General features: G+C 42.0%; 2 protein-coding genes across 11 annotated transcripts; both read left to right on the top strand.

Annotated features, from left to right (window-relative positions):
• Nucleotides 1–6,077: 6,077 nt before the first annotated feature.
• Nucleotides 6,078–27,276, top strand: POPDC3 (popeye domain cAMP effector 3). 2 transcript variants are annotated; one of them, XM_073336901.2, is made up of 4 exons: nucleotides 6,078–6,182; nucleotides 22,140–22,869; nucleotides 24,333–24,441; nucleotides 25,133–27,276. In XM_073336901.2, exons 2-4 carry the CDS (start codon nucleotides 22,379–22,381, stop codon nucleotides 25,442–25,444), a joined length of 912 nt encoding a protein of 303 aa, XP_073193002.1. In that variant the 5' UTR covers nucleotides 6,078–6,182; nucleotides 22,140–22,378; the 3' UTR covers nucleotides 25,445–27,276. The 2 variants fall into 2 exon arrangements, with proteins under 2 accessions (XP_073193002.1, XP_073193003.1); XM_073336902.2 differs by lacking the exon at nucleotides 6,078–6,182 and having other exon boundaries at nucleotides 21,706–22,869.
• Nucleotides 27,277–41,000: 13,724 nt separating this feature from the next.
• Nucleotides 41,001–101,466, top strand: POPDC1 (popeye domain cAMP effector 1). 9 transcript variants are annotated; one of them, XM_073336895.1, is made up of 10 exons: nucleotides 44,400–44,825; nucleotides 50,053–50,113; nucleotides 52,017–52,250; nucleotides 65,458–65,582; nucleotides 77,649–77,836; nucleotides 79,439–79,547; nucleotides 83,388–83,555; nucleotides 92,493–92,634; nucleotides 96,313–96,414; nucleotides 99,468–99,508. In XM_073336895.1, the coding sequence occupies exons 3-9, from the start codon at nucleotides 52,028–52,030 to the stop codon at nucleotides 96,378–96,380; spliced, it is 1,023 nt and encodes a 340-aa protein (XP_073192996.1). In that variant the 5' UTR covers nucleotides 44,400–44,825; nucleotides 50,053–50,113; nucleotides 52,017–52,027; the 3' UTR covers nucleotides 96,381–96,414; nucleotides 99,468–99,508. The 9 variants fall into 9 exon arrangements, with proteins under 9 accessions (XP_073192993.1, XP_073193001.1, XP_073192996.1 ...); XM_073336894.2 differs by lacking the exon at nucleotides 96,313–96,414 and having other exon boundaries at nucleotides 99,468–101,466; XM_073336892.2 differs by lacking the exons at nucleotides 44,400–44,825; nucleotides 99,468–99,508 and adding an exon at nucleotides 41,001–41,123 and having other exon boundaries at nucleotides 92,493–96,401.
• The last annotated feature ends 612 nt before the right edge of the window (nucleotides 101,467–102,078 follow it).

The raw sequence follows: 102,078 nt of genomic DNA, 5'->3' as shown, positions 1-102,078 counted from the left end.
AAATGTGTAATTTATATTTTGCATAACTGTTGCATGGGACAACACCTGTTGTAATTTGTTTTTGTATTTATTATTTCATTTGATCTCAAAATGAATCATTTTAGGCAGATTAAAAAATACAAAACTTTTGAAATGAATCCAAGAGGACACTAATTACTCAGCTGGCTGATTCAAAGCATGATAGGCAATGTAAGTATATCCTCATTATGCGATTTTTATATCCATTCTATTATTTTCCCACTCATCTTGTATGTATACTCATATTTGTAATAAGCATCAGTCATGAGAAAAATTGTCCTACAGGAAGATGGGATCTAAGGCAAAGATTTTCAAATGTGATTTTTAGGTCCTCAGGTTTTTGAGCTTGGGACATCTCATAAGGGCCTGATTTTCACTGAATAAATGCCCAGCACATTCTGAAAACCAAGTGTCTCAGTTTGGGACTCAAAAATTAAGGCCCACAAAATGACAGGTCACTTTTGAAAATCTTGATCTAGATCTCTTCCCTTCTCTGCCTATTTTGTGATGCCCTAATAAACTATTTGAAAGCAATGATAGTTTTGTTAGTAAACCAGTACTGACTTTTGCCTTTTTCCACACTAATTCCACCAAATATTCACCTTTTTTTGCAGTTTATTGCACCAGTACATGCAGCCCAGTGTACTGCACTGAGACTAAATTTAGAAGGATATTTGTAATCTCAGTCCCAAATTTCAATGGGTAGAAAATACGTGATATAGATCTGAGTGGATTAAAATAGGCAGCATCATAGCACATTAACTGAGCCTGGATGATCCATGCTGTGGAAGAATTTAGTCATTGCTTGAGACCAAGAACAAATGGAAAAGTATCTCACAGATAAGTTACCAAAATGCATTAGAATTTTTCCTTTCTCCTGTAATGAAGAGCATTTTTAATTAATGAGTAAACCATTAATCATTAAGAATCACCAGTAAGAATTTATCAACCAATATATTAATTAATCTCATTTCCCAAGGTCAGTTCCCCACATCAGTTATACTGATTTATATGAATGATTGGATCTTTACAGATAGTTTAATTAGAAAAAAATAGAAACTTCAGAAGTTCTCTTCTCTTAATCTTTATCCCATCTGGTATTAGCCCAATGAAAAATAAACATAATGGATCAGATACATCCTTAAGGCAACTGGGAATGAATGTGAACCAGTGATCAGAAACCTTCAACTCTATCCTTATATTTGAACTTTGTATACGTGAGACAAAGATCACTACAGTACAAGGAACAATAAAAATAACCATGGAAAAATGTAAGCCTGCATAACCACTGGTTTAATAGTGTAGAAATCTCAAATAAATGGTGTTGCTAGAATTAAGAATTTTTCATGACCTAATATATAAATCAGGTTTGAGAAAAGAATAGTGAGTATTACTTCACACTCTCAGAATTGAGTACTTTTTAATTAAATGTTAGAATTTTGTGCTACTTCTAGGAAGGGAGTGGGGGAAGTATGTCAGACAACTAGAGTGAAATCCTATGTTAACTGAATTCAATGGGAACCTTGCCACTGACTTCAGTGGGGCCAGGATTTCACCCAAGTTGTTTTAGGCTTGGCTGGTCTATAGCTATAACTTAAGTTGACCTAGCTATGTTGATCAGGGATGGGAAAAATGGTGTGCCCTGGGCAACGCAATTAAGTGGACCTAACTCCCAGTGTAAATATGACTAGGTCAAGGATTCTTCTGTAGACCTAGCAACCACCTCTCAGAGAGGGGAATTATGTACATCAACAGAAAAACCCTTTTAATCACTGTAGGAAGAGTCTACACTATAGCGCTACAGCAGCACTCCTGCACAGCTGTAGCGCAGACATACCCTTCGGGTGAAGTGGGGAAAGGAGGGATTAGCTATACCATACAGTGACAAATATAGAGCTTGGTAACTACTTTCCAATCAAGATGCCAGATGCTTTACTTCAGTGTACATTGTGTTAAGGAAGCTTCAGCCCAGAGCCAGCAAAGCATTTAATCATGTGCTTAACTTTAAGCATGTGAGACATCCCATTTCATTCAATTTGTGTCTGCAAAACAATAAACACAATAGGCTCACTTTGGACCTATTCCAGCACAAAACATTTAGATATCTTCTTCATTCTAAGGATTTGAGAAGTCCCACTGAAGTCAACTCTTTCATCTTCCAGGTATGTAAGCAAGCTTGGCTGAATTTGATTTGTATCTTTTTATAATTTGAGGGATAATACTGATGTTTGTTTTAAGCATTTTTTAAATGTTTATCTATTTAAATTTTCTCAGTTGTGAGAAATTATGTGGGAGGAGTCAGACAACAATTATTTAATGACAACAGATGTAGAGATTCAAAAAGTTTACAACTGGTAAAACACAAACTGTCAACATCATATGTCACAATATACAAAGTAAATATCCTTAAATCGAGCTCTCTAATAAGTTCTCAAGCAGCATTTTCCCCACCTTGCCTATCTGTAAATTTCTATTATTGATGGAAATATTTTTGTCAGTTTGTGTGTGTATGGTAAAATTGATGTGTACTGATAATAAAAATCTAATCCTTCCAAGCATATCCTCCTCCTATTTATGTTGTGCTATTGGCGTCAGAGGGAGCGCAGGATTGAGTCCAGAAATGGAAACACTGCAAAAATATAGCTGAAACTTTTTAAAAATATTACCTAAAAGTTGTGTTCACAACACCTAAAAGGCACGTGTTTAGAAAGGTGCTGTAAAGGCCTCTATCATTAAAATTTTAGGTTAATAGACTTAATATTACCCTAGTAGATAGGCATGTTTTTTCCTGAAAAAGTTAAGGATTGTAGCCAGACTATGGCGTTTTGTGGATCTATGTAATGTAGGGCTGCTGTTGGAGCTAATCATTCTGATGGTCTATTTTTCAAGTATTAGGAGAACAAATGAATGAAGAAGCATGTGTCTTCTTCCCTTACAAATTTGGAGCTCATATTTAAAAACATGGAGAGAGAAGCCATAGAAAGTGGATCTGAAAGTTGTTGCAATAGGTCCCAATTCTGCAATTTAAAATGCATTGGTAGATTGCTGCACCCACTCCTTTTCTTTCACCAGGACTACATGTGGGCACAGCAGTTTAACTGTATATTTTAATTTGCAGAATTGGGCCTCAGTCCTCACAGCTGGCCACTATAATATGATATCACTGGAAATCACAACTGAGACTCCGCACACTTAATGTTTAAAATGGGCATAGCTCAAACTCTAGTTCAGGGGTAGTCAATAGGTGGACCGTGGGCCAAATATGGACCGCCAGACACTTTTGAATGGACAGTGAAATCTTTTTATTTACTTATTATCATTGTTGTTGTTTTCTCTAGAGTCTGGACCTTGACCAAGAAATTTGGACCTTGACAAAAAAAATAATTGGTTACCTCTGAGGGTTGGCTTCTGTAACAACTGGAACTGTGCATTTTATATTCTGCAATTTTTATGTATTATTAACTTGGAATTACAAGACTATCTATGTCAATCCCTAAATTATATTTCCCCAAAATGGCCACTTAAATTTACAATTAACATACTAAAAGAGATATGCATCAACACAGGGTTAATACTTTTAATTAGATCTTGTGACACATTTGTTTAGTCTAAAACAAGACAACTGAAGACAGGGTACAAACCAGAAGCATTACAATCATGTAATGCAGAAATATAATTTTCATAGTGCATTTCAAAGGAAATAGCAATATATGCTGGGTAACTAGAAAAAAAGAAGGAAATTAGATTTTTGTTTAGTTAGACTATGTTCTCTAGAACTATTCATTTCTAAGGTAATGGTTTAAAGGTAATTCTAGTTGGTTCTATTGTTATTTTTGTTTTTAAATACCTGGAGAGGCACTCTGTGACAGCAGTTGCATATAAGTATCTAGCAAAAAGAAAAGGAGTACTTGTGGCACCTTAGAGACTAACCAATTTATTTGAACATAAGCTTTTGTGTATGCTCACGAAAGCTTATGCTCAAATAAATTGGTTAGTCTCTAAGGTGCCACAAGTACTCCTTTTCTTTTTGCGAATACAGACTAACACGGCTGTTACTCTGAAACCTATAAGTATCTAGATTGTCCAGTGAGGACAGAGATGATGACACTTTACATCACTTTTAAGATGGAGAAGGAGTTTATAAAATGAGCTCTTTGGCTAAGCAGGCTTTGACCTGATCTGTCACAGCTGGCAGTGCTGCAGCTATATCAGGTCAGGGAAAAACATGACAGAGTTCTGAACTGCTAGGATCCTAGTAAAATCTGCAGTATTCTGGCTCTTCCACTTCAGGGCTAGTCTGTAAGTGCTTTTCACATTGGGCCTGAATAAGGAGTTTGCTAAGGTAAGATGTTCAGGATCTAGCCCCGAATCCATAACAGGTACATATTTTCTAAAGACAGGTTTCAGACTAGCAGCCCTGTTAGTCTGTATTTGCAAAAAGAAAAGGAGTACTCGTGGCACCTTAGAGACTAACCAATTTATTTGAGCATAAGCTTTCGTGAGCTACAGCTCACTTCATCGAATGCATCCAATGAAGTGAGCTGTAGCTCGCGAAAGCTTACGCTCAAATAAATTTGTTAGTCTCTAAGGTGCCACAAGTACTCCTTTTCTATTTTCTGAACACTGTTTTTTCTTTCTTCCCTCTGTTCTGTATTTTGGCAATAAAAGTGAACTGCTTTTTGTTTACTCTGAACTGTGGTTTTAACTGTTAATTAGGAGCAATTCCTTGGCGATGCTCTCAGAAGAAACTGAACTCTGCCCTTAAGGGAGGCTACTATCTTCCCTCCACAACTGTGCCCTAGAAAAAGTGGTGGACAACAATGAGCCCCACATGCTGTGATGAACATAATGTACTATTACAGTTCTTTTTCCCTATTAAGAAGTATCATAAAACGGGGAGGGGAAAATAGAGAAGTTAATAAATGGTAGGCAATGTGTATAGTCATAGTTTTAATTATATGATCTCCGCTACCTCTGTGATGCACTGTTGCTAATTTTCACCATTTTATCCTGAGTCTTGTGATATTTGCTGGTTTTCTTAAAGCCTCACCTGCAGGAATTATGTTCTTATCTGAGAACCTAAGCTTTCCTTTAAAAAGAAAAACACCCTCATGACTCCAGAGAAAAGCTTGAAAATGTGAACCCGAGGTGGTCTAACAACAGAAGGCAAATCAGAAGAACCCAAAATGTATTACTTGAAAATATCTCATTATTTTCTTGGGGCGCCCAGCTCCTGATTACAGGGCTATTGTTATATCCCAAATGTATACCTAGTAATTGTGGGGCAGATTCGGCTAATACCTTGCTCTGCAAATACCTCTCTTTTCTATTGCTTCTACTCACGGTGAGTAAGGGGACAAGCGCCGCTTCGTGTTAACAAAAAATCCGTCACGTTTATTTCTCTTTAAAGACTGTTGCTTATTCTCCCTTAAGACCGCAATAGCCGGAACGGCTCGCAATGGGTGCATGTAAGGTACAGCTCAGACACGCAGCCTAAGCTCACCTGGGATGCGCGCAGAAGCTGGACACGACGCTTTGCTCCCCACATCCCCTTCTCAGCAGGTTTGTATTTGCCGGGGGGAGGGCGAGCCGGGTGTTTGTTTTTTGGTCCACAGCAGAAGGCAAACGCAAAGCAGCCCAGGGGGTGAGGGGAGCACTGCTATGGGCCGCCTGTCTTCGGGCTCGCTCGCGTCTATTAGGACCTGCAAGCGCTTGCCAGGACGGACGGCGCATTTCCCCTCCCTCGAGAAGCCCGCGGCGCAGCTCCGCTCCAGCTCCCCGGGCGCAGGAGCTGGCCCGCCTCAACCTCAGCCCGCACCTGCCCAGCCCTGGAACGCTGCCGGCGCGAGGGCGGGGGAGCGGGGCCCCCTCATGGCCCGGGGCCGGCCGTGCAGAGCGCCACGTGGCCGGAGCCCGCCGGTGCCTCCGCCGCCGGGCAGCGGCTGGTGCTGCCCGTGGCAAGCGCCTGCGCGCTGCGGTCGCTCGCTGCCTGCCCCGGAGCTGGCGCCGCCCGCAGCCCCCTGGCGGCTCCCTGCCTATTTTAGTCCAAGCGGCCGCTCGCTGGCAGCGCCGGGGCCTGAGCAAGCAGCAGCGAAGTCCCCGGCGCCTCCGCCCTGGAGCCGGGAAACTTTTCCCGAGGCGCCCGGCAGGGGGCTAAGGGCCAGGTAAGGGGGGCGCGGGCAGGCTCCCGGCGCACGGACACGCACCCCCACCCCGCTGGGGCAGCTGCTCTTTGGGGCGGGGGGGGGGTCTCCGGACAGCGGCTGAAAGCGGAGCTGGAGCCGCCGCTTGCCCGGAGGGACCGGGCGAAACTTCCCCGGGGAGACGCGCCCGGGCCAGCCCCCGCCGGGTGCAGCTCCCGCCCGGACACGGGCGGCCCCGAGCGAAGTCCCCAGGCGGCCCCCGCCCTATAACCCCCATGGGCCCCGCTGCCCCCGGAGCCAGCCAGAGGGGGGTTGTGTCGGGGGCGGCTGCGGCTCCCGGGGTCACCGCCCGCCCCGCCTGCTCCCCCGCCCCGAGCCCCCCTGCCGGCTGCGGGGTCCCGCGGCGGGGAGAGCCGGGCTGAGCCGAGCGCTGCTCTCCCCGCCGGGTTCCGCTGCCCGGCCGGGCTGCGCTCCCAGCACCCACACCCCGCCCGTAGCGGCGTCCTGGCCCCGAAGCGCCTCTCTCCTCCCCGCAGACCGCTGCTCGTGACAGTCCCTGTGAACGGGAAGCGGTGGCGTTGTCTTTGTGGCTTGCTTTAGGCGTGGTACAAAGTAACTTCGCAACACTGGATGGGATACATGAATCCAGAAGGAGGACCGCATTCCAAATGGAAAATCAAGCTGTAGTATCACAAATATTTAATATCATCCGCGGGAAATGCTTAGTTAGGAACTAAGAACAACTGTAAACAGTCCATATTAATTGCCGAAATAACGGATTTCATTGAAACAGGTGCTTTCTACATTAGAACGCCATTCCTCTGTAAAAGGCTTCACTTTAAAAGTAGAACAGTAGTGAAATGCAGTAATTTTGTCTGAAATGTTTTGAGATCACTTAAAGGTTGAAGAGCTCCTGCTGCCTCATAAAATGTTCCATTTAGACAGAATATTGCTTGCATGACACTTGCTCTAAAGCTATCTTTCCTCTCTGATTAGTAAAGATATGCATGCAAAACAAAAATCTTTGTTTTGTAAGAATTCTGAGTTTATTTTCCCAACTGGAGTCCTAATCTCTCTACCTGATCCTGCAAATTTTCTATGTGTATAACTCCTTTTGCACATGGAGCACAGAGAGTAGTAGGTTTTTTTGTGTAGTAAGAGTCTTTCCACAAGAACCAACTAGGGGCCAAATCCTTCTCCCTTTACTCAGGGAAGTAGTCCTGTTGACTTCAGATTTGACTTTCTCTTGCCACCACTAAATAATTATATCTTAATTGAGTAAGAAACAGTAAGAGCAATTACATTAAGACCTGGTCTTTATATTTGCTTTTTTGCACATAAAGAAAAGGAGAGTAACACAAAGCATGAGACTTTTTTTTTCTAAATAGAATGTTTTACAAAATCTTCCACAACCCACCAGCTGTTCCTTAAAGCTTTGTGTACATTTAACCTGCCAATCACTTTATAGGCAAATATTTTATTTACTTGCTCTCTTATGAAATTGAATCATAGAACCACCTGGTAATGTCATAAAGATGTCATTGATGAAATCTGGCTTCCAGAAATTAGTTTTCTTGCCATTCTGTGGATTCATGGGAGTTTAGCTGCATACATCCAAGGGAAATGTATGCGGCAGTCAAAAAAGCGAACAGAATGTTGGGAATCCTTAAGAAAGGGATAGATAATAAGACAGAATATATCATATTGCATCTATATAAATCTATGGTACGCCCACATCTTGAATACTGCGTGAGGATGTGGTCGATCTCAAAAAAGATATATTGGAATTGGAAAAGGTTCAGAAAAGGGCAACAAAAATTATTAAGGGTATGGAATGGCTGCCATCTGTGGAGCAATTAATAAGACTGGGACTTTTAGCTTGGAAAAGAGACTACTAAGGGGCGATATGATAGAGGTCTATAAAATCATGACTGGTGTGGAGAAGAAGTAAATAACACTTTTTTAACACAAGAACTAGGGATCACCAAATGAAATTAATGGACAGCAGATTTAAAACAAACAAAAGGAAGTATTTTTTCCACACAACGCACAGTCAACGTGTGGAACTCCTTGCCACAGGATGTTGGGAAGGCCAAGACTATAACAGGGTTCACAAAAGAACTAGATAAGTTCATGGAGGATAGGTCCATCAATGGCTATTAGCCAGGATGGACCGGGATGGTGTCCCTAGCCTGTGTTTGCCAGAAGCTGGGAAAGGGTGACAGGGGATGGATCACTTGGTGATTCCCTGTTCTGTTCATTCCCTCTGGGGCACCTGGCATTGGCCACTGTTGGAAGACAGGAACTGGGCTAGGTGGACCTTTGATCTGACCCAGTATGGCCTTTCTTATGTTCTTATGAAAATGACTTTAGTGACCAAAAGAAAGTAAGAAAGGGCTTTCACCTGTGTAGAGTTGTTGCTATCTAGGCATGACACAATACTGTGTATGATGCCAGATCTTAAAGTAGTATAGAAAATCTTCAGGCAGGTATTTTATGTAGCATGCCAGTGACTCATTCAGTATCCCTTGAGTTGCATGTGCTGATAGTAAGGAAATTAGATGCTATTCAAGAGGGAAGCATAATACGACATTTTTAATTTTGAGGGAGAAGGCAAGTTTTTCCCTTCTCTTACAAGTTTTGTTGTAAGAAAATCTCTTAAAGATAAAATTTGATCAGCAGGAAATTTATTGGAGTAGGAGAAAAGGACTGTTAACTGAAACTAACTTTAGTCTATTTGTTTGTAAATTCTTGGGGCAGAGACTACTTTTTTGTAATATGTATGGTGCGTAGAACAGTGCGTGTCTAGAAGCTACCACAGTACAAATAATAAATAATAATAGCCTGATAGTTTGATTATATTGGGATAAAGAATTTATAAGTCTCTTCTGACAATGGTAGGCAGAAATGAATCTATTAATGTACTTGAAAGTGATACTAAATGATCTCTCTCTCTCTCTCTGGGTGTGCACGCTTCTGTATGGAGTTGCTTTTGTGATAGTCCATATGACACTTGTTCCAAAAAAACCCTACCCCCCTGTCTCAATTAAGCACAAATTAGAGGTATATTTTCAAACCTGAATGCCCAAGTCAAGTTAAACTATTTTAGTAACCACTAAAGCAGTGGTCTCCAACCTTTTTATGCCCAAGATCACTTTTTGAATCTAAGGGCAACCCAGGCTCTACTCCGCCCCTTCCCCAAAGCCTCACCCCACTCACTCCATCCCTCCCTCTCTCTGTCACTCGCTCTCCCTCACTCACTTTCACTGGGCTGGAAGAGGGGGTTGGGGTTCAGGAGGGGATGCAGGCTCTGGGCTGGGACTGAGGGGTTCGCAGTGTGGGAGGGGGCTTTGGGCTGAGCCTGGGGCAGAGCAGGAGGGGGTACAGAGTGCTGGTTCTGGGATGGGGGTCAGCGCTGGGGCAGGAGATTGGGGTCCAGAAGTTGGTACAGGGTGCTGACTCTGGGAGGGAGGTCAGAGCTGGGGGTTGCGGTGTAGGAGGGGTTTGGGGTGCAGGAGGAGGAGCTTCCGGGAGCGGCATGGGGCTGGGGTAGGCAGGGAGTCTGGCTTAACGGCAGCCACACTGCACCGCTGGAGATCACAATCGACTGGGAGATCCTCTAGGATTGACCAGTCAATCGTGATAGACCGGATGGTGACCACTGCACTAAAGTATCGCTGTTACCATACTGGAATGTGTTTTGGAACACGTGGGATAGGTAAAGTGATATCCCATGTTTTATCATGTTTATCTGTTTGAACTGGTAGCTAACTATTTTTCCTCTTTTGTAGTCTGGCTTTCATACTGGTGCATTGTGATGAACCAAACCTCAGTGTTTACTTCTTGGTTTGGAAATAACCAACCATGCTGCATGCACTTAATTTGTTGATGCATGAATTGTAGGATTGCCAGGGGGAGCTCATATGGTTATGCAACATACAAACTAATTAATTTTAAGCTGAACTGTGTTTGCAAGGTTCAAGTGCAGTTCATTAACACAGCTGTAAAACAGCTTTTAAAATATGCACTGTTACGGCTTAGCAGATTCCTTGAAAACAGTTTAAAAGCTGTAATGTGTAAACAGGAATGCCGTTTGATTTCACTTTACTGTTTTCTTTGCAAAATGCAATAAGTTTAAATCATTACATTGTTTGACCAACACAGTATGAATCATGTTTAACATATGTGAATTTTATTCAAGTTTTCTCAAGTGCAAGTAATTCACCATACTTGAAAATAAAAGATCTGGATTGTTTCATTCTGTGCCAGTAGGCTTCATGCACAATGTTCCCCCTTATCTGAAAGAACTAAAGAAAAGATGCTAACTAGCCTATTGTCTATAACTCAGATTTCTGCAAGAGTACTATGTGCTTTCTATGTGTTATTAGTCCCCATCCAAATTGGAAAAGAAACTGTAATGTTTTTTAAAAGAAAACATTATTTAGAATTAAAATGTAGATATCTCCAATATGGGCTATTGTCTGGTATGTTTTACAGTAATAAAGAAGCAATTATTGTAACTTACCTAAATTTTAAACAACAGTAAATTGTTAAAATTTTGAAGACAAAATATTTGTAACATCAAAAGCTTTCACTGTACATGATGCTTTTGATAAACCTTAAATAAATTATTCTATACTCATTTATTTTTTAATTCCGGGGCAGTTTAACAAGTTAGAAAAGGAATGAAACAATTAAAAATAGTATCCTTGACCTTGTTTCACATACAAATTCAACTAAGCTCAGTGAATTGAAAGTCCTGAGACAGAATACACATAAATACTCACGTTTGTTTAAGAACTTGTATGACTTTCTAAACTATTCTGTCAGTCCTTGTTGTAGTACACTTCTGACATCCTGTGCTATATTATTTTTTTTTCCTCAGAAAAGTTGACCTACATACACAGAAAAGGGCAACTTAAACTTGAAACAGGTTAAATTTTGTAAAAACAAGCTTTTATAAAGCTTACCACAAATGGAAGTGTTTCCACAATTATTGAAATTCCAGTGAAAACATTTGCTGTAAAGCAAATAAGCAGTGTTTAAAATGCAAACTTAAATGCACTAAAAATCTGAAAGTGAAACTGACCATAAACAAAAGTGAAGCTGAGTTCATTGATTTGTTCAAGCTGAGAGAAATGCAAAATATAAATGAAGGGTATAAGTGAGAGCTAAATGCAGCCAACCCATGCAGTTTTAACTAGTGCAGAAACCCACAGATCTTTCCTTCTGAATACTTAATATGCTCCAACTAAAGGGCAGTTTGCTTGAAGCCTGAATAAGCACAGTGTGTTATTGCTTTACCTCTTGACTGAATTGAAAGGACTGAAGTATTAGAAGAGCAAACAGATCACATCTTAAGTTTTTCAGAAATTAGTGTTCCCAGTATTCTGTGCAGGTGAATAATTAATATTCAAAGAATACCACAGCTAAAGTATTCAGTGACAAATATATGGTGATATAATACAGTTATGAAAACAGTAATTTACATAAGCAAAACATGTTCTGTATGGACTCTGCAATGTCCTCAAACACTTTTCTGCATATGGTTGTTTCAAATAAAATTTACATTTTTATCTGATTAATCTTTGATATGAACAGATATGAGGATAGCCTGTATCACAATTCTGGCTTAATATTTCCTTGTTTTGGGGGAGGATTAGTGGAATATTGCCATTCTATTTAATAATTTTTAATAAGGTTTTTTTCTTATTTTAATTATTTCTTAAAGCCCTCCTCAAAACACTTCCACAAAGCCAGTTCAGTACCTGCAGAAATACTACCGTTGGTTTTTAAAAAAAAATACTGTAGTGGTATGTGATCACAGCTCTTATGTCAGATATGTTGATCTCTCACTAACTGATTTGCTTCTATTGTGACAATGGAAGTTTTGCTATTTACTTCACAGGAAGCAACATGAACCCTTAAACTAAACTTTTCATACTTGGGAAATCAGATCTTGAATATTTTGATTATTATTAAACCAGAAGTTCATCTTCTAATGACAATTTTGACTACGAGAATGGAAACAACTCAGTGAAATTGTGGTGTTCCTATATATACACTAGTACTAGGCGCTTGTTAGAGTGGTACTAAATGGCAGAAGCTTTGCAATTCATAGCACTGTTGATTTCCCTGTACTGGGGATAAACTGAATAGTGTCTGTATAGTGGCCATTGTGTAGCCCTTGGAGCTATATGTCCTGCACCTAGAGGAACTAGGAAATATCAAGGAACACACACACTGTTTGCTCTGCTCTGCCAAGTACTTTGTTCCATTAGTCTCAATACCCTTGTGGCAAAAATTACCGACAACTCTTGGCCTCCCATAATTTACAGGAATGTTTCTCCCAAAATAATGGCAGAAGCAACTCTGATTTGGGGGCCTGATCCTGCAAGTTCTCTCTGTGCAGAATTCCCATTGAAATTCCCATGTGGTAGGTTTTGGAGGACTGGGTTCATTGTGAGCATATCCAGCTATAAATGCAGAGAATTTTTTCCATGGTCTTGGAGCCTTTAAATCTTCCTGAGCAAATGGGTTCCATTGCCATGGTGGTGTACATAAGAACGGCCATATTGGGTCAGACCAAAGGTCCACCTAGCCCAGTTCCTGTCTTCCAACAGTGGCCAATGCCAGGTGCCCCAGAGGGAATGAACAGAACAGGGAATAACCAAGTGATCCATCCCCTGTCACCCTTTCCCAGCTTCTGGCAAACACAGGCTAGGGACACCATCCCGGTCCATCCTGGCTAATAGCCATTGATGGACCTGTCCTCCATGAACTTATCTAGTTCTTTTGTGAACCCTGTTATAGCCTTGGCCTTCCCAACATCCTGTGGCAAGGAGTTCCACACGTTGACTGTGCGTTGTGTGGAAAAAATACTTCCTTTTGTTTGTTTTAAACCTGCTGCCTATTAATTTCATTGGTGATCCCTAGTTCTTGTGTTATGAGAAGGAGTAAATGGGAAATAAGCAAGTGTTTTTACCACACCAGTCATGATTTTATAAACCTCTATTATATTGCCCCTTAGTCATCTCTTTTCCAAGCTGAAAAGTCCCAGTCTTATTAATCGCTCCTCAGATGGCAGCCGTTCCATACCCCTAATAATTTTTGTTGCCCTTTTCTGAACCTTTTCCATTTCTAGTATATCTTTTTTGAGATGGGGCAACCACATCTGCATGCAGAATTCAAGATGTGGGCGTACCATGGATTTTTATAGAGGCAATATGATATTTTCTTTCTTATTATCTATCCTTTTCTTAATGATTCCCAACATTGTTTTCTTTTTTGACTGCTGCTGCATATTGAGTGGATGTTTTCAGAGAACTATCCACAGTGACTGCAAGATCTTTCTTGAGTGGTAACAGCTAATTTAGACCCCATCATTTTATATATATAGTTGGGATTATGTGTTCCAATATGCATTACTTTTCATTTCTCAACACTGAATTTCATCTGCCATTTTGTTGCCCCATCACCCAGTTTTGTGAGATCCTTTTGTAGCTCTTTTCAGTCTGCTTTGAACTTAACTATCTTGAGTAGTTTTGTATCATCTGCAAATTTTGCCACCTCACTCTTTACCCCTTTTTCCAGATCACTTATGAATATGTTGAATAGGACTGGGTCCAGTACAGACCCCTGGGGACACCACTATTTACCTCTCTCCATTCTGAAAACTGACTACTTATTCCTACTCTTTGTTTCCTATCTTTTAACCAGTTACCAATCCATGAGAGGACCTTCCCTCTTATGCCATGACTGCTTACTTTGCTTAAGAGCCTTTGGTGAGGGACTTTGTCAAAGGCTTTCTGAAAATCTAAAATCTGAAAATCTTTCTGAAAATCTATATCCACTGGATCTCCCTTGTCCCCATGCTTGTTGACCCCCTCAAAGAATTCTAGTAGACTGGTGAGGCATGATTTCCCTTTACAAAAACCGTGTTGACTCTTCCTCAACAAATTTATGTTCATCTATGTGTCTGACAATTTTGTTCTTCACTATCGTTTCAACCAGTTTGTCCAGTACTGAAGTCAGGCTTACTGGCCGGTAATTGCCGGCATCACCTCTGGAGCCCTTTTTAAAAATTGGCGTCACGTTAGCTATCCTCCAGTCATTCGGTACAGAAACTGATTTAAATGATCGATTACAAACTACAGTTCTGCAATTTCATATTTGAGTTCCTTCAGAACTCTTGGGTAAATGTCATTTGGTCCTGGTGACTTATTGCTGTTTAGTTTATCAATTTGTTCCAAAACCTCCTCTAATGACACCTCAATCTGGGACAGTTCCTCAGATTTGTCATCTAAAAAGAATGGCTCAGGTTTGGGAATTTCCCTGACATCGTCAGCTGTGAAGACCAGAGCAAAGAATTCATTTAGTTTCTCCGCAATTGCCTTATTGTCCTTGAGTGCTCCTTCGTCCAGTGGCCCCACTGGTTGTTTAGCAGGCTTCCTGCTTCTGATGTACTTAAAAAAATGTTTGCTATTACTTTTTGAGTCTTTGGCTACCTGTTCTTCAAATTCTTTTTTAGCCTTCCTAATTATATTTTTACACTTCATTTGCCAGAGTTTATGCTCCTTTCTACTTTCCTCACTAAGATTTAACTTCCACTTTTTAAAGGATGCCTTTTTGTCTCTCGCTCCTTCTTTTACTTTGTTGAGCCATGGTGGCACTTTTTTGGTTCTCTTACTATGTTTTTTAATTTAGGGGTGTACATTTAAATTGAGCCTTTATTATGGTGTCTTTAAAAAGTTTCCAGGAATTTCACTTTTGGCACTGTACCTTTTTAATTTCTGTTTTAACTAACTTCCTTATTTTTGTGTAGTCCCCCTTTTGAAATTAAATGCTATAGTGTGGGGCTGCTGTGGTGTTTTCCCTGCCACAGGGATTTTATATTATGGTTGCTATTATCAAGCGGTACAGCTATATTCACCTCAGATCCTGTGCTGCACTTAAGACTAAATCAAGAATTGCCTCTCGTGGGTTCCAGGACTAGCTGCTCCAAGAAGCAGTCATTTATTACTTCTGAGTTTGTGATGCCATTTGATAACTTGGTAAACTGTCTATACTGCAGGGCTGCCCAGAGGATTCAGGGGGCCTGGGGTCTTCGGCGGTGGGGGTCCTTCTGCTCCTGGGGGTCTTCGGGGCACTTCACTGAAGACATGGAGTGGAAGGACCCCCGCCGCCAAATTGCCACTGAAGACCCGGAGCGGAAGAAGTGGCGGCGGGTCCTTCACTCCGGGTGTGTCCGGCGGCACTGAAAGACCCCCCGCTGCCGAATTGCCGCCGAAAACTCTCATGGGGGCCCCTATGGGGCCCAGGGCAAATTGCCCCCCCCCCCCGACAGCCCTGCTATACCTTGGTATAAATAGGAAGTAAATTGAGTATGCAGAAGAGAGATGTTTTGAGGGACTTTATAAGGTTATGAAGTATTTTAAATGCTTGTCATTTTGTGAAACATTTTCATACACATTTTTAATCAAACTGAAATCTGGCATAGGAGGAAACTCTATTGACTTCAATAACCCTTCAAGACTAAGAAATTTAAGGTCAGGAACTGACCTTCTTTATCAAGTGGAAATAGTACAAGTGACACTGGATTTGTGGTGTTTTGGCTCTGTGCATTAATCTTGATATCCGCATGTATGTCTTGACAATGTACTGCTCTACTTTAAAAGATAGACCAAAATCACTAATGAACCTAAGCCAATCTGTGTTTACATGAGTTGAAATACAGGAGTTACAAAAGCTTTGAGTTAACTGGTAGTGGCTATCCAAAATCACCGGAATTCTAAGGCTGCACTGTGTCAATTTCGGTTACGTAACTTAATAAATGCTCAGTGTTGTGTGAACTAGATAGTAGTACTGATCTATTATCTTATTTACATCATACAGGCAGAGTCCCCCATAATATTTTGACCACAATCTCATTAAAAATGCAGCAGTTTACTTCATAGGAATTGGTATTGTATTAATTTGACAATTGGTAGACCTGGTATTGTTGACATTAAGCTAGAAATATCTATGCTATCAAAAGTAAAATAAACCACAACATAGAACCAGGTTGTCTTAAAAAAATCACTTGTTCTGCAGTGGACTAGCAGCAATCTCACTGCTCTGCCAAAGGATTTCAGAATAGAAGACTCAACAGCCATGTGCTTTTTGTCAATTTTGTTTCTTTGAGTTCAACAATCCTATATTTTGATCCTACTTGTCATGCCTAATGATCTCTCCATCTAAGTAACTTAAGAATTTTTATTTGTAGCAGAGATTACTCTTATCAACTCACTTGGTCAAAGTGCCAAATTCTGCATCTAGTTACATTTCTGTAGTAACTCCACTGACCCCAAGATTTACACTTGTGTGACTGAGAACAGAATTTGGAGAACAGCTCATCTTAAAGCTCCAGGATATCTCTTCTACAGGATTTAGGGTCCAATAGTGACAGATAGCTCCCGACTTTTAACAAAAAATATATATATGTAATGCACTGTGGGTGGAAACAAAGATCATGTTCCCCTCCCCCCCCCCCCCCCACACACACACTCTCTCTCTTGCAGATCTTAGTACTCAGAGACGGGCAGACCTCCAGAACTTCTCATCGGTACTGCCTCACTATATTCTTCTCAGCTCTTCTAGATTTCACCATTTTAGCAGACATGTCTTGGAATCCTACAGCTAATGTTCCTTTTCTTAGTAAATTAAAACAAATTAAAGCTCAGCAGCTAATAAATGTGCTATTGATCTATTCCATGCACCTCTCTGAATTGTCATTTCAATGGTGGTACTTCTGAACTGCTGGATCCTCTCAACACACCAGTAGCATTTCCTCTAAGTATTGACTTCAGTGGTTCCTGGAAAATCAGTTTCATTTGATGTCCCAAGAAATGTAGTATTTGCAATAGGTTTCTCTTTTTCCTAGTAAAACAGCAGTGGAACTGACATTGAAAGTTGGGTATTTTTCACTTTTAATTACACCACTGATGAATTTTGATTTTACACTTCCTACCAATGCTAGGCTCATTTTGGATAAGTATACTTTGTTTTAAAATCTGACACAGAAGCAAATATGTTTTTTAAATTCTGGTGATCTCACAGAGCTCAGATATTCAGTGGCTTTTCCTGGAAATAAATCAAAATGAGCAAAATGAATACTGGAAGTGTTAAACAGTATGATGTATATTCTAACATTTAGGCTAAATTACAGTAGTTCTCAAAGCCGGTCCGCCGCTTGTTCAGGGAAAGCCCCTGGCGGGTCGGGCCGGTTTGTTTACCTGCCGCGTCTGCAGGTTCGGCTGATCGCGGCTCCCACTGGCCGCGGTTCACTGTTCCAGGCCAATGGGGGCTGTGGGAAGCAGCAGCCAGCACATCCCTCAGCCCGCGCTGCTTCCTGCAGCCCCCATTGGCCTGGAATGGCGAACCGTGGCCAGTGGGAGCCGCAATTGGCCGAACCTGCAGGCATGGCAGGTAGACAAACTGGCCCGGCCCGCCAGGGGCTTTCCCTGAACAAGCGGCGGACCGGCTTTGAGAACCACTAGAACTCTAATGCTTTGTTACATACTGTTCTGTTAGTAGTTGCTTTTGAGAAATTCTTTCTATATTTTCATGCTTGTATTATAAGAGCAAGTTCCTTTGTACTTGGTGTACACAAAGACACTCTTAAACTGTGTGGCTTTACTTATACTAGACAGGTTTTTTGCATGTCATAGCTGAAAAGTGTCATTTTACATGTGATGAAAAAGGAACACCCTGCACTATGCTTATGTTCCATATTGACTCATTCGGGGCGAGATCCTTCACCCCTGAAGTCAGTAGATGCTTTGCCATTGACTTCAGGGAGTACAAAAGCATGTGATCTAATTTGTGCCAATAACATTTCAAATATTAAGAAGCACTCCTTACCATGTTGGGAAAAGTTATTTGTAAGTTTAAAAAAAAAAAGTAAACAAAAAAGCTAGATCATGCCCTTCCTAGGAAGGGAAAATTTCTAGTCTATTTTGGGTATCTCCACAGGGTCACCCACACAGTGAGGTGGAGGTGGTGGCTAGCCATAGGTCCTACATTATACAAGTAGGCTGGGGATCCATGAAAAACTCTGTAGACCACCCCCTCCCCAACCATGCTTGAAGACTTTGCTTGTGACTGGAAGGCTCCACCATTTCTTACACCAGCAGTTCTTATGCTGCCACTGTTTCCCTTGCTATGGGCATGATCCAGAGCGCACTGAAGTGAATGAGAGTCTTTCCATTTATTTCAGTGGGCTTTGGATCAGGCCCCCTGGCTTCATATTCAGACCTTCTCCGCAGGTTGTTAATTCAGGCATGAACCAACATTTACCGCTGTGACATTATGTCAGAGTTGAATTCCCTACATCAGAGGATCATGCCATCTAGCGCAGAGGTTCTCAAGCTGTGCTCCATGAACCACCAGTGGTCCGTGAGCTCCATTCAGGTGGTCCACGGATAGTTCCCTCTAAGGTGCACGCGCCTGGGCAGCCGCACACGAATGAATGAAAGGCCACCTGCCTAATTAGTGGAGCTGCGTAAGCATGGTTCCACTAATTAGGTGCCTGGACCCTGGAGAAGATGCACATGTAAGGTGAGGTGGTGGCCTTGGGGAATAGGAGGTAGGTGGGAGGGGGCAGTGGAGTGAGAAGAAGGTGTGGGGAAAATTTGGGACGTGCAGGGCTGCAACAGCCAGAGAAAGAGGCGACTTTCCCCAGCTCCAGGGCTGCAGCTGCCAGGGAGAGGACCCCCACTCCCCCCGCTCCTTCCCAGCCTCAGCTCTGTGGCTGCTGTGGCAGGGGAGAGGGGGAGAGACCCCCACTCCTTTCCGCCCATCTCAGTGGCTGCCACGGCGCGGGAGACACCTCCCCCTTCCCAACCTCAGCTCGGGGGCTGCTGTGGTGAGGGAGAGATCCTCCTCCTTCGCAGCTCAGGAGCTGCCGTGGCGGCGGGGAGAGGGCACATCCGTTGCATTAGAAAGGTAAGACTACTGATATTAAAATAGGAGTTGTGTGCTTTTATTTGTAGAACAAAAAAAAATGAAGTATATAGCTTTTATCCAGAGTGCTTTACAATAGTTAGCTAATGGTACAAACAGCATTTGGAAAGATCATTAAGTGGTCCACCGAGACCCTCAGCAATTTGCAAGTGGTCCGCGCAAAGAAAAGTTTGAGAACCACTGATCTAACGTGTTCTTTGGATCTACCCACTTGGCTGCCAAGAGACATTCCCTCCTCCCCAGGTTCCATTTCCAGCAGATCTGCCTCAACACATCTTGTTTACAGGGAGGCCTTCCCAACTAGTAGATCGTTTATTTTTGTATTTGTAGCCCTCATTTAAAAAGTTACTACTTGATATGTTTCAGCGTAACAGCCGTGTTAGTCTGTATTCGCAAAAAGAAAAGGAGTACTTGTGGCACCTTAGAGACTACTTAGAGACCCCCAGATCTCACTGTTAAATGTAAAACTCATTTGTTTTTCTTAGCTTTCTCTCAATAAGTTCTCCTCTCTCATACTCTGCAAACAAAATTCCCCCAAAATACAAATTAATCAAGCTATTGCTCCGACGAACTGTTTTGTTTTGTTCTTATTTCTGTTTGTAAATGCTTGGGAGGATCACCAGTACTACAGTGATGGGAGGCCATAGATACATAGAACACGCGTGGAAATCTGAACTGAAATTCAACCCCAACTGATAAATCCTATTAAAATATTAACAAGAATATGTTGGTACTTACTCCTACTTTGGTGTTAATGAAACTTGTATTGCACTGCTATCATCCTTGCAATATTGAATTTTGCTCCTTAAATTTTCTTTTTGATTTTTGTTTATACATGGTCCGTAGTTCAAAATATTAATAAACAGTGTTCTTGTATGTTAGCATATAATTAGTAAGGCTCTTGACATAGCTATAAAATAACCCCCACAACACACAATCTCTCCTTAATTTGAATAAGGAATCAGTCATGCCAAACTTGTCATTCCTTCAGTGCCGTAAAAGGACTGTTGCTGAATATCTGACAATTAGGGCTGTCGATTAATCGCAGCTAACTCGTACGATTAACTCAAAAATTAATCGCGATTAATCTCTGTTTTAATTGCACGGTTAATAAATTTCAATTTGTATTCTATTCTTTAAATATTTTGGATGTTTTTCTACATTTTCATATATATTGTGTTATAAATATTTGCACTGTAAAAATTATAAAGAAATAGTATTTTTCAATTCACCTTATACAAGTACTGTAGTGCAATCTCTTTATCATGAAAGTTGAACTTAGAAATGTAGATTTATTTTTTTTACATAACTGCACTCAAAAACAAAACAATGTGGGCTCTGAAATTTTAGAAGTCCACTCAGTCCTACTTTTTGTTCAGCCAATTGCTAAGACAAACAAGTTTGTTTGTTTGCATTTACAGGAGATAATGCTGCCCTCTTCTTATTTACAATATCACCAGAAAATGAGAACAGGCATTTGCATGGTACTTTTGTAGCTGGCATTGCAAGGTACTTTTATGACAGATATGCTAAATATTCATATGTCCCTTCATGCTTCAGCCACCATTCCAAAGGACATGCTTCCATGCTGATGACACTCGTTAAAAAAAGATGTGTTAATTAAATTTGTGACTGAACTCCTTGGGGGAGTACTGTCTGTCCCCTGTTCTGTTTTACCCGCATTCTGCCATATAATTCATGTTATAACAGTCTCGGATGATGACCCAGCACATGTTGTTCATTTTAAGAACATTTTCACTGCAGATTTGGCAAAATGCAAAGAAGGTGCCAATGTGAGATTTTTAAAGATAGCTACAGCACTTGACCCAAGATTTAAGAATATGAAGTGCTGTCCACAATCTGAGAGGGACAAGCTGAGAGCATTCTTTCAGAAGTCTTAAAAGAGGAGCACTTGGATGCGGAAACTACAGAACCCAAACCACCAAAAAAGAAAATCAACCTTCTGCTGGTGGCATCTGACTCAGATAATGAAAATGAACATGCGTCAGTCCTCGCTGCTTTGGATTGTTATTGAGCACAACCAGTCATCCGCATGGACACATGTCCCCTGGAATGGTGGTTGAAGCATGAAGGGACATATGAATCTTTAGCGCATCTGGCACATAATTATCTTGCAACGCTGGCTACAATAGTGCCATGCGAATGCCTGTTCTCACTTCCTGGTGACGTTGTAAACAAGAAGTGGACAGCATTATCTCCTGCAAATGTAAACAAACTTGTTTGTCTGAGCGATTGGCTGAACAAGAAGTAGGACTGAGTGGACATGTAGGCGCTGAAGTTTTACATTGTTTTGTTTTTTTATTGCAGCTTTTTGGGTACATAATTCCGCATTTGTAAGTTCAACTTTCATGATAAAGAGATTGCACTACAGTACTTGTATTAGGTTAATTGAAAAATACTATTTCTTTTGTTTTTTACAGTGTAAATAATTGTAATCAAAAAGAAATATAAAGTGAACACGTACACTTTGTATTCTGTGTTGTAACTGAAATCAATATATTTGAAAATGTAGAAAACATCCAAAAATATTTAAATAAATGGTATTCTATTATTGTTTAACAGTGTGATTAATCACCATAACTATTTTAATTGCTTGACAGACCTACTGACAATATGTTGTTAAGAAAGATATCTAAGACAAGGAAAGTTGTGTTTTTTTTTGTTTTTGTTTTTTGCTAGAAATGAGGTGTGCAAATTTTTAACAGTGAGAGTAATTAACCATTAGAATAACTTAGCTAGGGTGGATTTCCCCCTTCACCTTACTTCTTTAAGCCAGAAGTTATGATGAGCTTGAGGTTGGAGCCACTTGGTGAAATTCTGTGACTTGTATTGTGCAAGAGGTCAGACTAGATGAACATAGTGTCCATTTCTGGCATTAAAATCTGTGAAATCTTATCTGAGCTAATTTATGCAAATGTTTGTATAAATGCTCCTCTCTTTTCTTCACTTGGCCAGATCCGATCACGTTATGGATCTAACCAAATCGGAAGGATACATGAGTCGGTGAGAAAGAACATGGACTTCTGAGAACACTAACTTCCTAGATGCTTAAAATAGAAGAGCGTAGGATTATGGTGATCAGTTACCAGTGGCTACAAAGATGGAAGAGCAATGGACCCCTCTACCTGTACCTATATAAATAAAGTTTTAGAAAGCAGAGAGAACTTAAACTGAACCAAATAATTATTTCAGCCATGGGAGATAATGAAAGTTTTTGGGAGAGCTTGATATATGCACATCCTACCTGTGTAGCCTGGAAGCAAGAGGCAGAGGGATCTGTCTACCATCTAGCTAGTATTCTATTTGTTGTTGGCTTCATGGGAGGAAGTGGATTCTTTGGGCTAATGTACGTCTTCAGTTTGCTTGGATTGGGTTTTCTCTGCTCTTCTGTATGGGCTTGGCTGGATGTATGTGCTGCTGATATATTCTCCTGGAATTTTGTCCTGTTTGTGATATGCTTCGTACAATTTATTTATGTAACCTACCAAGTTCGGAGTGTTTCCTTTGAAAAAGAATTCCAGGAACTCTACAGTTCTCTTTTTCAGCCTCTGGGAATCTCCTTGACTGTTTTTAGGAAGATTGTCTTGTGCTGTGATGCAGAAGTGGTTACTTTGGAGAAGGAGCATTGTTATGCTATGCAAGGCAAAACACCTATTGATAAACTCTCTATGCTTGTGTCTGGAAGGTTTGTATCAGTTTGTTCTTATCTATTTACAGGGTGGGTTTTTTTTTCATCCTTCCAAATATAAAAGTAAACAGTAATTCCTTATTTGTATATTGTTTGCTCACAATTAATTCAAGTACCAGAGATTAAATAGGTTGACAGTTTAAAAACTGTAAACATGTCCAGGAAGTCTCCCAGCATGAGAACACTTTGAGCCCAAAAGCTTAACAGCTTAAAGAACAAGGAGACTAATATTTTTTCAGACCATTGTATTATACCACTTCAATTTTTCCTTAAGTAATTCAAATAAAGGGAGCATGAGTGCATTAATCAATGTGTACACTGTATTTGTTTTAATAACATAAGAATATTTTAGAAGTGTTATCTATTAGTATAACCTGACTAATGAATCCAATGAAGTGAGCTGTAGCTCACGAAAGCTTATGCTCAAATAAATTTGTTAGTCTCTAAGGTGCCACAAGTCCTCCTTTTCATTTTTCTGACTAATATGGGAAACAAAATTGTTCTACACCGTTTAGCAGTGAATGCTGTGTTTATTTTAATAGTGTATCACTACATTATAGCCTAGATTGTACCTGACTGCTTCATGGGTGTCCAAGGAGTGGAAAAAGGCATAAGAAACAAACAGCCGCCCTCCACGACAGCTGGGCACAACTACTGTCCCTACTAGTGTCTGCATGAGTGCTGCAGGGGTAGTGTCCATCCCTCCACATTGGCCAAACATGCAGGGAAGTGTATGCTACATTCCTTCCTGGGGTACGACAAAAGACTTGCACCCCCATGCCCATGGGAGATGAGAGCATTAAGCCCCATCCTGAGTAGCCCTCAGAGAGGCATACAAGGTCCAGTTGAGTCCTAGATAATTTTTTAACTCATGAAAATCTTGGTCTGTGGAGGACTAGGCCATTCATACAGAGACCCAGTGTCTCCATGCTATTCCCCTGGCCTTAATCACAGCTTCTGAAACAGCATTATCTTGCATGGGAAAACCATATATGTTACATGAGGGATGTCACCCCAGAGGGCTACCATACCCCCTCTCACCTCAGCCCTCTAAAATGCAGAGCCACAAAATAACAAAGGGGGTTCTATAGGTCTTCGAAGAAGAAGGTGAATCATGCTTTTTCACCATTTCTATGTATATCCGCCATATCAGGTCACCATATGCCTAACATTCAGCCCTTCCACATGCCAGTCACCTTTAGAATGATCTTGCCGTGAGTAAGGACTATAGGAATTGAACTTTAGTTGCTTGCTTGCTGTTTTGTGTGTGCTTGTTCCAACTGCATATAAAAACTTAAAGAAAACAGTATGAACAAATCAGCATAGACCCCACTGACTTCAACTCCCTATACTGAATATTAAAGTACCTCACATCTAGCTGCTGTTTAATATTAGAAGTAACTTACTATTCTGTCTACTTTTATGAGTGCAATATTGACATATCCACTGTATTTTGGTAGGATCAGAGTGACAGTTGATGGAGAGTTTCTGCATTATATTTTTCCCTTTCAATTTCTGGATTCTCCTGAATGGGATTCCCTTAGACCCACAGAAGAGGGTATTTTCCAGGTAAAACATGAGGGGTTTTTGTGTACTACTTTAAACTGTTGCATAGTTAATTACTTTAGAAATTAATGTACTGTATTATTTTTGTTACTGAAAATGCCAGACTTGAGTCTATAGGGGAGGGAGGTCTGGTTACTCAGTTGATTGGTGAGGTCTGTATTCTGTTGGTATCTCCTTTCTATTTAGTTTTATATTGTTGCTGCAAAATCTGATTGCTTAGAAAAAATGATTGTGTTCAGCATTTCAGAATTAGACTGCCTTTGTATTCTGTACTGGTATTTTTACATTTCGTCTAGGCTGACAGCTAGAGAACTTCCGGATCCAAGGAAACTAGAAATTCTTGGTTTCTTCCCCACCTGTCCTTTATCTGCAATGAGTCTTGGGTCATATTCTCAGCTGGCTTAAATTGACATAGCTCAGTTAACTTCAACTGTTGTAGATACAGAGCAGAAAGAATAAGGCACATGCACAGGCAGCAATCCAAGAAGCGCTAGTGGCACTTTCAAAGGACTATTTGTAGGATTTCTGTGGCCAATTGTCATAAATCCTGATTCTGCAGTTTTTACTTATGCAGCTTTCCCACTGAAGCCATAGGAGTTTCTTCTGAGTAAGAAGAACAGGCTTGAGGCCTTCATACAATTGTATAGTCAACATCAGCACACCAGAATTTAGCTATTTTTAATCTCATTTTCAGGTAACTCTTACAGCAGAGACAGACTGTCGATATGTGGCTTGGAGGAGAAAGAAACTGTATTTGCTGTTTGCTAAACACCGTTTCATCTCACGTCTGTTTTCAATTTTAATTGGGAATGACATTGCTGATAAACTATATGCCTTGAATGACAGAGTGCACGTAGGAAAAGGACTTCGATACGACATCCGGTTACCAAACTTCTACCAAGTGGCAGTACCAGGGACACCCAAAGTGCAACCTGCAGAACAACTTGTGAGCAATTCAAGACAAAAGTTCACTAACTTTGGAAACTGTGACTCTTCTAAAAAATAATACACACAAAAAATGATAAATTAAATAGGGAAATACAAGTTGTTAACAGGAAAATCAAGCTGAACAATACCTAGTAAAGCCAAACTTGATTGAAAGTGCCATTTACTTTAGTTAAAATAACTTGCATCCCTTTTCTCCCTGCTGAGCCAGCTGGTTGGCTTGTACATTTTGACTAATTATGCATTATGATTAATTTCTTTTGTTGGTCTTATTACTTTTGGGGGGGGGAATGAATCATGAGGGGATGAAGCTTTAGTGTAATTGTGGTGCCTTCTGTGGTTTTTTTTTTTTGTTTTTTTTTTAAGATATTTGCATAGCGCTCTTGATCATATGTATTCCAACTTACTTGTCATAATGAATTATGGAATCCAACAAGCAAGTTATTTTGAGTTCCTTGTTACATTCATAATTACAATATCTGGACCTGGTCTTTTTTTTAAGCCATCAGAAGCTTAGAGAAGATTACTTTAAAAACATTTTTTAACTCAGATTGTCTTGTTTTCTTTTTTTAAAAAGGGAAATGACAGAATGTGAAATGCACAGTAAGACAACTTTTTTTTTTCCATTCAGTCCATGAACAGTTGATTTCTCTGAGGCTATAGGAAAGAAGCATTACAAAAAACACTAATGTAATTGCCGACGTGAAAAAAAAGTAAAGCAATCAATGTAATTGCGGCAAAGTATATAATAGGAAAAAAATTGTGTAGTGCTTTTAATAGAATGTGATGCTATAGTAACTAGACTTAAAAGGTGTAAGTTCCAATCATAATGTAAAATAAATACTGTACAACAATCCATCACTAACACATTTAAGTCCGAATTTTACAGCAACCCTTTCAGCCAGGTTTGTCATAAAGCGACACAAATCAGTAAATACATGGGGCTACCAACATAAAACAGCAAACTATTCTTCTTAGTAGTGAAGTACTCCTATTCAGCTTGCAAAGTCACTTTTCTGTGCCTATAAACTTTTTAATTTAAAATACATCTTCTCCCTAGTATGTGTGGGTGTCTTTAATAGTTTATGAGGATTCAAGATCAACATTTGGTTGGGGAAAGCTAGTTTTATACTTTTTCCAATTGATCTTGAGGTCATGGTGCCTTTGGGGAAGAGGTGTTTGAATGTCTTTCTTAACTTACTTCCTTGCTCTATGCTTGATGCATGCCTGTAATCAAAAAGGGAAAACCATTACTATTTTATGAGACAATATTAATGCTTGATACATATCAAGGTAGATTGCCTTTTTAATATTTAAAATTTAAAAAAATTGCTCTAGGGCTTGGGAGGAAAAGTTAGTGCCTGCCTTTTTGCTTTTTTTTTTTTTTCTTCTTTTTTTTTTTTTTAAACTAGATCTTACGAGTCATTGGTGGAGGTTCAAAGCAGTTGCCACAGTGTCTACCTTTGAAGGTAATCTTACTGTGTAAGAGAGAAACTTTTTCAAAAACACATTCATCCTGGAGCCTGAGTCAGTAGTTTTCAGTAAGAGTGGCTTTACAGAACAAACCAAATAAATCCATGTATTTTAACAAAGTTATTACAAGTGATGAAAAACGTATATATTGTACATCACTCAATACAAATAAAAGTAGCATTGTACAATGCAAGAACACATTCTGCTTTTAGCTTTTGTCCATTTTCTAGTGAGAAATGTGTAGTGGTGCTATGTGATATTGCAAATCTACTCATGTATAATGGGGTAATCCCAAATTCATGCTAATAACCTCTTTATTATGTATTCCCTATGTTATACCACATGATGTCACAATGTCCATAAAATTACTTTGTTTCTGTAACCCTGTGGCAATACCTGCAGCCATTTAATTAACTAAAAGATGCTGAGTCCTTAAATTAATTTTGGAGCTGAGGATGTACAGTATTTTGCAGGAGGTGGCTTGCACCTCATATAATTGGGTTCTCTTATTGCTCTGTTGACTTCTCACTTGTGTTCTGCCAACTCATCCATCTCCGCCACAACTATCAAATATCTCACTCTTCAGATAAACTTTCAACATTTTTTTTAAAGTACCCCAAAATTATTTTTTCCTCACCAAATCTGATGTAGACAAAAACCCAGGATTGAATATGTCCATTGCCATATAACTTGTTTTGGACCAATAAGAGATTTTACAATATTTTATGACGCCCTAGGACTAGAAATGCCATTAGAAAGCTAGTATTCTAGCTTTGACAGATATAGACAAAGCATTGATTTATTGCTCTGTTAGCCCTTAAAATCAAGACATCCTGACTTTTTCTTTTTTTTTAAAAAAAAAAAAGCTAATTTTAAATAGAGGTTTTACAAAACTTACTAGTACTAATTTCCCTTGCTTGTACTATCAGATATATGGGGTAAAATTCTGGTCTGCTTTGAAATCAATGACAAAACTCCCATTTAAAATTCTATGACCATGAAATTGACCACAATTGACCTTGAATTTGGTAGGGTCCTAATTATCAGTGTGAGTATGTACAGCGAGACAGATATAGACTTTTGGCCTGATTCTAGTCTCACCCCACTGTGTAAATCAGGAATAATGTCATTAATCAATGAGGTCTTACTGGTTTAAGTGACAGGGTAATCAAGTCAATGCTGCTCTTTGAAGCACAGAGGTCCATATTGTGAATCCTTTGCTTGGACTGTAGTGACTCTGCTTGAGTAGCACCTCGCTCTTTGAATAGTTGCATTGTCTTGAGTGGGGCTATTGATGGAGTTGGGTACTGTTATAAGTAAATCTGGCACAATGTGACTGTTTTATAAAGCAGCTGTTTGCCCTTTCATCTGTGCATCAGTCTGTCAACTGATTAGTGCTTCTAGCATTTTTGAACATGTCAGGCAGGAATCCCCCTTCTGAGTTGCAAATTTCAGGCCACACACCAGAAAGATAACTGTGCCCCAGGAAGAATTCAGCTCAAAGAGAGAAGATGATGTTTGCACCACCAGCGTTCTCAGGAGTTCCCCTAGGGAATGGTTCATTTTAATTTGGGGTTCTGACTCCATATGAGGTTCACTGGCAGCATCTGCCTACAGGACACCCCAAATCAATGTATCCTCTTCATACCATTGCTGTGAGCCCTCCACAACTAGTGCTGCCCACTTTTGAGGCGTGGTTGGCTGGCTGGCTGGCTACGGTCCTTTGACAGAATAACACACAGCTGAATCAAACCTGTAAAGCTAGGGGCCTGACTGCCACTCATTTGTAAAGTAGCTCTTACATTGCAAGCAGTCCCATTGAAATCCAAATAATGTGAGTACGGGTGACAGAATTTAGTCTTGTGTAAAAAGCAAGGGTTACATTCTACTCCACTGCCTGGGGTGACAACCAGGGAGAACATAGCTCTATTTATTATAATACATGGTGCAACTTCTAATCAAGAATTATTTGCCTTGGACCAAAACAGAAACTGTGGCTCAATCTGATCAAAGACAACTTGATCATGGAGTAGATTGTGGTACATAACACACAAGATTCAGCCTGTTTTGTAGAAAAATGGGAAACGAGCATGAATAATAATGTTATAGACTTACCACTCAGCTGAAGCTATGCAATCTTGCAATGATGAAATGATATTGATACCACTTTCTAGAAAAAAGTTTGATAATATGAAATTATTGTGACACAATGCATTGCCTACCGTTATATTCTCAACCTACAAGAAAAATTACAATAAAGTATTTTGCCACCGATGTGAACTGGTCTTGCAAGACCATCTGTTATTAAAAACAATTCTCAATTATTTAGGTACATAACATGAAGGAAAAAAAAAACTGCACTGAACTCAGGGGTGTAAAAATAGGTTAAATTACTCTACTTTCTTTATACTGCTGTAATAGTTGAATTTATATTAAAGTGGGAGTATTTCTGAAATACTCTGAGGTAGCTGAATAGACACACTGTCAAACCAATTCCTTAGCCTACCTTTTGAAAGTGTTTATTTTGATTATATTTATATGCATGAAAAATATAAAAGTACCATAATGGGTTCATGATTCCAGAGGGAGTACATCAATTTTTCATCTGCATAATTCATACTAACTTGTTTCTTTTTGTAGAGTTTTGTGTGTGTCTGCAGTTTCTGCTTAATTTTCTGTCTAGTGTAGATGCAGTAAAAGCTGTAATGGGCCTTGCATGTTTCGGACAGATTGTTATAGTACACCATTCACAGAACCTGACCTTGTAAACACTGATGTTTGAATTTTGTGGTGTTAGTAATCCCACACAAAAGTGCTATACATAACCCACTTTGTTATTTTAACTTTCAAAGTCTTCACCTCTGTTCTATGCATACCCACGTCCCAATGTGAATCAAAGGAATTAATGAAACTTAACATGCAAATTAGCAATTTAGCCTGGTAACTTAACATGTAAATAAATCCACATCATCCTGGTGAATCAAAGAGTGTAGGTGGAGCTTCATAAATACAAATGTGTAGGAGAAAATCAGTACAAGTGAGGCATGTGACCTACCCGGCTGCTCTGGAAGGCTTAAGCAGCAGCTGTGACTTCAGTGGGACTAATTGTGTGAGTAAGGATTTACAGGATTGTGCTTAAGGTCAAAAAACTGCTGGCAGATTTACCTACAAAGGCAGCATACAAACATCACCCATGGGGAAGGCAAGAAGCTTCCAAGAGCTTGAGGAAGATGTTCCAGTAGTTAAAGCGCTACCCAGGGTTCTGGGAGATCTATTTTAAATCCCTGTTCCATCATTGACTTTGTATGACCTTGAATAAGTCACTCAGCCTAAATTCCTCATCTGTGAAATGGGAATGATAGCACTTCCTTACCTCACAGTGGTTTTGTGAGTCAGTATGTTAAAGATTGTGAGGTGCTCAGAAGCTAATGATAGGGGCCATATAAACACCATAAGAAGTTGTGATAAAATAATAGAGAGAATGAATAATGTTTGCTCCTCTCAGTGCTGGCACTCAGTTCTAGCCCTGGAAGATCTTCAAATACCTAACTTCAAAGTCATGAGACTTATACACAAAAAACTATTTTTAATAACTTTTAGATATTTGCACAACTATTTTTAATTTCCCCGTACAATGTGGGCTCCTGGTAGCGGAAGTCTTGTTGAATTGAGATTCAGCCATTGGGGGCTCAACTCCCAGTGTAACTGCACTAATACAAACCCCAAGTATACTTAAAAAAAGCTGCAATTTGCATTAGTTGAGTTTACTGCTGCCTGAAATCCTGGCTTTCCTTGTCTATAGTTGGGACTTGCAGTGGTGCAGCTAACACCAGTTACTGGCTACCAATGGCTGAAAATGCCACGTATAGACAAATCATAAGGATCATAATTGTACAGGTAGAAGAATACAAAAGAAAACCTCAGTGTAAAATATTTAAATTTCTCTAAAGCATTCTTAAAATAGTTTTTTTTCCATGGTACATATGGCATATATGTAATAAGATGGTATGAAGTTTCATTAACATTTATTTGGAATAACTTGCATTACTTGTCAAGTTATTGAGTTGTGCAACCATTACCAATTGCTGCTCATAAAACCTTTGTACCACACCATGTCTGTTTGTGTGTGTGTACATACACACGCATGCTTCATATAGTGTAGAGGATGGACTGTGCTCTGGGAATAGCTCTGAGGGGTGTGGTGAATGAAGATGTTGTTTGTATGACTTTGTAGTGGAGCAGCTGCCCCCACTCCTGCAGAATAGGGGATAAAAGCAGCCCTGGAGAGGGCTACAGTAGGGAAGAGGAGTGAAAACAGCTGGGGGAGGCTGATTGTGTAGCTGACCACAGCTGTGGCCAGCTCAATCAGGGCCCTGACCCCCAGCTGTGGGAGGGAGGTGCAGAGCCCCAGGCAAGGGCAGCCCAGGCCACAGCCACTGGTTGTGGGGGATATATAGCCACAGGAGGCAGGCACAACCCTGGCTCTGGTCCCAACTGCAGCAGCTGACAGCTGAAGCCAGAGAAGTCACAAAGGTCCAGTAAAGTCATGGAATCTGTGACCTCCATGACTAAATATTATCCTTAATCATAATGCATATTATTCCTGGGGGAATTCTCCACCACTGCACATGCACAGAATTCATGGGTCCTGCAGATTTTTTTTCCGCCGCAGAAAATACATTCTGTCGGACAGGCGCTGCAGTTCCACCTCTCTCCCACAATACAGCAGCCAGCTCACTGCTCACTAGCCCTTGCAGTCAGCAGCCGAGAAGGAGAGAGCAGAGGCTCATTCCTCACAGCACCCTGCTTGCAGGGCCAGGTGATGAGGCATGGGATATATGAGGGGGAGGGGGCAGACAGACCAGGCCACATGTAGGTGCTAGGCATCATATAGACTGGGGTCCAGAAGGGCGAGTGGGCAGGATAGTCTGGACCAGGTGGTCAATGGGAGTGGGGTTGCAGGGACACATGGAGATAGGGGAGGAGGTACGGGGACAGGGGAGATGTACCTGACTGATTGGGAAAGGCTAGGGGTCAGTCAGGGTCTACATGGCCGAGGCTCCCCAACTTCCTAACAATCCCTCCCCTCCTCACAAAAAAAACTGTTCCATACTTCTCCCACCCACATCCAACAACCCTCCAGGTTCACTTTCAGGCTCCTTCCCAGCAATTACTTTCCTCTCCCTCAGCTCCTCCATTACCCCTGACTCCCTCAAACCTTTGCACTGCTTCTGAGGGGTGAGGGAAATATGGTTCGGTATTGCAGTTTAAATGAATTATTACTCAAAGTTCTGTATTAATATGTCTAGTAAGGAATCTATTTGACCAAAAACATTTCCTGAATCTTTTCTGTTGTCTATATTGTTACAGAAATACTTGCTGAGAGGTATTTTGAAATAAATTACCAAAACAATTAAAATGGGAGTGATTTATATAGTGTTTTGACAAATAAAATATGCAGAATTTTAAAATATAGTGTGCAAAGTTTTTCATTTTTTTTTGGCAGAGAATTTAAGTTTTTGGTGCAGAATTCCCCTCAGGAATAGCATATGCAGAAGGAGGCTGAAATAAGGTTGCAGAGGCAACTTTAATTCCTAACTTCTGAGAATTTATTTAACTCTGCAACTTTAATGTTCCTTTAGTTTTTATTTATTGTAACTATATCTAATTTTGATGTAACTTTGTATTTTGCTAAGAGATTTAGCTGATAAACATTTTATATCTTTTAAAATATATATCAAACTTCATAACTCTTATTTTAGTTTCTAGAAATCTCATCCTATGTTTTTAAGCAGAACTCCCGCAGTGAAATCAGTGCTTAAAAATAAATACCAGGATACAGCCCTTACTGTTTTGGGTTTGTTTTTTTTTTGTTTTTTTTTTTCCTGAATCTCCATTTTCTGGTCCCAATTCAGTTATAGTTTTTCAATACAATTAAAGTCCATTTGGCATATATAAAACAATTTGGAGATTCGTTATAAATGGTAAGAACATAGCAGTATGTAAATACTGAGGACCTGAAGTCAGATGTGGAATATAAAATATTATACTGATCTATGATTTTACTAGCCAGTGTACTTTGTTCTTCACCATAGTTATCTGAATAGGTATTTTAGGTCAGAACAGCACTGTATACACAATGCTTTATGCATTTATTGAAAATAGCATTTGGTGCAAAAACAATAGACATACTGCAAGTGTGTGTGTGTGTGTATACACTGCAGTGCCTACTTTTAAGGGCTCAGTTTAATAGATTTACTTTACAGAGCAAAGAGCTATAATAAATATTGTTCATTAGACTGGTCTTCCCCAAATTTCACTGAATACAGCTGAAAAATTTTAAATGATTCTTCGTTTGTCTAGTATTTTGAAAGATCATTCAAAATTGCTGCAGGAATACTTTATCCTGACTCTTCTGGCAAGGATTAAAGTAGTCCAGAATATATATTGGCATGCATTCTGCTATAGTGAGTTTAAATAAAGAGCGTACATGAGATCCGCGTTGGGCTCAATATTTCTGATTCTATAGTCCTGCACTGTGAGTTTTGAATGCAAAATCAGACTCTTAATGTCAATTGTTTTATCTTTTTAAGTGATCACACATTACATGACTTTAGAATTAGAAGTTAATCCAGCCAAGGAACAGAATAGTTACATTAGGGTCCCCTTAGCTCAAGTTAATGCTGAAGGCAGACGGTATCTTGAAGTCTCTTGTTTTGGACTCTTGCTCTGAACAAACACATGAAATACTCACACTTGGTCTCCAGGCTCCATAGATTCTTTCCAGTGTGCTGGGAGAGGATCGTGCACAGTCACAGGTTGGCCAGATGCTTGCTCTTGACCCTCACTTCCCAGAATGTATCTGGTGATTACCCTTCCCTGGTATTTCTTGTCTTTTCCCATCTCTATTACTCTTCTCTCTCCTCTGTCCCTGACTCCAGGGAGTAGGAAAGGATGACTGGAAAATGCCCTTTTACCATCTTTCTTCTCATCTGGCTTTGTCCCCATATACTACTCCTCAGATCTCATAATATTTTTACCCTTAACTCCGATCTTCTTTTATTGTCCTTTCGTTAAATGATTTTATAGAATCACCTTCCAAATTCTAGCTTTTAATTTTTTCCCCCTCCATTATCATCTGCTTCTTCCTCTAGTTATCACTTAAATTGTCTTTTCAACATTTTCTTCCATTTTTCTTTTCTAGTACCTCTTTGCCCTGCTGGAGATTTTAAACATTTCCCATCTGACATCTCTTTTTCTCCCTTCATAATAAAAATAACAATAGGAGAAAAGACTGGGAAGAAAGGGCATAAAACCTGCTTGCTTGTGACATAAAATCCACCATCTGCACATTGTTGCTGACCCCAAGAAAGTGAATTACTTTCTATAAGACTAACCACATAGGCACAGACTCCATGGGTGCTCTGGGGCTGGAGCACCCACAGGGAAAAAATAATGGGTGCTCAGCACCCACCGGCAGTCCTGCCTATTGCTTCTTGCCCACCCACCAGCCAGCTGCCTCCCCCCCAGGAGGCACTGTGGGGGAGGTGGAGGAACAGGGGTGGGGCATGCTTGTGGGGGGGGGGAATGGGTCAGGGGGGTGAAGTGGTGGTCAAGCACCCCCTGGCAAATCACCACCTCTGGTTAACTGTACCAAGATTAAATATTTGGGGGGGTTGGGGGGGGACTATGTTATATTGGAATTAAAGTTAAATGCATTTTATTATGTAAGGGAGAAAATCCTTAACAGAACATTGTAATTTTAAAACACATATCTAGAGGCCAGGAAATTCAAAACTAAAGTTACACTTCCCAATAAACACTGGAACGTAAGGAAATGCAAAATTAAAATAAGCCTAACAGGGTAATAAAATATTCACGAACATTTGTTCTAACAGAATCCCATAAATTCACTCTGACTGTATTCACAGTTGCTTTGCTCTACACATTCATTTTTGTTCACAAAAATGTTTGCAGACAGATAAATTATTGTGGATGGTCATTAATACAGATTTGAATGAGGATTAGCACCAAAAATGTTTGGGTGGTCATCTTAAACTCCTTGGGTTTCGGAGTCATCCAACAAGGGAGCAGGAAAATCCTGATTAGTTCAAAAAATGCTGCCAAATCTGCAGCTGCAATGACCCCAGAGGAGCAGGAGCGAGGGGTGCGGCCACACCCCCTGTCTTGAAGTGGTTTCCACCATATGCAGGGTTTACAGTTTGGTTCAGTGGCTCTCAGCACCCTCCCCCATACAAATTGTTCCAGTGCCCCTGAATGACCCTTCAGAAATGTGACCTCCCTCAACCAGGAACAAGTTGAAATGCTAATGTGTTATTTTAGTGCTCATGTCGCAGTGTTGCGCAGCATGCAGTAAGAGCTACTTCATGCCTACTCGAAGCAATATGGTGGTAATAATTTGAGTCTCTGGCAACTGGGATGTTTCCCCTGGCTTCTTAGCCCTAATTGGAACACATCAAAAGTTCCCCTCTTGAAAACCTTTATCCAATATTCCCTAACTCTCTCCAGAAATGTGCACACAAACTCTGGACAGAGTCACTACTGTTTCCCCACCCTTACTGCCAAGCTAGTATGGCAATGGGTAGTGAAGGCTGCACACTGACTCCCGGCCTTGTTGGCTTCAATAGTTTTTGATAGAGAGTTTTAGTTCTCCTTTGAGTGCTTGCTCATGTCCATTCTATATTAGGTGTGTTTCCTAGAAGTTTTTCCCTTAGGGGACCGGCTCTGGTGCCCTCTGGAGTGGCACCCACATGGCATGGTATAAGAAGCGCCACCCGCTCCCCTCACCCTCCGTTCTTTCTTGCCGCCAGTGACGGTGCTGGAACGTTTGCTGCTTTGGCTAGTGTTAATTGTTCTCCGTTCTTGCAAGCTTTGCAGAACCTATAATTTAGTTGTATAAACTTAGTAAGTGAATTAGTTACCCTTAGTAGTAGTTCTTAAAGCCTTTATTAGTCCCGAACGGGACTCAGCCTGGGGATGGGGCATGCCCTGGTCCCCAGGCTTCAAGCCCTGTGATTGCTACAAGCAGCCCCTGTCCATCCACAATCCCCATAGTAGCTGTCTTAGGTGCTTGGGTGAAGGGCTTATAAGTGACAGGTGTCATTTGCAAGTCCTTCAAACCCAGAACTAAAAAGCATGACAAATGCCTTAGAGCGCTCCTGATAGAGTTGGCAGACACTCCCGCACCAGAGCAAAGATCCGTCTCAGCACCAACCACCGCAGCATCGGTGCGGAGTGCCCCACCGGTGCCGTCCAGAGGCTGGCACCATTTTCCCCCTTCATGGCTCTGGCCAAGGAGCTGAAGAGGACTGTGAGGGGACGATCTCCTACTTCCTGCAAAGGAAAGGAGAGGGCTGGGGGCGAGCCAAGACCCGCACTGGACTGCTCAATGCCCTCTCCAGGAGGTCGGGCCTAAGCTCAAGGTGAGAGGTGCAGCCCATCTCATGCCTTGCCTGAGTCCCCAGACATCGACACAGGCCTCCATCAGCTTCAGGTGCCATTGACACTGAAGCCCTGCAGGCAGTTCCGGAGATCCTGATGCTCCCAGTGCCACCTGCACCAGTGATACCCAGGTCATGGGGTAAACCCAACTTGGGACCTCTGCATACGTCCCCGCCTCAATGGCGCCATTCCCCATCGCGAGGGATGTCCTGCTACTGCTCGCCCACCTGAAGCCATCATACTTCAGAGCAGAGAGACAGGCCCAGCGGAGCCCTTTTTGGTCCCCAGACCTTGCGCACCAACAGCGGGATTCAAGGCGTACCTAGTCAGTAGCCGGGCGTAGACCCACCGGGGTACGCACCCCTTGGCAAGAGCACCGAGACAGACCCCTCACGTGGCCAAGAGCTCAGTATGATCCTGGGACCAATTAGAGGACTGAAGCCACCGGTAACCAGCCTGCCATCATTGGTTTCCAAGACGGGGATCGCCATATTCGGGAATATCCTCCTGGCAACTGGCTCGTAATAGCTCCCAGTCCTGCTCGACATCTCGGTACTGGTCCGGTAGCGTAAGGCGTAGATCACCAGGTTTCTAACGCCAATTCGATGAATGCCGTTGTTCTCCAAGGCCCAGACCAAAATGTTCATCTCGCTTGGACAGGTCTAGCTCCAGACACAGCAACTGGCCGCTGCTCCGCCCAATCCTGGTCACCTGGTGGCGACCAATCAGATGATAGCTCTGGCACAGTTCCCTGACTGCAGGACAGCTCCGATGTAGATGTCAGCATAGTCCTCATCAGCACCAAAACCTGTCCCATTGCCCCAGGCACAGTGGCTGGCGCCATGTAACCCATGGAGCCCTTGGGGGTTCACCCAACCTTCCCAGGCTGCCCGTTCAGTGTCGGGAGCCTCAGACAGGCCAGAGGCCTCAACATCCCAGACCCCTCCAGTGCTCGAGGCTTCCGGGGGAAAGACCTCACAGGTCCAGGACGATCCAGGCAAGTAGCCTGCTGGACCACTAATGGTCGTCGAGGATTCAGCTGTAGCTGTACGGGCCTTCCTGCTGAAGGTGGTATCTACGGTCCTTCTGAACAAAGACATCTTCTTCCCTGTGCTCTGTCCCAAACCGCACAAGACAAGTGAAGAGAGGCATCTTCATGCACTGGACGTCTGAAGGGCCTTGGCTTTTTACCTAGAGCATACCAAGCCTTTCTGTAAATCAACTCAGCTCTTCATCACCACAGTGGATAGGATGAATGGCTTTCTGCTGTCCTCACAGAGGATTTCCAACTGGATCACCTCTTGCATATAGACCTGTTATGATCTGACAGGGGTGCCGCCGCCGATGATTGTCAGAGCCCACTCAACTAGTCCTCAGCAGCATTCCTGGCACACATCCCTATCCAGGAGATCTGCAGAGCCACGATGTGGTCCTCTCACCACACGTTCACGGTGCATTATGACATCACTCAGCAGGCCAGAGATGACGCTGGGTTCAGCAGAGCTGTGTTGCAATCTACACGTCCATGAACTCCTGCCTGCCTCCATTGACACTGCTTGGGAATCACCTGATATGGAATGGACATGAGCAAGCACTCTAAGAAGAAAACGGTTACCTTTTTTCGTAACTGGTGTTCTTTGAGATGTGCTGCTCATGTCCATTCCATGACCCACCCTCCTTCCCCACTGTCAGAGTTCCCAGCAAGAAGGAACTGAGGGTGGGGGGAGGTGGCGGCGCCCCTTATACCGCTCCAGAGGGCACCAGGTACTGCTAAGGGCAAACCTTCTGGAACCAGTGCATGTGGTGAGCACATGTCCATTCCATTTTAGTGTATGTGCTCACCACATGCACTGGTTCCAGAAGGTTTGCCCTTAGCAGTACCTGGTGCCCTCTGGAGCGGTATAAGGGGCGCCGCCACCTCCCCCCACCCTCAGTTCCTTCTTGCTGGGAACTCTGACAGTGGGGAAGGAGGGTGGGTCATGGAATGGACATGAGCAGCACATCTCAAAGAACACCAGTTACGGAAAAAGGTAACTTTTTTTTTCTTGAGCTAGCCTTGCAACCATGTGATTTAGGTGACCGATTGTTAAGAACAAAGAGCAAAAACTTGAAGCAACGGTTTCAGAAATTCATTTGTAAGCAATCCATAGGCTGGAAAATGTTCAGATAGATCGTTCCTTGAACAATTTCAAATACTGGACAAATCTGTAAAAATCAGATGGTTCACAGATAATTCATGAACAGGAAAAGGGGCTTAGTTAATCAAATAAATTGTCTGTTGTGATTAGTTTGCATAGCTCTGTCAAGGTTCCTCCCCAACTCTGAACTCTAGGGTACAGATGTGGGGACCTGCATGAAAACCTCCTAAGCTTACTTTTACCAGCTTAGGTTAAAACTTCCCCAAGGTACAAATTAATTTTACCCTTTGCCCTTGGAATTTCCACTGCCACCACCAAACTTTAACTGGGTTTACTGGGAAACGTAGTTTGGACACATCTTTCCCCCCAAAATTCTCCCAACCCTTGCACCCCACTTCCTGGGGAAGGTTTGGTAAAAATCCTCACCAATTTGCATAGGTGACCACAGATCCAAACCCTTGGATCTTAGAACAATGAAAAAGCATTCAGTTTTCTTACAAGAAGACTTTTAATAGAAGTAAAGGAATCACCTCTGTAAAATCAGGATGGTAGATACCTTACAGGGTAATTAGATTCAAAACATAGAGAATCCCTCTAGGCAAAACCTTAAGTTACAAAAAAGACACACAGAAAGGAATAGTCATTCTATTCAGCACAGTTCTTTTCTCAGCCATTTAAAGAAATCATAATCTAACATATACCTAGCTAGATTACTTACTAAAAGTTCCAAGACTCCATTCCTGTTCTGTCCCTGGCAAAAGCAGCATACAGACAGCCACAGACCCTTTGTTTCTCTCTCTCCTCCCAGCTTTTGAAAGTATCTTGTCTCCTCATTGGTCATTTTGGTCAGGTGCCAGCGAGGTTACCTTTAGCTTCTTAACCCTTTACAGGTGAGAGGATTTTTCCTCTGGCCAGGAGGGATTTTAAAGGGGTTTACCCTTCCCTTTATATTTATGACAAGCTCTAATACCAAACAGCCTTTCCCTGCCCTCATAGCCCCATGACTCTCTGAGCCCTTCAGATTACATATTTATCTGTCTGTCTACTATCACAGGGGTTCTCAACCTTTTTCTTTGTGAACCCCCCACTCCTCCCCAACATGCAATAAAAACTCCACGGCCCACCAGTGCCACAACAACTGCTTTTCTGCATACAAGAGCCAGAGCCAGCATTAGGGGATAGCAAGCAGAGCAGTTGCCTAGGGCCCCATGCCACAGGGGGCCCCACAAAGCTACATTCCTCAGGCTTCAGCTTTAGCTCTGGTGGTGGGGCTCAGGGCTCCAGGCTTGGCCTCTGCCTTCAGCCCCAGACAGTGAGGCTTTGGCTTTCTGACCTGGGCCCCAGCAAGTCTAATTCTGGCCCTGCTTGGCGGACCCCCTGAAACCTGCTTGTGGTCCCCTAGGGACCCCAGACCCCTTGTTGAGAACCACTGTACTATCATACTATTATCACAGCTAGTGGACCTGTTAAGTTTCTTTGAGACTAAAATTCAGCCCCTGACCCTTACTTTGCATCAATCATTTGGAAAATGATTTGGAAAACAGCAGGATCCTGAATCTATTACACAGTGTTTTATATCTCCCATTCAGAACATGCTTACAGAAACACAAGTGGTCCTTTTCTAGTGCACAGAAGATGCCATTCCTTCAGACTTCTAGTAGCCACTTTTTGATATGTTGCCAAACCACATACATTGTAATTTCTCTATTTCACTTTTTGAGGAAAGATCAAATTGTATCTCAGTGCATGCTTTTATAATTAGCCTAGTACTGCAACCTTTTAGGGGTTGGACAAATTATTTTTCACCCCCATGCAATCTCTTCCCAGACAAATTTCCTTCTAATAATAAATAATACATACAGGGTGTTTTTTTGATAAATCCAAATAGTAGATAGATGTTTTCTGGATATATGACACATAACAACACCATGCAATGACTGCTCCCTTCCTATCTTGTCCTGACCATTCTTTCTTAAAACTGGAAAAAACCCTGGCTACATTTACAAATGTTGCTGCTGTTATACATTATTGCGTGCCTGTATAAAACATTTAGGGTCCAGTGTTAGAGCAACTTCACTTGCAAATTGCCCATTCACTTTTATGGGAATTTTGCCCAAAAATAACTGCAGTATTGGCTCCATTATAGCCTCTTATAGAATAGCAATATAATTTAAGTTCTAAATAAATTTAGGGGAAATTACTTTGTTTTATACACATGAATATGCTCCTCAACACTCTGTAAGTAGGCGCACTAGTCTGCGAGTCAAGAGATCTTGGTTCTGTCTCCAACTCTGCCACTAACTTGCTCTGTGACCTTTTCAAGAGACTTCATTTCTCCTTGCCTTTGTTTCCACCCTCCGCTCATTGTCTGTCTTGTCTATTTCAACTGTAAGCGTAAGCCCTTTGGGGTTTACAGAGCATGGTGCCTTTAAGTATTTTTCCCAGGTGGGGGGGAGAGTGCTGATTTGTTCCAGAAGGAGTTAGTGCTATTGTTGGAAAGGGGGGGCGGAGAGCAACTGCAGCAAGCCAGCCCTCACAGAGGAAGCAGCCAAGAACCTGCCTGAAGCCTGGGAGGGACAGAGCAGCTGATCGGGGACACCCCAGGACAGGAGCAGGACAAACTGGAGCTGGACCCAGTATCACTGCTGCCCAGAGCTGTATGGGGCCGTGAGTACTGGGCTTGTGACTTTGCATCGGGAATAAGGAGGGAGGCTGTTAGCTAGTTAAGTGGGGAGGTGGTCGCTCTGTGTAGCTTTGCAGAGAGCGGCAGAAGAGGGCACTGGAGGGGTTTGTTGGGGAAAGTTTGGCACTCAAGATGACCTGGAGCATCTAAGACTCACCAGTGGCTGGAACTTTATCCAGGACTCCTGAACTGTGTGCAGACACATTGCGCCATGTCTGCTCTTTCAGACTGTGCTACCACTGGGCCTGTGGGGCCTTGAATTGAATGCAACACTGTTTTATTGCTCCCTTATGTTTCCCCCTGTTTTTCTCCTTTCATCCCTCTGTTAATATTTTCCTTTCCTATATTCATTGTACTTTTTGTGCATGCATGTGCGCTCTGGAGGGGAACAAGTGTCCCTAGGATGGAAAGGACTTTCCCTGCTGCATTCCTGAGTGCGCCTTCTCTTGGCCAGAGGTGCCTACAGAGCAGACTCCATCTTGGCCACGAGGGTGCTAAAGTTACATAAGTGTGTGGTTTTTTTGTTGTTTGGAGCAGTGTCTGTTTGCACAGTGCCTAGAACAATGGGACACAGATCTCAGTTGGGACTTCTAGGAACTACTGTTAATATACACACATACTATTATTCCTATACGTATGAGGAAACAAAGACTTTATGTGACTTTGCCAAAGGTCACACAGCAGGTCAGTAAAGGTAAGAACAGAGCCAAATCATTTTGTTTTAACTAATGAGGCCACATTTTCTGCCATAGTCTCTACAACTAATGGCCTATCAGTTAGAGCAGGGGTGGGCAAACCAAGGGCCACATCTGGGTGGGGAAATCACATGCAGGGCCATGAATGTAGGACTGGGGTAGGGGTTTGGGGTGCGGGAGGAAAAGTGCAGTGAGGGGGAGGGTGCATGAGGGGGCTCAGGGCAGGGGGTTGGGGTGCAGGAGGGGACTCAGGGCAGGAAGTTGAGGTGCAGGGGTTTGGGGTGCAGGAGGGGGTCAGGGTGTGGACTCCAGCCCAGTGCTGCTCACCTGGAGCGGTTCTGGGGTGGCAGTGGCGCACAGAAGGGCTAAGATAGGCTCCCTGTCTGCCCTGGCCCTGCGCTGCTCCTGGAAGTGGCCAGCACCATGTCCCTGCGGCCCCTAGAGGAGGGCGGGGGCAGAGGGCTCCGTGCACTGCCCTTGCCTGTGGGTACCTCCCCCGAAGCTCCCATTGGCCTTGGTTCCCCGTTCCCAGCCAATGGGAGCTGTGGGGGGCAGTGCCTGCAGGTGAGGGTAGTGCATGAAGCCCTTTACCCCTCCCCCAGGGGCCACAGGGACGTGGAGCCAGCCGCTTCCGGGAGTGGCCTCACGGGCCGTATCCAAAGCCCTAATGAGCTGGATCCAGCCCACAGGCCGTAGTTTGTCCACCCCTGAGCTAGAGAATTGAAGAAACTATTTGCTAGAGAGCTACACAGACTTTTATAGCTAAAGAGATATGTGAGAGAGATAACACTAGGCAGCTGTACAGACTCTTCAGTACAGATGGGCCTAAAAGTGCACCAATTCAACTAAATTAATCTGGCTAAACTGGCACAACCCCATGAGATAGGCACACTTACACTGCTTTAGTCCTTTGCCTATAGCAGTTTAGCTTGCACTTGCAATATTTTTTTTTAATAAACATAAACAAGGGTTAAACCAATTTAAATGCGCCTATATTAAGGCTTCACCTTGGTTTAACTAGTTTGGTTTTAAATTCATGTAATTAAACTGGTGCACTCTTCTAGACTAGACAAGGCCAGTTTTAGAGAATGCTCTCTAGTTAGCTGGGGAGACTGTTGTCTATACAGTATAGCTAAAAGAGATTGTTAGATATATAGATTTGGAAGGATAGACTTTTATTGACAAATGTTGATAAATGTCAATTTTACTGTATGCAGTGTTGTTTTGCCCAGTTGGTCCCAGGATATTAGAGAGACAGGAGGGGTGAGGTCATGTCTTTTACTGGACCAACTTCTCTTGAGGAGAGAGGCAAGCTTTCTCCCGAAGAGAAGTTGGTCCAATAAAAGATATGACCTCGCCCACTTTGTCTCTCTAATTTCACTGCACACCCACAAACATTTTTTTCTGTTTTTTCACAAACATTTAATACTTGCAATTTACAAGATAGCCTGAGTGAATTGAGGCAAAATGAGAAAAATGCAGCTTGAGAACTTATTTAGAATTTGATTTACTATTTACTTTGTGTATTTTGACATGTGATGTTGACCTTTTTGTGTTTTGATGCTTTATAAAGCTTTAGCTTTTTGCCTCTCAACCATCTCCTATTATTAAACAATTACTAGTTGATCCCTCCTCGCATTGTTTGACCCCCCCACCAAGCTCTCACAACTGTAAACATTTAAAATCAATAAATATTAGGCAAAAAACTGCTTGAAAATGAATATGGTTGTTATTCCATGGAAGTCATAAAAAAGGATTATGGAATCCAGCCAAGCCCAATTCTACACAGCTCGGTAGGGGGTGGGGGGCAGGGGAGGTCTCGGGGCAGTGGTTCGAAGAATTTATACAGTGGTGGTGCTGAAAGCCATTAAACCAAACTGTAAACTCTGTTTTTATTGTATACAATGAGGAATTCGGTGGCACCTTAAAGACTAACAGATTTATTTGGGCATGTGCTTTCGTGCGTGAAAACCCCACTTCTCCAGCTGCATGGAGTGAAAATTACAGATGCAGGCACTATTATACTGACCGGTGAAGAGAAGGGAGTTACCTCACAAGTGGAGAACCAGCGGTGACCAGGCCAATTCACTCAGGCTGGAGGTGGTCCACTCCCAATAACTGATGAGGTGTCAATACCAAGAGAGGGAAAATTGCTTTTGTAGTGAGCCAGCCCCCTCGAGCCAGCAGGTGCTGCCCTGGGGGTGCGTTCGGTCTGGAGCTAGAAGCGCTGTTGCCCTAATCCCAGGGGGCCGTGAGCCTTGGGCTATGGAGTCAGTATCTGGGGCCCCTTGGGGAGACTCAGCAGGGGGGAGGCGCAGCACAGCAGGCCCCCTCACTCCCAGGGCAGGCAGCGCGGGTACTTGCCCTGCCTTGGCCGGGGGCTGAGCCGAGACCGTTCTCTGCCCCTTCGCGGCACCGCCCCCTGGCGGGCCCCCTCGGCCCGTTTTACCCCGCTCCCGGCTGCAGCAGCTGTTCAGTGTCTCGGCCGCCGGGCAGCGGCTCGTGTCCGTGGGAAGCGCCTGCGCGCTGCGGCCGCTCGCTGCCTGCCCCTGGCGGCTTCCTGCCTATTTTAGTCCAAGCGGCCGCGGGTGGCAGCTGGTGCGGGGAGCAGCCGCCGAGTCCCAGCGACAGCGCCCCGGGGAGCCCGCGCAGGGCGAGGTAAGGGAGCGGGGCAGACGCACCCCTTGCGGGGGCAGCTGCTCTTTGGGGGTCTCCGGGCAGCGGCTGAAATCGGAGCTGGAGGCGCCGCTTGCCCGGAGGGACCGGGCGAAGCTTCCCCGGGGAGACGCGCCCGGGCCAGCCCCCGCCGGGTGCAGCCCCCGCCCGGCCCTGCGGCCCCTGCCCGGACACTGGCGGCCTCCGCCCGATAACCCCCATGAGCCTCCCGCCCCCTGGTAGGTCAGCTCTTACTGAAATGGCTTTAAAACAAATTGTACTGAAAGCCAAGAGAGGCAAGCAAGACAGCAGTATTCAAATGGAACCTCCCTTACAGTGAGTATACACCGCACATGAGGTTGCAGGATTTAGGCAATATTTGATGATAGTTGAGTGACTTGAGCTTCTTCAGAACACGTTTTCTTTTCCCAATAGAAGCTTGTTTAAATTCCTTTGGTGTAGGATTGGTTCAAATAGACGTATTCAAGGCATTTGTGTAGTATTAGCACATTTTTTAAGGTCGCATCAGTATTTCCATGTTTTAGGGGGTTGCCACTCTTGTAAAATATGCTTTGCATTAAAACTTCGTATGCTAAACGTTATCTGATAATATTTAGTATGTTTGGACACCACTCCTCTTTTAGGGATTCCACCATAGCAAGCAGTCCTGCCCTTGCTGTAGTGGTCCTAAGATTGTGGAACACACTCATCCTTGAAATGAGTCCCTTCATCCCTTCCCACTTTTAAACAATGTTAAACTTTCCCCCCTAAATGTATAGGTTTGAATAGGTGGTAAAGACAGCATCATTTCTCCCTACCTGTTTTTTCCTTTTAGGAAATCCTAATCTTAAAGGGTTTTTTGGGAGGGAGAGTGTGCATGTGCCCAATGGTTGAGCAGCACCCTGAGTGACTTGATCGGACGGGTGCTTTAGAAAGAACATTATTTTATTATTATAAATGCAAATGTTCAATATCTTAATTTTATTGGCTCTGATTTAAGACACGTATTTATAGTTTTTCCATATTGTGAATTAAAATTAAACTTCTGTTATTTTGAGAGAGGTTGAGGATTACAAAGTGACAGTTATAGATGTTTCCCTTAACAGATCTTTTCCATGTGTCTGTGTGTTATGTAACCATAACACAAATTTGTATCTGCAGTTAACACCATTCCCAGCACGCATCTTTGCCATTATGACTGTTGATAGTGTGAGCAATATGAAGAATTTCACTTAACATTGATGCATTTTCTTAATACACAGAATGAACATACTGTTAATTTGTATCAAGAACATTTACACAGCCCAAGGCTAACAAATATTTCAGTATAGAGACATTTTAATCTAAAGGGGTGCAGGGCTTCACTTGCATAGCATGTCCAAATACATGTTTTCTTCACATTCCTCTGTTTCTCCCTTCAATCCTATTTCAGGAGTAAAAGAAAATTAAACTAAACTACAACACACCTAATTAGAATAGCACTAGTGGTCTGTTTTCAGCTCTCAAAATTAATAGTTACAGGCAAGGCTCTATTGCGAGCTCTTTTTGCTGCAGAACCATAGGAAAGTAGATTGAAGAAAAGTTTTAGAGCTAGATTTAAAAAAAAAAAAAATCCTGAGGCCCAATCCTGCAATTAGATCCATGGGGAGCCATCTGTATGGATACAGTTGCAGAACTGGTAATGCAGGACCAGATTTTTAAAAGGTATTTAGGTACCTAAAGACTCAGATAAGATTGATTTCAGTAGCAGTTAGGAGCCAGGGGCTAGCCACCTAGAGCCCTTTGAGGATCTTACTTCCACTTCATGTGCCTAAATCCAAAATTTAGATCCACAAAATCCCCACTCAGCTGCCGTCTAACCCTGAAGGCAGGCTCCTGAAGTCCCTAGGTACATAACATTCCCTAGCCACCTAAATTTCTGTCAGTGGGCATATTCAAAGCCATCTAATCCCTGATGCCCAGAGCCTGATTTGTACCCTAAACCCCAACAGAATCCTCAGGCTTGGCGTTCCCAGCCTGTCTGGTAAGCGTGCTATTGGATCAGGTCTTGCACAAAACTGCCACCCTTATATCCGGTAGCCCAGTGGTAGGGCAGGGCACTCACCTGGGGAGCGGGAGACCTGGGTTTAAATCCCTGCTTCAAATAAGGCAGAGGTGGGATTTGGACCTGGGTCTCCCATAGCCTGGGTAAATGCACGAACTCCTGAGTTATTGCATATAAGGGTGGCGGCGGCGGCAGAGCACATCTTCTGCCGAGAAGGAGCTTAGGCATCTCGCTCCAGGGGACAGTTCATGGGTGTGAATCCTGAGCAGAAGGGGGTGCCTCCATCCAGCCTAGATTTAGGCACCTATGTCCATTAGAGGAACAGGGGGAGGCCATACCCCTCGTGGCATTTCCAACAAGTAGTTTAAAGCAGCTCCTGCTCGGTGTGCTGGCTTTTGTGGATCCTGTTCTTAGGCACCTAACTTTCCCCAGACGTTGCATAGGGAGCCTAGGCACCTAACGCACAGCTAGAAAGTCCACTAAGTGGCAGGGCGCCTAAAAGTCATATACCCTGCATTGCAATGCCTAAATCCCCCTTGTGGATCTAGCCCCTGGGCATTTCTGAAAATCTCATTATCTGCATCTCTAGCCGCCTAAATATCTTTACAAATCCATCCCTTTTAACACACATTTAATTCAAAGTATCTTCACTCTTGTCGGTTTAATATTGGTATTAATATTCTGACCACTTTCCAGACAACACTTAAACAGGTTTTCTTGTTGATTATAGCATCTTGTAGTAGATTTAGTGAGACATTGTCAATTTAAGCATAAACATCCAATTTATTTTCACTGTTTGTTTATTTACTACTTGCTTTTCTCTTAGCTCCGATAGTGGAAAAACAATGAAATTGGTTTAATTATAAACAAATTGAGTTTTCAGTCTCAGATTCTGAGTGCCGTAAACTGGGAGAGAGTGTGTGTTTAAAAGCAATTGTTTTAATTTTGAATTTTAAAAATGTATCAAACATTTTATTAAGTTTTTTAAAAAGCATCATTTTACAAAATTTAAATGTTGTGTCAGATTTAAGTTGACAACGTTCCATCCATTTTTTCTAAATACACAATAGTTTCTGAAGATGAAATTTTATGACTTCTATTTAAACATCAGTTTTAGAGGCGTTTTTGTAAAGAATATATCTTTATTACAGTTTGTTAACACACTATGTTATAGTTCAAATTACACTATTGTAGTAATCTTTCTTATAAGCGGGAATCCTAGTTTTCCGTGATTGAAAAAAACAAAATTCTCTTATAAACATAAATCCACATTTTTCTGCAATTTAAAATGAAATCTGACAGCTGGAGCCCTACCTCCCTGGGCTGACAGCCCGAGTCCCATCTCTGTTTTTAACCAAAAAAAAAAAAAAAAAAAAAATGGGGAGGGGGGGCAAATTCAGCGTTTTTTCCATGGCAAATGGATTTCTAGGATCCCTGCTTATAAGTAAGCTGAATTGAAAGCACTAGAAGCTTGATCTTCTACTCCTTAACTTCCCACTTACTATGAACTTTTGGTATTTTGAAATACCAAAGGTCCGAAAGTGAAAACTAGATATGTATCCTTTGAATAGAATTTTTCATGTTTGTGGCTATAAACAGGTTAGGACTGAAAGATCTGAGCTAGGACCAGAGGAAAAGATACAAGTTTCAGAATTATGTCTAACAATTTATTTCCTGTAACTATCTATGGATAAATACCCAGATTGCATACCTAGTTTAAGTAAAAAGAAAAGGAGGACTTGTGGCACTTCAGAGACATCCTCTAGTTTAAGTAGTATCTCCATCTGAAATTAGTGGGCAGCCTTGTTTAAGACCCAGTGGCACAATCTGTCACTTTGTAGATAGAGTAAATCTATTTCTGCAGGCACTTAGAAGTCTGTTTATCAGAAACAGCCTTCTGCTATCTGTCAGTAGCACTCCTATATCTGTGTGTCAGTAATAAGTCAACTTGAACTTTAGAGGATTAGACAGCAAGATTTTAAAAGGAAAACTAAGCCAGAAGTTAGGTTCCTAAATCCATATTTAGGCACCTGTGAAGGGGTCCCACTCACCACATGTGCACCTGGCTAGACCTGGGATGTAAGGAATGTATGAGTGTGGTTTGGTGGTGTGACAGGTTGAAACCCCCCCCCCCCTTCGCGCTGTCACCTGGTGTGATGGGACACCACAAAGGCAGACTGTTCTGCCAGCCTGGGCCCCCTTTTACCTGGTCTTGCTGGGCTAGGCTCCTCAGCTTTTTCCAGCCAAGCACACAGACAGGGCCACACCCAGCCGCACAGAGAGCCGCTCTGAGAAGGCTCAGTTTAAGGGGCTTGACACAGCACCCAGATGTCCACCCCCCCTTGGAATACAAACCCCAAATTATATGAAATTTGCCTCTTCCCTCAATGTGGAAGATGGTGTGCACAACTTCTTGCCATAGAAATCACATGAACTGGGTTATATTCTAAACCAGAAATAAATGTATTAACTGTAACAGGTGTATTTTAAGTAGTTAAGGAGGTAACAGACAGAACAAGGCAGATTAATAAGAAAATAAAACAGAGCATGCAAACTAAGCTAGTGTCAGTAAAGAAACCGGTTACATGTAAGTTCTCACCCTAAATGTGATTCTGATAATCTTCTTCACAGGCCAGGTGCCCTTCCAGCCTGGGGACAGTTCTTTCCCCCAGTTCAGTCTTTGTTGCTTCCAGCAGTCCTCTTGGGTGGGATAGCAGGGGAGAACTGACTACCGGGATTACCTCACTCTCCACCCTTAAATAGGATTTGCATAAGGCAGGAGTCATTTGTTTCCTAGTTTGACCCCCACCCCACCCCACCCCTCCAGCTTCTCATGGAAAAATACAGAAATTCAAGATGGGTTACAGTATCCAGTGACATGGTCACATGCCTCTGTAGGGTGCCTGTAGCCATTCTTCACAGACTGACCCACATGTTCACAGGAAGACAAAGCTCTTTTATAGTCCATTGGCTCTTGCTGATGGGCCTCAGCACTCAGGCTTTTTCACTGTTGTATCTGAAGTTGTTAGCAGGGGGTGTTGCCCAAAATAACGTGTTGAAATATAGATACATAGACAATATTCCTAATTTCAGATACAGAAATGATACATGCATACAAATAGGATAATCCTATTCAGTAAACCATAACCTTTCCAACGATACCTTACAAGGCTCATCTTGCTTAAAGTACAACTTAGTTATGTCATATTCCTATCACAAGCATATTTTCATAAAGAATATGGAGTATAATGTCACAGAAAGGTGCATGAAAGATCAAGGGAATGTCTGTACAGGATTTGTTACAATGCATACTCCATAATGTGTTACAGGAAAAGAGTGTTTTCTCGCTGATGCAAACGTAGTTCATTAATGGGAATCAAACAGAATTCCATATAACCTTTTATATTGCAACCAGTAGGTGTCCTAAATACTTAGCTGAAAACAAGATTTACTTTACTTTCTTTTAATATGAAATGAATCATTGTTTCTTCAATTGAAAAATTAACCTTTGTGTATTAGGTATATCAAGTTGCTGTCAATCTTGATGAGCAAAGGCTGTCTGCAATAGGCTTAAAAAAAGGTAATATCTCCCAACTTCCTTTTTAGTTACCTATTTAATCAGAGTTATTTAACTGTGTTTTGGAATGATATTGGCTAAGGGAAAAAAACTTTATTGGTTCTTTTTGTTGTATGAAAAAGGCCTACAAGATTAAAGAAAACAGTGAAGATTTTTAGCTAAGGGAACAATTTACCAAGGTTCCTGGTGGATTCTCCATCACTGACAATTTTTAAATCAAGATTGGTTGTTTTTCTAAAATATATGTTCTAATAATTTGTGCTGAGAAGTTCCACGGCTTGTGTTATACAGGAGGTAAGATTACAGGACTACAGTGGGTCTGTTCTGTTCTTGGAAACTGAGTCTGTTTTACGTTAGAAAGTCAGTTCTCTTCTGCCCAATTTTCCTGAAAGAGTCAATGGATGACTGGAGAGCTAGAGCATTTGTTATCAGAGACACTGAGCAAGTGAAACCTGATCAACTGAGAAGGGAAATAGTTTTTATTAATTCTCACCCTAACACTCATGTATGGAATGAGAGAGCTTTGGGCATACATTTTTGATCTCCAGGGAGTCCTACAGCAAAACTGGAGAAGATCAGACTTGGTGGTTTGTTTTTTTTTGTTGTTGTTTTTTTTTAAACCTTACAAATATCAGTTCTCCTCCCTGCTTTGAAAGAAAGAGAAAATACTTTCAGGACAGCTTTATATGTTACAAAGAAGAATTAAAAGACATAAATTTTCTTTGGCTTTTTTGGCAAGCTTTCTTTAACAACAAATTATGATAACAGGTTCCTCTGAATTTGTATTTAGCTTTGCTATTCTACAGGTACCACAGCTATATACTGCTCTTGGTATTCACATGTGTCTTCTGACTATGAGGGACTGGAAGCAGTATGCCTGGATGGTCCAAAGGACCATTTAACAAGCAGCAGAAGTTACCATTATGGTGCCAGTCCTGCAAGCTGCTTAGCATGGGTGGACCCCTGTACTCTCACAACTTACGAAAGTCACTGGGCATGTATCTGATAATACATCGTGTGTGCAGGTTGTCAGAATATTGACCTTTATCCCTTCTTCAAGCCCTTAGTTTTCACCTAAATGTGACTGTAAAATGTTTTTCATGTGTAGGGATAAGGTTGCCAGATGTCCGATTTTCGGCTCTAAGGCCCGGTGGAAAAGGGACTCTGGCGGATCCAGTCAGTACCACTGACCGGGCCATTAAAAGTGCAGTTGGCGGGGCTGGCAGGCTCCCTACCTGGCTCTGCATGCTCCCCGGAAGTGGCAACATGTCCCTGGGCTCCTAGGCAGATGCACACTCTTCGTGCTGCCCCCTCCTCGGCAGCACCTGTGTGCGGAGACAGGGCGTAGAGCCGCCTGGCCACCCCTGAACCTACGAACCGGACATGCCAGTTGCTTCTGGGAGCCGCCCAAGATAAGCGCCGCCCAGAGCATGCACCCCTCACCTCCTCCCACAACCCAACCCCCAGCCCAGAGCCTCCTCCTGCACCCTGAACCCCTCATTTCTGGCCCCACCCCAGAGCCCATAACCCCAACTGGAGCCCTCACAGCCCTCCTGCACCCCAATCCCCTGCCCAAGCCTGGTGAACATGAGTGAGTGTGTGAGGGGAAAGCGAGCAACAGAGGGAGGGGGGATGGAGTGAGTGGGGGTGGGGCCTTGTGGAAGGGGCAGGGCCTATGAGAAGGGGTGGGGCAAGGGTGTTTGGTTTTGTGCCATTAGAAAGTTGGCAACCGTATGTAGGGACTTAGTTTAACTTTTGAAGTATGTGTAGAATTTTTGTTCATATTAAGGAGAAATATGTCTGCACTTGAAGGAGAGAATATACCCCTAAGTCCCATGACACACGTCATTGTTTTTCCGTTGTATTCGTGCTCATTACTCTTAATGCCTCTTTTGTATTTTTACAGGATTCTTCAAGATGAATACTACAGAAATCAATTCATTCACCATGACCCCATTAGGTTTTATACCAGATTTTAAAAATGCCACCCTTGTACCTGTCAATGAGACTGCGTGTGAAAACTGGAGTGAGGTTCATCATCTGGTTTTTCATGTGGCAAATATTTGTTTTGCAATTGGATTGGTTATTCCAACCACTCTGAATTTCCATATGATTTTCCTGCGAGGCTTGCTTGCTACAGGTAGGCCAAACAAAATTTACTTTTTACAACTTTAATGTGGCTGAAATTCCATTTACTGACCTATAGAAAGTAGGGCTGTCAAGTGATTAAAAAATTAATTGTGCGATTAAACAATAATATAATTAAATATTTTTGGATGTTTTCTACATTTTCAAATATATTGATTTCAGTTACAGCACAGAATAAAAAATGTACAGTACTCTATATTTTTGAGTACAGGTATTTGCACTGTCCAGAAAAGAAATAGTATTTTTCAATTCACCTAATACAAGTACTGTAGTGCAATCTCTTTATCATGAAAGTTGAACTTACAAATGTAGAATTATGTACAAAAAAACTTTTATTTTTGAACGCAATCTAAAATTCTAGAGCGTGCAAGTCCACTCAATCCCACTTCTTATTCAGCCAATTGCTAAGACAAACAAGTTTGTTTACATTTGCAGGAGATAATGCTGCCCACTTCTTGTTTACAATGTCACCTGAAAGTGAGAACAGGTGATTGCATGGTACTGTTGTAGCCAGCATTGCAAGATATTTACGTGCCAGATGCACTAAAGATTCATATGTCCCTTCATGATTCAACCACCATTCCAAGGGATGTGTCCATGCCGATGACTGGTTCTGCTGATTAACAATCCAAAGCAGTGCAGACCGACGCATGTTCATTTTCATCATATGAGTCAGATCTCACCAGCAGAAGGTTGATTTTCTTTTTAGATGGTTTGGGTTCTGTAATTTCCGCATCGGAGTGTTGCTCTTTTAAGATTTCTGAAAGCATCTGCCACACCTCATCCCTCTCAGATTTTGAAAGGCACTTCAGATTCTTAAATCTTGGGTTGGTTAGAAATCTCACATTCATACCTTCTTCGTGTTTTGTGAAATCTTCAGTGAAAGTGTTCTTAAAATGAACATGTGCTGGGTCATTGTCCAAGACTGCTGTAACATGAAATATATTTCAATATATGGCAGAATGTGGGTAACACAGAGCAGGAGACATACAGTTCTCCCCCCAAGGAGTTCAGTCACAAATCTAATTAACAATTTATCTTTTTAAGTAGTGTCATAAGCATGTCCTCTGGAATGGTGGCCGAAGCATGAAGGGCCATACAATTGTTTAGCATATCTGGCATGTAAATACTTTGCAATGCCAGCTACAAAAGTGCCATGCAAATGCCTGTCCTCACTTTCTGGTGACATTGTTGTGACGCTGCACTCTAGCATATTTTTATAAAATCATATAATGAGTGTGAGTATAATGTAACTGGAATATGCTTCATGCAAAAGATTTCTTGTAAGGTATCATTACAAAGCATATAATCTATGGTGTGTGGTCATCCTATTTGTATAAATGTATCGCTCTTGGTCTGAAACTAGAAATATGAAATATAACTCTGAGGTCCTATTGTAGTTATACAAAGTGTGGGCCATTAATGTTGGTTTGGAATCTTAATGGCTCCCATTAACCAAGACAATTGACTGTAGATGGCTCTGTTTTACTTGTAAGTCTTCCTGTATACCTGTGGGCTAAGTCTTACAATGACATGTGATCATGTCACCTGAACTGGAATCCATCTTTAACTTGGTGCTCTTCCATTGAGAAGGAGGGGTGAGAACCCAGAGGGACAAAGGAGTCCCACCTTATGCAAAAGATATATAAGTGGGGGGGGGGGGCGGCGGCAGCAAACAGCTGTGCATGTGTCTCTATCAGTGTTATAGAGGGCGAACAACTTGAGTTTACCCTGTATAAGCTTTATAGAGGGAAAAACGGATTTATTTGGGGTTTGGACCCCATTGGGAGTTGAGCATCTGAGTGTCAAGGACAGGAACACTTCTTAAGTTGCTTTCAGTTAGTCTGCAGCTTTGGGGCACGTGGTTCAGACCCTGAGTCTGTGTTGGAGCAGACTGACGTGTCTGGCTCCACAAGACAGGATGCTGGAGTCCCAAACTGGCAGGGAAAGCAGAGACCAAAGGAGTCTTGGCACATCAGTTGGCAGCCCCAAGGGGGTTTCTGTGATCCAACCCATCACAGTTGCAAATGAGAAGAGGGCAGCATTATCTCCTGTAAATATGAACAAACTTGTTTGTCTTCATGATTGGATGAACAAGAAGTAGGACTAAGTGGACTTGTAGGCTCTAAAGTTTTACATTGTTTTGTTTTTGACTGCAGTTATGTAACAAAAATCTATTGTAAGTTGCACTTTCACAACAAAGATTGCGCTACAGTACTTGTATGAGGTGAATTGAAAAATACTATATCAGTTTTACAGTGCAAATATTTGTAATAAAAAATAATATACACTTTAATTTCAATTACCACACAGAATACAATATATATGAAAATGTAGAAAAACATCCAAAATATTTAATAAATTTCAATTGGTATTCTATTGTTTAACAGCATAATTAAAACTGATTTTTTTTTTTGAGTTAACTGCGATTAATCAACAGCTCTAATAGAAAGTATTGTCCTGGGCTCACTTGTCTTCCGTTTGTGGTATTTCAACATATTTTAATTGTTTTAGCATGATTTGGGGCCTGGTCAACATTCTGACATTGCAGAACTTATTTGGATAAGGTAATACAGACCCAGTCTCTTAAAACTCCACAACAACTGCATAGAGAATTTTGAGCATCTGTGCAGTTGCTGAAACACCTGACTGTGGAAGGGTAGGGTTTGTTTATGTGGTCTGGGCTTTATTGTATTTTGTTTTGTTTTTCATTTCTTCATCTGTTTTTCTCCACTCTCGCTTAACTTGTCAGAAAAAAATCTATACTTGGACAAAGTATGGGAAAAAAAATTGGCCCCAAAATTTTTCGTTATGAGTAAATGAAAAACATAGAGCTCAATTTCATAGAATTATAGAATCATAGAATATCAGGGTTGGAAGGGACCTCAGGAGGTCATCTAGTCCAACCCCCTGCTCAAAGCAGGACCAATCCCCATTTAAATCATCCCAGCCAGGGCTTTGTCAAGCCTGACCTTAAAAACTTCTAAGGAAGGAGATTCTACCACCTCCCTAGGTAACGCATTCCAGTGTTTCACCACCCTCCTAGTGAAAAAGTTTTTCCTAATATCCAACCTAAACCTCCCCCACTGCAACTTGAGACCATTACTCCTTGTCCTGTCCTCTTCTACCACTGAGAATAGTCTAGAACCATCTTCTCTGGAACCACCTCTCAGGTAGTTGAAAGCAGCTATCAAATCCAACTTCATTCTTCTCTTCCGCAGACTAAACAATCCCAGTTCCCTCAGCCTCTCCTCATAAGTCATGTGTTTAGACCCCTAATAATTTTTGTTGCCCTGTGCTGGACTCTCTCCAATTTATCCACATCCTTCTTGTAGTGTGGGGCCCAAAACTGGACACAGTACTCCAGATGAGGCCTCACCAATGTCGAATAGAGGGGGACGATCACGTCCCTCGATCTGCTCACTATGCCCCTACGTATACATCCCAAAATGCCATTGGCCTTCCTGGCAACAAGGGCACACTGCTGACTCATATCCAGCTTCTCGTCCACTGTCACCCCTAGGTCCTTTTCCATAGAACTGCTGCCTAGCCGTTCGGTCCCTAGTCTGTAGCTGTGCATTGGGTTCTTCCGTCCTAAGTGCAGGACCCTGCACTTATCCTTATTGAACCTCATCAGATTTCTTTTGGCCCAATCCTCCAATTAGTCTAGGTCCCTCTGTATCCTATCCCTCCCCTCCAGCGTATCTACCACTCCTCCCAGTTTAGTATCATGCGCAAATTTGCTGAGAGTGCAATCCACACCATCCTCCAGATCATTTATGAAGATATTGAACAAAACCGGCCCCAGGACCAACCCCTGGGGCACTCCACTTGACACCGGCTGCCAATTAGACATGGAGCCATTGATCACTACCCGTTGAGCCCGACAATCTAGCCAACTTTCTACCCACCTTATAGTGCATTCATCCAGCCCATACTTCTTTAATTTGCTGACAAGAATACTGTGGGAGACCGTATCAAAAGCTTTGCTAAAGTCAAGAAACAATACATCCACTGCTTTCCCTTCATCCACAGAACCAGTAATCTCATCATAGAAGGCGATTAGATTAGTCAGGCATGACCTTCCCTTGGTGAATCCATGCCGACTGTTCCTGATCACTTTCCTCTCATGTAAGTGCTTCAGGATTGATTCTTTGAGGACCTGCTCCATGATTTTTCCGGGGACTGAGGTGAAGCTGACTGGCCTGTAGTTCCCAGGATCCTCCTTCCCTTTTTTAAAGATTGGCACTACATTAGCCTTTTTCCAGTCATCCGGGACTTCCCCCGTTCGCCACGAGTTTTCAAAGATAATGGCCAATGGCTCTGCAATCACAGCCGCCAATTCCTTTAGCACTCTCGGATGCAACTCATCCGGCACCATGGACTTGTGCATGTCCAGCTTTTCTAAATAGTCCCTAACCACCTCTTTCTCCACAGAGGGCTGGCCCTCTATTCCCCGTGTTGTGATGCCCAGCGCAGCAGTCTGGGAGCTGACCTTGTTAGTGAAGACAGAGGCAAAAAAAGCATTGAGTACATTAGCTTTTTCCACATCCTCTGTCACTAGGTTGCCTCCCTCATTCATTAAGGGGCCCACACTTGGCTTTCTTCTTGTTGCCAACATACCTGAAGAAACCCTTCTTGTTACTCTTGACATCTTTCGCTAGCTGCAGCTCCAGGTGTGATTTGGCCCTCCTGATTTCATTCCTACATGCCCGAGCAATATTTTTATACTCTTCCTGGTCATATGTCCAACCTTTCACTTCTTGTAAGCTTCTTTTTTATGTTTAAAATCCGCTAGGATTTCACTGTTAAGCCAAGGTGGTCGCCTGCCATATTTACCATTCTTTCAACACATCGGGATGGTTTGTCCCTGTAACCTCAGCAGGGATTCCTTGAAATACAGCCAGCTCTCCTGGACTCCTTTCCCCTTCATGTTAGTCCCCCAGGGGATCCTACCCATCCGTTCCCTGAGGGAGTCGAAGTCTGCTTTCCTGAAGTCCAGGGTCCGTATCCTGCTGCTTACCTTTCTTCCCTGCGTCAGGATCCTGAACTCAACCAACTCATGGTCACTGTCTCCTAGATTCCCATCCACTTTTGCTTCCCCCACTAATTCTTCCCAGTTTGTGAGCAGCAGGTCAAGAAAAGCTCCCCCCTAGTTGGCTCCTCTAGCACCTGCGCCAGGAAATTGTCCCCTATGCTTTCCAAAAACTTCCTGGATTGTCTATGCACTGCTGTATTGCTCTCCCAGCAGATATCAGGAAAATTAAAGTCACCCATGAGAACCAGATCTAGTAGCTTCTGTGAGCTGCCGGAAGAAAGCCTCATCTCCCTGGTCCGGTGGTCTATAGCAGACTCCCACCACTACATCACTCTTGTTGCTCACACTTCTAAACTTAATCCAGAGACGCTCAGGTTTTTCTGCAGTTTCGTACCGGAGCTCTGAGCAGTCATACTGCTCCCTTACATACAGTGCTACTCCCCCACCTTTTCTGCCCTGCCAGTCCTTCCTGAACAGTTTATAACCATCCATGACAGTACTCCAGTCATGTGAGTTATCCCACCAAGTCTCTGTTATTCCAATCCGATCATAATTCCTTGACATCACCAGGACCTCCAGTTCTCCCTGCTTGTTTCCAAAGCTTTGTGCATTTGTATATAAGCACTTGAGATAACCTATTCATTGCCCCTCATTCTCAGTATGAGGCAGGAGCCCGCCCCTCACAGACATTCCTGCCTGTGCTTCCTCCCAGTATCCCGCTTTCCCACTTACCTCAGGGCTTTGGTCTCCTTCCCCCGGTGAACCTAGTTTAAAGCCCTCCTCACTAGGTTAGCCAGCCTGCTTGCAAAGATGCTCTTCCCTCTCTTTGTAAGGTGGAGCCCGTCTCTGCCCAGCACTCCTCCTTCATGGAACACCATCCCATGGTCAAAGAATCCAAAGCCTTCTCTCCGACACCACCTGCGCAGCCATTCGTTGACTTCCACGATTCAATGGTCCCTACCCAGGCCTTTTCCTTCCACGGGGAGGATGGTCGAGAACACCACTTGCGCCTCCAACTCCTTTATCCTTCTTCCCAGAGCCACGTAGTCCGCAGTGATCCGCTCAAGGTCATTCTTGGCAGTATCATTGGTGCCCACGTGGAGAAGCAGGAAGGGGTAGCGATCCGAGGGCTTGATGAGTCTCGGCAGTCTCTCCGTCACATCACGAATCTTAACCCCCGGCAGCAGCAGACTTCTCGGTTTTACCGGTCAGGGCGGCAGATAGATGACTCAGACCCCTGGAGGAGAGAGTCCCTGACCACCACCACCCGCCTCCTTCTCTTGGGAGTGGTGGTCTTGGAACCCAAAGTCTCAGGACAGTGCATCTCATGCCTTCCAACCAGCAGAGTCTCCTTCTGCTTTCTCCCCCCAGATATATCATCTGGTCCACTCGCTGCAATGGTACCTGTGGAGAGAACATGAAAGCGATTAGTTACCTGTGTCCACGTTGCTGGAACCCAGACATTCCCCCTTCTTCCTCTGGAGGTCACATGTTGCCAAGCTTCTTCACTGGCCTCTTGGCTCCGCTGTGCAACCTGCTCTAAATCGTTAGAGCTTTGCGTCCGTAGAAGCATATCCTGACTTTTGTCCAGAAAATCCTCAGTTTCTCGTATGCAACACAGGGTCGTTATCTGTTGTTCCAGACCTTCAATCTTCTCTTCCAATATGGAGACCAGCTTGCACTTTGTACAGACAATGTCGCTTCTGTCCTCTGGAAGAAAGACAAACATGGCACATCCAGTGCAGGTCACAACAGCTGAACCCCCCCCCCCCCCCTTCCATATCACCTTCCCACTATGAGCTTCCTCAGAGAAGTTGGCAAGATGTAAGCCTCACTGGGCTCACTCCAGGCGAACTCCCAGGCAAACTCCTGCTGTTATCGCAACTCCTTTCAGTTATAGCAAGATAGATTTATATTGTAAAATGTATAAGTCTCTTGCACTCTCAGACCACTGATATAATAAGAAATACCTCCTACCCCTGCAATATTTAAGTTTTCCTTGGAAAGCTTCATGTAGTGACTATCCCCAACTCTTCTTAAAATATGAGGTCTGAGATGACATCACACACCATGGGAGTGAAGTGTGAACATATTTTAAACACATTTTCTTGAGGATGACTAGATGTCAGCTCAAGCTGAACATTGTTAAAACAGATCTCTTCATCTTAACTTCCCCTTTTTGCCCCCTCCCCGCAATACCTCCTTTTTGGGCTACTGTAGATCACACCACCATCCTGCCTGTCACTCTGGCCCATACTGTGGCATCCTCTCCAATCTCTCTCTAGGTCTTCACGTCCAGGCTATGTCTAAATCTTGCGGATTCATTTTGCGTAACATTTCTAAGATATGGTCTTTCCTATCCATCCACACATCTAAAATGCTCATCCAGGCTGTTATTTTGCTTCTTGATTACTGCAACATTTCTTCAATTGTCACTGCCCTTGACAAGTGCTGTCTTGCCCCACTCATATTCATTCAAATGATGCTGCAAAGATAATTTTCCTAGCCCGTTGCTTTGACCATACTTTCCCTTCTCAGTTGCATCAAACATAATCCACTTGTCGCTTTCAAGACCCTTCACAGCTAACCAAAGCCTGCCTATCTTCTTTCATTTTCTACTGAAATGTTCGCTCCCATCTATCTGTGATGCCAGCCTCCATTGCCCATTTACAGAATTTTCAAACAAGTATCTTTGTGCTTTCTCCCTGCTGCCCCACCTGCTTGGGAGGCGCTTCCTCTAAACATCTGCAAAACTAACTCCTTATCCTTCTAATTCCGCCTTAAAACTCTCCTTTTCCATGAAGCCTGCAAAAAACTTGACAACCGTTAGCTTCTGGCACACGAAGACTGCTGCCTATCATGCTAGCTAATATCGTCGTCTTCTTTCCTTGCACTCCCCTGTTTGTCTCTTGTGTGATACTTAGATTGTAAGCTCTTTGGGACAGGGAATTTTTTTTTTTCAATTCTGTTCATATAGCACCTAGTGCAATGGGGTTCTGTTCCATGATAGGGCACTCGGGCATTATGGAAATACAAATAATTAATAATAATATTCCAAGTCTAATACTATTGTAATGCAAAGAGCTAACTAGAATTTCCTTTTTCTGATAGTAGTCAAAAAAAGCAATTCACTGTTGGAGTCTTGGCCTGATTCATTATTAACCACCTTAAATACCCTGACTTTTAATAAAGATAAATAGTTGGATAATAATAAAGATGTAGTTGGATTCAGAACAGTGGAATACAACACACTTGGCAATCTTGTGTGCTCTGAGAAATTAGAGAGCAGGAAGAATCCTTAATGCTTTCAGATAACGTATGGATGCTTCTCTTTGTTCTAGCATTTCATTTCATTCACTGCTAGCTTAGAAATAGTGTTAGCTTTAAAGCTAGGGTGAAATCCAGGACCCATTGAAGTCAAAAGGGGTTTTGCCATTGACTTGAATAGGGCTAGGTTTTTACCATTGAAGTACTGTAAGCACCTCGCGACAGTAGGTGATGCCAAAACCTTGTTATCAGCTGCATTGTTAGGAAGACTTTAAACATGATTTGAGTGGGGCCAAACTGGTTCTACACACAGTACAATGGCAGAGAGGTAAATCACTTACAGGGTTCCTGAACTATGTTAAGACTTTACGAACAAAGTCTTCATGACCCATTGAGGAAATGTTGAGAAAAGTTATGACCCTGTAAGGTGTATTTTTGAGAAATATCATTTTGTTATTTTTACAATATAGAACATGTTCAGTGTTTGAGAGAATCTATTTAATTACCAGACCTTTATGTTGCTTGTATGAATTTTACAGTAATTGTTCCATATCTCTTTTCACACTTACAAAAGGCTAGTTTACCAAAATCAGTTTCTCTAATGGCCAGGAACCTCCGTTTTTGCAAGACCTTTTATCTGTTGAACTCTCATTAAAATCAACAGGAGTTCTGCACGTGGAGGGTTCACTGATTTGGGCTCTAGTTTGAATTTTGAACTGGCAAAAATGTATGGAGTATAAATTTTTCAAGCTGAGATGGCAACTTGAAAGAGTAACATTGTAAGAGAAAGATGCATAATTAAGAACTTTATCTTGTTTGTTAGCTCTCACTAATCAGAGCAGAGGAATTAGTATTTGAAAATTATGTAGAAGATATTCATCAGTCATTCTGTTTTCCTAACAAATGATATCTTGAACAATGGCATAACTCACAGCAGGAAGCCAGATTCATAACATGTTATGGTGGTGTTTTTCTTTTAAAACTGAAAATCTTGGTGGATGGCATTTAGGGAGCTCCAGGCAAATAGTGCTTGCTTACTCATGTTTTGTTTATCTACAGGCATCAGCCCTAGAAATGAATGTTTATCATCAATGCTTATCATCAGGGTGCATTTGATTTTAATCACTAGTCAGGAAGCCTCCATTTAATCATGGATTTCTACATAGAAGTGCATTCTTATTGGTTGTTATAACCTTAATACGTATTCTTCACAACTCAGAGATAGATGTAGGTTTCATTTTTAGAAGGTACACACTATACATTTTTTAAGTGATTTATTTTGAAAACCTTTCAGATTAGTTTTACAGCTATATCAGAAAATGAATGATTGTTTGGTTATTTCATTTACCAAAGGTAATTGAAGCAGATAGTTCACCTGCCAATGACTTCATAAATATCTCCAATTCAACAGGTTAATCATTAATATTTGGAGGATTTTCTTGCCATGCTGTATTAGGAGAAGATCATCAGACAGACATTTAAATTGTTTGTCTTATTTAACTAAATCAACAACACTATGTATTCTGGATTTTTTTTTTCTTCAACAGCAAACATAATATTTTAACAAAACAAGCACATGAATTTTTGAATTTAGTTAAACATTCAAGTTTTTTAAAATCAGGTTTGATTTTGTTAATTTTTTTTTTTTACTAAAATAGTTAAATGAAATATTTTAAAAAAAAAAAAAACCCAACAAATTAAATCGACTATGTCAGCCAGGTCAACATGAGAAACGTAAAATATTGGCTTCTGCTGCTAACTCAGGCATCTTCACCTTCATTTTCCTGTTTGTTCATAATCTGGAAAAGAAAAACAAGCTTTCCTGCTTTTTCAGCTCCAAATGATTTCTCAATTTGGAATGGATTGGTCCAAAGGAAGAAAATATTCTTTCTACTCCGGCAGAAGAAGCTACTGCTGTTAAAAGTGAGATTATCACTTCAACAGTCTCTGAATCCAAGTGCTTAGGTGACTTCCACCTAAGTGACTTCACTAGTGACTTTCTTTAAAACGTCATCAGCAAACATCTATTTCTTGAATGGTTCACCCTTAGCTCTGAAGTTTATTATAGTTGTCATTATGAAGGGATGATTGCTGGATGTCCATGTCATAGCCAACTCCTCTTCTTCAGCAGTTAAGGTTTGACCCTGCTACTGAGAATTGACAATATTTGCAAGAAAATGAGCTGCAGATAGTGCTTGTCCCATTCATTTTTTTTTAATGTTTGTCATTTAACTCTGTCATTGCATATTTCTCTTTTTAAGATCTCACTCGGTTCCTTCCAAATTTCAACAGCATCAGCAATAAAACAACTATTTCCCTGCATTTTGTTCAAGGCTACAGAAATAGTCTTCAGGATACTCAGCATATGTTCAACATTTCTCTTAAGCCCAACGTTAAGAATTTTTTCACAATTTTGTTCACAAACTGTCATCCGATTAGGCCAGTTCTTGATATAGTGCTCAAAACAGTCCACTGCTGAGTTCCGTCGCATGGCTTGTGGGAGAGTTAGGTTGGTTCCTCACACTTTTTTCAGAGCAGCTGCTGCAAAGTAGTTGTTATGGAAGTATTTTGCAATTTCAACAACATTAGCCTTTATTTCTGAAACACTGAAATCTTTGATTAGGAGGTGCATCAAATGAGCACCGCAACCATATGTTGTTAGTTTGGGACTCCCTTCTAAATCCATTTCTTCTCATCTTGGATACATTTGCAGCATTGTCTGTGACCAAACTGCGTACTAGACATTTGAAATTTTTCCTGCAGTTTGTGATAGCTTTTAATGCTACTTCTTGTAGGTACTCCGCTGTGTGTGCATTTCCTGATGTATCAGTTGTTTCTGTAAGGAAGATGTTCCCTTCTTTTATTGTCACACAAGCACATACAACAGGATCATTGCGGACATTGGTCCACCCATAAAGACTCAGGTTAACAATTTTACCCTCTAGACCTTTTGCACACCGCTCAATTTCTCTTTCATACACTTTATCCAGCAATTTGCCTGAGACATCTGCTCTGTTGGGTGGACTGTATCCTGGTCTTAATGACTGAACCATGTTAATGAAGCGTGGGTTCTCAATCATACGGAAAGGAGAGTTTGTTGCATAAACAAACCGGGCAATTTTTTCATCAATTGCCTCTTTTTTGTAATCTTACCTATGGTGGTTTTTGGATGATGGAGATTTTTTTTTTTTCTTTTTGTTACAGGTGATATACTGTGGCTATGTGACATACATGGTGTGACTGAAATGCTATCCTTGGCAGATAGCTCTGAAACTATAGAAAATAATAGTGATCTTGAAGGTGGATAGTCTTCAGAATCCTGTATGTTGAGGATGGATTCTCCTAAACAAAATAAGCCAATGCAGTTATTTAATTATTATTACCATACTGCTCATTTAGCATTACTCATTGCATTCACTGACTCAGTACTACTTTAAAGGTGAAATTGTAAAAGGAAGAGTTGCCTATTTCAGCTATTTATTTTTTTTATCACAACTGCATCTAAAATGATAGTACCATTGAGTAACAACTACATTTTTTGCTCAAACATGAGAATTCAAGAATAGTTCAGAAGGAAGACAGGCAGTCCTTAAAGTATGAAATAAAAAAGTTTACCAACCTGAAGATCCTGCATGTTCAGACATGTTCCTTTCATCCTCTTCAACGCAGCTTCCTCTTGAGAAGGAACACTTCTCATGATGTTGTTTCATTCAGGCAACCAGGCCTTGTATTTCTTTGTTACACTGTTTGCGTTTTGCACACATGCCTGTCTTACCCACAGGTAGAGGAGCTTCATTAAAATATTATGGCCTACTGCCATTATAGGTTTTCCCTTCTAGTGAGAGAATAGTATGGTAGACCTCAAATCAATGAGGGCTACCCGCAGAAAGACCTCAAGACTTATGGAATATGTTGCTCAAACAGTTTTACTTTTGTTTCTACTGCCTGTCCCTCCCTTCTCACATTTATCTCCAGACTACTTCTCCTTGTCCAAATCTGTTCTGCCACTAGCAATCTTCTATTCATTGAACTTTTTGTAACTTTGCACTTTTAGAGAGAGGTAAGGGATTGACTCTGTGTATACAAATTTGCAGAGGGACAATAGGGTTGAGGTCTGTTATTTCTCACCTCTCTATGTATATTTATTTATTTTAAAACATTTTTGCTGTTAACAAGCATATTATCTCTGGAGACCAAAATCCACAGTTTGAGAACTGCAAAACTAAGCATCTCTGATAGTATCTTCTAGACTGAGCACTGTGTCCCATTGGGTAGATAGAAAGATGAACCTAAATCTTGAAGCCCCTGGAACCCCAGAAGATTGGGTCCCTAATCCATGAACTACTGGAACTCATTTACAAAACTTTTCTTAAACATTACATGAATATATTGTTTCATACTATAGAATTTATAATTCCTACTCCATAATGAGATATGTTTTGAGCTATAATGTACCTTAATTAAAACTATCTTAGGTTTTTTTCCTCAAAAAACATTTTATCAAAAAATCTGATTTTAAATAAAAAATCCAATTTTTTAAAAATCATTGATTTTTATCCACCCTGTTATCATTTTTGTCTCAAATAGCATAATGACAGCTGTATGAAGCAGTTGTATGTTTTTAGTTACTTCTTGTAACTAAATAAAATTAACTATTACACTTAATAAAACATTGCTTACCTTGATCCATAGTACCTAAGACTGAAACTTGTGAAATGCTTCACTTCTGAACATAATCACTGTACTCTAAAATAGGGTGCTGTATTATCTATATCAAAAGAATGAAGTGTGTGTGTGTGTATATGTATGTATATATATATATATATATATATATAAAAAAAAATCTGGTAAAAATATTTTTGTATCTTTTAACTTCCTGCTTTATTTTTGACAGGATGTGTACTTTTCATCATCTGGGCCATTCTGTACCGCTGTGCTTTGGATATAATGATCTGGAATTCGGTGTTCTTGGTTGTCAACTTCCTGCATTTTATATATCTACTGTACAAGAGAAGACCGGTATGTAAAGAGTATCATTACTACAGAGTCTGGTAGGGTACAAGGAATGGACCAAGTCCTATGGCTGTGCTTGGGCAAGCCTCATATTGAATTCTGTTGGAGTTTTGCCTGAGTGGGTTAGTTATCAACCCCAGCAGGTACCAGCTAACATTAGTGTGATTTTATCCTGATAGTTTGTGCATCACTGTCTGATGTAGTACTTCCATTTTAAACCTTTTTTTGGGGGGGGGGTCAGGCATCCTTTTATTTATCTAAAGGACAAGGACATACATTTCAAAAGTGACTAGTGACTTTTGGATGCACAACTGGAGCATTTCAAAGGGGCCAGATTTTTCAGAGGATAGGTGCTCAAAACTTCTGAAAATCAGGTCCGCATATCTCAAGGTCGACATCCATAACTAATTATTCCTGGAAAATTAGGCCATGACCTCTTTAGGGATAAAACTTCTCTTGCTTAGTTTAAACCCAGAAGTATCTGGTGTACTGGTGCGGACAAGGTTGAGAGTACATTTTGGCTCTTCATAAACCTGGAAATAAATGTAGGTGTTCATATACAAACAACTTTAATGTTGTTCTTGCAGTCCATTCATACAAAAATACCCTTTGGGCCATGTGTCCTTTCTTGCCCTGTCCTGCAGGGGGAAGGAAATCCACAAAGAAAACCCTGGTCGGACCCTGCAGATGGGGAAAGTGATAAGTGAAATACTATTCCCTTCTCTATCAGATATCTGGGATGCCCAGGAATGAGCATGAGAAAGTGGGCAGGGTGATGGAAGATCCACATTCAGTGACATGATTCCTGCCTTTAACCAGTTTGGGGCATGGGGATATTTGCAGGTCAAATCAGCGAAGCTAAAGCTGCCTAAACTCTGGCTGTGCACCCTCTGACTCCCCTCCATAGAATCAAAGGGAACAGCTAGGGGAGTGAGCCAATAATCTGGAAGGGTCTTCAGAGTAGTGTAAAACTGGAGTCAATCAACAGACTTGAGCACAGTCACTGAGGTTGAAAGCCAGGATCCTTGGGAATCCCCATTCCTTTATCCATCCTGCCACCTGATATCTTCCCATTCTGTGAGTACACAAATTCAATGGATGGGTGGGGATAAGGGTTAGAATGTGCCTATTCCATGGCTCCAGTGGACCACAGGAGTGTTTCCATTAATTTGTTCCCCTTATGTATTCTTTTTGTGTATGACCATTTATTTTTAAATTTTAGCACATAGCTAGTCCTTACTGCAGCCTCTTGCCTCTTTTCAGAAATCTTTAGGCTTAGAAAGAAAAAGGGAAAATTTTATTTTTTGCTCACTTAGATTTTGTACAATATGAAGTCCAATCTTAAGAGAAATTTGCTATGTGAAGGTTACAGGAATATATATACTTGGGGCCAAATTCTGAGGTGTTTAGCAGAACAACTCTATGCATTACTCAGTTAAGTACTGTAGAATATGGCCTTTAGCTTTGTTCAGCCAGTACCTGAAATCAGACCTACTCCTTCCAAAGTGTATCTTAGATCAGTGCTGGAAGAAAAAATTCCAGCTGGAACTGAATTCTTATACCAAATCAAATCCCCTGGCTGCCCTCTCACATACTCTCCTCCTTTCCTGGCAGGGCAAAGTAAAGCTTTATCTAGTTTTTGTCTAAAGCATCATCAGTCACTATTTTAAAACTAGATAGATTGCTCTACTGCTAACTGTCCATTTAGCTACATACAGTATATTGAGCCTAAATTGCCCATTGCCTTTTAAAATCTCTTCAATTTAAAAGGGATAAGCACATTTGTTTCTTACTTCTCTGTCTGAGATGCTTACACAATTATTTTAGAAAACATTTTTCTTGGTCTTCAGAATACGATATGATGATGAAACTGCACCTTTACCTATAAACTCAGATATTCTGTCTCTGTTATGCCCCACCCATTACTGTATCTAAGCACCTACTGTACACAAATTTTCATATGTATTATGTTATAGGCTCCCAACATGGATGTCATAACCTCCAGAGGGGTCACTAATGTGTCATGACCATCTTACCCTTCTTCTGTTAGATTAGAGAGGGTGTTGGGGGAGGACGGTAGATCCTGGTATTGAAAACACAGAGAACCACTGTATTCTATGATAAAGTAACAAAAGACCTTCTTGCAACAGATGTATGCAAAGGGCCAAGATTAAAACAGCCATAAGAATTTTAACTCTGACTTAAGTGACTAAAATCTGAGACTTAATGCAATACTAACATACTTTATTTTGTGTGCCACAGTAATAATTTGATTGTATAAAAGTGCCAGAGTCCACTAGGGACTTCACTTTTGCTATTGATCTTGCAGGAAAGGCACTCAAATACTACAGTGATGGGCAGTAGTATAAAACACTGATAGATATTGTTTATGTAGGTCCAAATAGAGAATATTTGAGTTTGAAACTCAATTTATAAACTACTAGTCAATTAAAGTGTTATATAATCGTTTCAACAGGTGGGGTGAGGGGACTTCTTGCCTATCTTATAACGTTGCTAAATTCCTCTTCTGGGTTTGGTTGGCTACTTATGCCCATACTGGGAAAAGTGCAGTTGGCTATTTTTATATGCACTGTCCCTTGAGCGCGTTATGGTTGACAACTGCCTTTCAGTGGTGTCTGAAAAGAAAATGATGTTTGTTTTTCAATTTTCATCTTCAGATTGCATGTGCCAGTAAAGCAATGCAGCCGGGACTTCTAAGAGCAGGCCATATTTGATTTTAATAGTAGCTAGTCCTTTGGATGGAATTGAGTGTTCGGGAGAGATGCAACACTACGTAAGAACCTCCATTCAGCCCTAGTCTTAGGTTGCATTTTTAAATGGTGACAAGCATTCGTGCCCAGATTTCTTCATACCCCAATGGGACACCTCTCACGCATTGGCAAGAATATCAGTTTTGATTTTGTCATCTTGTCTTTCTACTCTTCTATCTGTCTATGTCCCTTTGATAGCACCCATCTCCGGCGTGTGACCACTCACACTTGCTCTTTTAGAGGTAAAATACATACAAGCAAATACTGACCATGAAATTGCTCATTTCACCTCTGTTGCTAGGTGTGTGTGTCTGTATGAGAGAGACAATGCTGTATCCACCCTTGGTCTAGGGGGAAAGGCAATTCATCATAAAATCCAAATAGCTAAATAAGTGCACAGTAATGGAAGACGCTGTCTCTGTTTTTTGAGCCAAAGAGAGTTTTACCGTGAGGTGTTAATAAATGAATAAGGACTACTGATCATTAATATTTGTGACTGTTTGACCGTGTGGTTGGTTGGTTTGAAAAGTGTGAATTGGGAGTGTTTTGTTCCAGGTGGGCCTTGAATGGTTGATTGGAGGAAAGGCTTTGGGCCAGGGCAACTGCTTCGAGCCAGCAGCCTTATAAAAAAGCAGCCAGTTGTGAACAAAATGAGCAGTGAACAGAGGATAGGCAAACAGAGGGAGTTCGCCTTGGGGGAGTTCTCACAGAGTTTTTTGCCTTTCAGGCTTCTGTGAGCAATAAATAAAACATCTGAAGAGGCTCTTGAAAGGAAGATAATGTGGATCGTGAACGATCCGCTGTTGTGACCCGCACAGGATATACCATCTTGGCCTTTCTCCCAGAGGATAGACGTGACTTCGTCTGTATCAAGTGCAAACTAGTCTTCATATTGGAATAGAAGGTTAAAGGACTAGCAACTCAGGGTTGATACTTGGGTAGCATCAGAGAGAATGAAGACGTTCTGGATAGACGACAGCGTCTGGTACTGCAGGCACAGCATGCTGAAGACTCAGAGGGCAGTGCAGAATGGGGAAGAAAATTGGCAGCATGTGACCTCCAGAAGAAGAAAGAGGAGAACTCCTGTACCCCCAATGCAGATAGAGGTAAGAAACCATTTTCAGGCTCTCTGCACAGATACGATGGCAGAGAATGATTTGGAAGAGTTACCTGAGGGAAGGGATCAGAGGGAGACACCATCGACCGGAAGGCATGGGAAGCATTGTCTTAGGGATGGGGGTTCCACATCCACCACTCCCAAGAGGCGGAGATGGGGTGGTGGTTGTCGGGGGCTCTCCCCTAAGGGGGAATGGAGTCATCCGTCTACCATCTAGACCAGGAAACTCAGCGTGCTGCTTGCCTGGAGCTAGAATTCAGGATGTGACGGTGTGTCTGCTGAGACTGATCAAGCCCTTGGACTGCTATCCCTTCCTACGTCTCCATGTGGACACCAGTGATACTGCCAAGAATGACCTTAAGTTGGTGACTGTGACTACGTGGCTCTGGGAGGAAGGATAAAGGAGTTTGAGGCGCAAGTCATGTTCTCATCCTTCCTCCCTGTTGAAGGAAAAGGGCCGGGTAGGGACCATCGAATTGTGAAGATAAATGCATGGTTGCTCAAGTGGTGTCCAAGAGTGGGCTTTGGATTCTTCAACCATGGGATGTTTCAGGAAGGATTGCTAGGAAGAGAGGAAAGAGCGTCTTCTCAAGCAGGCTTGCTAACCTAATGAGGAGGGCTTTAAATTAGGTTTGCTGTGGGATGGTGACCTAAGCCCTGAGGTAAGTGGGATACCGGGAGGAAACACAAGGAGGAGGGTGCAACAGGGGAGGCCTCCTGATCCCTACTGAGAAAGCAGGGTAATTGACTAGTTATCTTAAGTGCCCGTACATGAATTCAAGAAGCCTGGGAAACAAACAGGAATCACTGGAAGTCCTGGCACAGTCAAGGAACTATGATGTGATTGGAATAACAGAGACTCGATGGGGTAACTCGCATGACTGGAGCACTGTCATGGATAGGTATAAACTGTTCAGGAAGGACCGGCAGGGAAGAAAAGGTGGAGGAGTGGCACTGTATGTAAGAGAGCAGTATGATTGCTCAGAGCTCCAGTATGAAACTGGAGAAAAACCTGTTTGAGTCTTTGGGTTAAGTTTAGAGGCGAGAGCAACAAGGGTGATGTCGTGGTGGGCATCTGCTATAGACCACCAGACCAGGAGGATGAGGTAGATGAGGCTTTCTTCGGACAATTACAGAAGTTTCCAGATCACAGGCCCTGGTTCTCATGGGGGACTTCAATCACCCTGACATCTGCTGGGAGGGCAATACAGCAGTGCACAGAAAATCCAGGAAGTTTTTGGAGAGTGTTGGGGACGACTTCCTGGTGCAAATGCTGGAGGAACCAATTGGGGGCCGTGCTCCTCTTGACCTGCTGCTCACAAACAGGGAAGAATTGGTAGGGGAAGTAGAAGTGGGTGGCAACCTGGGCAGCAGTGACAGTGAGATGGTTGATTCACGATCCTGACAAAAGGAAGAAAGGAGAGCAGCAGACTACAGACCCTGGACTTCAGAAAAGCAGACTTTGACTCCCTCGGGGGACTGATGGGCAGGATCCCCTGGGAGGCTAATATGAGGGGGAAAGGAGTCCAGGAAAGCTGGCTGTATTTTATAGATGCCTTATTGAGGGCACAGGAACAAGCCATCCAGATGTGCAGAAAGAATGGCAAATATGGGAGGGGACCAGGTTGGCTTAACCGAGAGATCTTCAGAGAGCTTAAACACAAAAAGGAATCTTACAAGAAGTGGAAACTTGGACAGATGACTCAGGAGGAGAAAATATTGCTTGAGCATTCAGGGATGTAATCAGGAAGGCCAAAGCACAATTGGAGTTAGAGCTAGCAAGGGATGTGAAGGGTTTCTACAGGTATGTTAGCAACAAGAAGGTCAGGGAAAGTGTGGGACCCTTACTGAATGGGGGAGGCAACCTAGTGACAGGTGATGTGGAAAAAGCTGAAGTACTGAATGCTTCTTTTTTCCCCTTGGTCTTCACAGACAAGGTCAGCTCCCACACTGCTGCAGTGGGCAGCACAATACAGGAAGGAGGTGAGCGGCCCTCAGTGATGAAAGAACAGATTAAGGACTGTTTAGAAAAGTTGGATATGCACGAGTCCATGGGTCCAGATCTAATGCATTCAAGGATGCTGAGAGAATTGGCTGATGTGATTGCAGATCCATTGGCCATTATCCTTGGAAAATTTGTGGCAATCGGGGGAGGTCCCAGACAATTGGAAAAAGGCAAATATAGTGCCCATCTTTAAAAAAGGGAAGAAGGAGAATCCGGGGAACTACAGATCAATCCGCCTCACCTCAGTCCCTGGAAAAATCATGGAGCAGGTTCTTGAGGAATCCATTTTTGAAGCACCTGGAGGAGAGGAAGGTGATCAGGAACAGTCAACATGGATTCACCAAGGGCAAGTTATGCCTGACGAACCCGATTGCCTTCTATGATGAGATAACTGGCTCTGTGGCTATGAGGAAAGTGGTGGGTGTGATATATCTTGACTTTAGCAAAGCTTTTGGTACGGTCTCCCACAGTGTTCTTGCCAGCAAGTTTTAAAAAGTATGGATTGGACTATAAGGTGGAGAGAAGGCTGGCTAGATTGTCAGGTTCAATGGGTAGTGATCAATGGCTCGATGTCTAGTTGGCAGCCGGTATCAAGTGGAGTGCCCCGGGGTCGCTCCTGGGGCCAGTTTTGTTCAACATCTTCAGTAATGGTCTGTATGATGGGATGGATTGCACCCTCAGCAAGTTCGCAGATGACACTAAACTGAGCGGAGAGGTAGATCTGCTGGAGGGTAGGGAAAGGTCCAGAGTGACCTAGACAAATTGGAGGATTGGGCAAAAAGAAATCTGAGGACAAGGACAAGTGCAGAATCCTGCACATAGTGCATGGGATCCTTCCATACTGCGACAGGCTCGGGACCGACCGGCTAAGCAGCAGTTCTGCAGAAAAGGACCTGGGGATTACAGTGGACGAGAAGCTGGATATGAGTCAATAGTGTGCCCTTGTAGCCAAGAAGCCTAACGGCATATTGGGCTGCATTAAAAGGAGCATTACCAGCAGATTGAGGGAAGTGATTATTCCCCTCTCTTCGGCACTGGTGAGGCCACATCTGGAGAACTGTGTCCTGTTTGGGGCCCCCCACTACAGAAAGGAATGTGTACAAATTGGAGAGAGTCCAGTGGAGGCAACTAAAATGATTAGGGGGGCTGGGGCATGTGGTTTATGAAGAGAGACTGAGGGAACTGGGCTTATTTAGTCTGCTATCAAATTCCCCCCTCACTCTTCTCTTTTGTAGTCTTCAACTACCTGAAGGGGGGGTTCCAAAGAGGATGGATCTAGACTGTTCTCAGTGGTGGCAGATGACAGAACGAGAAGCAATGGTCTCAAGTTGCAGTGAGGGAGGTCTAGGTTGGATATTAGAAAAAACTATTTCATTAGGGCGGTGATGAAGCACTGGAATGGGTTACCTAGGGAGGTAGTGGAATCTCCATCCTAGAGGTTTTTAAGGCCTGGCTTGACAAAGCCCTGGCTGGGATGATTTAGTTGATTGGCCCTGCTTTGAGTAGGGGGTTGGACTCGATGACCTCCTGAGGTCTCTTCCAACCCTAATCTTCTATGATTTGAACTCAGCAGTATAAAAGTAGTTTCATGCATGTAAATATCAGCTTAGAAATTTCCATCATGATTAGAATACTCCCTCCTCATGTGACAGACAAAGCAAAGTGACAATGTGACTGTATCTTCAAACAACTCCACTCTCTCTTCATTTGAAGATCCCAGTCCTGCTACTCCATTGCCTTACACCTTCTGTAGTCCTTTGCCCAGAAGATGGTGGGAGTGAAATGTTACCAAATCAGGTACTGTTTTACGCTCACTATGCATTGATGTGAATGACTGCTTAAAGTGAAGATCATCTGTTCAGAACTCTCCTTCTTGCTTTGAAAACAATAGTCTGAGTACATAACAGTGGCCTTTCACACACTCTTCCCTTTATTGGTAAGAGAGGCTTCTCCTCTGCAATTCTTGTCTTTGGGAAGAGCCCAAGTACAGTGCAGTGGTCTCTCTGGGGGATCCACATGGGCCACGCCACGCTCAGTACAACCCACCCCCACCCTGCTTCCCCTATTCTCAGAGGTGGTACAGAGCTGGTTGGGTTGACTGTGCACCTAGCATAAGGAGTTCCCAGTAGAAAGGGTAATTTCCCCAGAGAGGACTTAAACCTGCCCCTTTGTGCTAACCTAGCAAGTAAAAAGAGGCAATGGCACAATGAGGAATTGGACCCTAAGGGTCCAATTTTTCAGAAGTTCTCTGCACCCATAACTGCAGTTGTAAGCAGTGTGGATGCTCAGCGCCTCTGAAAATCAGGCTCTGAATATCTTGCAACATAAACCCATCCATCATGTGAATTTTAAAAATACTGTAAAATTAAAAGGAAACAAGAAAACATATGCCAGACAATATATGTATCTTCTTCATTATACCTTCTGAGCAATAACTCTTCTTGTAGATGCAACATCGGCTACTTACTCCACTCTTTGTAATTGCTGTGAATGTAACTTTGCTTTTACTATGAACTTGAAAATTGGTGGTTTTAAACATAACCACAGAAGGTAGCAAAGAAGATGTTGAAAAATAATTTTTGAATGAGATTTTCTATCTGCAAGTATTGGCCACCACCCAGAATCATTTTTATTTACTTGGCCTCACACATCACATAATCCAGAAAGAATGGAAAAACAATTAAAATTCAAGCCTTATTGCAGAATGAATAATTGATAGATATTTTCAGTTAAATATTTATTTCATTAAATGTAGTCTTTGGAAAAACAGTGGGTTCTTTTCTGACCAAAATATGACTTCTTTGGCTTTAGCTTATTGAGGCTTTACCTACATGGTTCTTTTAAGAACCTCCCCATAACTCAGAAGCTAAAAGATTGTAATCAGTGCCTCTGCAGCACTCTGGCTCGAGGCTTTGGCAGTACTCCAGAACTCATCATCTATCACAGAGCAAAACTGATACCTACCCATATGGCTCATTTGGAAAATGGCTCACGATGATGGCTGCCGAAGCGATCAACTGTGCTTACTTAGGTTAGGGTGAACACTGCTTTGAGAGGGAGGGCTCTCAAAGGAGAATAATACCTCCCACCTGATCACTCGTTTTAAAAGCGGCACTTCAGTTACGCCTGCTTTCCACTTAGATATATTTGCATATTAGATCATGAAAGCTCTAAACTTTGTTTTGTTTTCCTTAGTCAGTTTTGCCCTCACAAATGCTTGTGTAATTCCCAACTCTGTCCTCGGGGGCTGCACATATACATCTAAGAATAAAATTTGACCCTGTCTGTGAACTGGTAAGATCACATGCAGGGAGATACACAGCATTAAGTTAGAATTGCTGACACAAAGGAGGGACTGACTGAAGAAGAGATGTCAATTGCAATCAGTCCATCTAACCTCACAGTTGCACGGAACCTATATGCAGATATTAACAACCTTAGGGGATTCTGTGATTGATCTATTATGATCCCTAGCACACTTCTCCCTACCATGTATGTTTAAATTGAAACTTTGCTTTGCCTGGGCATAGGCCCTTTTTAGTTGTTAAGAACTATGATGTGCAGCACGGCCTGGGGAATTGAAAAGTTCAGTCTCCTACAAACATAGTTACTGTAGCTTGAGTGCTAACAACCTTATTGTTAATCTTGCCTGAGCGTTTCCATTCCAACGCCCCTCTTTCAGGTATTTAAAGGCTATATCGTAATGTATATGCATAAGGAGGACAGATTAAAGGTGCACAGGCAATGTTAATCCGGCCTTTCTTAGCTTTTCAGGGCTTGACTTTGCATCCTTAATAATGTTTTTTTTATGTAATTTTTGTGCGTAATTTTCTAGATATTTAAAAAAGCAAACTCAAAAATGGAAGTTCTTTCACATGGCATTATGTTGACACCCACAGGGATCATTAGCAGGTTGGAATCTTTTAGATCCACTGCACAGACCTCTGCCGCTTGAGCTAACGGAATAACTGATAGCAGTACTAGGTTGTTGTTCTCTATGTGGACTAGCTGTAGAGGGGGATGGGACACTTTGCCAGTGGGTTTCAAAGATATTTGCTGGCAGCAAGGACGTGGTAAGACTCGGGGATCATGGGTTCCGTTGCAGACTCTGGAGGAATGTGTGCTGCAGTGGGCACGGACGCTTCTGCTCATTTCCCCCCTAGCTTGACCCCCTTCTGTCCCATCCTCCATGAATCCTCCTGTCCTTGTCTCTGCTCCAGTCCTCTGTATCCCAGTTTCATTCTCCTCATCTAGTCAGTGCCAGTCTCCACTTCTGAGAGGCTTCTGGTCCCAGCCCCAGGATCCGCCTTTTCCCACTCCCAGTCTCCCTCCCCAGTTTGTCTCTGTGTTCCTCCAGTACTCCCCTGCCCATGTTTCCCAGGCCTCCATAGGAGCCAATGCTCCCAGTCCCAATCTCCCTCCCCAGGCTTCTCATCCATTCTCAGTGTCCTCCCCTCCGCTGGCTCCTTGTCCCAGTTGCTCTGCCCAGCCAGTCACACCCTGTCTTCTTGTCAGATCTTTCTCACCAGCATCTTTATCCCTTCCCATCCCTACGGGTTCTCAGGCTCCACCCTCGAGCTCTGTGTCCCAATCTACTTCCTGGCCCTCACTCTCAATGTCCTATGTCTGGCTTTTGTCCCCTCTGCATTAGAATCAGACTGTTCCTTCCACTGCGTTGCCTGGGTCCCAATAGAGTAGGGGGTGGAGGTCACTGGGAGCACAGGAGAGACCACTTCCCTGTTCTCAGTGTGGGTGTCTGGACACACCCTAGCCAGGAGCAGCCATAGCTAAAAGCCTACCTTTGCCCCTGGACTGGAACATGCTCCATTGCTCTGTGGGGCTGGCACATGTGTTTTCTGGTCAGCACAAGGAGCTGTGACAGGCCTCGAGCATGCTCAGTGAGGATAGAATCTTGCAAGACTTTTCACTGTTAAGCTATAGCAAATTTCAACTGAACTTGTGCAAATGTGCCTTTCAAAAGTGTAACTTGGCCGGATTTGGACGGATTTTCACAGTGATGGCAAAAAGCGCATCCCTGACACAAAGGCCACCTCCCTGCCAAAAGTAAAGTCCCTATTCCAAAGCATAGGGGCCTTTCCAATGAAAATGTCACTAGAATATTTTTAACATTGAAAAATAATTTTATTTTCCTTCGTCTCATTCTTGGAAATGGCTGTCCTGTTTTGGATGAAATTTTCCACAACAATTGAGCTGGAGGCGGACACCTGGCATGGAAAATTTCAGCTAAAGTAGTTTAAGTTTGGCAAAGTGATAAGTGACCTGAAATTGGGGTCTTCTAATGGGAAGTGTTGGGCAACAATAACAGGTGGTGCTACCAGCCCCACCTATAAGTTTGTTAATCATTTTTTCTTTATTTTCCATTCTGAATATGTTTACTTCCCTTTTTATCCTCTGATGTCCACACCCTTTGTCTGTCCTGTTCCACCACCAAGCAGGCCTCTCTGCTCAAGGTTTCCTGTGCTTTGGGGTAGACAAGGACCCAAAGCACTAGCTGCTGTCTCCTTCCCAGTTGCTTTCGTTCAGGAAATACTTTCAGGCTTAGGATTTCAGCCAGCTTCCTTTCCTCTTCCCTGCAGCCGAAGTTTGGGTGCGCTCCCAAGAGTGGGATGTTCATCTGGCAGTGGCTTCTTCCTCACTCATGACATGTGCGTATGGTGGGTTTCTGCATGCTGGCTCTGTTTTTAGGGCTTGCAGGCCTGCTGTCCCTCTGTATACAAGCCATGAATATGAAGAGGTGCTCCCTCATTCTTTCCTGAGGCACAGATGTGTAGCGAAAGACACAGGGGTCCTGATGTTCCAGGTGCCTTTCTGGGCCAAACTCTATTTGCTCTTACAGCAGTATAAATCCAGAATGACTATTTACATCAATTCAAATTCTACGGGTACGGAAAAGATGTTTAAAGTACCAGCATACCATCTTGACACAATTTTAGCTCTGCATAAACAAGTGCTATGGTCACCATCTGAGAGTCAACATTTGCGGAGAGATGCCAGTTCTTTCCTGCCCTATATGTAGACAAAACCTGAGGTATCTCAGCTACAACCGTTTTGGCAAATGGTGAATTTTTATAGCAACCTGTGGAACTGAAAAATAACCCTGCACTTCGGTTTCTTCACTGACCCATTCGCCTTTTATGATGTCTGTTGTTGCATTCCAGATCAAGATAGAGAAGGAGTTCAGTAGTCTGTACAAGAGAATGTTTCAACCACTCCACGTACCTCCAGAACTGTTCCAGAGATTAACTGGACAATTCTGCAACATTCAGACTTTAAAAACAGGTCAAGCATATGCTGCAGAGGACAAAACATCAGTTGATGATCGACTAAGTATCCTGCTAAAGGGAAAGTATGTGCTGCATCAAGTTTGGAGTCTGGTGGCACCTTAAAGATGAACAGATTTATTTGAGCATAAGCTTTCGTGGGTAAAAAACCCCACTTCTTAAAGTTTGGGAAAGTCTTGTGTATTGCATGAGGGTGGAATGAAAAACAAATTCAAAGGAAGGTCATTTTAAAAATAATTGTTCGCAATATACAGTAAAAGCTGTGTTTATCCAGCCCTGTACCAACCAGAAAGCTCTATTAAACTGACATTTCTAAACTTCATAGAAAGTCAAGTTTATACTCCAGTTGGCACGAGGCCAGCAGGCTCCCTACCTGGCTCTGCATGGCTTCTTGGAAGCAGTGAGATGGGGAGGAACAGCCACGAGGGATTCAGAGTGCGGGGAGGGCTGGGCGTTGGGGTACCAGGTCTGTGCGGGGGGAGGGAGGGTTCACCTTGGGTGGCTCTCCACGAGCGTCAACCTGTCCCTGCTGCTCCTAGGTGGAGGTGCGGCTAGGCAGCCCTGCATGCTGCCTCCACCCTCAGGCGCCACCCCTGCAGCTCTCACTGGTCGCAGTTCCTGGCCAATGGGATCTGCAGAGCCAGCTGATTTGGAGATGCACCGATTCATAACTTCCCTTGATCAGACTTCTTCATGAAGCTGCTGTGGAGTTCTAGCTAGAGTTTAAAGCTGATATTCCCTGTAAGCTGTGGTACCACCATCTATCCTCTTTCCTTAGGGGTGCTAGTGACACCCTATGTCACTATGCAGGTGGATCAAACCCAAGGTATTTGGAGGACATCTGATAGATGTAGTATTCTGCCTACTGGGTGCTGCCTTCTGGGTAGACCTGGGCAATTTTTTTTGGCCGAAACTCTTTTTCAGTGAAATATGCAGATTCGACAACACTGAAATGTTTAGTGAATTTGTGTAGGTTTTGCTGAATTGTTGGAGTGGAAATAAACCCTAATCAGTGAATAAATACAAAACCCAAACTGTTTCATTTTGACATTTTTCTCAACAGTGTTTCAATTTTTCACTTCAAAACAACTTCATTTCGAAATTTCTCTTTGGGCAATTGCTTCTAATTCTGATTGGAAAAAAAATAAAAAGCTTTTTAACATGGTTGAAATGGAGACAAAATATTCACCAAAAACGTCCCAAAAATTGTTTCACGTTTGACCCGAAACAGTGCTGTTTTTTTGTTTTGGAATTGCTAGCAAACCAAAAAATCCATTATTCATACAGCTCTGCTTCTAGGTTTTTATTCTAGAAATATAGCCCTGAAAGCAGTACTCCTGGGGATCATATCTGGCAACTTAAATTGGCTGATGCTGTGATGTTATTACAAATAGCACCACCTTCTGAAGGATATACTTATTATTTCAAACCATGTAGCCTGTTTTTAGGCTGTGATACTGCTCCCTTTAGAATCAAACTAAGTTTTATCAAAACTCTCATTATTTGGCTGACAACTAGGTCAGATGCTTGGTGGAAATTCCCTGAAACATGGATTTACAGTGACCTCTCCAAGTTCTGTATTATCATTGTCAATAATCCTATTCAAATTTAGATTGTTGTTATACCTTATGTTTTTTAAATGTTCTAACAAATATTTTTATCATCAGAATGAAGGTCTCCTATCGAGGGCATTTTCTGCATAATATTTACCCCTGTGCCTTTATAGATTCTCCTGAATTTCGATCAACTCAGATGAACCGGGGTGAGAAATTCCAGGTATGTTTCTATTTGGCTGTCACTGGATATGAACTTAATGAGCAGTGAATTTATTGACTTACACAGTTTTTGCTACGGGTTTTTTTATATTTAAAAAAATATATATGTTAGACCATTTAAAAGATACTCCTGACTAGTAATTCATTTCAAAATGATATTAGTTTTTTCACTGACAAACCTCAGTATTGGCTTGTTCTATGCTGTTCTTTCTCCCTACAGTTCATATATTTAAATTCTGTTTAATAGGATCTGCACTCCCTGTGCAGGACATATAAATCAGAAGGAGTTTTGAAATTGTCAGCAAAATGTTGAGTGAAATATGTATAGGTTAAAAAGATGTTCTCAAACTGAATCTAGCTAGTGTTTTTGGTTTTTTTGTTGTTTTTTGGTTTTTTTAAGTGAATTTCAGGTACTACAGCTACCTCTGGTTCCCCTGGTTTACAATCACACTTTTATATTTTTAATGTTCCTCCTTTCTACTATTGCTGTATATGTCACACTCACAAATAAGGCTGTGATCCTGCAAACAAGCACATACTTCACTTTATCCACCCACAGGGACTATTCAGGTGCTTATCTACAGGATCTGGTCTTAACTGACTATTGGAAAAGTATGAAACTGGCTATATGCAACATGTTGTTGTTGTCAAATGCACAAAGACGAGAAACTGAAAAAATATTTTTCTTCTTTTAAACTCTTTTAGTTACAGTAATCTTAGGCATTCGTTGTATCTGCTTTAAAAAAAAAAACTATTACAAGTTTGAAGTTGGTGTCTCTTTAAATGTGTTCAATTGGAAAAAAAAGCTAATGTGTGAAAATATTGCAGTTGTCATTCAGCAATAATTACTTATACTGAGTCACTTTATTCATTTATTTCCTTTTTGTGTTCCCAAAAATGTAAAATTAATTTATTATATGAGATGTTGCCTTTAAGGAGCAGGCCTCCTTTTTGAACACATGCACACAAAAATTGTCCTTATGATTAAGAGCAAAAGTTAGTCTATATTCAGACAAAACTCCCAATGACTTCAACAGGAGCATCACCAGAGGTGAAAGTGGGCTGGTACGGCATACCAGTAAGAAGTGGCAGCCGGTACCGGCCTGTACACAGTTGACCGCACTTCAGCGTTGCTGCCCCTTTTGCCTCTTTCCTCCTGCCCCCCATCCCAGGACTGCCGATGGGTGGGGGGGCAAAAGGGACCGCAGCAGCAGCGGGAGCCCCGGCCCCTTTAAATCGCCACCAGAGCCCCAGGCAGCACGGGGTGGTCTGCATGGAAGGGCTGGCTTGGGGGAGGCTGACCCCCCCCCAGCCACGCCCCTTCTGCCCAAGGCCCTGCCCCTTCTGGGGGCTCAGAGCCAGGCCCCTGTACCGGTATGTCTTTTATATTACTTTCACCCCTGAGCATCACATAAGTGAGGCTGCAGGAGTTGATGCCTAGTATAACATGCCATAGAGTACCATACTGGAGACAGGGAGTGATCTTAGGGGTTCTCATTTTTAGGTTTAGCTGATCTGATACTATAACATAGAGTGACACTATTATTTGTATTATTGTATCATCCAGGAGCCCTAGTCATGGACCAGGATCTCATTGTACTAGGCGCTGTACAAATGCAGAACACAGACAGTCCCTGCCCCAAAGAGTTTACAATCTGATCTCATTACATTGGTGTGAATCCAGAGTAAAGCCAACAGAGACTAATGTGACTGGTAGTTGATGGCCTTGCACTCTGAAGGAAAACAGTGTGGTTCTAACATCTCTTAGGACTTGATCCTATTGCTTGATCTGATTCCCATTAATGTCAATGAAAAGACACTCATTAACTTCAGTTGGAGTTGGATCAAGCCCTTTCTGCCATGTTATAGAACAATGCTGTTGTCTCAGAAATCCCTTATCTTTCTATCTGCATGCTGTAGCAGTGATCATGGGTTTCTAAGGGTCTTGTCTACTTGGGGAAATTTCCCAGAATTACTATACCAGTATAATTGTACCAGTATGGTTCTACTGGTATAACTCCCCATGCAGACACTCTTATGCAGAATATCAGAGGCTTTTTTCTCGGTTTAACTTATGTTGCTTTAGAAGCTCTGGAAGGTGAACAGATGGCTGAAAGCATTATATACTGGTGTGCAGCAGATCACAAAATATTAAGGAGGGAAGGTTTTCTACCCAAAATACTAAAATCAGTACCAGATGTTTTGCTAGTTCCTTAAAGTGTTACTATTCTTAACTATGACTGACTGTGCAATAGTTACTGGACTGTGACACTCATCATGCCGGGAAGGGAGGCAGGGTTGGTATGGCATCTAAGTGATTAGGATAATATGTTCCAGTCAAGAACTCGGCATAAGGCCAAGGAGAGATGGTTGTGAAGATATATTCACTAAAGGAATCCTGTACACTTGCAGTCTTCATGTAATCTCTCCTTTAGAAGATGATCAGACATGGATTAATGCTATTGAAGGGAAATAGTTTAGCATCAAATTTCTCCTACTTTAAAATTATTATCTTGTATGGGATGACCTTCACTTTCTAGGGTTTTGTTTTGTTTTTAATTTCCACACTCTGACCTATATAAAAAAATCTCATCAGGAATGTTCATGCAGGACTTTATATTTAAATGATCTATAGAACCTTTTGTGCTCCATCCGCTGGCTGTGCTGATGAACAAATACTCTTCCCAAACCTGTACTTCTAAGAACTATTACAAAAAACGGAGACTACAATGTATCACTTAAAACCTGTCTAGTATGTAACCGTGTTCCCTCACCTTCTGAGACTTATACCTTCTTTAATTTATTTTAAGGAGGAAAAAAGGCTACAAGTAACTTAGAAAAGAAGTAACTATATGAATCCTACTTTAAATCAAATCACTTATTTTACAAAAAAAGTAAACAATTAAAACATGGCTATAGCCGTACTGAACTGTGATTATAGTGGTTTTAGTGTGCCACTGCCCTCTTCTGGCTAGAATGCGAGACCTGCTCCAGTGTTAATAAGTTTGTAATTGTCTTCCTGAAAAGGGGATGTAAACCTTTCTGTAACTTCCATAACAGTACTACTGATGACTAATTGCTTGGATTGTTTAGTACAGGTGTCGAAGGCTTGCCTTTACGAAAAGGTCACTAATTTTGTTGTAGCTTATGACAGAGCAAATCAAGCTGTAACAATTTGTATGAGATTTCAAAACATTATTATTGTTATTATCATTATATTTTTTTCATATACCAACTGCGTCAACGCGTAGTAACTATGAATAACTACTTACATAAGTAGTCTTGGAACATCAGTGGGACTAGTCACATGAGTAAAGAGATTTTTCCACAATATCCTTGCAAAAATCTTTCTAGGACAAATTTAGCTCTCATGTAATTAGATGGGAATTGCATTAAGGTCACTGGATTTAATTTGATTGTTTTATGTCCAGTGAATTTCAGTGGAATTAAAAGGTGTGTTCCTTATATTTTATTTCTAAATATATGTCTGGATTACAAATGCTGATCTTAACTGTACTTATGGAGACAGCTCTATTTAGCGAGGAAAGGATTCTCATGGCATACACTTCCGCCAGTCCATTAAACAAATGAAAAATGAAAAAAAAAAAAAATCTCAGCTGAAAACATTTACTGCACTTATTAAAAAATGGAATTTAAAAAAAATAAGCAGCAGCATCTTGGGTGCCTTTAAACTTGTAGGTGGTATGTATCTTATGGGATATACACGGGTTGAGTCATGACTGCACTAGTTTATTTTTGCTGCATCCCCAAATTAAAATCTGGTGTGACCTGTTTTTCAAACCATAAATCGGTGTTAATTCTGTACATATGTTTTTCTCAGGTCACCATTACTGCAGATGACAACTGTAAGTTTCTGTGCTGGTCCAGGGAACGACTGACTTACTTTCTGGAATCTGAACCATTCCTTTATGAAATATTTAGGTATCTTATCGGTAAAGATATTACAAACAAACTCTACTCATTGAATGATCCAACACTAAATGATAAGGTGAGTTTTGAGGGAGGGTTCCCCTCCCTGTGTTATATTGTTAGATGCTATAAAGACAGGTTAATTTTATCCTCTTAATCCTGCTCATATATTCCATTAAATTCTCTCTCTCTCTCTCGACGGAATTGTTTTTTGTGTATTAAAAATGTGCTTAATGCAAAATATTTGGGTGTTTTGGATGGTAAAGGTGCTCATCAATGTCAGGTCAGTGCTTAAAAGAAAAGAGGTGTGGTTAAGGCCCAAGTCTGCACCACAAACTTTCACCGACACAAGTTACATTGGCATAAAGCTGATGCAGTTAGTATATCGCTTACATGCATGCTTGGCGCTTTGCCGTGGTACTGTGCATACTCCTCAGGAGTGCTTGTGTTGATGCACAGTGTGGTGCACCATGGGTAGGGATCCCAGTGCGTAACCTGTCACCGTCCAACGCACTGTCTTTTGGGAAGTTTTGGCAATGAATGGTGGGGCAGAAACAAATCATCAGTGTGACTGGGCGCAAGGGGTCAACTTCTCAGCATGCAACTGTCTCCATCCCATAATGTCATCTATATCCCATAATTTTCATGCCATATTTAAAAATCTCACAAAACTGCACAGCCCTCCTCTCTGTCTGCCATCTCTGATAAAGCATGGAGCCTACACAGCTCTGCCCTATTGTCATAAGTGTTGCAAGCACAGGACGCACGATCCTCTGGTACTTGCCGTAAGAAGAACCCACTGATTTGTGGGGATCAGGACTATTTCTTGGAGGACAGGTAGCTGTGGGCCATAACAAGAGCCAGGTCAAGGTGGTTACTGGTATTCATGGAGCAGCTGCAGATGGTGGAGCGCCATTTCTGGCCCCAAGAAACAAGCCTGACTGGGAATCGCATCATAATGGAGGCCTGGGGTGACGAGTGGTGGTTGCAGAACTTTTGAATGCACAAAGCCACATTCCTGGATCTGTGTGCTGAGCTCACCCAGCCCTCCAGTACAGGGACACTGGGATGAGAGCTGCCTTGACAGTGGAGAAGCAAGTGACAATAGTACTTTGGAAACTTTCAGTGCCATATTAGTGCCATCCAGTGGGAAACAATTTTGGAGTTGGAAAATCCACTGTGGCAACCTTTGTTGTATACAGGACCATTATTCATGTCCTGCTATGCAGGACTGTGACTCTGGCGTGCCGGACATAGTAGATGGTTTTGCAGCAATGGGGTTTCCAAACTTCTGTGGAGCAACAGACAGCACCCATATCCCTATTTTGGCACCAGATCACATTGTCACAGAATACATCAACAAAAAGGGCTACTTCTCAATGGTTATGCAAGCATTGGTCGATCACCAGGGACACTTCACCGACATCAGTGCTGGCTGGTCAGGGAAGGTGCATAACGCTCTCATCTTTAAGAACACAGGACTGTTCAGAAAACTACAAGCTGGAACTTCCTTTCCCAAGTGGCAGATCATCACTGAAATGATGTTGAAATGACCCTTGTGCCCCTGGCTCATGAAGCCAGACACCTCAACAGCACGAAGGAAAGATTCAACTACCGGCTCAGCAGGTGCAGAATGACAGTTGAATGTGCTTTTGGTAGAGTGAAGGGATGCTGGCAGTGTTTGCTTACAAGATTGGATCTCAATAGGAAAAAACATCCCAATGGTGTTACAGCTGCCTGCTATGTCCTGCATCATAACTGTGAAGCTGAGGGGGAAAAGCTGCCGTCCCGGAGTGTAGGGCAGAGGTGAAATGGTTTTCTGCTGAGTTTGAACAGACAGACATAAGGGCTGTTAGAAGAGCTCAATATGGAGCTATACTGCTCAGGGAGGCTTTGGAAGAGAACTTCAGCAGTGAGCCACAGGAATGCATTGTGGTGTACTGTGCTCAACCTGGCCTTGCTGTTTTGGACCTGTTAGGAATTGTGTGGTGTTGGTTCACACCTATGAATATAACATTGTCAGTGCACCTATTCATTTTGTGGTGCTTGCTGTAAATCTATGGTTATTACACCATGTCACTTATGCTATGAGTTGTCACACTGTACAGTAACAAGTAAGCAGGTGCTATTAGAACTGCTAGGCACTCTGCAGCATATGTTGTGAGCTAATAACGAATTTTTTTTCAAATAGAATTTTATTCATTAACAAAACCACTGCAAAGAAAAATCTGTTCAATTTAAAAGGAAATACATTAAAAACTTTAAGTTCTGTTCCATTCATTTATTAACCAAGTGAAAGAAAATTCATGTCCATCTTACCTACGTATGCTAACCTGTGAAAGCGACCGTTGCTGTATGTGAAGCTGTAGTTGCCCTTAATGTCCCCCGGGGTGCAGTGGTAGGGGTAGGGATGTAGCCCCTGATGCCACATAGAATGTTGGGGGTAAAGGGGGAAGGGAGGTGCTGCAGTGGAGTTCTGCATGGACTGCAAAGGGAGGCAACACTGTGATTGTTGAACCTGTAGGTCCACAAGGGTCTGCAGCATCTGTGTTTGCTGCCGGGGAAGCCCCATTCTATCCTGTGTATCTTCTTCTCCCTTTCCTACTTGGCCTCCTGGGCCCATGGGCAGCGCATGAACCGCTGGCTGGGGGAGGTTAGCCCCCAGCCCTGCCCCTTCCTCCTAAGGCGCCCCCACCCCTACGCAGGCTAGTGCTCCCAGCCCCAGAGCAGGCAGCGTGGCCACAGCCCCCCACCCCATCCCCAGAGTACCGGGAGGGCAGGTGGCACAGCCCAAGCTGGGACTACTCCAGGAGACTGGAGCCGTGCTGAGTGGAAGCAGGAGGGCTGGGGGCAGAGTGTGGCCACCCTCCAGGCCCTTTGCTCATGGTCTGATGCAGCACTGGCTTGCAGGATCTCCTTGATCTCCTGTGACCTTGGGCAGTGGAGTTCACAATGGTGACCAAAATGGTTAGTGTCTGGTATTGTGGAACAGCTGCTGGAGGACTGTTAGAGTTGACATAAGTAACAGTGTCTACACATGTGCTGCATCAACCTCAGTACATCAACCCTGGCTTAACGCTGCTCAGGGAGGTGGTGTTACTATGTCACCATAACAGGGCATTTACCTGGGTGGGAGACAAATTTAAGTGTAGACACATGCACAACTAGGTCAGTCTGAGGCAGCTTACATTGACCAACTTTGCAGTGTAGACCAGGCCTTAGAATCTGAACCCATGACTGATATAAATATTTCTAGCCAAGTAGCTGATAGGTCAGGAAGTGATCATTGTTATAATTTGATCGCTTCTGCTGTGGAGATGGCAAACTCTCTTGTGTTGTGGGTATAGGTTCTTCTTCCAACGATTATACATCAGATATGGGACTGACTCTTATCTCAGTTACACCAGTGTAAATCAAGAGCAGCCTCATTGAAGTCAGTGGAGATATACCGGTGTAATACCAGTGTGAGACAGGAATCCTCCTTACTCTCTTAGTTGCTGCTCTCAGCAGGCTGGCAGATTCTTCAATGAAAAGAAGCTGCAAATTTCCAGACAAGAAATCACTTGCTGGGGTCAAACCACTGTTTGCCATTGATTATGAAGGAGGAATATGATGATTGTCAGCAATTGCAGGATGCAAACATCAAGCAGAGAATAGGGTGATCTGCACAACATAGGCAGTAAAGCTTCTTTGTTTTACTCAGCCAAAGTGCCTCTGCCTTCAGCTGGTAGGGAAACCTCCAGGAACGAGAAGACAGCATCGTCTCTTCTTTTCATTTAACCTTGGTGTCTCTGATAATGCAGGTAATGGCACCAAGGAATGCCTGCTGTCAGGGTGCGAAGTTAATGATGTGGATACCTGTCAGATAAGAAAAGGACTCAAATCACCAACTAAATTCACAGGGTGGGATCCACAAATGTTGCAAGGCTGAGTTTCACGGCTCCTAGAAAATCCAGGAACAACAGTGCACTCCTCAATGCCTGAGTTAGGTGCTTAGGCTCCCTAGGAATAAATAGGGAGAGATGGGTGTCTAAGAAAGCCAGCATGCTAGGTGGAGAGCCACCTAAGCTAACTAGTGGGAGGTGCCAACGAGAAGGGAGTGTACTAAGCTCCACCCCCTCCCAAAGACAGGTGGTCTGGGTTCCAGGGAGGCACCTAGCTCTGCTTAGCAATCCATGAATGGAAACCAGCTTCCTGGCGTCAAGTGGCTTAGGTGCCTACAGTCTGTCTTTGGGAATGAGTTTGGGGCCTCCCTGACTCTACACTAAACAGTCAGAGAAGGAGGAGGGGATGGTGAAGCCCACCTTTATAACTTTTAGCCCAGTGGTTAGAGCCCTCACCTGGGATGTGGGAGACACTAGTTCAGTTCCCCCGCCTCTCTGCCACAGGGGGAGAAAGGATGTGAACAGGGGCCTCTAACCACTAGGGTATGGGATAGTCTGATGTGGGGCTCCCCTCGTCCCTCCTGTTGAAACTGTTCCACTGTGGGTAAATAATGAGAGTGATTTTTGACCAGCAGAGACGGGGCCCTGGGTCTCTTACCTTGTACCATATCATGGCACCCTTCTGCGTTGCTGGTGGTGGCTCTGCCTTCAGAGCAGAGCTTCTGGCCAGCAGCCACCACACTCCAGCTGCCAAGCTCTGAAGGCAGCACTGCTGCCAGCAGCAGCGCAGAAGTAAGGGTAGCAGTACCGCAAACCCCCCTCCCCCCACAATAACCTTGTGCCGCCCACCCCACAACTCCTTTTTGGGTCAGGACCCCTACAATTACAACACTGTGACATTTCAAATTTAAATAGCCAAAATCATGAACTGTTTATGGTTTTTTAAATCCTATGACCGTGAAATTAACTGAAATGGACTATGAATTTGGTAGGACCCTAGCTATATGAAAAAAGGTTATGTATATCTTTTAATTGGGAGGAAGCTGGACTAGGTGACTAGGGGGACTTTACCATCTCTGACTTCAATTGTTAGACTTTTTGGAGACAAGTCTTGATTCAGGTATTATGTGAGGACAAATCTATACGTAACCCTGTGTTACTTTCATTGTGTCTCCTTACATGGCTTTGCATTGTTTGGATAGAGGAGCTATGTTGTGCTTATTGGGTCTTATTGTTTATGTAGTGGCTTCAGAGTTTTGATAAACATTTACTCTAGTAATATTGGACTTCTTCTGCACCACTTATACAACTTCCAACTACTTGTAGGTTTAGGGTTAGGGTTAGTCACTTTAGCTCTTGCTTCATGATTTTAATCCACATGGATTTATCAACCCAAAATTCTTTCTTATAAGGTTGTTAATCAAAATTCTCCTAACTAGGTCATATTATAGCTGCTATAATAAAGTTTTGAACTTAGTGGAAAATAATCCAAAATGAATTAATTGCCACTCATACTGTAGAACAAATTTCACTCCAAAAGCATCCCTGGAATTCAGCATCAGTAATTCTACTGGATTTCTTCTCTGCCTCCAGACAGATCTGCAATAATCATTCGAGAAACAACATTGTCCTCTTTTTTTTTTTTTTTTTTTTTTTTTTAAGGCAATGTAGCATTGCCTATACTGTCCCCTGCTACATTATACCTGGCCAATAAATGCACGAATACAAACGGCTGCTAAAAGTCAGCTAGAATATAAGAGACAGGCCTGATCCTGTAAGGACAGGTTTGGTGTTTTGGGCATATAAGAGCAAGGTAAAAAAAAAGTGAGGAACAGGACAGGGAGCACACAGTGGAACTCTGTATTGCAATAATGAGGTTGGTGCTGCACAGTTGGCAAGTGATTTTTGCCTATCTGGAGTGTGGCCTAAGAAGAGAACGCATAGATAAGCGTCTCCTTTGCATGCTAAGTTCCCTCAGGCAAACCCATTTTCTCTTGTGCACTCTTCAGAGCATGGAAATTTGAGGCTGACTTCTGTTTGGAGTAGGGTACTGCGCATTCTGCAGCCCTCACTTGAAGCAGGCCTGTGCTTCCTGTTGTACGTCATGCAAGGACTTGTAGGATCAAAGTCTTAGTATCAGTAATTCTTAAATAAAAAAAAATGGAATACGTGTCCATTTGCTCCAAGTTGTGTAGCCAGTGTTTGGAAGTCAAGTGGCTCTTACTCTCCCTATTGGGATATTTTAAACAGACGTCCAAAGAGATGGTTATTGTAGCCTGGCTGCTTAGGCCCTAATGAAGTCCAGCTACAAACGGCTGGTAGGAAGCTATAACTGGAATTTGCATTGTATGGGATTTGCAAATTACAGGAGAAATCAGAGGGGAAAGATGGATTTACTGAAAGATTTGAGCTTCACTTCATCTGAGGTTCAGGCCATCCCCTCCAATATCTTAAACCTAGACACAATCTAAAAGCATTTAAATGCTAAGAGATCTCTTCTTGCTCTTTGTCTCATATTTCCATTCTTCGTTTTTTTCCCTATCTTAGTTCATTTGAATTAGTGCGTTCTTATTGCTTCTGATACTTCTCACTGCTTTAATCTGCTCTGCGTGGGACAGAACTACTGCCTCCTGTTCGTGACTTTGGACACAATTTTCAAAATTGACCTGTGATTTTTGGATGCCTCTAGTTTTGGGGTGCCCCACTTGAGACCCTTCCAAAGGGACTCTATTTTCAAAAATTGCAGAGCACTTGCCTTCCTAAAAACGGGCTACTTAAGGTATCAGATACCCCTAAAACTGAGTATCCAAAACGACTGGGCACTTCAGAAAACCTTGGCCATAAGCTTTTCTTGTAACATGGATTTTTCCCATCTTGATTTTCCTCTCTTCCCAACCCTTTTCAATTGCCTCCTCTCCTCTTTTTTGTCTTTCTTCATGACCACCATCTTTCCTTTCTCTCTGCCCCTCCTTCCCATTTCACTTCCTCCTCCCATCCTTTCTGCTCTTTTCTACATCCCCTTAATAATAATAATATTTCTTGTAGGGTACCTTGGAGTAATGAGCTCTCCGTCCTCCCCCTAGGCTTCCTGCTTCCCATGGTGTTGGGACCACTCATCACTGTTCCCACACTGCAGTGTCTGTTGTTGAAATGCTCCTTGTGACTGATGGGAATGGAGTGTTGACTGGACTCCCAGCACTGTAGACAGGGCTAGATAAGTGTTTAGAGTGTTTTTTTTTCCAGTTCTGCGCCTATACCCGCTACGCTGAAAATGGTAAACGAGCCTTGCTTAGTTCAAATACACCTATGTTAAATACATATGCATTTAGTATGAAGAGAAAAGATTTAGTGTAAATGTGTTTTGGTTAATACCCATTTTGGAGGTTATATCTTACTGCCTTCAATTTAATACAATGGATGCTTATTTAATTGTTCTTTTCCAGGTCACTTCAGAAGATTAGAATCAGATTGATAATGTGTATTAGGTTTTATTTGTTGCCAAAGAGAGGGGAATTTTTAAAAAACTTAAATTTATGTGTAATTTTGTTGTTTTTTTGACCGTGAAATACTAATATGACTTTGTTTAAGATTATTATAGCTGCTGCTGCTACTACATTTTTAGTGCAACTGATATGAACATGTATTACATTCGCAAAAAATTTAAAGCCAAATGTATGGCTTGGGGGATTTTAAAAAAATCTTTTTATTCTTCAAAGTTGGACCCCTTGAAGGCAAGCCATTCTGAGGGCTGTAAAACAAAATGATCAGTCGAGTAGTTTGCCTTCATTTTCGATATGACACACAGCCACAGGTATGTGTGTCAACCTGGATGGGATTCGCTGCCCAATGCACATTTATAAATTCCTGTTCTCTCTCAAAGGTGCCTTTGTTGTTTGTGCAGAAAGTGGTGATTCATTCTCCTTTTTTATGAGAAAGTCATAAATATTAAAGTTCAATGGAACAAAGTGCCATCCCATTACATCTTTGTCACTGATTATCACCTCTCGTGTGCGCTTGACATATCATTGTGACATACAGTAGCATTTAAAAGATGATAGAGTATGATTATTTTCATATAAACTTAATAGTCCAAAGCCTTCTCAAGAGGAGTACTCCAAAGCAAGTGAAGGTCCTGGGATCATACACTTCATCTGTATTCAGTAAACCCCAAAGCTAGATTATAACACTTGGAGAATATATTCCCAAGTGCAGCAGTTGATTATCCAGGAGTTAAGGTTGAATGAATGTATCCTTTATATCTACCAAAAGGTGGCGGGATGGGGGAGGAGTGGAAAGACTTCAGTAGCCTCAAATGCAAATGTCAGCCAGGAAATTCCAACTCACAGTACTGCTTTATAAAAACCCCCCAGAGTATATGAAAGTATTCACATGCACATCTAGGGTCATGGTGGCTTACATAATAATTCTGCCCTGTAGTGCCATCCTGATAATGAGAAACCCAGAGACTACTTTAGCCTTCCCTCACACAGGTTTATGTCAGTAGTGACCACAAACACCATGCATACACATTAAGACTGAAAATGCAGTATGGATGCTGGATACATTTATAGATCAAGTTTGTCTCTCTTGACTTTCTCATGGTTCTCAAAGTGGCACTGTGAGGCAGAATGGATTCTCTTTCCAAATATTTGCAGCGTGTGACAGTCCGATGTGCTTAGCTAGCCACGAGAGTGTATGAAGTGGTTGTTAAGGTTTGGTGTTGGATAAAGTAGGGGTACTGGCTGACTTTGTTATCTGTTGGAGATGAAACTGAAATCTTAATGGGGTGTTAGAGTGTGGTGTTCACAACGGTGTGGGCAAGATGAATGAATGCAGGATACTTCTCTCTTTAACGTCTTATTTCCATGGTTTTTAAAAGCATGGTGAGTGTCTCTTCCAAGCTCACTCCCCATTTTGCCTCTGGAGCAATGAATCAAGCTCACTTCTCTCATTGGAGAATCGTTATGCTTTCTTCAGTCTCACTTGCATGGAATGCCCATAGTCACTAATGCATAGGAGCTCACCTCTGACGTTAATAGCCGTACTTTAGCCCAAAGATCCTAGGATGGAGGAAGATTTGCTTTTGTTTCTCTAAAGTGTAGCTGTAATATATTAAAATCTCTTTATTTCAGACTTCCAAAAAAATGGAGCAGCACCCCAGCCTTTGCTCACAGCTTTCTGTGATGCAGATGAGAAACAGCATGGCTAGTTCCAGTGACAGTGAAGATGGCTTGCAGCAGTTTCTTCGTGGGTCTTCCACTGCTTCCTCTCTTCGTGAGTCCTCCAAAAAAGTGAAGCAAATCTTGGGCCCAGCCCTGTGGCCCATTAAGGACAACTGCAGAACTTCTATTGACTTCAGTGGAAGCAAGATTTGGGCCATTTGTGTGTTGCTGTAAATAAAAGGAGCTTTTGTATTAAGCTGTAGGGAAGTTGAGACATTGTATAGTGGCTTTGGATGGCAGCCGAATCTACTTAATTTAAAAATTAGGGAGTGTTACTAATACTAGAAATAATGATCTATATTATAATGTCTGAGATCAATAATATTCAAACAGATATATTTGAGAAAGGGAGGCACATCACATGTATAAATAACACTGAAAGTTTCAGTAATTGTATTCAGTATAAAAAATAATGCATGAATCGTGTACACAGGGGCTATAGCCTATAGCTCAGGGGTTCTCAAAGAGGGGGTTGGGACCCCTCAGGGAGTCACGAGGTTATTACGTGGGCTTTCAGCCTCCACCCCAAACCCCACTTTGCATCCAGCATTTATAATGGTGTTAAATATATAAAAAACGTGGTTTTTAATTTATGGGGGGGGTCACACTCAAAGGCTTGCTATGTTAAAGGGGTCACCAGTATAAAAGTTTGAGAACCACTGCTATAGCTGCATCTAAGCCGCACTGGAGAGTGCTTGGTGCAGGGTCGGCAATGGTGGTTTTATGTTACCTTTACAAGCTCTTTGATGCTGGGGCTGGTTTGGCTCATAGTGCAATTTAGAGCAGCCTCAGAGCTGTCCTACATTGTGCTGGCTGGTAATACCTATGAAGAGTCATTGTCAGGGACCATCTTTTTGTTCTCTGTTTGTCCAGTGCTTAATACAAGGGGGCCCTGGTCCATGGCTAGGTCTCCTAGGGTTCATCTACACAGAAAAAAGAGACTCAAGGCAGTGAGCCTCGGAACCCGGATCAACTGACGTGAGCTTGGGTTAAAAATAGCAATGCAGACATTCAGGTTAAGGCTGGAGCCCAGGTACTGAAGCCCAGCAGGAAGGGAGGGTCTTGGATCCCGGGCTCTAGCTTGAGCATTAACATTTACACTGCTTCACAGTGCAAGCCTGAGTCAGTTGACCCAGGGTCTGAGTCTCGCTGCCGGTGGGTTGTGGGTTGTGTTTTTTGTTTTTTTTGTTTTGTTTGTTTTTTATAGCGTAGACGTATCCTAAGGCGCTTAAATACTACTGATAATTTTACTCTCCAGGAATTGTCAGAGCACATGCTCTTCCCTCTCTATCTGGCAATAAAGGGTATGGCGGGAGGAATGTGACATAGAGCTAAAAATGTCTGCACTGTGCCAACATTGGAAATCTCCAAGTAGGCAGTTAAACTGTCTTTCCACCTGCTCCGAACCCCTAGAGTAGCACAAAGTAGGTGGAATGGGGAAAGCCAGGATCAGGTTCTGTGTTTTTTGCATCAGGATCTTATACCTTTATAGAAATTTTTTAAATAACTCAATTTAGTTTGGCTTTTTTCTCTGTTGCATGTAGAACTATAGGAAGCTTATTGGAGGTGTTCTAAAGACACGCAGTCTTACTTTGTTATGCTGATTTGCCCACAACTGTGTGGTTACTTTCACGTTCACTATCACAGGTGTGCCCAAATCCCTAAGTTATGTGGGCACCAGACTAGATGGTCACTTCCTCGGGCACACGCGCACACACACATCAAGAATTTCTTTATTTTTTTTCCAAATACTCATTTTAGATCCAGATTTTTTTATTTAAAAACAATTTCTTATAATCATCAGGTTCCATGATCATATTATATTACTTGTTTTCAACATAGAGAATCTAACAAATTTTGCTTAGAAAAATAGGCTCCTCTCATCCTGCAATATTTACATTCACCCAAAATTGTTTATCAAGTGTACTTGGGTCATATGTGTTCATGTCAATACTTTCCTTTTTGTCTCCCACTTAACTTAAATAAGCTTTAGTAATCATTTTAACCTGAAATCAGATATTGGAAGAAAAAAAAATGTGCCTAACCGAGCTGGCACAAGCTCTTAGTTTAACTGGGTCATACAGAATTAACTATGGTGGCTCTCGCGATCTCACTGTTTAGCTGTTAGGACCTTAATGCATAAAAACTTGTCAGTGGTCCACCAATACCAAATTTCTCTCTTTCTAATATGAAAAAAAACAGATGACTTAACAATTTTTATTTAACCTTAAGGCACCACCTTAATTATCCATTCTCCACTGTCTCCCTTACAATTCTTCTCCAAGCCTCCAGATTTGGGGAGTCCTTTTCTTTCTACTTTTTACCAATGATATATTGTCATCACAGTTATAGGAGCACAAGCCCTAGGAGTGTTCCACCCTGATTGTTAGGGGGTGACTGACAGGATGTAGTTTTAGGGGGTTAGCGGCAGATCAGATTTGATTTTTCTTAATTTTCCTATGATCTTTTTTCCAGCAAGACAGGGTTTTGGGGGACATTAATTCTGAGCTCTCCCGCATACAACTATGTAGGAAACTGAATGATTATATTTGTGCAATTGGGAGACTGTCATGGGCAGTTTGGAAGAGAACCTCACTTCTAGCTAACAGCTTCAGAGTGTTTACTCCAGTATTTCAACATTATCTAAAGGCTTACAATTTTCAGAGATAATATTAATCCCCATTTAAGATAAACCTGAGTTTAATAATACTTGGTAAAGTCCTCTTCGCTATTGTATTCCTATTATTCCATCTCTTTGTTTCTCTCAACAAGATTTCTTTGTGTTAGTTAATAAAGTGTCTAAGCTTCCAAAACTGATAGAAGGGGATTAGCTGTCTCATTGATATGCAGTGCTTCTATGGAATTAAATTCTTTGCCTAGACGGCTGGGTAGTCTGTTACCCCTATATAACACTGTCTATATGACACAGTTCCACTGTCACAGATTAGCATTGCCTGAATGTAGGTATTGAGAAGAAGATTTAGCCAGGGCTCTCTTTCTCTCGGGTCCCAAAAGCAATCTGAACAAAAAGGTGGACATCTAGCTTTCCAGGTAGCCCTGTCGCACCCATAGGTGCAGCATATTCAATAATTGCTTTTCAGACTTGTCCAATGATGCATGCCAGTATGCCTCCAATTGTGGCATAAATGTACCAATATTGAGTTCCCCTTCAAGCTGCAGCCTAGAGCATAAACCAATGTATGTTTTTTTTTTAGTAAAAACAAAACAGCAGTAAAACCCACAGTAGATTATTTAGAGAAGGGCAACAAGCGAAAAGCAAGTGTCTTCTGCCATAGGAGAAAACAATAAAAGGGAGCTTATCTGGATAAGGCTCTGCATAAATTATAACCTTCTATGTGACCAGTTCTTGTGTAGACAAAAGCTTCCCAGTAAAAAGGTCTGATTAGGATTTTTCTACATTGTAGTAGCAAAAAATACTCTCCTAAGTTTCATGTACTTACTGGAATACACTTGTAAAAACTAGAACTTCATCTTTTGAATGAGTTGAAAGAATTTTTTTTTAAGTTATGACTTTGCTGCTGTGCTCCAAAATATAAATTCTCTAATACATTTCTAAAAAGAAATCCATATAAAGACTTTATCAAAGTTTTATAACAGAAAAAGGGAAAACTGGTTCTATTAGCAAGAATATCTACTCACATACTAATAAACTGTGTTTTAAGTTTAAATAACTAAAAACAAAAAACTAACACTCTGCTTTTATATTAAGGAAATAACCAACAAGAGTTCTATAATACTTATGGAGCGGGTCGTTTGCAGCATGATGTTTTCTGTTGATAACATCACATATTAACCCAACATCCTCAAAAAGGTATTAAAATGAAGTTTGCTTATGCCAGATTGGTACTTGTACTTGAAATACACAATGCATCTGTGCACAACTTACTAGAAATGAAACTGTGAAGTAACTTTTTTAAAAACATAAGTAAGTGGGGGAAAGAATGAATTGGAGCAGACAAATAATTTCAGCTAATTTTATCTTTGATGGTGTTTCAATGTTATTGCTACAAAATAAGCCTAATGATTAACAGTAATAAACATGCAAGGTGACTTACTATTTTTTTTTTTAAAAAGAGACTATTTGGTTTAGCTCACTCAGTAGTGTTGCTGGTCTCTACAAATTCTGTATTTGCAACCCTCTAAGGCCTAAGCTAAGGAGGAAGGTAGTATGAGGATATTTTCAGTAATGCTTTCATTGGGTGTTACTCAGTATGTTCAATGTTATACCCAGCTTGTGGTTTAAAGCAGGATTGGGTTTCACAGGAAATACCGTTTTTTATAGGCATTTGAACTTAGGAACTGGAGACAGTGCAATAGACTATTGTATTGGAGGCCCAGGTTTGAGGCTCATTCAGGCTTTGTATGTTCTCCTTACAAAGGATAGAGGCATGCCTAGATGACGCTTCAGCATTTGGAGGAAGCAAGGGCATGACATTGGTGCAGAATGTTGGCCCTGACTCCATGGGTGCTCCGGGGCTGGAGCACCCATGGGGGGAAAAATGGTGGGTGCTGAGCACCCTCCAGCAGCTGCCCATCAGTTCCTCCCCCTCCCCCCAGCACCTCCTGCCCTCAGGCGGGCCCTGCCGATCAGCATCTTCTCCTCTCTCTCTGCGCCTCCCACCCACCACAATCAACTGTTTTACAGCGTGCCTGGGACAGAGCCGGGGGTCAAGCACCCCCTGGCACTTTCAAAAGTCTACTTCTGTGGTGCAGAAGAAATTTACAGTATGAGAGCAGACTGCCAACTCTGTTCAGCAGGCTTGTGCCACCGTGCTTCTGCCTACTATGGAGAAACATGGGCTTTTCTGAATAAAGGAAAATAAGCTTTGCTCATATCACCCTCAAAATTATTAACTACTAGTGACATCTAAAAAAGAAATTGAAACTTTAGTTTTAAATTTTCAGGCCTCCATTTTTATGGGTGCAATTTGTGCCCGCTATTTAGGTCACTTAGATATCTAAATCCATAACTTCACCCACAAATCTCAGATTTAAACATCTGAGGGTATGTCTACACTGAACAAAACCACCACCACCACCCATGGCAGTGTGTCTCAGAGCCCAGGTCAACTGACTCTCAGGGTCACGCTACAGGGCTTAACCTAGCCGTGTAGATGTTTTCACTTGGGCTGGAGCCCGGGCTCTGAAGCCCAGCAAGGAGGGAGGGTCTCAGAGCCTAGGCTTCAGCCTGAGCAATAATGTCTATACTGCTATTTTTAGCCCCAGAGTGCAAGTCTGTGTCAGTGGAGCTGGGCTTGGAGACCACTGCTGCGGGGTTTTCATTGCAGTGTAGCTATACCCTTAAGTGGCCTAACCTGCACTTGCAATTTTTACTCACAAAATTAAGTATCTGAAAACAAGGCCTTTGTAATCCTGTATTTAATAATATACGTAATAATCTCTGTATAAAGCCAGCTGAGTAATTAAAGTAGTTTGTAAATACTGGGGGAGGGGGGCAGAAAGTACTGCATAATACATTTACTACATGTGGTGGTCTAAAAGCATTGATTAATGCCTTCCAGTGTTTGCATGAGTGTAATTTTTTAAATCTGATCCCAGTAATGGAAAGCATATACTTGAATTGTAAGCTCCCCGGGACAGAGACCATCTTTCTCTTCTGTCTTTGTACAGCACAAAGCACCATGGGGCCTTGGTCCATGACTAGGGCTCGTAGGTGCCATGGTAATAAAAATAAAACATTTATTAATTATTGCATAGTGGATGGATTGAAGTTTAAGTAGTTTTATGTAATAAGTGTCAGTTTACTAACCATATGTTATGACTGCAAAGATTCTTGAAGGGAAATGTTTTTCTTATCTGCATATATAGTGTGTTTCTTCTACTGTTTTTCTTCTCGGATAATATTTTAACATTTTAAAGTTTTTTCATACTGTTTTCAGTCATCATATGCAGGCTGTTTATAAACTGTGCCAGTCCAAAGCCTGCACCAGTTGTGAATGAAGGACTGCTGAACTCTTAGGGAATTGAGAGAAGACAGGGAGTTAAATACAATTTTCAGATTGGAGGACATAGATTTACCTGTCAGATGAGAGTTCTGAAACTAAATCCCCCTCCACAGTATGTACTCCTATAGATTCAAATCTTGAAGTCCATTCTCAGGCAAAATGCCCATTAACTTCCAACTGAGTGTGTGCTTTTGTGTGCTCTCCTTTAGAGGGTTTTATACATTTGCTGCTTTGCCTGAAGGCTACCACCTACTGCTAGAGCAGTGAACCAATTTCAGTCATTAGCTATATGGTGCATATTATTTAGTCCTACATTTTGTTGTTAATATAACATACATGTTTTTCATTATAGTTGTTTATGCAATGGGATTTGTATCTTACCCCTCAGTATGTTTTATCCCATGTTGTTGCTTATGAGGCAGTGGAGCTATGATCAGTTACTCTGGCTGAGATCTGCCAGAGTAAACTTAAGAATTTTGTCATGACTGCGTATCCTGAGGCAAGTACTCAGAGATACCTTTTGTGCTTAAGTCCTCCTTCTATTTCTTTGGGCCAATTCGTGCATGAATACAGCAATAAGAAAAATACCTATCGGGAACACAATTCCCTGAGTAAGAAGTGCAGAAAACTCCCATTGACACAAAAGGAGTTTTCCTGAGTATGGACAGTAGCATTTGGCCCTAAAAGATTATGATTCCTATCCCCTTTACCTGGCATTCATGATTTCCTGATGCTATAGTACAGATGTCAAATTAATTGACTTTCACCTGGAAAATCTAAATTCTTCACCTTTGGGAGAATCATCAGATTTGCTGTGTCCTTATCACAAATAAGTCTATATCATGGCGGGGCTGTATTCTTCAGTTTAACTTTTTCTTCTCTTTTGAAATTGTGGCAGGCCGGACATCTCCCTATATGAGAGCTTCAGCAAAAATGAAACCGATAGAAGAAAGTGGTGAAGATGATGTCTTTGAACTACCATCTGCTGTTAAGCCTGAGGTTCAGTGACTGCCTTGAGTAGACATGGCGCTGTAGACATGGCAAAAGCAAGAAGCTTATTTTGATGGGATTCTGAAAACTATCAGCACCTTTACTTTCAGAGAATTAAACCACAATATACCTGTGTTAGTGGCTTCTAGATAAAGATGCCAAGTTTTATTTATTCTCCTTTTAAAAAAAAAAATTAAAAAGACATTGTATTTTTACTTATTGGCCATGATTTTTGAATGGTTGTATTTTTACTTTAGCTCTCTGCCTAGTTGAATTCAATTTTAAGCAACAGACTAGTCTGAAATTTTATTTGCTTGCTGAGGACCACTTTTAAAATCACCCAAGTCCCATTTTTCTAAGCCACTAACAAGCCTAAGTCCCAGTGAAAGTGAATGGGAATGTTTGGAAAATTTGACCCAATATCATTTGTACTGAACACCATAGTTATTAATATTGCAATTTCAAAATGAAGTTAATACTTTTTTTGTGTGTGCATGAAAGTGTGTGTTTATATTTTACACACACAAAACAATTTAAAAAGAACATTAAAGTTGCACAGTCAAGTACTCAAGTTAGGAAAAGCCAGAATTAAGTTTCCCATGCAACTTATATTTGGCCCCCTTATGTGTATGCATTATGATGCAATTTTTAATTACATGATCACATTCTATTTTTCACAAGGATTTGGCAAAATGTATAGATTTGACACAAAGGCCATCCTTCTGCCAAATTTCAAGTCTCCGCTCCTAATGCATGGGGGTTCTAAAGCATCTTTAAAAAAAAAAATCACCAGAATTTTTAAACGTGGCCAAAATAATGTATTTTTCCCTAGTTTTGTTCTTGGAAATAGCTGCACCGTTTTGGCTAAAGTTTTCCAAAAAAGTTCTCCTGAGGGAGATGCCCAGTATGGAAAATTTCAGCCCAAGCACTTATGGTTTGGCAAAATTATAAGTAGTTCAAAAAAGGGCCCTTCGTAATGGGAAGTGTTGGGCAGCCTTAATAATAGGTAGTGCTACCAGCTCCACCTCCAGTTTGCGTGTACATGCCTAAATAACATCAATGTATTTATCACAATAATAAACTGTATTCATTGTCAAAGAACGTAATGGCAGATACAACAGTCTATGTAACAATTTAAGATGACAGAATGTGGAGACTAGAATATGACAAATAATGAGATTGTGGATAACAGTGGGAGTCGGGCTTAAACTCACTCTGATCTTTTTACTGTGATCATTGTCCTAGTATTGCCAGTGAAGCTAAGCCTAAGAGTGTCCTTGAATCAGCCTGTGCCTATGGTATATAATCTGTTTTTACACTGTTCTGAAGCTCTTGCAATGCCAAAAAACGACACTTGTTTTTGTGGCTTTAAATTTAATTTTTAATGTTACTTCAGTGTGTCTTGTGGCTTGTTTTTTGCATATTAAAAATTCTCATTGAGGTGAGCCATAGTTACCAGTTTATGTAAATATATGTTAAATACATTTTACATCTCACATGTATGCAGTAGATCACGCTGGCCCCTTTTGGAGCGGAGGTAATTTACCATATAAATTCACTGAGTTTTGTAAAAACCTTTATTTACTTTGTAGACAATAAGAGCTCCTTTTGGATCCATTGCCATCTCTTGTATAAGTACTTAAACCGGTTATAAAGATACAGATCTGATAAAATCACCGCGGCTAGGTATAAGTTCAATGAGTGTTGTGTGGTACTAGCATTATGAGCATTTAAGACAAACTTAAAGACATGAAAAAGGTTATGCAACATTTATAGTAGCTGATTGTCAAATAACTGTACAGCATGACCTTTTTAAAAGAAAATACTGTAGATAGCCAGAGGACTCGATATGTTAGGGACAAGTCCGCAACATTTATTTTCTAAACAATAAAAATGTTTGAATTAAAGGAGCATTTGAAATTTGTAACTCCTAAACTTTTGCACTTATACTAAATGCGGAGGATTGGGTGTGGGATTGGGTTATTTTGGTGTGTAGAATTTACTAAGAAAGTTTGTCTAGCATGAACTTTTATAGGAAGTTTTCAGAGAAGAGTTTGAGTGGAAATGCTGCTAGAGACTCTTTAATTATAGCAGGGATGGTGCACCAAAAATGAATATGGATGATCCCAGAAATATTACAGTGTACTGTGAAGATCATAAATCCAGAACTTTGAAGTTCTTAGCTTAAAATACAGCCAGTCTCAAACACAAATTCACCCTTTTTATGTTTTGTTCTTGAGAATTTGTTTCAGTCAGTTTGATTGTCAAGCAGCCATGCAGCCAACTGGTGAGGGAGCCCGGGATTGTGGTCCACATGCCAAGCTTGCTTGTGCACTGGGAACACTGGTCAGCAGCAGGCTCAGCCTCCTTAGTGGGAAGTCATGTCTTTCATGTTTTAAGTGACTCCTCTGGATAAAAATGCCTCCAGCTCTCTTGAGCCAGAGGAAGATCCCCAGGCCACATGAGCTTTGAGAAGCAGGGCTAAAAGAGAAGAGCCCTTTCCCATCCGTCGCAAAAAT

This window comes from Lepidochelys kempii, chromosome 3, assembly GCF_965140285.1.
Source record: "Lepidochelys kempii isolate rLepKem1 chromosome 3, rLepKem1.hap1, whole genome shotgun sequence".
Lineage (NCBI taxonomy): Eukaryota > Metazoa > Chordata > Testudines > Cheloniidae > Lepidochelys > Lepidochelys kempii.
This window is presented reverse-complemented; position numbering and strand designations above follow the sequence as displayed.

Coding starts and splice junctions, on each gene's coding strand:
- POPDC3 (XM_073336901.2), top strand. CDS start 22,379: ATGGGAGATAATGAAAGTTTTTGGGAGAGCTTGATATATGCACATCCT. Junction 22,870..24,332: donor TCTATGCTTGTGTCTGGAAG/GTTTGTATCAGT, acceptor GTATTTTGGTAG/GATCAGAGTGACAGTTGATG. Junction 24,442..25,132: donor CAGAAGAGGGTATTTTCCAG/GTAAAACATGAG, acceptor TCTCATTTTCAG/GTAACTCTTACAGCAGAGAC.
- POPDC1 (XM_073336892.2), top strand. CDS start 52,028: ATGAATACTACAGAAATCAATTCATTCACCATGACCCCATTAGGTTTT. Junction 52,251..65,457: donor GCGAGGCTTGCTTGCTACAG/GTAGGCCAAACA, acceptor TATTTTTGACAG/GATGTGTACTTTTCATCATC. Junction 65,583..77,648: donor TACTGTACAAGAGAAGACCG/GTATGTAAAGAG, acceptor GTTGCATTCCAG/ATCAAGATAGAGAAGGAGTT.